The sequence below is a fragment of the Trifolium pratense genome, linkage group LG6 (assembly GCF_020283565.1).
Source record: "Trifolium pratense cultivar HEN17-A07 linkage group LG6, ARS_RC_1.1, whole genome shotgun sequence".
Taxonomy (NCBI): domain Eukaryota; kingdom Viridiplantae; phylum Streptophyta; class Magnoliopsida; order Fabales; family Fabaceae; genus Trifolium; species Trifolium pratense.
The window spans coordinates 23,476,041-23,620,219 of NC_060064.1; the positions used below are offsets into that span (position 1 = coordinate 23,476,041).

Sequence of the window (144,179 nt, forward strand, 5' to 3'; positions counted from 1 at the left end):
AAACATTGTCAAAATAAAGACTACTTTTACAATATTATTCATTGTTTTACCGTAAAAAAAAAAGACTACTTTTACAAACTACAAATTTAACATGAACAAAACTTAAAAAACAGCAACTTAATAAAATCATGATATATAAAATACAATATTCGGCAAATAATTCTTTAAATTCATAAAAAATAATTTAATATACCGATACATTCGAATTTTTGTACAAACTTTCATTTTTATATATTTATCAATCAATATTATCTTTCAAAAAATCGTAGAAACTTCCATTTTTATACATATAAGTCAATCAATTATGGTTAAGGATGACCACAGTTCGATTTCTCGCAACTACAATTGAAAGAGAGTTTTTAATGTCAGAACTAATCCCAAATCAAATTAATCTGACAGTGAAAGCCAAAAAATCAAATAAATTGTCTTTTTTTAAAAAAATCAATATTATCTCTTCTCATTAAAACCAAAAACAATATTGTATCTTCTCTCTGTAAAAAAAAATATTGTATCTTCTCATTTTGCCATTCACGGATAAATCGGCTATTATTACCGCTGTGAATCTATAGCAGTAATTGAGAACCAATCATATCACTCCACATCATCACCCTCACCCATTCCCTATATAAACCTTCCCCGTTCTTCTCTCATTCCTTCAAATCCTGCTTGATTCTCTCTGATTTCTTTCTCATTTCTCCTTCTTCTTTCTTTATCCCTCATCGTGCGGTTTCGGGTCGGGTCCTACATTTTCGGAACCATCACCGGAATCCTCATCGACCGGAAGAAATGACAGGATCACTACTTGCAAGATTACTCCGCCGATCATCACCGCAGCAGAGCCGATTCATCTGCCAGCGAAGCATTTCTCAGTCGGCAGCGGAAAGAACAAAGGAAACCGTTTCCGTCGAACCACCAGTATTACCGGCGTTCGATTACGTTCCGCCGCCGTATTCTGGTCCTTCCGGCGATGAGATCCTTGCGAAGCGTAAAGAGTATCTTAGCCCTTCAATCATGCATTTCTACAAATCTCCGGTGAGGATCCACCACACCGAATAATAACTCTTAATAATTATAATCGTCAATAATTCACTAGTTTTGATTCTGTTATTATCTTCGTTAAAATGCAACGGTTATTAATTAATTAATTAATTAATTAATTAATTTTTTAACTTATGATATGATTACTGTGATGTAGCTGAACGTGGTGGAAGGGAAGAGGCAATATCTGTTCGATGAAAATGGGAGGAGGTATCTTGATGGATTTGGAGGGATTGCTACGGTGGGTTGTGGACACTGCCACCCTGATGTAGTCGAAGCTATTGTCGAACAAACGAAAAAGTTACAGCACTCAACGGTTCTGTATCTGAACCATGCTGTTGCTGATTTTGCAGAAGCTTTGGCTAGTAAGCTTCCCGGCGATCTTAAGGTGCGTTTCGGTTAACGTTACCGTAATCTCCAGCGTGTTATTATGTTAAATATTAATATTAATATTATTTTTGTCCATATAAAATTACAAGTTTATAAAATAAAATACTAAAATATTTCTTACAAAAAAAATTAAATATTTATTTTTTATTCATAACAAAAATTATTTTCATAAAAACTTTTTAAAATAAAATTAACTCTTATTTTATTTAATATGTCTCTTTTGGTAATTTAATTTATTTAATATATTTTTTTGGAACATTTTATTTAATTTAATATATGCATGTATATATGTCTCATTTTTTTTGACGCATATGTCTCACTTTTTTGTTTTTCGAAAATTTTTGGTAGTATAAAATTTAATTTTTACTTTTTTGGTATTGTATACTAGTACATTGTTTTTCTTTTTCTTTTGACCACTCGATATTTTTTTCCTATTCCTTCAAAAATAGATTCCTATATACCTGATGCTACCATTTCAGTAAAGAAAAAAAATATTTCTCAATTATATTATATCTATATCTATATTATTATATATAAAGAGAATACATGAGTTTTGGTATAGACTTTTCATATCTATTCTATATCTATATTACTACTTTCGTCTCTAATTATAAGACCCTGTTTGACCATTGCACATACGCCAATGCATAATTTTGATCATTAATATCTTTAATTGTCTATTACTAAAAATTATAAAAACATAATATTTTGAAAATACTCATTAAACCAAATTGAACAAGATTTAATATTTACATTTATATATTATTAAAAAATACGGTCAAAACAAGGTAAATGAATAGTACATATTTGTCAAACAAACTCTTATAATTACTCTTGTTTTTTTAGTAGCAACAAAAATATTTTATTAACAAACTCACCATAATATAAACACCTTTAGCAGCAAAAATCTTTAATTAACAAATCGATCCATAACATAAAGCATATTTAATTAACAAACTGACCATAACATAAAGTATATTTTTTTGGGACATAATTTAGACACAGGCGGGCGCGGAACGCGTCTGTCTGACCCGTTAGTATATTATAGTAATAATAATAGTAATTAATAAATGATAAACTAATGTATTGGTTATATATACCTAATAACTTTTTTAAAAAAATATACCTAATAATTAGGTTAAAATTTGTCTATATTAGTTTAGGCACCATCTTCACATGAGTTTGATGACATGGTCTCACAATTGTGTATGTGAGATTAAAATAGTGTTCATTCTATCATCTAAATTTTACATCGTCGTGGTGTATTCAAATTAAATTCTTTTCCAGTTTCGGTGTTAATGAACTAGCAATTCAAAGATTCCTTCAATTCATATGATAAAAATAGTAATTTCTCATGTGTCTAAATATTGAAATAATTGGTGAATCATATAAGAAAAATATATCACTATGCCTCAAATAAAATATGATAATTTGATGTTTCGTTGTCAAATTGAATCGTTGTCGACTTGAAAATTAATTTTATAGCTAACTTATATTGTTTTCGGCCGTTGAGATATTTTGAAGCACTTATTGCAATACAACATTCTAATTACATGAGTCAGAAATAAAAGAAAATTTGTGAACTACGTCAGGTGATAGCTCAACAAAAGAAAAAGATCGATAAAATGTTAGAAATGTGTTATATTAACATAAAATGGTTAGACAAAAATACGACATAATACTTTCTTCATTCACATCACGAATATCGAGATGTGGAACAAGTATTAAAAAAAAGTAAAAAGTATAACTTTGTTGTATTTTTGTTAAAAAATTATATTTAAATAATATTTTCCAAAATGTTAATGGGTTGATCTTAAATAGAATTCTTAAGAAATGTCCCACAAGGATACTATAGTTAGAAATATCCTATAGTAATAAATAAATAAATATGAATAAAATAACTATGTTTCAATCATGGATGATTAACTGAGTACGCCAATTACTACTGTAGTATTTTTTAATAAACTATTTTAATACTTTAATTGCCAATTTGTCAATATCATGGGATTGGAGCTCTGAGTGATATCGATGCTAACTGGTTTCGTGGCCAAAAGATAATGTCTTGTCCATGTCAAATAATTCAATTCACACGAGAAAACAAACAATTTAATTTAAAGTATGTTTTAAGTTTTACGTCCAAAAACACCCAACCAAACATATATATCTTGTATCACAAATTATTAAATATCCCAATTGATTAATGGGAGTATTCTTTAATTTTTATACACAATTATTGCATGATAAGAATCTTTAAGATTAACCAAACGTGCTTTTGGGGAGAAATTCCAATTATTGTCAATCTCAACTCCAACTAGTGTAAAAAAAAATATTAAATGAGTAACTTGGTGGTTGAGAATGTAAGATACAAGAGTTGAGAAAGATATATAATTTACTTGCATGTTTAAATAATCACATTTGAAATTATTCTACTATTAGTATTATTTATTTACAAGATATTTCTCTTGTTAATTTAGTGTGCGTGTCTATTATATGTAGGTGGTGTTTTTCACAAACTCTGGAACAGAAGCAAACGAATTGGCGATGATGATAGCAAGGTTGTACACTGGATGCCATGACATAATATCTGTTAGAAATTCTTACCATGGGAATGCAAGTGGCACCATGGGGGCCACAGCTCAAAGTATCTGGAAATTTAATGTTGTACAGGTATATATATTATCCTCTTTTTATCTCATTTAATTTGATCACAGTTTTCTTTTATAATTATTACACAACAAACCTGGTTTATAAGTGTGGCAACAACTAGATGAGGAAATTCTATGGTCTAAAAATGGTTTTATAAACCGTGGTCTATTTGCATATTTATAGAATATAGATAGAGGATTTTTTTAGTTTCTATAAATTAGATGAAAATCGAAGTAAGAATCTCATACTACTCAAACTCTTTACAACATATTTTTTATTATAATAAACCACGTGGCGTGTCCCACCTTTATATTTTCTAAGTACTTTTTGTAATTTCTACTACATAAGTTAACTAGGAATGAAATTGACTTAGGTAGTGGAGTGGACTAACACGTTTAGGCAGCTGACGCATAGTTTCACTAAACTTTATATGTGATATGTGATGGCAACACCAACGGAGTTTGGTATCGCTGGGCACATTTCTATCAACTATGAAAGTGACCAGCTTATTATCGTTTCTATTTAAAAAATGGACATATCTATGGAAACTAAGTAGGTTCGGATAAGTTCTAAAGTGCTATGACAATGATTTCTTATGATAATGAATGTGTAGACCCCACTTAAGCAAATAATATTACAATTATGTGCTGTGGTGTGTCTTATTCATTTTCAATTGGGAGTACAAGATATATTCCAAGATATACTAATACTACTTAGCCCAAAATTTTAGTATTTTTTCTAATTAAGGTAGTGTATTTTACTTGTTGCCAATTTACATAAATCCAAATTTGTAAATTACTCTCTCCAATCCTTATTATAAGAAAAATAATACTTTTTAAATATATTTAGTTTCTATTATAAGCTAAATACACCAAATATTTTAAGAATTTAAAAAATAAATTTTTCGTATAGTAAAGACCCGAGGGAGTTTCTCCAACAAAAAAAATTGTGTATTATTCTTTGCTTGTTTTCTTTTTGTTCCCTTCCATTTGAATCCCAATTGTTTTAAACGAGTGTTAATTAAGTTTAAAATGTAAAATAGTTTTTGTCTTTTTGATACTTTGCTTAATTAACGGTTATATTTTTCTGTTTTGGGTGCCATCAAGAGTGGTGTTCATCATGCAGTAAATCCAGACCCTTACAGAGGCCTTTTTGGCTCCGATGGACCGAAGTACGCAAAAGATGTTCAAGACATCATTAACTTTGGAACTTCCGGAAATGTTGCTGCATTCATATCTGAAGCTATACAGGTACCTTATAAACCATATCAAATCTATGGTGAACTTAATTATTTTTAGATATAAACCATGTGCATCATTATACATTAGATGATGGTTTTCAATTGTGCTACGCTGTGAGCTTTTATATTGCGAGAAATTGCAGCTAATGCCGTTGATATCGCGGTTGTAATACTGGAGACCACAAAATCCGTTATATTTCGGAAGCAATTGTGGTTGTGTACTGCAATTTGAAGTCATGCATTAGATAGCGATAGACCACTTTTTGTGTTATTTATTAAGTTAAACTTATCGCTCAGTGTGTAACTTTTAAGAAATTGTGTAAAACTAATAATACTAAAATAGTGTAAACTGATGTATCATGTGTAATTTCCTATGCAACATGAATCGGCGATATGGTATCATAAGCTTTTTTGTAAGCAAACACATTTTTTGACGATGCTCTTGTTGTTTATGATAGGGAGTTGGGGGCATTGTTGAATTGGCGCCTGGTTACTTATCTGCTGCCTATGATAGTGTTAGAAAAGCTGGAGGTCTTTGTATTGCTGACGAGGTTCAGTCTGGGTTTGCACGCACTGGTAGCAATTTCTGGGGATTTGAAGCCCATGGTGTTCAACCTGACATAGTAACAATGGCAAAGGTAACTAATTCTTCTCTCCTTGTCAGGGTAGAAAGAATCCATCTTCACTTAATTTAGCAAACAGAAAAGTCTAACCGTCTGCGTCAAAAAACATAGAATATTTGCCTTCTCTGGTAATGAAAGTGATGCATAGACTGGTAATGAAAGTGATGCATAGACTATAGTTATAATTGATACATTATATCCAAGATTTTTTTTCGTAAAAAAAATATGCAATTACGATTTGATCTGCGACATCAATGAGTTTGATATCTCTACAACAGAAATGAAACCACAATTGTGATGTATTTGACAGAGATTCTCTAAAATATCAAGAACTGCGATGCCATCGTGATTCGTGACAGTGACTTGTCAAGTATGTCTGCTTATTGTTGTTGGCTTGTTTTCTTAATTTTGCTTTTGGCAGGGTATTGGAAATGGCATTCCTCTTGGTGCTGTTGTAACTACTCCTGAGATTGCAAAGGTCCTAACTCGCCGAAGTTACTTTAATACCTTTGGTGGAAATCCTGTCTGCACAGCCGCAGGATTGGCTGTTTTAAAAGTAATAGAGAAGGAAAAGCTTCAAGAAAATGCATTTGTAGTGGGGTCCCATTTAAAAGAGAGGCTTAAAGCGCTCAAGGACAAATATGAAGGTAAAGTTTCGTCCCTTATACTTTCTTATCTAAGATTAATGCACATGCATTCATGAATTCATTCTAGAGAGAGTTACATGATGCAGAAGAAAGGACTATAGCTGAGATGCATTATGGTTACAAAAGAACAAAAATTTGTTTTTCTTTCAATGTCTCTAATTATACTTTCTTGTTTTCTTTGATAGTAATTGGTGATGTAAGAGGACAAGGTTTCATGCTTGGAGTTGAACTTGTCACTGACCGTGAACTTAAAACACCAGCAAAAGAGGAAACACTGCATGTGATGGACCAAATGAAAGGTAAAGTCTCAATCCTTATAGGCTAAGTTGTTCTGCATTTCCTCTAGTCAATTCCCTACATTCTTAAACAGTCTAGTATCTCGGATTTTGAGCTGAGTTATATAAACCGATGATATGCTCTTCTGCTGTTTCCACAGACTTAGGAGTGCTGATTGGAAAAGGTGGCTATTATGGAAATGTATTCAGAATTACACCTCCATTATGTTTCACCAAAGAAGATGCAGGTTAGTCTCTAATTTTCTCTCTCTTTAACATTGCATAAAAAAATAGTACTATTCTTAGTCCTTATTACTTACATCTTGTCTATGTTTTGTTTGCAGATTTCCTAGTGGATGCCATGGACTACACATTATCTAGAATGTGAACTGTGAAGCTTAAATAAGATGCAAGTGTAAATAAATGTCAACCGTACTTTATGATGTTAACTTAAACTCTATTAGATTATTCCATCTCGACTCTAGCAAGTAAAATTTATAAATTTTACCTGCAGGTTTTAGACCTATTTATAGTTGCCAACTGCCATCGTAGAAAACGAATGAGCCAACAACTCGTTGTCTCTTGGTTATCTTTCTTATCCCATTTTTGTTTTTTATTCGCTGCTCCTTTAATTTCATGGAAAACGAATGAGCCAACAACTTGTTGTCTCTTGGTTATCTTATCTCATCCCATTTTTGTTTGCTGCACCTTTACTTTTCATGCATATGCCAATCCTGATATTTCTTCCTGTTTTTTCCCTATGTTTTATACCTCTGATTTTACGGTATAGTTGACTCTACACTATTGAATGCTGAAACTAAAATTTGATTTTGAGCAATTGGAAGCTTAATTATGGACTTCTAGCAATTAGTAAGATTTAAAAGAAAATACATTAAGGCTATCTCTGGTTCTGTAAAAGATTAGGTGAGTTGAGTCTTAGGGGCTTGCCAGGTTCAGGGCATACCTCGTGGCTTAAAGAGCGCTTACATAGTTACTTACGGATCACCTACCAAAGAGGTAATCATCCTGGTAGCGGGAATTGAACCCATATCTCTATTTTAAGTGAGTTATGCATGTCAAGCTAGTTTATATTTCTTCTCATTGTTGTCAAGAAAATTCATTTGTCCAAGGATTTGGACAAAATTCCAAAATCTATTATTTGAGGAAGAATCAGATGCAGGCATGATTCAAGTCTGTAATATGACGGTTTAAGAACCAAATATTAGCTATTTTATATGGATATGGATTAGGATAATGAAGGGATATTAGAAAGCCTTACTTAGGATAACATCTCCATCTGTATGTTAGTGAAATATTCTCACCAGCAACATTCCACTACACAGGGATGTTTCCTGTGTAGCACCAACACTTAATAGGTTAAGGACATGTCGAGTGTAAACTATGTGTCACTAGTATGACACTGACACATGTATTTACATTCAATCACATATATTATTACAGATACGTGTCAATATCATGTCCAATATCCATAATATTTGTATCAATGATGTATCCAGTGTCCAACAATGTTCAATTTTGGGGTTTTAGTTACTAAAGAGTTCTGATGTTAGGAATCCTTGGTGGCCAGTATATTGAATCCTATTAGGAACTGGAAATTTTCTAAAATACTGTAAATTAGGATTGATTGATGTATAATTTGGTAAACAAATGTAATACAAACTTGTCACTCTGCTGTTTTCTGATGAACATATTCTTCTTTTTTCCACAACAAAACTCTTATTTTAGTTTTTCTTATTAGTTATTACAGAGTCATCTTAAACTATAAATAGGGATGTTAGTATTACACGTTGCTCCCATGCTCAAGTTCTCTTCTCAGCCTTTGAAAAGTCTCAGTTTTCAATGGTTTTGTCATAACATCAGCCACTAGGTTTTCTGAACTGCCGTGGATCAAATCAAGTACTCCTTCTTTAACCAAGTTTCTCAAATATGGAATACCGGATTTTTGGACAGTTTTACAGTAGAACTATTACCAAAAAATATCACAGAATTATGAGTCTGCTCAATTTTGTCCAGTATTTCCTTCAACCAAACTACTTGACGAGCACAATATGCAGCAGCTATAAATTCTGCCTCGGTGGTTGAGAGGGTGACCACTGGTTGCTTCTTTGAGGACCAACAGACAGCACCTGAACCAAGTAAAAACACATACCCTGAAGTGTTTTTCCTATGATCAATATCACCAGCAGAGTCACTGTTAGTATAAGCAATAAATTCTCCTTTTCCACTGTTGGTGTACTGAATTCCAAGTTCAGTAGTTCCTTGCAAATACCTGAGAATTCTTTTAGCCGCTTGTAAATGCAATTCAATTGGTTTGTCCATGTATCTACTGATCAAGTCGTGTGGCTGTTAAATACATCAAACAACTAACAATTTGCTTGAAGTTTGTTTCATTTAATTTCTTTCCACTTTCATCTCTTGATAACTTTGAACCTGGAATAATAGGACATAGAACAGGCTTACAGTTACTCATTTCAAATATGTCTAGAATTCTCCTCTGCATATCTAGCTTGACTTATGCAAATTCCAGCTTCATTCCGCTTCACTTCAACACATAGAAAGCGATTCATCTTGCACATATATATTGTTATATGGAGAATACTCGCATTCGTATTCTTATTTTCTTGTTCTCTTTCTCATATATTATTCTCAACACTAATGAAATCATATAAGTATGATGGTTTTCCTATTATTCTCCCTCCAGCTTGAATATTTGTTTCTTCATCAGATTCTTCTAAAACATCCTCATTTTCAATGTCTGCTGCATCTTCTGTATCATCATTTAAAATGCAATCTTGTAACCTGAGTCGTTCCATCATCGGTCAAACACTTTGACTCTTTAACCAAAGTGAATCCAATGGTTTATTTAGTTGCTGCTCTATAGACGGTTAACTAATGTGCTGAAAACCTAGGTAGCAAAGCAAAGAGAGTAGTTTATTCTCAGACTCTGCTTCAAGCAATCCTTCATAATATTAATTTGATCTTTCTATGAAATATTATATGAATAATATGCTACTATAATTTATATCTATGGATGACTAATGCTTTATGCCTATATATTTGGGTTTAGAATCCTTCATAGCTATAGCTATCAATTTACATTTGTGTACTAAGAATAAGATATAACAGAGAAGTAGATACTTTCCTTAATATTTTGCTTGCCATCAATCAATGTTTCACAGAAAATCACTTATTTTAGAGTTCTTTTCTCTAAGAAAACTAAAGATTTTCAGACAAGAAACATAAAGCTAAATACACAATTTTACATCATTTTATATAAAAACTGCTTTCAAACATTAGAAAAGCAATATATGTCCTTTTTCTAGAAGCCTTTTTCATGCTCATGTAGTAGCATATTTTTCACAAAGATAGTGTTGTAAAATGCAAATACAAATGGCAAAGAAGTAAAATGGTGAATATTGAGAGCAAAGTATTAAATTGTATTGTAGTCTTGATTTCATTTGCATACTATGGAATTTAATCTTAAGAAATTTAATGAATTTAATGCACCATAATATAATATAATTAATCTTAAAAAATATATAGAATTTAATGCACCATAATATATAATATAATATGTAACAATAATATAACAAATCACAAACAATAATTTGGTCAAGGTATTAATGGATTGGTTTAAATCTTCTTCATTTTTGTTAGTGGAAACTTCATATATTTTATGGAGTGATGATGAAGATTTGTTATAAAAAAAAATATATATGTATGTGTGTGGAAATTTCATATATAATAATTCAATGGTTTACACTGAGTTATTCAATTTATCAAAATGTAAATGTGTGTGTAAACATGAGAGTGACATCTATAATGTATTTTTTATGGAGAGACATGAAGCCATGTGGCAGAAGTCGTTTAGTTAGTTGATAGACAAAGACACAAAAAACCACACTTTCTTCATTTTCAGTTTTGACCATTTACTTTCCACTCATTTCGCCTCTTCTCTCTCTTTCATTCATCTGCAATTCCTATCATTCTTTCTTTGGTCAAAATCCATTTTTTTCCAGATTATTGTAACACTTTATGCTAATTTCACAACCCCTTTTGACAAATTTTAATTTTTTGCACATTTTTTCACATTGATGTAAAATTTTGTCACATTTGATTCACTAGATGCATAAGGGCTAGTCCTAGTTGTTTGAAATATTTGAAGATTTGTTGCCATACATTGTCCACTTTCTGTTTATATATTATTTTATTTTTTTGTAATGTTCAATTTTTCATATTGGAGATTTTGATGAGAGGTCAAGATAGAAAAAATACCTATCTATGGAGATTTTGATACATTTGATGTTGCTTGAGCTTTGTTGTTGGTGGTTTCATTACAATCTTTTCAGATGGAATGGCAGATCCTGCTAGTAATGGAGGTCTTGAGAGAGATATTGAACAAGTACTTTCTCCTAATTTTTTCTCTAATAAATTGTGTTACTCAAATGACAAAATTTTTTCACCTTGCATGTGGATGATGATAGTGTAAATTAAGATATGGTAAATGAGTTAAAGTATGTTCATAACAAAGACAAACCAAAATTTTAGGGTCATTGTCTTTATACATTTTTTTGTTTGTTTTCACGACTAGTATCCGGACCGCCTAATCTGGTTCGGGGTCAGTTATGACATAAAGTAGTTCTAGCCCCCTCCAGATCACATTTGCGAGGGATCGAATCGTGATCTTTTGTACTAAGTCTAGCGTCAATCACCACTGGACCAATTGTTATTGTCTTTATACATTAATCACATTTAAATGTTATTATATGCATTGGCACTTAATCATGTGGTGCCAATTCATGTGGTGCCAATTTGGGTGGGCTAATTTAGTTTCTTAAAAAAAATTATTTGATGATAAGGATGAAAATGGGAAGATAAAAATGTCATCTTTTAAGCCATTGCATGCAGTGTACAAAATCATAGTCATGAGAAAAAAATAGTTGAATAATTAAGAGTGGTGAATGAAGATGAAAGTGATAACTGTGAAAATAATTTTAGAAATTTCACATAATTTTTTTATGTTATATTTTAGAGAAATGAATGGATTATATATGTGACTTCGATCTGATACCTCTCGGTTCGCTTAGTTAGATGTTTTACCAACTAACTAGAATTTGATGTATGTTTCAACTCTTTTTGAAGGCACTCATTATTTTGAAGAAAGGATCTCAGTTAATAAAGTACAGCCGAAAAGCGAAGCCGAAAGTTTGCCCTTTCAGACTCTCCTTGGTGAGGTTTTACTTATGACTTATGAATTGAATTTATCTCCACAGTTCTAGCTTAAGACTTTGGATTATTCGAGATCCATTGTGAGTTCTAAATCTAGCACAAAAAATTTAGTGCCTCTGTTAAACATATGTATGATGAATTTACTATCTCTAACTAATTTCATATTTAGTGACATTAACAGGATGAAACAACACTGATTTGGATTTCTCATAAAAGGGAAAGGACTCTAAAACTATCTTTGGTTTCGCGCATTATTCCTGGACAAAGAAGTGTAAGTTGAATGAATACTAATTGGTCATTGTTTTCGATCTCTTGAAGGTTTCTCATGTTTTTTATGACGATTCATTTGTAGATTGTCTTTAGAAGATATTTGCAGCCAGAAAAGGATTATCTTTCATTTTCACTTGTTTATAATAACGGAGAACGGACACTTGATTTGGTTAGAAAACATATTGGTAGTGTATTTTCAAATTTCTCCATTTGATAAACATTTTGAATATGGCGATTCTTTTTCCTCTTAATAATAGATATGCAAGGACAAAGCTGAGGCAGAGGTGTGGTTTGCAGGGCTTAAGGCATTAATTTCCACTGGAAGGAATAATAAGCTAACTGAAAGTGAATTATCATATGTGAGTTTTAACAATAATCCATCTAATTATTATTTTCATTTGGTGGATTTTTTTTTTTTTTTTGCATGTAACTAAGATACTTTTTGAATTTTGGTTTTAGGATGGTGGTGATTTTATTTCAAATAGTCGCCCTTTCGGTGCAGCATTAGAGTTTACTACAAGCATTAATTCTCGTGGTAGGCTGTCGACTGATTCAAATCCTCGTGAGTTTTCATTGTATCGGACAAACTCAGATGTGGGGTTAGATCGTACAATTATGCAAGGAAGGACAAGTATTGGAGATGGTTTTCGGGTTAGTGTGTCTAGTACACCTAGCTGTTCAAGTGTAGGATCAGGACCTGATGACATAGAGTCATTAGGAGATGTTTATATATGGGGAGAAGTTTGGGCCGATGTAGTTTCGCCTGATGGAACTGGCAATCAATTCCCTTCCACGACAGATGTATTGGTTCCTAAGCCTTTAGAGTCGAGTGTTGTTCTTGATGTTCAACAGATTGCGTCCGGTGTGCGTCACATGGCTTTAGTTACCAGGCAAGGAGAAGTTTTCACTTGGGGAGAGGAATCTGGTGGAAGACTTGGTCATGGAATCGATAAAGATTTCGGGCGCCCTCAACTTGTTGAGTTTCTAGCTGTTACTAATGTCGAGATTGTTGCATGTGGAGAGAATCATACATGTGCTGTATCAATTTCGGACGATCTATTCTCATGGGGTGATGGTAAATATAATGTTGGACTTCTCGGACATGGCACCGATGTTAGCCATTGGATACCAAAGAGAATTAGCGGTCCTTTGGAAGGACTTCAAGTTATATCTATTGCATGTGGTACATGGCATTCAGCATTGGCAACTTCTAACGGAAAACTTTTCACTTTCGGTGATGGAACATTTGGTGTATTGGGTCATGGAAATAGAGAGAGTGTTTCATATCCAAAAGAGGTTCAGTTGTTAAGTGGATTGAAGACTATTAAGGTTGCATGTGGAGTATGGCATACCGCAGCTATTGTAGAGGTTACTTTTCAATCAGGTTCAAATGTTTCATCTCGAAAGCTCTTCACTTGGGGAGACGGAGACAAATATCGTTTAGGACATGGAAACAAGGAAACATACCTTCAACCTACTTGTGTCTCAACACTCATTGAATATAATTTCCACCAGATTGCATGTGGACACACTATGACTATTGCTCTCACTACTTCTGGACATTTATTTACTATGGGAGGCACTGAACATGGTCAACTAGGAAATTCTTCGTCCGATGGAAAAATACCTATACTAGTACAAGACACATTGGTGGGTGAATTTGTTGAGGAAATATCATGTGGAGCTCATCATGTTGCTGCTTTGACTTCAAGGAGTGAATTATTTACTTGGGGTAAAGGTGCAAATGGAAGATTGGGACATGGAGATATAGATAATAGAAAATCACCTACATTGGTTGAAGCCTTGAAAGAAAGGCATGTCAAAAACATTTCTTGCGGCTCAAGTTTCACGTCTTGCATATGCATTCATAAGTGGGTATCTGGAGTTGACCAATCCGCTTGCACCGGTTGTAGACAACCGTTTGGTTTTACTAGGAAAAGGCATAATTGTTATAATTGCGGATTAGTACATTGTCATGGTTGTAGTTCAAGAAAAGTTATGAAAGCTGCATTGGCTCCAACACCAGGAAAGCCTCACCGTGTATGTGATTCTTGCTACGCTAAGCTTAAAGCTGTTGAGGCAAACGCGGCTGCGAATCTTAACAGAAAAATTACTACTACACAACCTCGCAGTTCTATCGATGGAAGGGAAAGATTTGGCCAAGGTGAAATAATTAGGTCCACAAAAATTCTTTTTCCGCCTTTCTCAAGCTCAGAACCACTAAAATATCTTGAGATGAGGACTAATATGCTCGGAAATCCTTCCATGCTATCACCTTCTCAAATTCCATCACTCACACAAATGAAAGACATGTCATTTCCAAGTTCAACAACTCCCATTCAAAATGGTATGAGGCTTAATATAGCTCCATCTCCACCAGCAACTCCACCTCTTAGTTCAAGATCAGTATCCCCGTATGCGAGAAGGCCAAGTCCGCCACGTTCTTCCAATCCGGGATTTTCAAGAAGTCTTATCGATAGCTTGAAGAAGACAAATGAGCTTTTGAACCAAGAAGTCTCAAAATTGCAGAACCAAGTAGATCCATTTACTACACTTTTGCTTCTTTTTTTTTTGTTTTTGTGTAAATTCCCTTAAAAAAAACTCATCATTGATAAGTTTATGAAAAAATTGTTTTTATTTAGAATCGAAGTTTGAAGCAAAAAAGTATCATGGAAATTCAAAAGCTACAGAAAAACATTAAGGATATCACCTCATTGGCTGAAGAAGAATCTTCTAAACATAAAGCAGCCAAAGAAAATCTCGAGTCCATCATAGTTCAGGTACCATTATATTTTTCTTAAATATTTCATTGTTTTACTTATTGAACAATGATAATGATAAATAGGTAACTTGCTTATGAATTTATCCAGATCAAGGAAATGGCTGAGCAATTTCCACCAGAAGTTTTAGAGAGTGAAAAATTTAAAAACATGCTTATTCAAGCTGAAAATTTTCTAAATGGAAATTCAAAATCGGAAACAGAAGAAACATCTTCTGTCGTACCATCAAATTTGGACTCTGAGCAACAAAGTGAACCTGTTTCAAACAATGGTTCACATAAACAGAAAGAACGAATAGAAGAAAATAATGAAGCTGCAGAAGTTAATCCATCTCAGGATGCTGGAAATGTCTTTCAAGAAAGCAATGGAGCATCTTCGTCTAATACTGAATCAACAACGGCACCATCACAAAGCTCTGAAAATAATTCAAAATCATTGAACCCTTCAAGATCAATGAACGAAGGAGAAAATCAAATCATTGAACAATTCGAACCAGGCGTTTATGTGACACTAATAGTAAAGCCTAATGGTAACAAAATTTTCAAACGTGTTAGATTCAGGTACTACTACTGTTACTTGTTCATCCAACAAATTCTATATTTTCAATTTCTTTGTTTGATGTTTTCATAATGTATATTTTTAATGCAGTAAAAGAAGGTTTCATGAACATCAAGCAGAAGAATGGTGGAATACAAACAAAGATAGGGTGCTTCGGAGATATAGTCCGCAAGCAAAAAATCTTCAAGGTGTAGCGGCGTCATCTAGTAGTACTCCTCCACCACCTGCTGGAGAAAACATTAATCCTGAAGGTGTGGCGTCATCTAGTAGTACTCCTCCACCACCTACTGAAGAAAACATTGAGGCAACACCTTCTTAAACTTAAATCTTAGTCTTCATAGGCATCATGTTCATGTTAGTTAATTTGATGAAATGATAAGGTATATAAGCATTGTTTAACTTACAAAGTGTAGTAAAAGTTTGTAAATTCATTTATTCTTGTAAATCAATCATTTCATTGTTCCACTCTTTTTTTAGGGTAAATGACTTTTTACCGATGCAAAGTTAGGGAAATTTCATTTACCCCTGCGCAATTTTTTTTTTGTTTACCCTGCAATGCGAAGATTCTCTCATTTTGCCCCTTAGGTGGACAACAAAGCATCTGACTGTGCACATTCGATGACGTGGCATGCACACATGGAAATACATTTAATTTATATTTATTTTTTAAAATTTCACGTCGGTTAATAATTTTTTATTTTTTTTCAAAAAATAATAATTTTTCTTTCAAAGGACAAATTTGATTGTGTTATTCATCCTCCTATTTTTACCCCTCCAATGAAATTTAATTTGGATAAATGTAATGTTGCATCATATTTTCCGGATGATCCGCCGGAATCAACCGACCTCCTATCATTTTCTCACAACGGCTCAAATTTTGCGTTAAACTTTAAAAAGAAATTTACTGAATATGATGTGAAAATCAGATTTAAAAGTTTATGATTTTCTTGAACACCACATTTTCTTCTGGACTTCTGAATCATAATTGCTAAGATTAAAAGTTGGAGTACAAATAATGTTGCTGAGAAACATTGATCAATCTTTAGGATTACGCAATGGTACACAGTTGATAATTACGTACAAAAATGGGAACATATGTCGTTGAAGGTAGAGTGATATCCGACAACAATATTGGTGAAAATGTTTTTATTCCCGGGTTATCATTGACTCATTCAGACAAAAGAATCTCTTTTAAATTTCAACGTAGACAGTTTTCATTAGTTGTTTCATTTGCTGTGACTATCAACAAGATTCAGGACCAATCACTTAAATAGGTTGACGTATATTTTCCACCGTCAATTTTCTCTCATGGGCAACTATATGTTGTAATGTCAAGAGTGACTTGCAGGAAAAACTTGAAAATATTGATAACCGGTAAAAAATGAGAATAGATGGACTAAAAATGTGATTTATAAAAAAGTATTCCATAATGGTTAGTAATTAATTTGTACCGAATATTTTCATATTTATCATCACTATATATATATATATATATATATATATATATATATAAAGAGAATATATGAGTTTTGACATGAATTTTTCATAATACCAACAATACCCTTGATGTTTTTAGTAGCAACAATAATCTTTTATTAACAAACTCACCTTAACATAAGAGACACATTTTTTTAGCAACAAAAATATTTTATTAACAAAATTCTTTTTGTAACCCTTATTTTTAGTTATATTTTTAGTTATTATATATATTGTTTCCTTAAAAAAAAGTTATTATATATTGTTATTATTATATTGTTGAAATTGAAACCCTAGTTTTGTCTCTTTGTGATTCTCCTATTTTTTTAATCTCTATAGTTAAAATTTAATGGCGTCACGTTTTTCCAAATCAACTGTCGTCACAGTTCCGAATTACCACGACGGTTCCACCGTAACTGCTTTTCCGTTATCTGCTTCCGCCGCCACCGCCTCCGCCATAAACAATGACAGCGATTTCACTTCCGTTCCTCACCACCGTGATTCCGAATTCGCCGCTGAAAACAGTAGTAGCACTACCACCACTACCATGGCTTATTATTTACCGCATACAAGTTTCTTCAAAGGACTTCATCACGACGCATTTGAGCTTGAACTTCCTAAAGGTCCTTCTGATAGTGATTTGGTCTCGAAATGGCGACCGAAGGATAAAGTATGCTGTTACATTGAGTTTAATTTCATGCTTTTGTTTTTTATTCGGTTGTTTAAAGAATCTTGCTCTGTGTTTTCTTTTTTCTGCATTTTTTATGTGATGAATTTGTGTGATTCAAGATTTTCTTGTTGTTTGAGTGGAAATTAGTGCATTGTAAATTTAGAAAGTGTACAAAGAAAAGATTTTTAGGCCTTTTACTTGCCTTTGTGCAATAGAAATAGTGTTAAGTTTGATTCTTGTGTGTGGAGAAAACATGGTTAGGAGCTATGTTGTTAATCTCAGATAGCGGTACAGAGTGGTATTGCAGCCAGCGGGATAGCCGCAGTTCTAAAGACTGAAAAACAGAGGAACCCAAAGAACAAAGAACATAAACTAAACCACTATAGCAAAACCCAATATAACTTAACTACTAATCAAAGAACAAAGAAGAACATAAGAACCCAAAGAACAGAGGAACCCAAAGAGGAAAGGACAGTAAAAGTGGTCTTTGCATGCAAAAGAAGGCGAGAAATAGGAGGAGGAGGTTTTTGTAGTTAGTAGGAGTGGCCTTCACAGTTTGCACACACAGAAGGTCACACAAAACAAGATGTGAGCTTCACAACAAGTGTAAAATATGTCACTAATAGTTAATCAAAATGACCGATATACCCTTAAGAAAATACAAATGGTTTAAAATGATTGGCATTTAAGGGATTTCCTGTCTTGAACCCTAATGCAAAGGTGAAGACGTGATTGGGCCGCCATTGTGACCCAGTTTCGCCACAATTTGCCACTGCAAAAGCCACACCTGTTCACTGGCCGAATGTGTCGCAGTTACCACCGCACCGCTACTCCGCAATCACCCGCTTAGGAGGGGAGAACCCACTTTGTGTATCCAACCAGTTCATCAACAAAGATTAGTCACTCTTAAATAAAAGAGTATACTAAGTAAATATACATGGCTAAAACATCTCATTAGGTGGTAAATTGAATGTTCCAGATGCACTTGGTACAATAGTTGCTGTCAAGATCGCGAGTTAAATCGTAAGATCGGATGACTTTGCTATGCCTGGACGAGACATATTGCATATAAGATCGGATTTCAGTAGGATCGTAGTGAGATTGTGCGAAAGATCACTAGAGCGATCGAGATTGCTGAAATTGCATGTCAGATCGGATTTCAGTACGATCAAGGTCGGGTTGCGCAGCCCATTTTCGTAAACCAATCCGTTCCCTAAAACAATCATTCTTTCAATCATCCTTGCTTGTCCAAACCAATCTCTCTTGGGCATCTCAACCCTCTTTGCTTTTGTGCTCATCTTTCTTGATCTCTCTTCACATTTGGCTGGCAGCAACATTATTTTCAACTTGTAGCAGGGGTGACTGGTTCTCCAGCCTTCTGTGCCGATTTTGATGCCCCATAAGTGACCCCTTCTGTCTCTAGGTTAGGGAAGAGGAGATAAAGTTTGGCCCAATAGATGGTGGTGTTTTAGTGGATGTGAGCATAACATTCCTCGTAAAATTAATATAGATCTGGTAAAATATTATCATTGGGAATATTTTTAGCATTACTAATATTAATTGTTAATGTTACAAATAAAAACATACATATTTGATATTTTGTATGCATTATATTATAATTTATATATATGAGAGTGATTTTCACTGTTGAATATTTAGATATATTGGTATAATTTTCATTTTGGTAGGATATTACGATCCTTGTTACAATCTTACGTATTACGATCTTGCTACCCCAAATTGATCCTAGGTAATTATTTTGGTAGGATCTTACGGTCCTTGTTAGAATCTTACATTTTTCGATCTTGCTACATTCTAGGCAAGATCTATCTTGACAACATTGGGTACAATGGATAATCCTTATATCCTTATGGAGACTTGTGAAGGAAGAAAGAGATTATTCTTTTGAAAATAACGTTAAATTTCTTGCTGTATTTGTAACTAGTGGCCATCTGTGTGGTCTAATTTTTCTTTTATTTTAAGTTGTGTAAAATATTATATTTTAGATTTTTTATATATCTCTTTTTTATGAATTTTGTTGTGGTCCAATTTTTCTATTATGTTAAGTTGTGTAAAATATTATATTTTAGATTTTTTATATATCTCTTTTTTATGAATTTTGTTGAAGAAATATGGAGAGATGTATAAAGTGAAAGAATGGAACAAATGAATAGAAACTTTTATAGTTGGTTTTGGAAGTTAAAAAAAGTAGTTTATTTTGGAAGTTATTAAAGAAAAGTGTGAATAAAAAAAATAAAAATTAATAAGGGTATTTTGGGATTTTTTAAAAAAGGCTACACCAAAAGAGAAGTTTTCCCTTTATTATTGGTATAGATATAGATAACATAACGTAACAAATCTGAATTGTGCCAAAACACTAGTGGTTTTTATAGTGACAGTGTCTAGCATGATTGTTTTCCATCCTATAGAAAAAAGACACCCGGCTTATTTTTGTGTTACCTATTTTGGTTTGGGGGAAGGGTAGCTCAAATCACATAAATTTATTTAATATTCTGCTGTAACCGGGAATTTGTTGATATACTGTCACTTTATAGTTTTTCCTAATTAGAATAAATTTTCGTTTGAAGTGTCTGTTTTTTCCTTCTAAAATGTTATAATCAATGTCTCTGAAAGAACCGTATATATTTAAGACACATTCTTTGATTTAACCCCTAATTTTGTTGTGCAGATAAAGACAAGATTTGTAGCTCTAGTATTATGTTTAAACATTGGTGTTGATCCACCTGATGTAATAAAGATATCCCCTTGTGCCAGAATGGAGTGCTGGATAGGTCTCTTGTTACATTTCTGATCTCATTTGTTTTTGAAACTTTTGTTTTCATTATTTCTGCTATAAGTTATTCCCTCCATTCCTGATCTTTGGTCCTTTAAGCATTTTAATATTGTCCCACAATTTTGGTTCTTTTAGAAAACCAAGACACAATTAATGATGTTTTTCCTTTTGTACCCTTACAAAAACCAAATGCATGCATTAAATGAATTTTACTTTTATTAAATAAATAAATCTAAGGGTAAAAATGTATAATTCTATCTAAATTAATAATTATTTCTTAATGTGTGCTCATACCTAAAAGGACAAAATATTAGGGACAGAGGGAGTACTTCCTATTTTTGGCATTTCTTCATGTTCAGTTAATGTTTGGAATTAGCTTTTGTCTTTGTGTCAACCCTCCGGTTCCCATTGGAATGGGGGGTCCTGGTAATCCAGAGTTCGCTTGTGAGGTAAGTAAAATCTGGCTAAGAATTGTTCCTCCCAGAAATCAATTGTAAATGAATTTTCTTGCAGTAAGGCATATAACTGCATGCTGTTTTGCGCTTATTTATGATTGTTGGACTCCCATAAATCAATTGTGATTTCTGCATTTACATGTCTTATCCAATTTTTTTCCACTCTACGCTTGTTTACTCCCAGCTTAACTGTGTAATTGCAGCTTTTTTATTGAGAAATATAAATAAAATGATTAAGTAAGACCTTTGTAGTATGTTAAAATTCTGCACGTTTACGACTGTGGTTATTGGCTCAAATAACCTTTGATGCCTTGCTTTCTGAATGCTGCAGATCCTTTTTCTATGGCACCACAAAAGGCATTAGAGTTGATTGGAAATTCTTTAACCAGTCAGTATGAAAGATGGCAACCAAAGGTGGGAATGTTTAGCTTGCTAACCTCATACACATATAAGCTTTTTAAATTGTTTTTTAGCTGACCTTGTAGCTATGTTTACAGGCACGCTATAAGTGTCAACTTGACCCAACATTGGAAGCGGTGAAAAAGCTTTGTACTACATGTCGTAGTTTTGCAAAGTCGGAAAGAGTGTTGTTCCATTACAATGGGCATGGTGTGCCATATCCAACTCCTAATGGTAAAATTTGGGTCTACAATAAGGTCAATTTTCTTCCTTTTTATCTTTCAAATCAATTAGTTGTCCAATATGGTGTGTGCCGAAGCCAACACTTAGTGGTGAACTTTGGGTCTTCAATAATGTCAATTTTCTTCCTTTTATCTTTCAAACCAATTAGTTATCCAAAAATAAATGTCAGTTGTCACTCTGTCCTTGGTGGAAATACTTGACCAGTAGGCAGGGATCTTGCTTCATATTTGAGCTTCTTATATATATCATACAGAGTTCCTATTGCCTCCAAAATAAAATAGATATAAAAGATGAAAATGGGAGGATTGAAAAAAGGAGTGAGTGATAATAGAAGCAGGTGAAATCTTTGGAAAGAAGAAAATTAGATGCAACACCTTATAATATATTCATAACCAACTGCCAAACGTAATTAACCACATATTTGAATTGCGTTAGCTGTCCAATTTGAGTTGTGTCAAAGTATAATTTCTCATTCTTCTTGATATTCTGCTCAGACCTATAAAGCGTATGTTCCCTTACCACTCAATGATCTTGATTCCTGGCTGAAGACCCCAACAATTTATGTTTTTGATTGCTCTGCGGCTGGTAAAATTGTGAATTCCTTCATTGAGGTATTCATTCAAAATCATCTTTTATTGAATGCAATTTAAGAAAAATTCAAGTATATCGGTTCTAATTTTGTAATTTTTTTTTCTAATTTGGGCTATGATATTTTGTTGCTGGACTTGTTATTGGTAAGCTTCATGAAGGGAGTGCTTCTAACTCTACCAGTTCTCCAAGGGATTGCATTATGCTTGCAGCATGTGAAGCGCATGAGACTTTACCCCAGACTGTAGAATTCCCAGCTGATGTATTAACATCTTGTCTTACAACACCTATAAAGATGGCATTGCGATGGTGAATATTCTCCCATTAATTCTTGCTTAGTATATTGCCTTTAGAATGTTTCATATCATAAACTTTCACGAAGGTTTAGTGTATTTTCTCTTTTTGTGGGTAAAATAATGCTTTATGCACGATTTTTCAAATATGGCATGCTTTTGTAATGCGAGTGGTATTAGTTTCCCAATCTTTAGTCTTTGTATATTTCCCAGTGATTCCTTACTAACCTCTGACTGTTTTAATCTAAGTGGCATTTCATGATGATGCGTTGTATACATAATTATTGTTCATGGTATATTTTGTTATGTAGTTTGTTCCTTGTGGGTATTTTGTTGTATCAACCTGTTATTTTTGGTGTTAACTTATTTTAGCTGTATTTAGGTTAGTGATGATAGAAAAATGTCACTGTTATAATGATAGTCTTACTAAGAAGTTGATTTATATTTGACTATGCTTTTTTCATTACTAATAATTGACATTTACATCATGATTTTTATTAATTGTTGTTAGCGTTTATTTCATTAATAAATGGTCAATGATTTTTTTATGTATTTTGTCTCTAGGTTTTGTACTCGTTCATTATTTCGTGACTCGTTTGATTATTCACTTATGGAGAAGATCCCTGGCCTTACTAATGACCGAAAGACGCTTCTGGGTGAATTGAATTGGATCTTTACTGCAGTAACTGATACAATCGCATGGAATGTTCTTCCTCATGGTAGGTCTCAACCCTCCCCGTCCTTCCTAATGAGTTCCTAAATATCCATGGTGTATTTTCAACGCAGGTATTTTGCAGCCAATTTTAATTGGTCTCTTTTATCATATGTTATCTTTACTTTGTCCTGCAGATCTTTTTCAGAGACTGTTCAGACAGGATTTGCTTGTTGCAAGTTTGTTTCGAAATTTTCTACTTGCTGACCGAATTATGCGTTCTGCAAATTGTACTCCTGTGTCTCACCCAACACTACCACCAACCCATCAGCATCATATGTGGTATTGTTGATGATTGTTGTTATGATATTGCTATGTGCTGATAAACTTTATCATCAGAATATTATGTGTTTAATGCGTGCTGCAGGGATGCATGGGACATGGCTGCTGAGCTCTGTCTTTCTCAACTTCCGTCATTAGTCGAGGATCCTAATGCAAAATTTCAGGTAATTTGATAGGTTTTTTTTTAATACCTCTGATGTAAAGTTTCCTTCTGAAATTGAATATTTAATAGAATGTTGGTTCTGGTATTCTTGTTTTACAAGGAAAAATTGCATTAGTAAATGCTGTTTATAAGTTTTGACCTTACCTAAGGAAGTATATGGCTGTTATCTTTCAGCCTAGTACATTTTTCACTGACCAGTTGACAGCATTTGAAGTTTGGCTTGATCATGGTTCTGAGCATAAGAAACCACCCGAACAGTTGCCTATAATTCTTCAGGTACATGACACGTCTTAGTCTTTATTACATTTGGGACCATGTGTGTCGGTTTCTAATACCCTTGTTATGCCGGTTACTGTTCCTTAGTTAGGTTTTTGGTATTTGAATTAGGTTATCATTAGCAAAAACTTTCCCAATTTGGCTGATGACCATTATCATCCTTTTGAAGGAAATTGAGAAAAATATTTATCTATTACTAGCATCTTTTCTTTAGTGCTACATCCAGTTTAGAAGTAGTAATGCCAAGGGATATTTTCTTTATTCTTTATTGACAGCCGATGGAGATGTTATTTAAAATTTATGTGGACAATTTGTTGCTTCTCCAATTGTTTTGCAATCATTAGTTTCTCAATTATTTATTAATGGGGTTTTGTTGCAAGTTTTTGAACGGGTAATCATACTTAAACCTGGACTAATCAATAAAAAACTAATAACCTATTGTTTTGGTTTTGTTACCTTAATCTGTATCAATTAAAACCCTTGTTTTTTAATTCCAGATCTTGCTCTCTCGAATATTTTTTGCAATTTGATGTTTTAGAATTTAGGTAACACATTTTAATCCTTCATTCACACGATTTGTCTTTCTTCAAGATACAACACTAAAACCCAACAGATTTTACGACACTCGAGTTTGTGGAAGCCATCGTCATCTCTGTCGCCGTCGCTGCTGTAACAACATCCAGGCACTTTGTTTTCGGTGAACGAAATTTTGCTGCTGCTAAATACCTTGTCCGTAAGGTTCGTAAGCCATGGGAGAATCATAAATGGGTTTTGCAGCAAAGGGTTGTTCTTGAAGTCTAACAAAACTGAATGAAATTGGGATTTTTTATGTTAAAGTTGTAAGCCATGTAATCATAAATTGTGTATTGCAAAGTGATATTGCTCAATTAAAAAAGAAAAAATGATTCAATGAAAATCAAATTGAATGGTTAAATTGGAATTGGAATCGGTGGAGTCAGTGCATCACAATTTCAGGAGAGGGAGATTGAAGGAGATAGCGGTGTGAGTGCACCGTTCAATGACAAATTTAATCTCATCCATTGATAAGAATCTAACGGTTGGCAATTGAGCCTCTCATCTCTCACAATAATAAGTCCTCTCACTTGATATGCCCCCTATTATATACTGAAACCTTGCTCTATTAGCTTTTATTGAATGAATTGTTTAGTCACATTTACAATGAGAAGCAATCTATTTATAACTTTTGCTCTTGTTACTGCCTATAGCAGCTTAGAGCTAGATCTATGACTGCCAAGTGGCAGTCAGTTAGTTACAGGGGTGTGTTACTCTATGCTAGAGACTAGGGGAGCATTCCATGAGCCTACATATTTATTCTTCCTTTAGTAATATTTTAAGCCTCTGGTAAAACTTGTTTGACATTTGTTCATATCTTTGCATGCATTCATAAGTAGTTATGTTCCTATTTCAGGTTTTACTTAGTCATTGCCATCGATTTCGTGCCTTAGTACTCCTAGGAAGATTCCTTGATATGGGCCCATGGGCCGTGGATCTGGTAATTTCTCTTGCAATTCATCAAATTTTGTCGCAATTGTTTTTATTTATTTTCCAAAGGATTGTTATATATTATAATAATTTGATTTGATACCGATTTTCTTATATGTAGGCATTATCTGTTGGAATCTTCCCTTGTGTTCTGAAGCTGTTGCAAACAACCACACCAGAACTACGTCAGATTCTTGTATTCATATGGACGAAGTTTCTTGCACTTGACAAGGTACTTTTGAAGGATCTTTATTTTGTCTTCGATAGAATGTCAATTTTCAATTCCTTAATTTGTTGCAGAATATATGCTCGCTGTGCATGTATACACAAAGAGAAATGCTATTGTCAAACTCTATCAAACTCTTTTTACACACATACATAAAGCCACATCAACCCATTTTGTTAGTTATCTACTGATTCACCAGTTGTTTAGGTTGAAAGCATTATTTTTGTTTTTAATTTTTTTATTGTGGTGTAAATTTAACCGCTCTCACATGTTATTTCACTTTTTCAAGAACTCCAGCCTTCCAATCCCTTCTTTTTTTGACTCCCTCACAGTTCTTCTAAGCAACCGCCAACCTTCTGCCGCTTTAATTGTTTTTCTGTCATATTAAGGTTGTTATGGCAAAATTAAAATTTGAAACCACTGATTAGTATCGGTGTATCACAGTTCTGTACTTCTGATTGATATATCATTTATTGAAACATAAAACACCACATAGATGGTAGCGGGGAAGTTGCAGAGTTCACGTCAGAAGAGATGTTTTTTTGAGGGGGTGTGAAGTACGTCTGAGCAGTTGAACAAATAGCATAAAAGAAAATACTACAACTGGGACAACCGGTAACCAGGATGTTTATTAATAAGAGGGGTGACATGGCTTTGTGTATGAGCGTGTGATAAAAGGAGTTTGTTAGAGAGTTTGACAATAGCATTTCTCAATACGTTGTTGACTTTTCTGCCATGATTGATAATGCTTTCTTGTAAACTATTGAAGTATATGAACATATTCTTTTCCATCAAAAGTGATTCTGGACAAGCTGAGAAATGTAAAAGTTAGAGAATATAAAAAGAGGGAAATAAACATCATGGGCCAATATGAAGTTGCTTAATCGTGCATTGCCCTATTAAAAAATCTGTGTGTAAGCAGACTTAATATTCGTTTTCTTTTATGAGAAACTTTTACTTGGCAGTTTGATATTTTATTGATTGAATGCCTGAATTATCAAAAATCCAAATTGTGCAACCAAGTCCAAATGAAACAGTCATCATAAGTGCATGATATACAATAGAATTAATGAAGGAATAATGAGAGTATTACAAAACTTCATTCTGTCCACTAATATGTATTTCTAGTTTATTTTTCTAATTTAGCTTTTAAACTGTCCATGTGGCATGATTACTGGATCTTGCATTGATGATGTTCTGCTACTGGGTTGCAGTCATTTCAGGTTGATCTAGTGAAGGACAGAGGTCATATCTATTTTATGAAGTTTCTTGATAGCTTGGAAGCGTACCCAGAGCAACGTGCAATGGCTGCTTTTGTTTTGGCTGTGATTGTGGATGGCCATAGAGGAGGCCAAGAAGCTTGTATTCAAGATGGTTTGAGCCATGTCTGCTTAAAGCACCTGGAGAGTTCATCTGCTAATGATTCACAAACTGAGCCCCTTTTCCTTCAATGGCTTTGCCTCTGTCTGGGGAAATTGTGGGAAGAGTTCCCTGAGGGGAAACTAATCGGTTTGCAGGGACATGCAACTTCTATAGTTGCTCCTCTATTGTCTGATCCCCATCCAAAGGTTTACTGCCCTACTTATTGGCTCTATTTCTAGTTTCCAGATGATTACTGTTTCCGTATATGAATAGCTGAGCCATGTAATTTGTTATTATCAGGTTAGGGCATCTGCTGTTTTTGCACTGGGTACCCTTATCGATGTGGGATTTGATTCATGTAGAAGGGTTGGAGATGAAGAATGTGATGATGACAAGATTAGGGCTGAAGTTAGTATAGTTAGGAGTCTGTTGAGTGTTGCTTCAGATGGGAGTCCATTGGTGAGGGCAGAGGTAGCAGTTGGTAGGTGATGAAACATCTGAATGTTTATATTTATTTTCAACGTTTTTATGAGAAAGATTTTATGTTCGTATGATTATGATTAGATGTAAATGAGTTCCTAATAGCTTAACTATATCCACATTTAGAAAATGATTGAACTATTTCAAATAAATTAATTTTTATAAGTGAATAAGAAAAAACTTCAATTGAATGAGGAAAATGGTTAGACTTGCATCTAAATCCTTCGAACACACCCACACACCCACAATTGTTTATCTCTCTCTCTCTCTCGCTCTCTCTCTCTCTCTCTCTCTCTGTGTGTGTGTGTGTGTGTGTGTGTTTTCGTATATATTGGCATGTATATCTTTCTAGATAACTTAATTTTGTCTTTATAGTATTATTAAGTGTGAGCAGGATCTGTAATATATTTTACTGAAATGGATTTTCTTTCAACTGTCAGCTCTAGCACGCTTTGCTTTTGGCCACAAGAAGCACCTAAAATCTATTGCTTCTGCATATTGGAAGTCTCAGACCGATTCTTTGATAAATTCCTTACCATCGTCTACTAATATTAAAGATACGGATGGTGGATATCCTAAACAGAGCCAACATATGGCGCATGATGGTATTGTTTCGCCTCAAATTGGTCCTCTAAGCGTTGGGAGTGATAATTCCAAAGTAATTCATGATGGACGGGTCTCTTCAAGCTGTCCTATCGCTAGTTCTGGAATCGTGCATGGGTCATTGTCTGACAATTTGGCTCATCATTCTAATGTGGAAATACTGAATGATGGTTTCGGCAATGGAGTGATTAACAACTTTGGGCCGAAGACTTTGGACAATGCATTGCATTCACAATGTGTACTTTCTATATGTACTTTGGCAAAAGATTCATCTCCGCGAGTTGCGAACCTTGGTCGCCAGGTACTGTCCATAATAGGTGTAGAACAAGAGGTAGCAAAACCATCAAACCCTTTTGGTGTTCAGACTAGTGAAGCTACCGTTTTTCGTAGTCTCGCTCGCTCAACTTCTTGGTTTGATATCAATGGTGGTGGTAGGTTTCACTTTCATTTGATTTAATTGTTAACCTTTCCAATGCTGTTTGGTAACGTTTATCTCTTTGCATCAATTTTTTGTCTTGAATTCCTGCCGCTATATTATTGACTTTATATTAATTATTGCTTGCTTCTCTGGTAGGACACATGCCGCTAACCTTCAGAACTCCTCCAGTCAGTCGTCCTCGCTCAAGTTATATAGCTGAAATGCGTAGAGTATGTTCATTGGAGTTTAGGCCTCATCTGATGACTTCTCCAGACACTGGACTAGCTCACCCACATTTAGGATCTGGTGGAGCATCTGGGACTTACGATCACAGTTTTCTTCCTCAATCAAGTGTATATAATTGGAGTTGTAGGCACTTCTCCAAACCAATTTTAACTGCTCCAGATGATAGCGAAGAAGTATTTGCTATAAGAGAGGAGAGGGAAAATTTTGCATTGGAGCACATAGTGAAATGCCAGCACTCTGGTTTGTATTTCACCTTTTAACTCAATTAAGCAAATTCCTTACAGTTGTCCAGTTGAGAACTTTGTGTCCTTTTATTCTGTCAGCTGTTAGTAGGTTAACAAATCCAATTGCTAAATGGGACATAAAGGGTACACAAACAGTGTTGCTACAACCTTTCTCTCCTATAGTGGTAGCTGCCGACGAGAATGAATGTATCAGGTATGCAAAATTCGCCAATACTATTGTTAATTTAGTGGATACTATTTATTAAGCTGGACATGGCTTTAGGCATTGAGCATAATGTGACATGTGTGTTCTTCATAAATGTAAGTAAATAAATTTGAAGAGCTTAATGTGAACTATGACAAAATTACTAAGGGATATAAATTTCAGGGTTGGTAGAACTCATAGATTCTCAGATATAGAGGCTTAGGAAACTGAACAACTAGCATTCTTAATTTTATAGGCAGTTGAAATTATGCTTGGACTAGGTCAGAATATTTTTTTTGGTTTTCATGAATTGATTACTGTTAGTCTGTTGCATCATATTGAATTCTGCTGTGGACTAATGTATATTCGAGTTTTGCACAGGATATGGAACCACGAAGAGGCAACACTACTTAACAGTTTTGATAATCATGACTTTCCTGATAAAGGAATATCTAAGCTCTGTCTGGTGAATGAGCTTGACGATAGCTTGCTTCTTGCTGCTTCATGTAATCTTATCTACTGTTTAGTATCATATCCTTCTATTCTTAAATTGTCAGAGTATTAATTTTGGTGGAATCTTATTGCAGCTGATGGAAACATTCGGGTTTGGAAAGACTATTCTCTGAGGGGGAAACAGAAGCTTGTCACTGCATTCTCTTCAATTCATGGTCATAAACCTGGTGTGAGGAGTCTGAATGCAGTGGTTGATTGGCAACAGCAATGTGGATATCTGGTATACGATTCTGCTTTGAATATGCTTTGTAATATGGGATGTCTCCCTCTTCCCTACCAATGTTCTAAAATAGAACTCTGATTCATCCCTCATGCTTCCATATTAATGATTTTTTATGTTGTTTCATGTTACTACAATCAATTTACCAGTATGCATCGGGGGAGATGTCATCAATTATGCTGTGGGATCTTGATAAAGAGCAGCTTGTTAATACTATACCTTCATTATCAGAGTGCAATGTCTCAGCATTGGTAAGCCTGCTATATGCCAACATAATTTTCTTTGGTGAATATTATATTTGCTCAAATTCGCATTGTAGCTATATAAGGCAAGCAGAGTTTATTCTTAAGCGGATGTTTGTTTTCATGTTTATTACATTTATTCCAGGGAATAACTCTCCTGGGAATATAAGGACGAGAGTTTGATTCATAGGCACTTTTTAAAAAATAACAAATAATGTTTGGTTAATATTAAAACATTCCCGAGAACCTTTATAATAGGGAAGTTTTTCTTTTCCTAGGAATATTTTATAGCCAGTGATAAAATTTAATAAACTTGTAACTCTTAGAATTTTGGGTTGTGCCCAACTCAATCCTACAAAACCGGCTTGTAAGGCGAGGATTGCCCCTACTTATAAACATATATTCAGGTCATCTCTCATCCAATGTGGGACTCTTAACTGTAACAAACCTGGGAATGCATATTTTTTATCCTTTTGTTCTAAGGAATCTACAAAGATAACTTGAAACGAACACACCCTAAGAGACAAATACAAAGTTGTATAGTGATTGTATTTCAGCAGCTCAGCTACATCTTTTGTTAGACACCTTAACAGGTGAATCTATTATGTTTTGTTAGCCGTTAAGTTTTATGATAGTAATACCAAATTTTATGTACATATACTATCACTTTGAAACCTCCCGCTTTCTTTTAATATGGCTTCTTCAAATTAGTGTTGCACTTGAAGTTACGGCTTTGTAGATCTTCTTCTTATTACGGCGTTTGTTGAGATTCTGTTTATTATGCCTTTGTTGATCTTCTGCATACCTTCTCTAAAATTTAATTCTTTGGATGTCTCAGCTGTCATACTTTGCCCTTGCCAGTTTTTAAATATGCGAGTGAAAATTACCCATACCGACCCTCAAATCATTTTTAGTAAATCTATAAGATTGAGGTCTTGGCATTATAGTTTATGATTTTCTTCAAAGAAGTGAGAAACAGGTTGTTCATTTTCCAGTTGAATCCCCACAAAACTTTGCGTTGCTCAGTTGTTCTCTAGTACATCTTGGAACATATTTGACGGGATTTTCTTTCAATATGATTTAACTCAATTGTGACCTGAACCGTTGATTTATGTACTACCTTTTGTATCTTGAAACATATTGCATATGATTTTCTTTCAGTATCATTTAATTCAAATGTGACCCTATCCCTTTGATTTATGTACTGTCTTTTTTATTTTAGGCTGCTTCTCAAGTTCATGGGGGACAGTTTGCAGCTGGTTTTATAGATGGTTCTGTAAGACTTTATGATGCCAGAACACCTGAAATGTAAGCACCTCAGTTAAATTTCTTGATTTTTTCCATCATGATGCAAAATCATGGTAATTGGTTCTCCTTAATTGATGAGATTGATTTGAGCATCATTTTATTTATTAGCTCTTACATGGTTTCCTGCACGTCGTCAAGTCTAAGTTCAGACTGCTTATCAAAAAAAAAAAAAAAAGTCTAAGTTCAGACTTGAACCATATTGATCAATCTAGTATCTTAAGTTTTATCAAGAAGTCTAGATCTTTTTAAGATTCAGTTTTAAATCTTCCATGTCTCTTAATCTGTCACTGTAATGACTAACGACTATCGACAATGATGTTTCTTAGGCTTGTATGTGGATTACGGCCACACACAGAGAGAGTAGGAAAAGTTATGGGGATTAAAGTTATGGGGATTGGCTTTCAACCTGGGTTAGACCCTGGAAAGGTAAAGAAAGTGTCTCACTAGATTCATATTTTTCAATATTTTGACCATAGCAGAAACCCAGTGACTAATGACTTTGATGTGGATGATGAAATTATGTGTTTTCCTTCAGTTGGTTAGTGCTTCTCAGGCTGGGGATATTCAATTCCTTGATATAAGAAATCATAGCAGCGCCTATCTCACCATTGAAGCCCACAGGGGCTCACTCACAGCTTTAGCAGTACATAGACATGCTCCAATCATTGCCAGTGGCTCTGCCAAACAACTCATTAAGGTTTTCAGCCTTGAGGGTGATCAACTGGGCACCATTCGTTACTATCCTACTCTAATGGCCCAGAAAATCGGTTCTGTGAGCTGCCTCAATTTCCACCCATACCAATTACTACTTGCTGCTGGTGCTCCAGATGCATGTGTATGCATCTACTCCGATGACAACGCTAACGCAAAATGAATCCATAATTTTTCCCTTGAAGATGCATGCGTATGCATCAACGGTATGTCTCCAGCTGAGAAGAGTGCATCAGATATCTCTCAGGAGTGCATCACAGTTGTATAATCCTGTGATGATGCTTTAGTTCCTCTCTGCTGTGAATACATCTGAAAAAATTGGTAGTGGTAAATTATTCTGCGGTGTATGCAAGATATTCTTAAGCTTTCATGGCAGAGGGTTGCACTTGACACTAAGAAAGAAGCATATTGGAGGCTCCAACAAATAAGGTCATCTCTTTTCTTTTCTTTTTTTGAATAAATAAGGTCATCTCCGTATGTGTGTAAATATCATTTTATCCATAATTATTTTTCATTCCTGTTTTGTGTTATTTTCCACCCTTTATTTGTAAATTTTTATCTGAAAATATAATCTAGTTTGCTGACATATGATTGGACTGATTAACTTCATGGGGACTAACAGTTTCTGTTGACTCTGGGTACCTTTATTTTGACCAACATGTAGTTAAATACAAGTTTGTCCAAGTGTGCAATTTATTCTCTCTGTCTGTATGGTTCAACGGAGGGGACGGGAGAGATTTTATAACTAATTATTTTATCCGTATATGTTATAACACTCGCTTTCAGGTTTTAATGATATTTTCTCGTATGAATAGATTGATAATAGAGACTCTTCCGATCCCAAGATTAATTCGGGGGAAAGCTACTCTTGTGTTTGTGCCGAAGGAGTTATTTTCATCTCGCCTGGCATCAATGGCACTGACTATACAATGAGGATTTTCAACTCTGATGGTAGTGAGCCTGAGGTGATTAATTATTCTTGCAAATACATTTGTTCAGGTACAAATCGTGATTTGTTCTTGGTCTTCATTAATTGACAAGTTTGCTATATTTCTCACATTCACACCTTTTTCCTTAGATGTGTGGCAATGCAGTGCAGTGCTTTGCTAAATTCGTTTTGTAGTTTGAGAGTTTACATGGTCGGCATAGGTATGTCCATTTTCCAGAAACTCTTACCTTCTTTTTTTTTTGTCTTGTTGCTTGTGGTTTTGTGTTTAGGGCAATTTTTTTAAAACATTCAACTTTCACGATAAAAATTTTGTATTTTGATGATACCAGTATTGATAATGATTCGATGGTGATTTTATTACCATGGACTAGCAGTCATTTATAGATATCCTTGAAATTTTGTCTTGGAAATAATCATTTTTTGTATGGTATGCTTCAGTTGGTGCATTGTACTAATTTTAGAGATTTGGTCATACATTTTCTTCTACCAGTTGCAAATCATCTTTTTTTTTTCTCCTTATTTTATACTTGAGTTGGTTACACTGTAGAGTTGGTTCCAATTTATGTCTTTTGGTTATTAAAATATACGACTTTGGATGGTATGATTCCTTTCATTGGTATGAGTGTCAGCTGAAAAACATATATGGGTGCGTTTGATTTGCTAAAAAAACAGAGGACTGGACAATTTTTGTTGTACCCTGTTTGATTTGAAACTGGTTATGGGACTGGACAAATTAGGTAGCAAGGAACAGGACAAAAACAAGAACTTTTGTCCCTCACTGAACCACGGTACAACTTTTTGTCCACAGTACAACTATAAAAAATACCAAAATACGCATTTTATTTTCGAATATAAAAATATTATCGCCCTATTTCTCTCCAATACAGTTTTGTCCTGTCCTGTATTATCTTGTTATGTCTTGTACTGTCCTGTCTAGTCTTTGTTGTTTTACGAATCAAACGCAGTTGGTTCAAATATAAGAGATCAAATTTTGGTTTTAGTCCTAAATTTTAAGTTCTAGTTATGTTGTGTTCCCAAGGCAAACAGTACCCTGATTATTCTTTTCAATCTGTCATTTTGTTACAGAACTGCACGGTTGATCGACACATTTAATTTAGTGTATTATGCATCTTCAGATTGAATGGAAGGATGAAGATAATCATGTCTACATGACAGGTTCAGCAGAACTATTAGCCCCTTTGAAATATTGTCCCTAAACTAGAGAGCAGCAACTTGACACACCTCCACATTTCTAAGAAACCATACATGATTTCGGAAGTGTACTACCAGCAAGTACCCATCCCTACGACGGAAAAACAGGTTTTTCGGATGTGTAATTCTGAGGTGACTTTGAGGATGATGAAAATTTCACCCATTAATTATTGTTTATAATAATTCTATGTGGAATTTTATATTTTTGTTAATATTATAATGCCACAAATTTGTTGACTTCACTTTTTATTTTCTTTACGCACCTGTGTAGACTAATTTCTCAATATAACTGATATTCATTCTAGCAGTTGACCTCTTGCAATAAAATATTCTTTTTTATACATACAAATTGAATGATAGATCAAATAGTTGAAAAATCACTTGTGTACACTGTTGGTATAAATGCATGTAGAAAAATACAGTTGCCACCAAAAAATACTAGAAGGAAAAGTTTTAAAAGTCAAACTCTATTATTGTAAAAAAAAAAAAAAGTCAAACACTATTTTTTATTTTATAAAAAGTCTAAGTCAAACAATTTTCAAAAATAATGTGGATAATTTATATTTTATCTTATATGTAAAAAAAAGGGCGCAGTCTAGGGTGGGTGAGTGTAATGCACTATATTATTTCCCCTATCACCTCTCCTTCTTCATTGCCCTCTCTGTTTTTTCTTTTTCTTTCTGCAAAAACACAATATTTCAATGGAGCACAACTTCTCAAATTTTAATGGAGCACAACTTAAAACAAATTTCTGAATTAATTCTTTAAAATTGATCTCCGTACAAAATTAATAAATTGATTTAAACATTGCACAGGATTATTTAACTTCACCCATTAAATACCAAATTAAATTTCATGAGAAACTTGTGTTTTTGGAAGAAAAAAGTGAAAGATAGTTGCTTCATGTATTAAAAACAAAGGAGAAGCTTTATGTTGCCAAATGTATCAAAATGAAATATATATATATATATATATATCATTCGATATGTGTTTACACTGATTTTTGGTAAACAACCGCTAGTTTAAATTAATTACTTGAGAGATCAACTAGTAAATCTCGGGACAATTGTTCATGCATGGAAAAAGAAGTTCGAATGTTCGTCATTAAAGATATCCTTATTTTGCAAAAGAACGATAAGTTTGGTTTTCTGAAACACAAATTAAATGCGAACAAAGTAGGTTCACTCAAACGAGAGAGCCAATTAAATGCAGAATTTGTAAATGCTTAGAAGATAAAGATTTATGAAAAGTAAATTTGCATTTAGAATGTAAACATTACAAAGAAAGTAAAATGGTTCACTGATTCATACATCTTTCTCGAGTAACTCGTTTCTCGCTTTAACATGGGTACTTTGAGTGTTTGAGAATTTGTGTAAAATGAATTGTGACCCCTACTTCGACTATACAGACTCCTATTTATAGAAAACTAAATAACATCTACGTTAACGTTAAACTCCTAAACTTTGGCCACGCGTCCTTTTGCATTTGAAATGAATCAAGGCTTTGAACCGTTGCAACTGTCGAAGTCGAATCATATTTGAAGGATGGAAAAACTCTAAGTCCACAATCTTGAGTGTTTCGATTTATTACTTCCAATCGAATTAATCTTCTACTTGAAAAGCAGCAACTCTTCATAACTTGCAGACTCATATGAAGCTATCTAAAGAATACTTTCCATCAGAACTCTCTTATTCTTAAAGACATTACTCTTCACCTTCATTTAAATGATAAGATAAGAGAGTTAAACTCTCTTGTTTTTGAAGACATTTAAAACCTGACACTATTAAAGCCATTTGACAAACTTTTTAGTAATGAATGTCTTTGGAATTAGAGATGAAACATATTTTTAGCTCAAGCTAAAATATGGGATAACAATATGTTATTGAGATATATCAAAATTAACGGGTTGCGTCTTTTTTTACATGTCGTTAATCTTTATGTGTCGCAATAACATATCAAATGATTTTGGATTTGTCTGAAAGTTTTACATAAAAGATCTATATGATATAAACTTTCAATCCAATGGTGGATTTTATAAAATTTACATTGGTTAAAACGTTGTTGAGAGGTGTAACATTTTGTGTCAAACTAGTTTGTGTCATTTGATCCTGATCCTATATATATATATATATATATATATATATATATATATATATATATATATATATATATATATATATATATATATATATATATATATATATATTAAAACTAATAGAGTAGTCTCATCAGCACAAGGTGTGCCGAAAGAGACTACAAAAGTTTATAATGAACGTCAACCAATAAAATAACATGAATAACCGCTTAGTCGATTGATGCCCAAGCAGACAAAGAAGAGCTTACACTTATTTTGGTCCAACCTACTCGAATGAGAGATATCCAGTTTGAAAAAGAGAACTCTTCAATTTATCGCTAGCATGGAGAAATTCTCTAACTACTTTTGTATGAATCGGATATTCTCTACACATAATTGTAGAGATTAATCTTTTGAATTAGGTAAGATTACAATGAATAGTAACATTCTCCTTCAAGAGATAGATTTAATACATTCTAATAATTAAATACGAACCTATAACCTCTAATTAAGTTAAAAGAATTTTATTTTATTTTTGTTTAAAAGTTAATAGAGATTTCTTATTATTTTATCATCATTTTATATTAACCCTTTGATTTTTAAGAGAAATAAGTTATGATAATTCACAGTTCGTCCGCGAGATAAATAAAATATGACTAAGAATTATTTCCACCAGAAATTGAACTCGAGTTCTTTCAAACAATCCGTCTTAGGAGAAATTCATTAACCAAGTTAATATCGATTCTTATTATCTTATCTTGGTTAATAGAATCCCTAGCTAACATTTTAAACATGGCAAAATAAAAATTGTCCGTTGCTTTTTGCAAATTAAAAGGCTTAATCATTAGAGACTTTTGGCTTTGCTAAATGCAAAAGCGATTAAGACCCTTGGTGTAGTGTAGTCATCAAGCATATGTCATTGGCATATATATGTTCTCTTATTGGTTTGCCTGCTAATTCGTTTATTTTAGTGCTTAAAATTCTAGAATAATTCTCATCACACTTGGACAATAACGATTAGATAAGTAGCATTTCACTTTCATCCCAGAATCAGATTTATTAATTATATTCCAACCCATTGGGAGTTCTTTTGAAATACATTTATGCTAATTTTTTATTTTGAAAGTGTGCTAATCTTGTTATTATATATATGTGTCCTTTTGAAAGTATGATATACAGTCTTCCTTACTAATTTGATTTTAAAAAAAATATAGATTGTAACATCTTTTAAATTTAAATAATCATGCTTTTGAATTACGACTTTCTTAAAAATAATCTGGGTATTCCCAACATTTTATACAAAAATAGTTTTTTTTATATCATAGCGTCTTGAGTCATGGGCGGAGCTAGGTTAGGGTTGGGACGGCTGCGACCCGTTACAAAATTTTCATTGTTAGTCAATATATATACTCGGTATACATTTTTTGTTAACTAATATGTTATATATACATATAATTGTATCTCAAAATAAAAAATATACATTGTTGATATTTATTGCAATATTATAAGCAGCCTAGTGGTATAAGTTGGTGTGTCTTGTGATGAGAAAGTTGGTATATTATTGAACACATGTGTAAAATAATTTTACATTGACAGTATATATAAATTAAATTCATTATAAAATATATAAATTCTTGTAATAAGTATGAGTCAGAAAAACTCCCACATTATTCACTTAAAGCTTAGAAGTTTTATCCAAATTAATATCATGTGATTCATGTCTCATGAAATGTATCAAGCTATATTATATGTATGAAACAATATGTTTAGAAATGTAAAAGATTATACTATATCTACAACATTTAATTCAAGTAAGGAGTAGTGGAAGTAAAGATTCAATAAAGCATAATTGGTTTGTAAGATTCCACCAAAAAGTGCTTTCATCACCATGCTCAAGTCAACAATTGCTTTTAGTCTTCTAACCACACATTAGAACCTAGTGTATAAATTGCAAATGCTTGTAGAAAGTGTGTTGGAAAGGCATGGTCTAATGTAAAAATAATAATATTTTTGAAATTTGAACTAAGTTAGTGGATAGCTTTTTAAGAGTGAGAGATGAACTTTAGGAGAATTGGAAAATGGGGTTTGTCACTACTAAACCATTTGTGGATATTATAATTGGAACAAAATATTTTTTAGAATTCAACCACAAAGAGTTTCTTTCTTAGAAAATGCTTAGTGTTTGTGTGCGTCACACAAGATATATAGAATTTCAAAGAAATTTCCTCATATTAACAATAATTTTTTTGTCTATTATGTGGCATTGTTCAAATGACACTTTGCAAAGCTACATAGAAACCTCCTCATTTTAAAAAATAAACAATTAAAAAAATTGTTGTCTTCATGATTCTTGCCAATTTAATTTTTGTTTCAATTATGTTGTGCTTTCTTTATCAAACAAAGTTTCTCTCAGAAATGGTAAATGTTTTGTTTCAATATATATAGTTTTTTGTCTCCTACTCTTACTCAAGATTTGAACATGTGTTACAATGCATGTGTGGCATTGCCAAAGTGCATTGTCCTTAAACATAACTCTATTTAAACGAATTTTCTAAAATAAATGAGATATAAGATTGAATTGGTGGTTGAAATATGAGTTAAAATGTTGAATAATAAAAAGATGATCATTCGATTCTCAGTCCCAATATATAATAACAATTACTAACAATAGTTGTGAACTTGACCCATATTTTTATAAGGTTAGAAGCCACTTTAAAATTAAAAGTTAGAGCTTGTTTGGGTTAGTTTAGTTTTGCATTCTCTTCTCCTTCTAATAAGAAGCTAATCCCACCACTTTTTTTTTTTTTTTAGAGAAAGCTATTAAGAAAAAAAGGAACTTATTTTTCAGGAAAAAAAGAAGAAGAAGAGAGTTACTTATGATAAAGTTAATACGAATTAGAGCTTCCAACTACTTGTGAGATGCTTTTTCACTAAATTGTAAATTTCATCTTTAAATTTTATATTTATTTGTCAAATAGTTTAGTATCTAAAATTTTACCTTTTAAGATGAATAAATGGATGTACCTTAAACCTCAGTCCTGCATATTATATGTAGTATTCTTAAATAATGAATTGTATTCACAGGGACTTCATCTTCAAATTCTAGTCACACTATTTAGAATTTTTTTAAGAGACCCAAATTTAATTCCATGACATGTGATTAAGAGACAACAATATCAATAATGTAAAAACTCTTAGTTCTCGCTCTTCTTACTCAAACCTAAAACTGCCGCCACCTTTTCTCCTACTCCAAAATTCAAACCATTCACTTCAAAATGTAGTCACTAAAGTGTGGTGGTACGACCAGGTGTCGTGACCCTCGGTTTCAGTTGCAAACGTCAACAAGGGTCGTGAACCCTACGAGGTCTTATAACTGAACCTATCAGTGATGCGGCCACCTTTCGTGTCTAGCGCCAAACTTCCTACCCGTTTCTGGTTTGCTTAGAGTAAATTTGTTGAATTTTGTTGGCGGTTATTTGCTTCCGGGGTGGTTGTGTGCCTAGCTTGTTTGGTTGGTGTGTAACTTTGTTTTTTTGAGGTTATTGTTGTTTGTTCTCAAAGGCGGTGGATGGAGGCCAAGAGAAAGAGCAAGAGTTTTCAAGCAATCTAAGTCATACAATCACATTCAATCTCTCTAGCTCAAAGCTCTTTTTTAAGTCACTTTATTTGTATCATAATCTGAGTATCAATCTCTTTTAGAGTGCATTCATCTAAGCTTCTCTTTTGTATTGAGTCTTAAAATAGCTTAGAACCAAATCAATCACATTGTAATTGCTCAAGTCAATACGTGACTATTGATTGAGTGTTTTTTGGTCAAGGTGACTAGGAAAGTATAAAGCTCTAGGAGCTTTGGTAGTTGTTGATCTTAGTATTAGAATTTTAGAGGCCTATACTCAACCACAAAAGCTAGCTTGAGAGTTGAGGTTTGCACTACATTTATAAAGGCTATCTTTGCCATATCTCTAGCCAATGTGGGACTTCTAACACACCCCCTCACGTCCAGAACTGAACAAGCTGGAACGTGGGATCAACAACAACGGGTGGCCCAAATATGGGAGGTCTCCACAACAAACAACAAATGGATCTAGAACCAGGCTCTGATACCATATTAGAATTTTAGAGGCCTATACTCAACCACAAAAGCTAGCTTGAGAGTTGAGGTTTGCACTACATTTATAAAGGCTATCTTTGCCATATCTCTAGCCAATGTGGGACTTCTAACACTTAGGTCAAGATGAAAGAAGAATTGTAAATCGTGGATCTGTAACCTTTAAGTGATTCTAGTGGATAAACTCACAGGTGGTGGGGACTGGACGTAACCCAAAGATTAGGGGTGAACCAGAATAACTCTTTGTGTTTATCTTCTTTCCCTTAACTTTTATTTTCTGCAACTGATTTACACTGCACAGATCATTCTTAGAACGATCTCATTGTGCACAGATTTATTTTATTTACTAACATTTTATTTTGTGACTAAAGGTTAAATTTTAAAAGAGTCACAATTCAAACCTCCATTTTTTGTGAAAAACTTTGCTACTTCATACACAAGTGCATATTACTATCTAGTAGTTGGTACCAAAAGTGTTGAAACATCAAAACAACTAAGTGTTGAAACACCAAGCGCGTCAAAACACATCAAAATTCTCTTCAATTTGCAAGCAGTTCTGTAGTTCTACATCATCAAGGAAAGTGGAAAGAAACAACGTGAAAAACTGAAAATTGAGAAAATTTTTGTTTTTAAGTTGAGTTTGCGGTTCGGTTATCCATAGTTTGGTTCGGTTAACTGCGGTTCGGTTCACAGTTAGAGAACTGTCCTGAGATTAATGGTCCGGTTCGTCAACTTATAGTATGATTCGGTTATTTCCGGTTCGGTTCGTTGGTTCGGTTCACAATTAATAATGAATAATCCTATATTTAGGGGTCTTTAAGTTTCACGTTTGTAACATTTATGTCCTTTAAGTTTTTCATGCAACAAAATAGGTCATTTAAGTTTTTAACTTGTTGCACTGTTACCCTTCCAATATATTATCCTATGTTTACAAAACGCTGACGTGACTATTAATTATGATATCATGATGAATTTGAGGCTCAATCTGATGTGAATCATGAGCTTCAGACATATGAGACTCAGTTGAAAGGGAGGATAATTGAAAGAGGGTAACAATGAATCAAGTTAGAAACTTAAATGACCGATATGTTAGCTAAAACATTTTAAGGACCTAATTGTTACCTAAAAAACTTAAAGGACTTAACCGTTACAAACGTAAAACTTAAAGGTCTCCTGATACATGTGGCCTATTTTATATTAATTAATAATAATTCATAAATAATTGACCATTCTTATTAGTCCATAATTAATTAATTAAATAATTAAATCATCGGTTACACGTTTTAGGGAGCATTTTGCCTTTAAATAATTTAAATTAGGGTGTATTTTGTCTACTTATTTATTTTCTTTCTGAAACCCTAAATCTGAAAAACCCTAAACTCAGAAATTGCGAAGGCTGGATCTCTTCTTCCCCTCTAAATCTATCCCTAATCCGTAAATTTGTGAAATGAATCGCAGTGATACCCCAATAACAGAGAGTAGAAAAAGTAAGAAAAAAAATCGTTCAAGGAGATCTAGTGTCTATGGGGGTCTGAGCAAAAAAACTTATTTGCTCAATCGCAACTATGAAATAATAGATCTCAACAGATCTGTCAACACTTGCAAGAATTTAGGAAGACCTACTTGCAAGAATTTAGGAAGACCTTTTATCACCGGTGTTTCTACCAAGGTTAGTTACTTTAACTTCTCTATTTTCCCGACCTCTTTTTTTTCCTATATATTTTGTATTGCCATTATTTGTATTTAAAGTTATGATTTTGACACATTATATATATTATAGAGGAAACATATAATAAAGTTATGGTCCCAAATTTATTTCCGAAGACTCACATAATACGATAAATATAAGAATCTTCAGATTTGGATTTTTCAATTTCTAGATTTGGGGATTTTCAAATTTTCGGATTTGGAAAAGAAGATTAATAGGGAAGAAAATTGCTCCCTGATTTAAATTATTTATAGACAGACTCTTTGAAATTCGTATCTTGTAGGTAAAATGCTCATTGAAGTTTGTAACCCATAAGATTTTTCTATTTCATATTATGTGTCACCAATAAGGGTGTTCGCGATGCGGATTGGATCTGTTTGAGGAAAAAAATTATCCGATTAAAAATACACACGCAATTTGACTCAATTTCAAATGACTAGAAAAAAAAAGATCAGATCCAATTTAATGCGGTTTGGATCGATTTTTGAATATCCAAATAACAATTGGGTAAATTTTTTTAATATTAATAATAGAAAAACACGGTAAAGTTATAGATTTGACGCAGAGTATAACTTATAATATAAGTAAAAAATTAGTAAAAAAAAAATCATTACATTTTAAATGTATGAAATAATAAATTAATATTTTTAGTCTCTCATGGCATGTGACTGTCTTAAGTAGAAGATGTGGTACAATGTATAGATGACGTGACACGTTGTATCAACAATTGACATTTTTTAATATCTAACGTAACTCAACAATATTTTAAAAAATATATTAACTAAAATAAAGAGTTAATAGCGCTTCTGCCCCCTGCCATTTGAGTTAGTTTTGGTTTTCCCCCTCTAAAATGCCACAAAGTATTACAAGTGACTAATAATAAGAAATCTTCAATTTACATGGGTGAAATTGTAAAACAAAAATTTACAAGGGGGAAAACCAAAACTTGTCCAAATGGCTGGGAATAAAAGCGTTATTAACCCTAAAATAATGCATTAGTTTTAACTAATAAGTATTATTAAAAACCAATAAATAGTATACTAATGCAATATATCATAGATTCATAGTAATAGAAGAAAAAAAAAGTATTAATGTTAATATATGCATTTTGGTTCGATTTAGTTTACTTTAAAAACAAAATACAAAGCCAGGTTCAATTTGAGTGATTGTCACAAAAGCACATACAAACACATTATATAAAATTCGATTTTGTGCGATTTTTGTTTTTGTTTGGATCATTTTGCGGCTTTAGTTTGAATAGATTTAGATGTGAGCACCCACCAACATGGACAAACTACAATATCATTTATCGGGATATCTCAACACTCCTAACCATAATTCTCGATGCATGAGGCATTTTGTGTGATATTATTAATTTTAAAGAAGAATTCACAATTTTTATAAATTGCAGATTCCAAATTGTATGATGTTGACAATTTTGATACTCATTTTGACAATTTATTCATTAAAGCAATGGAGAATTTATTTTAAAAGAACTCAAGTCTAAATGTTTATATTAGCACATAAAAATATGGATGATTAGGTAATCATAATCTTAAAAGATATTAGAATATATCGAGAATTCATTCAAGTGTAATTATCTTACATATATATAATATCAGATTTATTTTATAAAAAAATTAGAATTTTAATGTATTGCACATTTGACGAACATATATGATTACTTTAATTTGCATTATCATAAAAACTTTGATTTAAATTTGATAGGTTAAAATTCTTTGTCCTCGTAACAATCGAGTCCACTATAATCTTCTTTTCCTTAAAGTTTAAACTCAGAACCTTTAATTATACTAAAAAGAAAGATACAATTTTATCGAAACAATTTTAAACAAAAAATAATTTGAATTAAACAGTAAAAACAAAAGATAATTTGAATTAAATAGTAAATAAACTAAAGTAAAGTATACACATGGAATTTGTATTTTTGTGCTGAAATAATCACATGCTTAAATCAATCTAAATTATACTTCAAATCAAATCAATCTTTAAGTGAATGAATATTTTAAAAAGTAACATAGAAAAGCGACAAATAATAATGTCTAATATCTTCGCCAAAAAAATAAAATAATGTCTAATCTAATATCAAAAAGAAAGAGAAAAAAAAAGCCAGCAGACATACAACAATTCTCCAAAACATAAAGATTTTTAAATTGAAAATTACTTTTTTTTCTTTTGAAACATTTTGAAAATTACATTATTATTACATGCTCAAAAACAAAATTTTACATTATTACAATATTAAATAATAAATATTATCGTTATTATTTTATATTTATTTTTACCTTTTATAATTATTATTCTGTTCTACAAAATCGCATTTTTGTGTCACTGGTTTTTTCCATTTCCATTGAAGAAGAAACAACACTCGGTGCCGCCGTCACCACCACCACCACCACCGTTCTATGCGCCACCGTCACCACCACCACCACCACCACCACCCACCACCATCGTCGTTATCACAATCACCTTCATATTCTCCACAAAACAATACCTAGGGTTTCCAAAAACCCATCTTTATCGAATGATTGATCACTAAGGGTTTCCGATTTGAATGGCATTGGGAGATTTAATGGCATCACGTTTTTCCCAATCAACTGTTCTCATAGTTCCGAATCACCATGACGATTCCACCGCTACTGCTTTTTCTTCATCTGCTTCCGCCGCCGCCTTAAACGATGAAAGCGATTTCACTTCCGTTCCTCATCGCCGTGATTCTGAATTCACCGCTGCAAGTAGTAGTAGCACCTCCGGTTATGCTAATGCCGCCACTACTATGGCTTATTTACCTCAGACGAGTTTCTTCAATGAGCTTCGTCATGATGCATTTGAGCTTGAACTTCCTTCAGGTCCTTCCGATAGTGGTTTGGTATCGAAATGGAGACCGAAGGATAAGGTATGCTGGTACCTTGAGCTTTGTTTTTGATTTGGTTGTTTAGAGAATCTTGCGGTAACGTTTTGTTTTTCTGCATTTTTTATGTGATGAATTTGTGATTCGCGGTTTTCTTTCTGTTTGATTGGAAATTAGTGTCATAGAAATCTGAAACTGTAGAAAAAAAAGGATTTTTAGGCTGAAAACAAGGATTTTTAGGCTGAAAATGGTGTTTCTAGAATTCATATTGGCTAAATAATTGAGCTGAAAATGGCTCAATTATGCTGGAATTGCTTGACAAAAGTAGTGATTTTTGGAAATGAGGATTTTTACATTTGCTTATAAACATCAGTAGGCTTCCACTAGGAGGTTGTCTGTCACATGAATGGGAGGGTGCTAGTTTCTTTGGTTGGGAATAAGGTCGGAAGTGGTTGACAGAAGTTGATTCTTGTGTAGAAAAAGTCGATAAATGCAGTAAACAATGTATTGCTACAGCAATGGCCAGACCTGTTGAAGCGCCGCATTGCCGGCGGAAAGCGTTGTAATGGCTGCCACAACCACACTGCTACTCTGCAGTTGCCCCCTACTGTGGTGCAATGGATGACTTAGGTTAGGAGGGGAGAACCGATTTTGTGTATTTGTACAATCATTGCTGTTAAGATGACGAGTTAAATCGTAAGATCGGATGACCTTGCTATGCCTGGAAAAGTCATATTGTATCTAAGATCGGTTACCGGTAGGGTTGTGGTGAGATTGCGCAGAAGATTGCTATAACGGTGAGATTGCTGATATCGCATGTAAGATCAAATTTCAGTACGATACAGGTCGGGTTGCACAACCCAGTTTCATGAACCCATATTCCAATTTGTGCCCTAAAACAAATCAAATCTCAGCAGACAAACTCTGTTTAGACTTTAGAGACTCCCAATCTCTCTCAATCATCCTTGCTCTTCTAAACCAATCTCTCTCAGGTATCTTGACCCTCTCTGCTTTGTGCTCTTCTTTCCCAGCCTCTTTTGACCTCTCTTCGCATTTGGCCGGCAGCAACATTTTCAACTTGTAGCAGGGGTGGCTGGTTCTGATCCATCCTTCTGCGCTGATTTTGACGCCTCTTCAGTATCCCACTCTGTCTCTAGGTTAGAGAAAAGGATATAAAGCTGGGCCATTCAGACCAATTAATTCAAAAATAAAGAAAAAAACTAGAATAAGAAAAAGGTCATCTAATAATTTTGGGCATCCATCTAGTCAATTGATTGTTATATATTAAAAAACTAATAAGAATAAAATAAATAACAAAAATAAGTTTTTTTTTTTTTTGAGTAAAAAAACAAGTACTATGTTATCATTTGTAATTCTCTGAAATGTATTCCGTATTATCTTTAATAATAATAACATTACAAATCTGAACTGTGCCAAAACACTGGTGTTTTTTATAGTGATAGTGTCTAGCATGATTGTTTTCCTTCATATAGAATTCTTACTTCTTACCAAGAATAAAGCAACATAAACATAGCTTATTTTCCTGTAACCTATTTTGGGGGCAGGGCAGCTCAAATCACATAAGTTCTCTCTCTCTCTCTCTCTCTCTCTCTCTCTCTCTCTCTCTCCCTCCCTCTCCCTCCCTCCCTATCTCTCCATTATAAATTTATTTAATATTCTGCTGTAACTAGGGAATTTTTCGTAATCTAGCTTTACACTGTAAAGATATATCAGCATTTTTTATTTTTTCCTAATAAGAAGAAATTTTCCTTTGAAATGTCTGTTTTTCCTTAAAAAATATTATAATCAATGTTTCTGAAAGAAAAACACACACACATATATATATATATATATATATATATATATATATATATATATATATATATATATATATATATATATATATATATATATATATATTTAAGGCGCATTCTTTGGTTTAACCCCTAATTTTGTTTTGCAGATGAAGACAGGATGTGTAGCCCTAGTATTATGTTTAAACATTAGTGTTGATCCACCAGATGTAATAAAGATATCCCCTTGTGCCAGAATGGAGTGCTGGATAGGTCTCTTATTACCTTTCCGATCTTGTTTGTACTATAAGTTACTTCCCATTTTTTGGCATTTCTTCATGTGCAGTTAATGTTTGGAATTAGCTTTTTGGCATTTCTTCATGTTCAGTTCATATATTTTTTTGCTTAAATAATTAGTTGAATTTACAAGTTCCAAATGCTGACAAATCCAAACTAATTGTAAATGAATTTTCTGGCTGTAAGGCATATAACTGCACGTTGTTTTACACTTATTTCTGATGGTTGGACTCTCAGATTTAAGTGTTTACATGTCTTGTCCAATTTTTTCCCAAGCTATGCCTGTTGACTCCCAACTTAACTGTTTTGAGTAGGTGCGACTTTGTTATTGAGAAATGCAAATAAAATGAAGAAGTAAAATCTTTGTAGCATGTTAAAATTCTGCACGTTTATGACTATGGTTATTGGCACAAACAACCTTTAATGCCTTGCTTTCTTAACGCTGCAGATCCTCTTTCAATGGCACCACAAAAGGCATTAGATTTGATCGGGAAATCTTTGACCAGTCAGTATGAAAGATGGCAACCAAAGGTTGAGATGTTTAGCTTGCTAGCCTCATCTGCATATAAGCTTCTTAAATTGTTTTTTATCTCACCTTGTAGCGATATTTACAGGCACGTTATAAGTGTCAACTTGATCCAACATTGGAAGAGGTAAAAAAGCTTTGTACTACATGTCGTAGATATGCAAAGTCGGAAAGAGTTTTGTTCCATTACAATGGGCATGGTGTACCAAAGCCAACTCCTAATGGTGAACTCTGGGTCTTCAATAAGGTCAAATTTCTTCCTTCTTATCGCTCAAACCAATTTATTATCCAATCAATAAATTGTCACTCTGTTCTTGGTGGAAATGTTTGACCAGTAGACAGATATCTTGCTTCGTATTGGAGCTTCTTATATATATTACATATTCAGAGTTCCTATTGTCACAAAAATAAATTACTGATATAAAAGATGAAAATAGGAGGATTGAAAAAAGGAGTGATAATACACAGTTACACACATGTTGAATCTTTGGATAGAAGAAAAGTAGTGACAAGTATGGGATGGCAATAGGCGAGAAAGCAATTTTGCTATTTTTATCCAAGCAAAATGAATATATTGTATTTTAATTAGTGTACTTTTTAAGCCTTTTATTTTGCTAAAATATTTTGTCAGCATAGAGGTGGGGCGGTAGAGGTTAGGTAATCAGGAAAAGAAGAACTATGGAATAACCGGAAATTATTACTATTATAGTAAAGCTACACTTGATGTGAATGTTTATTTACCAGATAATCTGGAATAAGTTAACTCCAACCACTGAACCGTTGATTTCAAATCCATAAAATGTCCCTAGTTACTATATCATAATAATGAAAAGAAATTTATCATATTTTTATTGAGTTGAGTTAATGTAGTTCAAATACGTGGTTAATTACGTTCAGTAAACGATTAACAAATATACCAAAGTGTCGCGCCAAGTGTTGTCAATCACGAATCACGGAAAATAGTGGTTCATACAGTGATATAGTGCTGCTATAGCCCGCTATTTGAGAACATTTTGTACTAAATAGCGTATATTGGAACAATAACAATTTCTTCAGATTTCACTACACAATAGCACTGCTATAGCCGTTATTTAAAGACACTGGTCCCAGCTCATTAACCATCTACTGAACATCATTAACCATAGTTTTACAGTTTATATTTGAACACAAATCGTGGTTAATAAATACTAGGTATATTTGAACACCTGAAAATCATGTATATTTGAACACAATCTGGATGGTTAATCGATATATGTATATTTGAACACCTAATTATTTTAGTTATAATAACGTTCACAAATCGTGGTTAATTGTGTTCACCGTGTGGTTAAGAAGTTGATGCACCTTATAATAACCATCTGCTGAACTGAATAATTAACCACATTTGAAGTGCATTAACCATCCAATTTGATGTCAAAGTTCAATGTCAAATTTGTGTCCTTTGTCATTCTCATTTTTGTTCTTGCAGAGCTATACCCAGTATATCCCTTTACCACTCAATGATCTGGATTCCTGGCTGAAGACCCCATCAATTTATGTTTTTGATTGCTCTGGGGCTGGTAAAGTTGTGAATTCCTTCATTGAGGTATTCATTCAAAATCATGTTTATTGAATACTATATATGAAAACTTCAATATATCGGTTCTGATTTTGTAATTTTTTTCTTCTTATTTGGACTATGAATTTTTTTTGCTGGCCTTGTTATTGATAAGCTTCATGAATGGAGTGCTTCTAACTCAAACGGGTCTCCAAGGGATTGCATTATGCTTGCAGCATGTGAAGCGCATGAGACTTTGCCCCAGAGTGTAGAATTCCCAGCTGATGTATTTACAGCTTGTCTTACAACACCTATAAAGATGGCATTGCGATGGTGAATATTCTCCCATTAATTCTGGCCTAGTATCGTCTTTAGAATGTTTCATATCATAAACTTTCGGGAAGGTTTAGTGTATCTTTTTTTTGGGGTAAAATAATGCTTCGAGCATGTAATTTCAAATATGGCATGCTTTTGTGATGTGATTGGTATTAGTTTAGTCTTTCTTTAGTCTTTGTATGTTTTCGCAGAGTGATTCCTTACTAACTCTGATTGCTTTTATCTAGTGCCATTTCATGATGACAGGTTGTATACATCATTACTGTTTAGGACATATTTTATTATGTAATTTGTTCCTCGAGGTTGAGGTTATTTTTGTTGTACCATCCTATTATTACCGTGTTAATGTATTTTAGCTGGATTTATGCTTGTGCTGATATAAAAATGTCACTGGTACTGACGGTTTTACTAAGTTGATTTTTGTTTGACTATGCTTTTTTCATTACTAAGCTTGGTATGGAAGTTATGCATGAACGTAATGCTCATAATTTCCCTCTTGACCTAGTTAATAGTTGTCACTTTCTAAATCATGAACTTTTGAATAGTTGAAACATTTATTTCATTATTAAATGTTCAATGAGTTTTTATGTATTTTGTCTCTAGGTTTTGTACTCGATCATTACTTCGCGACTCGTTTGATTATTCACTTATAGACAAGATCCCTGGCCGTCCAAATGACCGAAAGACACTTCTGGGTGAATTGAATTGGATCTTTACAGCAGTAACTGATACGATTGCATGGAATGTTCTTCCTCATGGTATGTCTCAACCCTCCCCATTCTTACTGCTGACTTCTTCAATTTCCATGGTGTATTTTCAACGCAGGTATTTGGCTACCAATTTTGGTTGGTCTCTTTTATAGTATATTGATATTTACTTTGTCCTGCAGATCTTTTTCAGAGACTGTTCAGACAGGATTTGCTTGTTGCAAGTTTGTTTCGAAATTTTCTACTTGCTGAGCGAATTATGCGATCTGCAAATTGTACTCCTGTCTCCCACCCAACACTACCACCAACCCATCAACATCATATGTGGTATTGTTGATGATTGTTGTTATGATATTGCTATGTGCTGATAAACTTTATCATCAGAATATGTTCTTAATGCATGCTGCAGGGATGCATGGGACATGGCTGCCGAGCTCTGCCTTTCTCAACTTCCTTCATTAGTTGAGGATCCTAATGCAGAATTTCAGGTAATTTGATAGTTTTTATTTATACCTCTGATGTAAATTTTCCTTCTGAATTTGAATATTAAATATAGAAAGTTGGTTCTGGTATTCTGGTTTTACTAGGAACAATAGCATGAATAAATATTGTTATTAAGTTTTTAACTTACCTGATGAAGTATATGAATGTTCTATTTCAGCCTAGTACATTTTTCACAGAGCAGTTAACAGCATTCGAGGTTTGGCTTGACCATGGTTCTGAGCATAAGAAACCACCCGAACAGTTGCCTATAGTTCTTCAGGTACATCACATGGTCTTAGTCTTTTTTACCTTTGGAACCATTGTGTTGGTTTCTAATACCCTTGTTATGTAGGTTACTGTTCCTTGATTAGGTTTTTGGTATTTGAATTATGTTTTTGCTGGCTAAAACTTTTTCAATTTGGCTGATGATGATAATTATCATTCTTCTGAAGGAAATTTGATAAAAATATGTATTTATTGCAAGCATTTTCTCTTAGCTATATGTCTAGATTCCAAAGTAGAAATGCCAAGGGATATTTTCCGGGTTCATTATTCAGCCAATGGAGATGCTATTGGAAATTTATGAGGACAAGTTGCTGCTTCTCAAATTGTTCAATTATTGGGGTTTTGTTGCAAGTTTTTGATTCCGAATTATTTTGCTTTCTCTTTATTCTGTTTAGCTTCGGTAATCATACTAGACTTTCATGATGACTGATTGTGTTGTTTTTCTATAATTTTTTTGGTTAATCATGCTCTCTGGGAAAATTGTTTGGCATTTGTTCATATCTTTGCATACATTCATAAGTAGTTCTGTTCCTATTTCAGGTTTTACTTAGTCAATGCCACCGATTTCGCGCCTTAGTACTCCTAGGACGATTCCTTGATATGGGCCCATGGGCTGTGGATCTGGTAATTCTTTCACAATTCATCAAATTTTGTTGCAGTTTTTATCTATTTTCAAAAGCATTGTTATTATATTATAATAATTGGATACTGAGTTTTTATATGTAGGCATTATCTGTTGGAATCTTCCCTTATGTTCTGAAGTTGTTGCAAACAACCACCCCTGAACTACGTCAGATTCTTGTATTCATATGGACAAAGATTCTTGCACTTGACAAGGTACTTTTGGAGGATCTTAATTTTGTCTTAAATAGAAAGTCAATTCTTGTTATTATTTTCCTTCAGATGTAGTTCTGGATTAGCTGAAAAAGTAAAAGATAGAGAATAGAAAAGGAGGGAAATAAACATCAAGGGCCAATATGAAGTTGCTCAATTGTTCATTTCCCTATTATTATTATTTTTTTGTGTAGGCAGACTGAAATATTTCTTTTCTTTTATGATAAACCTTTAATTGGCAGTTGATCATTTTATGGATTGAATGCCTGAATTATGAAAAATGTAAATTGTGCAATCTAGTCCCAATGAAACAGTCAACATAAGTGCTTGATATACAATAGAATCAATGAAGGAATAATGAGAGTATTACAAAAACTCATATTTTGTCCACTAATATGTATTTCCTATTTCCTATTTTATTTTTTCCAATTTGGGCTAGAAACTCTCCATGTGGCATGTCTACTATATATTATACATTGATTGTGTTCCATTGCTGGGTTGCAGTCATGTCAGGTTGATCTAGTGAAGGACGGAGGTCATATCTATTTTATGAAGTTTCTTGATAGCTTGGAAGCATACCCAGAGCAACGTGCAATGGCTGCTTTTGTTTTGGCTGTGATTGTGGATGGTCATAGAAGAGGCCAAGAAGCTTGTATTGAAGATGGTTTGAGCCATGTCTGCTTAAAGCACCTGGAGAGTTCATCTCCTAATGATTCACAAACTGAGCCCCTTTTCCTTCAATGGCTTTGCCTGTGTTTGGGGAAATTGTGGGAAGAGTTCCCAGAGGGGAAAATAATCGGTTTGCAGGGACATGCAACTTCTATACTCGCTCCTTTACTATCTGAACCCCAGCCAGAGGTTTACAACCTACTTATTGGCTCTATTTATAGTTTCCAGATGATTACTGTTTCGGTATATAAACAGCTGAGCCATGTAATTTGTTGCTCAGGTTAGGGCATCTGCTGTTTTTGCACTGGGTACCCTTGTCGACGTGGGATTTGATTCATGTAGAAGTGTTGGAGATGAAGAATGTGATGATGATGACAAGTTTAGGTCCGAAGTTAGTATAGTTAGGAGTCTGTTGAGTGTTGCTTCAGATGGGAGTCCATTGGTGAGGGCAGAGGTAGCAGTTGGTAGGTGATGAAACATCTGAACGTTTATATTTATTTTGAATGTTTTTATGAGAAGATTTTTTGTTCTTATGATTAGATGTCAAATACTGATATTGTTTGTTTAGTGATTATTTATTTTAGAAGTAGAATGATCTTGAGAAATTCTTAATTATATGCAAATGAGTTCCTAATAGCTAGTTATATCAGAACTTTGTTTATACATATGTATGTATGTAAATTTATGTCTGTTTGTTGTTTTCTCTAATTTGTTAATAATGACAGCCAGTCGTTTTGTTTGATGGTTGGCATGTAACATTCTCCTAGATAACTTAATTCTGTCTTTATAGTATTAAGTGTGGGCAGGATCTGGAAGATATTTTACTGAAATGGATTTTTTTTTTTCAACTGTCAGCTCTAGCACGCTTTGCTTTTGGCCACAACAAGCACCTGAAATCTATTGCTGCTGCATATTGGAAGCCTCAGACTAATTCTTTGATAAATTCCTTGCCGTCACTGGCTAATATTAAAGATACGGATGGTGGATATCCTAAACAGAGCCAACATGTGGCTCATGGTGGTATTGTTTCACCTCAAATCGGTCCTCTAAGGGTTGGGAGTGATAATTCTAAAGTAATTCGTGATGGAAGGGTCTCTTCAAGCAGTCCTCTTGCTAGTTCTGGAATCATGCATGGGTCCCCATTGTCTGACAATTCGTCTCATCATTCTGATTCAGGAATATTGAATGACGGTTTCAGCAATGGAGCGGTTAACAACTTTGGGCCGAAGCCTTTGGACAATGCGTTGTATTCACAATGTGTACTTGCTATGTGTACTTTGGCAAAAGATCCATCTCCTCGAGTTGGGAACCTGGGTCGTCGGGTACTGTCCATAATAGGTATTGAACAAGTGGTAGCAAAACCATCGAAGCCTTCTAGTGTCCGGACTAGTGAAGCTATTGTTTCTCCTAGTCTTGCTCGCTCATCTTCTTGGTTTGATATGAATGGCGGTAGGTCTCACTTTTATTTGATTTAATTATTAACCTTTCTAATGGTGTTTGGTAGTGTTTATCTCTTTGCATCATTTTTTTATGTCTTGAATTTCTGCTGCCATGTTATTTGCTTTATGTTTATAATTGAACCCTGCTCTGGTAGGACACTTGCCTCTAACCTTCAGAACTCCTCCAGTTAGTCCTCCTCGCCCAAGTTATATTACTGGAATGCGTAGAGTATGTTCATTGGAGTTTAGGCCTCACCTGATGACTTCTCCAGACACTGGACTAGCTGACCCACTTTTAGGATCTGGTGGAGCTTCTGGGACTTCAGATCGCAGTTTTCTTCCTCAATCAATTATATATAATTGGAGCTGTGGGCACTTCTCCAAATCACTTTTAACTGCTCCAGATGATAGCGAAGAAATTTTAGCTAGAAGAGAAGAGAGAGAGAAAATTGCATTGGAGCACATTGTGAAATGCCAGCACTCTGGTTTGTATTTCACCTTTTTTTGGTTCAATTAAGCAAATCCCTTACAGTTTCCAGTTGATAAATTTATGTCATTTTATTCTGTCAGCTGTTACTAGGTTAACAAATCCAATTGCTAAATGGGACATAAAGGGTACACAAACAGTGTTGCTACAACCTTTCTCTCCTATAGTGGTAGCTGCTGACGAGAATGAACGTATCAGGTATGAAAAATTCGTCAATACTATTGTTAATTTATTGGATACTGTTATGAAGATGGACATGGCTTTAGGCATGGAGCATAAGTCAACTTATGTGTTCTTTGTAAATGTTAAGAGAATAAATTTAAAGAGTTAAATGTGAGCTGCGACAAATTGCTAAGGGATATAAATTTCCAAAATGTTTCCAATTTCTGGGTTGGTAGAACTCAGAAAGATTCTCAGGTATAAGGGCTTAGGTCCCATTCGGGGTGGTTGTGAGTTTTTGGTTTTGAAAGTTAATTTTGAAAACAAAACCTGTCCGGGTAAAATGGGGTCAAGGTTGTGTTTTACATAATTTCGAAACAGTTTTTCCCTAAAACTCAACCTCAAAAATAGGTTTTTTGTTGGTAGTTTTCAATTTTCATGCTAACCATCGTTTCTTTCATCTTCCTCCCTTTGGACCTTCATCATCTTCCCATACTTTTGCATACCTCCAACATTGTCCCTATTAAGGGCGGTGTTTGAGTGTTGAGGATATATTCTCTGTGTAAAGCACATATTTGTGAACCTCTTGATGTAAAACGTGGTGGAAGTGCAAAGCTCTTCCATTTTTGAGTGAGCAGTGGATTAGCCGATTGATGGTGCAGATCCAGTTGCAAGCTGAGTTTTTTATCAGATCTTTCTTAGAATATGATATTCACCTCTCAATCGTTTGGGTTTTATCTTGTGATCTTTGTTGAATCAATTTTAAGGTTTTCATTTCCTCCCACTGATGTGAAACTTTTTTTGTTAAATTGATTTTTATTTTTTTATGGATTATGGGTTTGTGGTTTTGCTTTTATTGATGAAAAAGGGGTTATGATTTTCCTTGTATTGATGCAAATGGAGTTGTTCTCCTGTGTTGATGAATCCATTTTCTATATTGTTATTGTATTTGTTGAATCAATTTCAAGCCTTCCATTTCCTTCCCCTGATGTGAATCTTTCTTCGTTGATTATATATTTTTATTTATTTTTGAGTTTGTAACTCAAAACTGACACCGGTTTCGTTTTTCTAAAATCTCAAAACATAAAACAGAACACCACCCGGAACGGTGCCTTAGGAAACTAAACCACCAGCATTCTTAATCCTATAGGCAATAGGAATTGTGTTTGGACTATGTCATAATATTTTTCTGGTTTTGATTAATTGATTACTGTTAGTCTTTGTATTGCATCATATTGAATTCTGCTGTGACTAATGTACTTTGGAGTTTTGCACAGGATATGGAACCACGAGGAAGCAACACTACTTAATAGTTTTGATAATCACGATTTTGCTGACAAAGGAATTTCTAAGCTCTGCCTGGTGAATGAGCTTGATGATAGCTTGCTTCTTGCTGCTTCATGTAATATTATCTACTGTTTAATAATATATTATTCCATTTCTAAATTATCAGAATAATAAATCTTGTGGAATCTTATTGCAGCTGACGGAAACATCCGGGTTTGGAAAGACTATTCCCTAAGAGGGAAACAGAAGCTTGCCACTGCTTTCTCTTCAATTCATGGTCATAAACCTGGTGTAAGAAGTCGGAATGCAGTTGTTGATTGGCAACAGCAAAGTGGTTATCTGGTATATGGTTCTTCTTTGAATATTATGCTTTCGAATAGGGGATGTTTTCCTCTTCCCTACCAATGTTCTAAATCAGAACTCTGATTTTTCCCTTACGCTTTTATGTTAATGACTTGTGTTGTTTCATGTTACTCCAATGCATTTACCAGTATTCATCGGGGGAGATGTCATCAATAATGCAGTGGGATCTTGATAAAGAGCAGCTTGTTAATACTATACCTTCATTATCAGAGTGCAGTGTCTCAGCCTTGGTAAGCCTGCTCTATGCTGACATTTTTCTTTGGTGAATATTATTTTTGCTCAAATTATTATAGTTTTATAGGTATAAGCTAATTAGCCTCGGTAAGCCTGCTCAGCTACCTATTTTGTTAGAGCTCTTAACGGGTGAATCTATTATGTTTTGTTAGCCGTGAAGTTTAATGATAATAATACCAAACTTATGTAACTGTACTGTCACTTAGAAACCTCGCTCTCCCCCTCTTTCTTTTACTATGGCTTCTTCAAAATTAGTGTTGCACTAGAACTAGAAGTCTTAAAAGTTACGGCTTTGTTGATCTTCTCTTTATTACAGCTTTGTTGATCTTTTGTTTACTTCTCTGAAGTTTAATTCTTTAGCTGTCCCTGCTGTCATACTTCATCATACTGACCCTCAATTCATTTTTATTAAGTTATAAGATAGAGGATTTGGCCTAATGGTTTATGATTTTCTTCAAATTTTGAAACTCAGCACACGGGTTGATCATTTTCCAGTTGAATTCGCACAACTTTGGGTTGCATATTTGATGCGATTTTCTTTCAGTAACATTTAATTAAATTATGACCCAAACTCTCTGATTTATGTACTATTGTATTTTAGGCTGCTTCTCAAGTTCACGGGGGTCAGTTTGCAGCTGGTTTTATGGATGGTTCTGTAAGACTTTATGATACCAGAACACCTGAAAAGTAAGCACCTCAGTTGAATTTCTTCCATCATGATGGAAAATCATGGTTACTGGTTATCATTAACTGATGAGATTGATTTGAGCAGCATTGTTATTTATTAGCTCCTACATGTTCTTATGATGTTATGCTTCTATGTTCAGTTCTTATGATGTTATGCTTTTATGTTCAGACTTGAACCATATTGATCAATCTAGTATCTTAAGTTTTATCTAAGACGTCTAGACCATTTTAAGATTCAGTTTGAAATCTTCCATGTCTCTTAATCTGTCACTTTAATGACTAACGACTATTGACAATGATGTTTCTTAGGCTCGTATGTGGATTACGGCCACACATACAGAGAGTAGAAAAAGTTATGGGGATTGGATTTCAACCTGGGTTAGACCCTGGAAAGGTAAAGAAAAAGATTCATATTTTTCAATATTTTGACCATAGCAGAAATTCAGTGACTAATGAATTTGATTTGATGTGGATGGTGAAATTATGTGTTTTCCTTCAGTTGGTTAGTGCTTCTCAGGCCGGGGATATTCAATTTCTTGATATAAGAAATCATAGCAGCGCCTATCTCACTATTGAAGCTCACCGGGGCTCACTCACAGCTTTAGCAGTACATAGACATGCTCCAATTATTGCCAGTGGTTCTGCCAAACAACTCATTAAGGTTTTCAGCCTTGAGGGTGATCAACTGGGCACCATTCGTTACTATCCTACTCTAATGGCCCAGAAAATTGGTTCCGTGAGCTGCCTCAATTTCCACCCATACCAATTACTACTTGCTGCTGGTGCGGCAGATGCATGTGTCTGCATCTATGCCGATGACAACACTCAAGCAAAATGAATCCACAATTTTTCCCTTGAAGATTTCATTGGTTGTCTCCAGCTGAGAAGAGTCCATCAGATATCTCTCAGGAGTGCATCACAGTTGTATAATCCTGTGATGATGCTTTAGTTCCTCTCTGCTGTGAATACATCTGAAAATATTTGGTAGGGATAAATTATTCTGGCAGTGTATGCAAGATATTCATTAGCCTCCATGTCAGATGGTTGCACTTGACATGAAGAAAGAAGCATATCGGAGGCTCCGACAAATAAGGTCATGTTCGTATATGTGTGTAAATATCATTTTATCCATAATTAATTTTTATTCCTGTTTTGTGTGTTGTTGTCCACCCTTTCATTATTTGTAAATTTTATCTGAAAACATAATTTAGTTTGCTGACAGATGTGGGTGATTGACTCCTGTAAATCGGGATCTTTCATTCATATGATTGTAGTTTATGTTGTGACTTTTTTACCTTTGCTTTGAGCAACATGTAATTAAATTCAAGTTTGTTCAGTGTGCAATTTATTCTCCGTTTCATAAAACATCTCATTTGGATTGGTGGAAATTTTTAAGAAAACTATTAGTTTTGTTGATTCTAATGATAAAATGATATTTTTTAGTAAAATATAAAACGATTAGTTTCGTTGATTTTAAAAATAAAATGATTTTTTTTAGTAAACTCCTTATTAATTATAATTAGTAGGGTAGTTTGATGAGTTGAAAACTTGAAATACAACAAATAAATATATTCGTCAAAAAAAAAAAATCTGTATGAATTTTTTAGTAAAATCATTATTAATTATATTTAGTAGTTTTTTTTTTTTTTTGAAGGAATTTAGTAGAGTAGTTAGATGAGTTGAAATAAATATATTTGTGGAAAAAATTAATTTTCCATAGCTATTTTAAAGTGACAATAATATTTATTTTAAATTGACAATAATATTGAGGCAAAAATATTGCAAATAAGATACTCTTTATGAGACGAAAGGAGTAATTGTCATTTTTTTTATGTGTTCACAATTTATTTTGACTAGTTTATAGCCTTTTTTTGATAAGGTAACAAAGTAGTTTATAGCTGTTTTTTTTATTTTTTTTTCTCTCTTTAAGTTTACTTTTGTTAAATCTTAAAGGAAAAAAATTAACTATTAAACATATGTTTTTGTCGCTTTATATTTATAAGTTAATTTAACTGGTAAGTTTATTAAACATTATAAATTTAATCATTTAGTTTACTTGCTACTAATTATTTAGAATATCTCTTTGGCTATCAACTCAAAGAGTAAAGCTGCGGTAAGATAGGGAGGTTTTTATTCCTCTTGGAGCTTTGAACTGACCAATTGGAAACTAATTGTCTGGTTGACCTCGAACGGAAAGGGACAGGCTTTTTTCTTTCCAGAGGATTCGTAACAAAAAAAAGTGCTCCTGACCCGAATATCTTGAACTCAAATAAAAACCAAGTTTTCATACCAGGAAATTGAAGATGTGCCAAATCGTTCTCTATTGAATCTCAGTCTAAAGAAAAATTAAACTGATTCCACTTGACTTGAGTAAGAATAAGTTAATTTACCACGGTCAAGCCTAGTAGAGCTCCTAGTCCAACAAGACGAGCTTATCAAACATATGTTATAAGCTCATGTACTATAAGATGATTTATAAGCTATTCACTATTTTTCTTGGCCAAACATAGCCTATATATATATATATATATATTTTACACATGTGCTTTGAAAGCCTTTGACGTTACCTCCTCTGATCAGACTACTTTGGTTCGTTCTATTTTGAAGAAAAATAAAATTGTGATGCCTTAGGTTAGAAACTATACCTTAAAAAAAGTCAAAGTCTTCTTTTATAATAATGTCTCAGGAGATCTTGCAAGTAATTTGAGTAGAGATTTGAACATTGAAATTGCCAAGGATCTTGAAGTGTCATTAAAGGACTTCTAAATTTGATTATGAGTGTATCCTTGATAAAATGCTTCATCAAAGTAAATTGTCAGTTTTGAAAGCAAAATCACTCACTTTTGTGGGTAGGTATTTTGGCTCAATCTGGCTCAATCTTTACTAACTAGCATTCCTGGTTATGTGATCCAATCAAATAGAATCCCAACATCAATTTGTGCTGCAACCGGCCTTTAATACGGTTTGACTAGGTTGGTGGTTTAACTTTGATTGCGGTTTAGTCCCGATTCAAATAAGGCGGTTGAATGAGGACCTAGAGATCATGCTGGTTTAACGTCCTGTTCGGTTTTTAAAACATTATGATACTGTTTTGAATTGCTTCTTGGTTTCTATTTCTAACATCTGTTATGTTTTTTACAATTACAGTCTGACATGGATCCCAAACCTGACACCAATCAGTCTCTCATTTACAAGCCAACTGCAAAATTTGTGTCAAAGACAACCGTCTCTCTCTTGGCAAATATGGTCAGTAATTAATTACACACACATAGTACTGTTCTTTTTCTCATGCATATGAATCTTAGATTTTTTGAGATGGTTGAGAGTCATATTAACTATTAAGCATGAACAATGGTTATAAGCGAGGGCAACTCGTATACCGATAAGTTAGCATATAGAGTTAAATTAGGTCCAAATCTAAATTCTAAGAACATTACCTTCCCAAAAGAAACATACCAGCAGGCCACTCAACCTTGTAAGACGGCACAGCAGAACACGGAAGAGGACCAAAAAGCTTTAACACTATCCACAATGAATGCTGATAGATAATCCTTATGATGGATATAACTGGAGAAAATATGGACAGAAGCAAGTAAAAGGAAGCGAGTATTCTCGAAGTCACTACAAGAAAATCAGGCTATACCCACGGCCATTTTTGCTATTACCCACGGCTTTACCTTAGGTAGAGCGAATTTACCCACGGAATACCCACGGCATGTGGCCGTGGAATAAAACTTCGTAGGTAACTTGTTACCTGCTGATATGCCGTGGGTAAAGTTACCCATGTAATACCGACGGCCTTTCCCACTGTATTATCGAGGACTTGACAGTGGGAACCTATCCATAGAAAAGCCATCAGTAAGCATTACCCACGGCATTTCCATGGGTATAGTCAATTTTATAAAAAAAAATAAAATAAAAGTTTAATATTTTCCAGTAGCCACTAGTACCACAGAAAAACCCCTCAATAACTTTAAGCAAAAATCTGAAAAATATAAAAATCTTATCACTGAAATAATAATTTACAAACACAAAAGATCACTATCAAATAAGGTGTAGGCATAGCAAAAAATGCAAGTAACACTTCAAATCTCAAAATGAACCTATAATTTCTCACATCTCCTTGAGCCTCATCCTTTGATGTCTTTGCTTGCTCCTGAATTGATATCATTTGTGCAGCCATCTTGTTTGAGGAATCTGGTCCAAGTCTTTTCTTTAGCGGACATCTATAAAATATACAAAAAAAAACCTAATAAGTTTAACAAAAATCCAACAATATACCCAAAGATATAATAAACCCAAAATTTAAGAAATTAAGTTTTGTAATCATAGTAGAAAGTAACAGTAACAAAATGTTAAGACTAGTCAAAATGAACTTACCAATCAAATAATACAAAAGAAACCATTGTCAATGACTAGATCTCCTATAAATAAAATAAAAAAGGTGTATGAGTTAGCAACTCTATAAAATTGGAATTAAGAAAATTGATTTCCAAATATATGTGATTAAAAAATTGGAAAGCCTGATATTCCATCCAATGAACTGTCATAATTACCATTGCATAATTAACAAATGCAAAGGGAAACAAATCATACCCTCCAAAACGATACTTATTGCCTGACCAAAATAATAATTCTGTTAATCTAAGCTGGTTTGGGGTGACTGTAAAATAGATGCAAAGGGAAACAAATCATACCCATAAAAAAAATTATAGTAAGACAATATAAACATGAACAAACCATAACATGAACGAGATTGTAAATATCATCACCTCACGATGCTTACAAGAAACCTGGTGTGCATCCCATATAGGGACTCTGACTTCAGAACAACTTCACAAACCCGGCAAACATAGTATTTGACATTGCATCGATGTACCAGTCTTGAATCCCTACATTAAACCTGCAAAATTCACCTGAAATTTCCCCATTCTGGCCAGCAGCATGGATCTCTTTCATAAAATCATTCAGCTTGGTTATTTATAAACAATGCATTCGAGTTTATGAACGAAAGAACGTCCTTCACATTCTGAGTATCATGAGAGCAACCTCGCGTTCAGTAGAGTCTCTGAAATTTGTCATAAAAACAAATTAGAAAATCACTAACTGAACCGAACCGAACTGAACCATAACAATGGTTCGAAAAAACTGAACCGAACCATTAACGTATATAGCTGAACCGAACTGTACTTATGTTTGTGCATTGTTCACCAGGAAAAATGAGAATCAATCCAATTAAGTAGCAGTATCAGAGGAAGGTTTATTAGAGCCACGCATTGTGATGCAAAGTTATGTGGATTTTGAAATCCTTGGAGACGGCTTTCGTCGGAGGAAATATGGACAGAAGGTGGTAAAGGGAAATCCATATCCCAGGTTGATACTTCTTATACTTTTGTTCTTCAAATTAACGTTTATAAATTACTTGTTTCAAGGTTACTTGTAAAGGAAGGTTCTGAATTATGTTAGGCATTACTCCTAAATATTGAGTGAATGGTCAATTTCATACTAAAATGTATCAATCACTCAAATTAGTGTTGAAATTGTAACATGTCAATAAAAAAGAAATTCATCTATTAAGTTCAATAATTAGAGAGTATGATGCGAAATGTTAAATAAAGATTTGACACTTGACGTGTACTCCACGATGAATGAGTGTGGAAAGCGATAGATGATCCAAAATCATTTGTGACTAGATACGAAGGAAAGCACAACATAATGTGACACTCAAGAACACAGTTGCATAGCAATGGTGTCTTATGAAAAAGATTCATAGGCTTTCTCTTAGTAAAGATAAACCATATACTACTCTTTTATTAATTAACAATAACATTATAGTTATGTTCCGCAGTCAATCATACTTGAACAAGAGTTGTCCTAAGATAAGTGACATCTGAATAAGTCGTTGTGTTTGTGTTATACCTTTTCTCGTAAAAAAACAACAACGTTATAGTTGTCTTTAAAAAGAAATATGTTATAATTAGTAGTAATGGTACCACTGTTCTTCATACTACATTATTTATCCATCGTTTCTTTTTTTTAAAAAAAAAAAAAAAAAAAAATTGGAACATGATACATATGGTAATACTGCAATCACCATGAGGTTCAGCTATTTATTAGAGCTTTCCTCTGGCTCATAGTATTTATCTTTTAATGTAATGTGCATATTTTAAGAAATTATTAATATACCGACAAGATAGTAGTTTAACCAAGTGAATGTAATTAATGGGCACTTTTTTAGGATGAATTATTTGTGAGAATAGAAGTCTGATTGCTCATCGAGAGTAGTGAGTAGTTCCGGTATAAGCATTCATCCACCTTGTTGATCTATCATCCATTGATCCTAAGCTATTCAGAAAACAAGTAATTAACTCCGTATAATTCTAACCTTGGTATACCAAGCCCTACTATTTTAGTATCTTATTCGATATAATAGTAGTAAAGAAAAATAGATCAATAAGATACACTAATGAGTAACAATAACAGACACATTTTTTAAAAGACAAGTAACAATTACAGTAGGACTAACTACCCTATCCAAACAAAAGAAAATTTATAACACTTTATATTGATTTATCTATAATATCGATAGGAGTATGCATAACTGAATCGGAAAACATTAAAACTGTGGAATTAAAATTGTTCTACACAAGATAGTATGAGCAAATTACCAACAATACATTATCCAAAATACGTGAAATTGAAGCCCAAACGACGGGAATTTCGTTGGCTTTCCAGACATGTAAATTCCATTAAAAACGAAATTACGATTTGACAAATACAGCTTAATTACTAGACATATGTCTAAATGAAATTATGCAGAATTTTTTACCTTCCTAACTCTAACTTCAACTTTTCTTTAATTCCCTTAAAACTCCACCTTCTAGCGGCACAAACAATTGACATAAGCAAAAAAACTCATTCTGATCTTCATTACACAAAACTCACCAAATTGAACATAAAACAAGCATGCAATCCACTTCATATGTTCCTAAGGTCAATTAGAGTAAGGTTTGAGCATTTATTCTTCACCCCCTCTTCTTCCAACTCACGCCATCTCTCTCTCCTTCCTCCCAAATTTCATCCATTGTTACCAACATTGCATGTGCAATCCATCTTGACATAGGCTTTGGAAGGGTGATTTAATACGTAAGTGTCTTAACGTCATTCAAGGAGCTTTGGGGCTGTTTGTAAGAAAATTAAGTTGGAACTCAAGCTTTAGGGATTTATCCATGACTTCACCACATCTTCAATCAATCAACAAGGGTAATTTTCAAGAGTAATTCGTTCGTCGCATATGTTCAATCTTTTTTTAGGGGTTTCCCTAGAGATCTTTAATCTCAAGTGTAAATTTGTTAAAATCTCATTTTAAATCGTCGTGTTAAATCAAAAATAGTTCTGAGTAAAACCGCAAGTCAAAATGAGTTTACACGACTCTATAAAATCTATAAAATCATTTAAACTTGTACGTTTTAACTTACTTGAACGTTTTTAAGCTAAAATATCATTTTACAGAGCATACATCTTTTTAAAAATAAATATAAAATCATAGAAGTAATAAATAATTAGGGGGTAATAATTTTTTACACTTGTTGGCATTTTAATAAGGTTCAATATTCATTATATATTATACATCAAATATATCAATTATTCAATTATCTTAAAACTGAATTTTTACTTATAGCAGCCAGTCGGAAACAATGCCTCTTATTTTATGCATGTGTGCGAAAATAAGAAAAGAAAAATATACAAAAGAATAGATGAAAATATATGAGAGACGAAACATATAAATAATTATATTTTGATAAAATAATAGAATATTACAAAATTTTATGCAATTATTCAAAATATATAATAAGTTATTTAATAGATACTTTTTTTTACTAATATATATATATATATATATAGATAGATAGATAGATAGATAGATAGATAGTAAAAATAAAATAACAAAGCTGAAATTTTACACGACAATAACTTTATATTTCAATATATATAATATTCATTCTTACATGATATGCATGATTTAAAGAGTCATATATATTTAATATATGCAAAATGAGAGTGGTATTATTATATATTGTAGGTATATAGTTGTTGATGTCATTGAAAATCAAGACTTTTCAACCAACAACAACAATATTTGTTATTGAAATGCATGATATAGTCATCTTTAATTCACGGGAATGAGATACAATCAATTGAGTGTAAAGAATTATCTAATATTTAAAGTTGATTTTTGAATTTAAAATTAATATTATAATAAATTTTTATATTTGCTTTAATTAATATTCACAACACTTAAATTTCTAGATTAAAAATAAAACTATTAAATTTAAATAAGTTATATATATATATAGTTTTATTATAAAGGTAAGAGAGATTCACACACAAAATTTATACTGTTTCACCCTAATCTTGGGTTACGTTCCGTCGTCTTCTTCTTTGATCTAGACCAAGATCAAAAACCTCAAGCCCTACAAGCTCAATCTACTTACTCCTACAAATTTTACAAGGTAACACTCAATCATAGTTATATATTGACTTGAGCAATCTTCTGTTACAAGATAAATACAGTTCTTGTTTGAGAAGCAAATAGAAACACTCGGTAAACTCAGAAATATGATGAGAATGAAGTGCTTGAGTGTGAGTGATGAAAGAAAAGTTTTATGACGTGTAGACAAAAACAAGTGATCGATGATTTGTAACTTAAACTCTTGCTCTTTTTGTGCTACATTTCGTGCTATTTTCGTGATACTTAGTTTGGTTGTTGGTTGTTGTTAATATGATTACTTAGGGTACACTTCCAAATGCTTTTTTCCATCCTCTACTTCAAGTGGTGATCTCTCTACTCCACTGCCATGGATGAAGAACCTCAATTTATCACATGTGTCACGAGACTATAACCGGTGTGCTAACCTGTTAACAAATCTCTAACACTCTTCTCTAGATTTTAATTGTTTTTTTGTTGTTGTGTTTTTTCCATTAAGTGTAAAAATTTGTGTTTCAATAATACATCCGGATTATATTAACATATCCATCATCACATCTTCAAAAAGTATCACATTTCATTTACCAAAAAAAGTCACATGCTCACATTTCATATATAAGTCAACTAATATATTATTATCTCCATCCCACAATATTTATGTAATTTTAGCAAACTTACATAGACTTATTTTTTGGTAGAAATCTTATACAGACCTATAATTAACAATTTCATGTTTTGAATTCATAAATCCAATCCCGAAATAGAAAGTAAAATTTGATTATTTTAGGGGTAAAAAGGAAAAATAAAATTAAGTTTTATTTACCTCGTGACCGAATTTTGAATTACCAAGACTCACTTCTCCTGAGAGAACCAGGGGATTGATAAAAAAAAATGAAAAACCAACATAAAAATAACAGTTCCACATGCATTAGCTCAAAATGAAAGACATAATTGTTTAGCTTCTCTCTGCAACCATGATCAAATACATAAATTCCAACATAAAAAAAAAAAAAAAAGACAAGAATTATACATATAAAAATATCCATAATCAGATGTGTCTGCATGGATCTGTCTACTAATAAAACCATGTTACATTTATCGGCTTAAGTATATGTTCGGAACCATTTAAACGGCTTCAGCATATGTTCAGAACCATTTAAACGCACAATTATTAGACGCTTCAATTTGTAGCTTCAGAATATTTGCAGTGGAAATGACATTGGGAAACGAGAATTGACACATGAACGCGAATCCAAACATGCTATAAATCTATGAAACACATGCAAGTACAACATAAACACCTCTAAAGTCTAAACTAAGCTTGAAGAATCAATGAAATGAAAGAAATTGAAAGTAAGAACCACTGCCAGAAACTAAAATCTTATATCAAAGAATGTTCCATGTCTGTCATATCTGAGGTTAGGTAGCACTCAAAACTAATGACTTCCATCAATCTAAACAACTTAGATAATCAGCAAATGTGAAGAATCTAACAATACTGTTGATATACAGCACATCACTTTTTTCTTTACATTAGATGAATATAAAACTAAAAACTTCACTTACGTCCTCCCCCGACCATACCGGGTCCCATTGCCCCCGACACGTTGGATGATGTACCACTTACCCTTCCATCTGTGTTTCCAAATACATTCAAATCTTCAAATAACCTGTAAGAGGGAATGAAGGGTCTTTGTCCAGAATTTACCGCCCTCGGATCAACTGCTTGTGAAGGGAGTGAATGCTGATGTTGCAAGGGCCTAACCCCTTGTGCAGCAAGAGGATATGATGCTGTTGCGCTGTTGCCTTGAGAGGTTGAAATAGCATTTTGAGCCGATACATGGCTTTGATAGTTGGCATATCCAGGTGTAGCAGCCCATGGTGGTGGAGGATATCTTGCAGGGTATTGAGCATGTTGGTTCTGATATTGTGGCTGCGGTTGAGATTGCTGAGACTGTAATTGCATCGGTGGTTGGGGTTGAGGCTGATGCGGAGACTGTATTTGCAACTGCGGTTGTGGTTGAGGCTGTAAATGTGGACGCTGTTGAGGCTGATATTGTGATGGTTGGGGTTCATTATGTTGGTGAGGCCTATATTGGAAGTGTTGATTCTGCAGCTGTGATTGAGCTAGTTCAGATTGGGGTTGTTGGTTATGTTGATAATGTGCATGCAATTGTTGAGATGAGGGTGGGGTGTTGGGTTGGGATCGGGATTGATACATTTGTTGCTCGGATTGATAATGTGCATGCAATTGTTGAGATGAGGGCGGGGTGTTGGGTTGGGATCGGGATTGATGCATCTGTTGCTCGGATTGATAATGTGCATGCAATTGTTGAGATGAGAGCGGGGTTGTGGGTTGGGATCGGGATTGATACATCTGTTGTGGAGGCTGGGTTTGAAACTCTGACTTAGATTGAGGTTGAGCCCAAGGAGCTACGTAACTGTTGAATGGCGAATTTCCAAGATATGATTGGGGAGAATAAGAATAACTGTCTGCACTGGATGGAACAGGTATCTGATGCATGCCGCCTTGGGTAGGAGCTGATGATGGAGCATATGTTGTTGGCGGTGGAGAAGATGGTGCCAGGGACAAAGTGATACTCAGTAAGTCAATGATGTCCTGATCTTTTGATGTAGTACTAATAGGTGCCGGCGGGTCGGGAAGAGCTAATGCCAAGGATGGGATAGAAGTTGAGGTCTCTGGAACATTTGGAGTCGTGCTGTTGGTGTTCATTGACCCTGAATTTTCACTAGAACCAATTGTAGCATCTTTAGAAGCCACTGATTGTGTCTTAGAATGCCTGCCGTAGTGAAGAGTTCAAACAAATTAATTAATTGATTAAAAATTATTGAAAAAGTTGAACAATTGGAATAATTACAATTTGACCACAAACATGTTGCTTATGCCAATTTACATGAAATTCTTTGATGATGAAAAAAGACTTATAGGCATATAATATACCGTGCTTTGTCAAATACGATAGAATAAAATGGCATGCAGTGTGAATTTTTTAAAAAAAAAACAAACACTTCATGCAATGATTCCCTATTTCAGCTGAACATAACCAGTACAGAATTCACTTGACCATGCAAATCAACACATTGTCATGAATATCACCAAAATGCATGGTGTGGAGGACATGCGAAACTATTTATGTTTTTCGATGTTGGTCATGTAACACTTCTAATTTCATATGAAAGGTGCAGTGGAAAAGAAAATTGTTCCCATAATAACCATGAGCAATAAAATATCAATTTAAGAAACATTATCAGTTTTAAGATACCTTCGAGCAAGCTGTGCAAATTCATCTTCTTCCTCTTCATCACTCTCTCCCCTTGGCTCAGAATAAACTGCAGCAAGAGGGCTAGCTTTTGGTGTTGAAGATTCAGCCGGGCTGGGGCTCTTCACTTCATTTTGATTGACACTTGATTGACCTTCAGATGATATAGTGCTTGAACTTGCACCATGACTTGGAAAAGAAGCTCCAGAAGCTATTGCATCATGCCTCGCAAGCAAACTTTGAATACTATCATTCAGTTCAAGGCCCCGCCCAAGAAGTTCCTCATCCCTACAACATAACCATGATAAAACAATATTATTCCGCAAATCCTATAGACACACAATTATATTTGAGATGTGCCGCATGCTATAACTTATTTAATGGAACTAACCCAGTTGTTGTCAGCATCTGCATCAATTTTTTCTGGTTGGTGCGACATCGATCAACAAGATCAACAATTACTTCATCTTTCACAGCCTATAGAGCATAAAAAGCAAACACTTAAACCAATTTACTTGGTTGCAAAGAGGATTTAGAAAGGTCAAGCAACACCGTTTAACATACCGCACGGTCATTAGGATTTACAGCTTGTAGCATGTCACTCAAAAGGTCCAACACATGCCGCATGGATTCCAAGCTTGACATACTAAGGATTTATTTAAAGGGAAAATTAGCCAAAAGACGAAGCTGGCAGCATATGGAAATTCAGTGACACATAAACACAGAAGCATAGGTGAGCAGACAAAAAAAAAAATCAGAGTTTCACCTCAGACTTTCTATCTCTGTTGCCATTGTTTCATCAAGTGTTTTGGAAGAATTACTTGGCATCCCAAATCCAGGATGCATATTTCTTGAAGATGAAGATGGATGAGTAGGAGGTGGAGTAAATATTGGAGCTGCATCCGGTGAACGCTTCGGAAAAGAAACTCCAGACCGCTGCCATTTATAAAATTCAACACAATAATTTGATGATATGATCTAACAGTCATTGAATTATGATTCGTGTAACTATGGTTTACAGACATTAATGCTGTTTCAAATTCAATCACAAAGTTCAACTTAATTTAGCAACAAAAACAACGACAGTTCTCCATACTGAGGTTCTGAGAGAAACCTTAGGACTTGTTTGACTTCTGGAAACATTTTACATGCCACTGTATTTTTACTTTATTTCTGATTTTTCACGGTTTGTATAAGAAATAGTTCAAAACTTTGAAAACAGGAAACAAAATGAAAAACTAGGTGGCACTTTTGTATTTGAAACTGAAAATAGAAAATGTTTTCTGAAACAAAAACAAACCTTTAGAATTCATCTATTCACATTAGGTTTGTATATAAAACATCTATCCAAATTATTGAGGTGCCAAGTTAAGTTATAAAATACAAATTTGGAAAAATATATCATAAGAAAAGTTGTTTTCTTAAAATTTGCAAAAGTGAAACGTCATGTAATAGAAAATCCACAGATGTTAAGTGAATACTAATTTTGAGTTTATCTAGCTTCCCGCTTTACACATGACGCTATCGAGATAGACTGTATAAAAGACAATCAAGAAATATTATTGAGTAGACAGCTGTATACTAACCTTTAATTCCTCGTACGCCCAATAGTACTGAGGATATTTTCCACCAGCACCCCCAAATGCCTCTTGCCACGAGTCGAGCAGTACTAAAATTTTATCCCTCACTTGCATGTCTGCCTAAATGATCACCACATGTATTTATGTTAGACGAGACAACTTACAAGAATTTTAAAATCCTAAATTGTTTTGCCTAGGTAAATACCATCCATATTTAGGTTAATTAATTAATAATCAATCATATAAGGGCACCAACTTAACATTGCACAGTAATATTTCGTACAGGAAATACCGCACATAAAATTTCAGATAATTTTGAGCTTATGACCTCAGTGCCCAGTGGCAGATCTTGACTGAAATTTTAGATGTGGTCATATTTATAATGATTATTAACATTTAATGTACAAAACAAATTTGTATCTTGGCGCAGTGGTAAAAATCGCTACCTTTTACCTCACATGCACGGGTTCAATCCTTCTCATCCCATTTTTTCAATAATGAAGTAATAATACACAAAAAATGGCAAATATCGGGATCGATCACCGAACCATCCACTCGCAAAACCAACTATTGCCACTACGCCATTAGATAAAATTGACAATATTTGGGGAAACTTGTAATATATAGATAAAACTAAAAAGAATAAAACTTTGAGGGGTGCCATTCACATCCCCTCCCTAGAAAAGATCCGCCCCTGCATGACCCCATAACCTTTTAAAGGTTGAAGGACAGTGGCTTTAAATTTTGAAGTCTACAACCATGATTACAGTGGTTGAATACAGGAATGACATGAGAAATCTCGACTAGACCGTAGACAGTATAAGATAAAGGTCATTAATGATATACATGAGTAGCGCCACAAACTTCATTTGCATATCAATTAAACAAGGCATGCGGCGCAGTAAACGACAACAATACCAAATGCCATATTAATGAAGTAAATTAAGTCATGATGTTTGCATTGAACTTTGATATTGATACTAATCACTCTAATAGGTAAATTTCCAAAGCAGTCCGCACTCCGCCGCACAACAGTTCAGCCGAGAGAAACAAAAATTATTTCCACTATCAGAAAAGAGTTGCAGGTGTGAATCACATCATCAATATGAAAATCTTGATTATCATCAGTCTCTTCTCAATGTTTTCTGTATTTCTCTTGATAATTTTATTTTTACTTTTACTAATATACTAATATAAAAACTATCGATAACAGAAAGGTTGTCAAGGGTGGAATTGAAGGTTGAACAACTACAGGCTTGATTTATTATTTCGAAGAAAACAAATTACTAGCTAATATTAAGTATATAGATATGCAACAACAATTTGTTTTGAGCATCAAATGTGCAAATTATAACAGAATGCATCAAAAGTTTCCAATCACCGCCAACTTACCTTCTTCCTAACGATCTTTATCATCTCCTCCAATACATTCCTCTCAGCGATTTGAAAGTGCACGTAATCACCACAATTCTTCACCATTGTCTCCAGAAGCTAATCAATAGACAACAAGAAACCATAAATCATGTTCCAAACAAAAACGAATTCAGAAGTATTGAAGTAAATATGCAAAGGTGAATCCTAAAAACATTGCCAACAAAGTACCGTGAGAGCTAGTATTTGAACTTTAGAGCTCCTATGCTGTATTCTCTTCTTCACAGCTTTTACCACATCTTTTGGCTGCCTGATAAATTAAGAATACCAAATATTCAGTTAAAAAATCACTAATTTTCCAAAACACAAATTCATTGAAGTAGAAAAAGAAAAAAAAGAAAGTAGAGAAAACCAAAGAGACAACCTAGTAAGTTTGTTCTAAAATTCACTGAAAATTGTTTCTACGTAAAAATTTACACTATAAATTATTGTTACACTTTCACACCAACAATTATGCATGAAAAAAAAAATCTAAAACAGTAATTAAAATTTTTTGAGAAAATTACTCTTGATTAATTCATCAGAAAAACATGATAAAATAATAATATCATCAATAACACCTAAAATTAGTATTTTTTTTTTGCCCCAAATTTCATTATCATAACAACAACCCATAAACATCTGCATGAAACATCATATATCATATTTAAAACCATAAAATCACAAACATCTGGTAGATGATTAAAGTCAAACCCATTCATAACAAAAAAATAAAATTATAAATTGATATGCTATCTAATTTTCTTTCTCTTTTGCTTATAGTTGAAGATTTTACCAATGATTAGAATTGATTGAATCACAAATTTCGATGTTCATGGTCCAATCAGGACCCATAAGAAGATCGCTAGTTGCTTTATCTACTGCGACACTAGCTGAAGAAGAAGAAACAGCCATCATTTTTTTTCCCCTTTCTCTTTGAACTTTCTTCAAACACCTTAAATTCAATTTCGATCAACGACCCAATACTCAAAAACGGAAAAAGATTAAAACTTTGAAGGAAAATTTCTCAATTAAAGGAAAATTACGAAACCCTAGCGCAAGCACAATTCATGAACATGAACATGAACAAAACAAAAATCAATTGCAATAATCATCATGATTCGAAAAGTCGTCGGTTTTTATGTTTGTTTTTATTTTTTTTATTTTTTTTGTGCTAAAAAGTGGATTCGGCGAAATTTTAATTTTTGCGAAAAGATTTTCTTGAAAGAAAAAAAGTATTTTCCCGGAAAATTCGTATTATTCAATTTATTTATTTGGCTGAAAGGAGCTTGCGATTATTGGGCGGTGTTGTATGACTCACGCGCGGATTTTGAGTGTTTAATATCACGCGCCACGTGGCATATTTTGATGGTAAGGAAAGTTGAATTTGGCTTATTTTTTCCTATTCATCGTCACCGTAATAGGATCGTGATGTTGCTGTGTCATGCTGAAGTTTCTTTCTCTAGTTTCTTTTTCTTTTAATAATAATAGTAATAATTAGATTAATAAATATATTTTTTATATTTCCATTTTTTTTTAAAAAAATTTGAGATACGGCTCTAAGACCGATTAATCCAAAGACCAATCTCACTACTCACTTGCAGGCGATCCATTTAAAGACAGAGTTTTTTTTGCTCTGTATGGACTTAGCTCACCGAAATTAGCATTAGGAGAAATCGAACCTGAAATCTTGAGAGGAACATATTCCAAGGACTCAAGCCAATACCTATGGACCAAAGTGGGTTTTTTATATTTCCAATTATGTTTCTATATAATTAAATGATAGGGAACTTCTATGAAATTCGAATCTAGGGTTCGTTTGAATGAATTTATTTTTGAGTTTATGCAAACGGCTTATGCAATATAAATTAGGTTTTATGTTATTTTACGAGCTATGTTATCATAAACTACCTTGACAAACTTATAATAATATCTAAAATTTGCATAAGTTGTTTGCATAAGCTCAAAAATAAGATAATCCAAACGGGAACTAAGTTAATACATTAAAAAAAATAAACTAAAGATTATTTTTATGAATAAAATATTATTTATGGATTATTTTTGTGTTTTTCTTTCTTTCCTCTTTATTTTTGTTAAACCAAACATACACTTAGGGTTTTGGGGACCTATAATATTCTCTTGGACATCTGTCATGTGGACATGTGTTGGCTGATGATTAGAAGGCTAAATTTGGAGGTCACACGTGTCGTTCATCAAGTGGTAATCGTTTGTGTTTTAAAGCGTGTCTACTGTATAACCGGCCTAACTAAGTATGATTCGGTCAATCCAGCTAACAAATATGGGTTTGGGCAGTCCGAAACAGAAGACAAACAATTTTAAATATTCTTAAAACTTGGATGAGGGTAATTTTGAACACATGATTATAATTTTAAAAGTTTAACTTCTTTCCTTTCCAAATTGCTCCAATTTTAGGGTGAAGTACAAAAATTAGTTTTAGCATGGAATTTGCTCACCTCTATATAACTACTTGAATCCTTGATACGTGGTTCAATTCTCACATAAGGCAGAAACTCTACTAGAGAGTGGATTATAGAAGATCGTGAGGTGGTAGTGGCGGGATTACCTAAGAGACATGGTCGAGCTGTTAGCTCGATTAGTAGTGAGAATAGATTGAACACGTACTTGAACCTCATGGTACGTTGTTCCATTCCCACAAAAGACAAAAACCCTCCTAGAGAGGGGAGTAGAGAAGATTGTGAGGTGGTAATGCCGGGATCGTCTAAGAGAGGGGCTCAAACTATTACATATAAAGATAGAGAGAATGAGAGTTTTGTATTCAACTCTTCACATGTGTGTTTTTACATCATAACAAGAGTCCTATTTATATGACACAAAGAAGTAAGTGAAAGAACAAAGGTAATTAAAGTCTACTCACTAGTAGGAGTTATATGAAATGGAAGAGATAAAATGGACATTCATTAAGGCTTTCACTAAGACTTATTATTCATAAGAGTGTAAACTTTTTTCTTCTATTTTTACTCTTTGTCTAAATTTTTTATTTTGATAAATCGTCTAAATTCTTTTATTTACACTTTTTTAATAAATCAAATAATTAAAATTAATACTAAATTTAAATTTTCAGCCAAATCAAATATAATTGTAAAAAAATTAACAAAACCAAAATTATAATAAAATGAATATATTAAATTATAAAACTTCGCTCAAACTTCTATTCTAAAAATTTGGCATCATAATCATAGATCGCATAAGGTATTCAAAATTTCAGAGACGATTATAGGTGTCTTTTTTTGAATAAGCAAAATAGTTATTAATAAGAATACCAACTTAATTAAAATCTAAAAGATGTCACTCTTTTGTTTTTGGTACCCAAAATATCACTCGTTAGATATAGGTTTTTCTCAATACACATGATAAACATTATATTTTTTTTGGCGTAAATAATCAATTCGTCCTTATAAGTTCGCGAGTTTTTGGATTTCATCCTTGTATGTTTTTTTGTTTTAAAAAAAATTCTTGAATGTGCAAATCCTTTTTATTTTGGTCCCTGGCGTCAAATTTTGTTAAAAAAAATGCATATGTGGCAAACTCGTTCTGATGTGGCAGCGTGTAGTGATGATGATGTGTCAAAGATGATGCCCAATCATCTACTTAGAAGGACCAAATCGAAAAATGAAAACAACATTGAACCCAAAAATATTTTTTTCTTCTTGTTTCTCTAAACCCATAAATTAACTCATATTTCTATAAGTCTAGAAATCTATGTTGAAGATACTAAAACGATATTTTCTTCTTATTTTTTTGAACAATATTTTCTTCTTATTTAGATATTGAGACTATTAGAATTCTCTTTCAATCTATAAATCAAATGTGTTCTTCTCTATCTTTGTAATTTTTCTTTCTCTTTTTTTCTTCTTCTTCAACCGTAATAGATTCAACATGAGCCATATTATTGTTGTTGACAAATTCAACACAAACTTATATTTTTTCTTAGCTCATGTTCAAATTAATTCCCCAATTTTTCAACATAAGCAAAAAATATTTGGATTTAAATCGGAAAAAGAAGCAATTTATGTGTGTGTGTGTGAGAGAGAGAGAGAGAGATATTTAAACACGTGATGTTGTTATTTGCATTTTGTAAAAAGTAAACCTCAAATTCAAACATGAAATCATCACCGACTATCCTAATTAAAAACCCTAAAACACAATTCAGTTTCTTCCAATTATCGGATGAAATCACCGTCCACCACCAAAACATGTTTTAATGGATGTGATTTGAGATATTCAAAAGAAAGAAAAAATAAAATAAAAATGAGTTATTTTATCTTAAAATTTCAATTTCTTTTTTTTTATTTGGTCTCTCTATGCAATTTAATTTTTGAATTTGTTCCCTCCAAATAGATGACTGAATATCATCTTTGACACATCATCGTTGTTTGTCACGTCACAAGCTGCCACATCAACCTCCGTTTGCCACATATGTATTTTTTTGGTCAAGTAGTATGTTGATTAAATTTTTTAAGTGAAATATCAAAGGTTTGAACACCGATCCTACATATAAAATTTAATATCTTGAACTATGTCCAGGGACTTATAACAAATATTATATCTATAATAGTTAGGAGGACCATTTTAAAAGAGTTATTTAAATATTTATTTATGAAATGATTAAATAGAGAGAGAGAGAGAGAGAGAGACAAAATGAATAGGTCTTTTGAAGAATCTTGTCTCCATCATCTTAAGTATGAGTTCAAAGTTTAGTATGAGTTGAAGTGCAGGTATTAATCCTTTTTTAATCAATGTTAAGTGTTAGTCTAAACTACGTTAACGTTAACATCCTAATTAAGTTTAGAATGGAATATAAAATTTGTTGTCTATTAAATTACGTATTCTAAAATAAAAAATGCTTATAAAATTTATTTTAAATTAAATAATACTTTTTTGAGAAAACAAAAATGAAACTATCGGTTTAACCGTAGCTTTTTGTACTATGCAAATGTTGGAAGAAATTGTACCATTATTTCTTGATTAATTTTTGAATATAGTCATAAAACAAAAATTGAAAGAAAACTAGGATATGCATCTCAGCATCTCATGTGTCTTAGGATGCTGTTTTATCTGAAAAAAGAATATTTAAAAGACAGGAAGGAATGGTATGACAAAGATTAATTACTTGAAAAATTTAAAGTCTACTTTTATAAAGGTGTTTCTTCTTCTCTTTTTTTTCTCTCTTTTTTTTTTTAATAAAGAGGAAAAAGAGACTTGAAAAAGCATAAATAATTGCATATTCATTGATGAAGTTGGTCAAGAACTTGGCTCTCTACCATGCAATACTTACATAGAAATGGTCAAGCAAAAATTACTCCCTTTTTTCTTATATACTATATTTTTAAGGTTGTTTAATCAATAATTGATAAGTAAATTTTAAATACCTTTAAAAAAAGTAAAATTTTAAATATACTAGTCTTTGAAATTTAGTTTCCAAAAAATATACAAGAAATTTGATTTTTGGCACGTCCTATTTTGTTACAAGTCGTTGGCAAAAACTACCTTTCTAGAAGAAATGTAGTTTTGCCAATGACTTGTAATAAAAAAATGCGTTGCCAAAAATCAAATTTATTGTAGTAAACTAGTAACAATTTTTTTTTTAAAAAAAAAAACAGTGGAAGTGTAACAAGTGTTGCATTATACTCCCCGACCAATGATATAACTATTAAGTATTAACTAACACTTATACAAGGGGAAACATCTCATTGAGCAAAGTTTGTTCACAAATATTCAATCTCAGCACTATAGTTTTCTTGTGTGACTGGCCAAGATAAACAATTGATAGAGCCATAGAGGTGGATTTGTGGTCATAAGTGCTGCCTAATTTGCATCACAAAATGCTTAAATTGTTATATGATGGCCAAGGGTAGGCAAGTTAGTCAGTTGCTTTGAGCCTCATATTTCTTTTTAGGCTTTAAATTTATACTATCAGTAGTATAATTTTATTAATACTATATTTTAGATCTCATGGTATGAATTTTATTTACTCATTTATTTTACTATTAATTGATTTACAAAAATAAAATAAACACTTTCATGAGTGTATGTCATATTTATTTTTGTAAAAACACTTTGATGAAAAAATCTAAAAACAATTTTTGTTGATCATTGGTTATGTGAAAGATAAGAGACGAGGTAAATTAAATGTAATTTTCATTTAATTTGTTACAAAAAAATTTTAAAAAATTTTCTCTTATATTTTGAGACGGAAAAAGTATATGATTTACTGTGCACAAATAATATATTTCCCCGCTCCCTTTCGAATCCTTAGTCTGTCCTTGATTAGCTTCCTCCTCTCTCTTGGAGCTCCGATTCCGGTTTCCAAAATTTCACCGCCATACCCACTTCTCTATCTCTCTAATTTAAGTCCACTTCACTCAAAAATCCAAATGGAATGTGAAATTTGAATGATCTATCTCACTTATGCATGATAGAAGGAGCCTAGAATATGAAATTTGGTATTTAGGTAATTAATTAATAATGTCCAGCACAAATACAAAATAATTGTCACTTCAATCTATAATCTATCTCTTAATTCAATAATACATGGTAAACATTAACCAAAATAATAATAATAATAATAATAATAATAATAATAATAATAATAATAATAATAATAATAATAATAATATAATGCAAAGTAATCATTAACGGTAATTGAAACTTCACATCTATATCATAGTAATAATAATCATTCCCTTCTATCATCGTTAATCTCGTCAAGAATGACAATTAACGCCACTATGAAAGCGTAATCAACATTGGGATAAACCGTGACCATGAAATGATCTTTACCAATTAAAAGACTCTTAACCGTGTGTTTTTTGTGCATCTGCAATAACAATTAATAATGCCATGAAAATTGGGTTTTGATTAGTATATACATACATACTTTAAGTGATAATTAATAACTAATTAGAGGAGCTTAATTTAAGTTTAATTATTATTACCTGGGCAACAATGTTGTTAGATTCACCAGCATAAACAATGCAAGATCGTTCTAACCAACTACCTTTGACTTTAAAGTCACAAACATCTTGTTTTTTGTTATTAGCTAGAAACACATCTAATTTGGTCTTAAACTGGATTAGGGATGATCTTTTTAATGTAAATATCAGATCTTTAGAATTTGTGCTTTCACCCCTATAAGCTTTCCACGTATCATGCATAGTCGCTATCTGCATCAATCAATCAAGAAAATCATACAACTTAATTTTACATCAGAACTACACTTACCAAGTTTTTTTACATAAATTCTTTCAAGAAATTACAATATCATATAGAAAAGTTCACCAAATAAATACATGAGTTACATATCTAAACAAAGAATTCACTTTATTATTAAGAAACCTTACTTATGATTTTAATATAATAACCGCTTTCCCTTTTTAGTTATTTTTTTCTTATAATTTAGGACGAAGAGAGTATCTTTTGTTGATAAATTAAAAGTAACCAAAAAAAAAATGTGTGAGAGAGAACAAAGTTGAACCTTGCGACGTAAGGTGGTGATTGGGTAACCGGCAGCATCAACCAAGACACGACGGTCACGGAGGGTTAAGAAAGAACCCTTAACTTTGAAGACGATGTTGCTGTTGACATCAGTGACAGCAAAATTTCTATCTGAAATAGTCAAGACTTTTTTGACGACCGCAAGATCCAAGGGATAAGGAGCACAGTATTGAGGGCCTATTATGGTGGTGGGAAGCGCCGGCATCGGTGGTGCAGAGGCAGAAGGCTTATAAGGATAAGCCATTATGAAGATGATGATAAAAAAAAATATGGGTACAAGAAGATTACCACGAAGGTGCTTTGGTGTTTGAAATTAGCCGTGTATATTATTCTTATGGTTTAAAGTCTAAGATATTTGTATGCGTGTAGAATAGACATTCCATTCCTAGAGTGATGAATGATCAAGAAGAAACAGAACGGGTCAACAAATAATGTTTAATTATCACTAGTAGAAAAATGACATATTACATAAACATTTTACATCTGAGGAACATATGTCAGATGTGAAAAGCTATATGGAGTAGTCTTTTCATCTGATTTCAATACCCACAGAAGTAAAAAATATATAGACAAGACTTTTTACATCTGGTGTCAATGTACCAGAAACATAAGTGAACGCGGTGGCAATCCTGTAATTATGACGAAAATTATCTAAAATATATATATATCTGGCCATATTTACCCACAGAAGTAAAAAGTCAGGTTGAATAAAAAAAAAAAATTATTGGAACCAATAAGTGAATTTAGATATAGACTAAACAAAAACGCAATCTGATACAAAAAAATAAAACAAATCAACGCAATCTCTCTCTCGATGAACAACCTTCAGCCATGAACAAACCCTCGCAGTCGTCCACCACCACCATCGATTGAACCCTCAACAACCTCAAAACAACTCACCACCACCGCCTTATCACTCGCAGTCGTCCTCTGTCTCTCTCACTCGTCAAATCGAAGCTTCTCACTTGAACCCTAACTCCAAATCGAAGCCTCTCTCCGCTCTCACGAATTGAAACAAATTGAAACGAATCGAAGCCTTTGCTCTCACGAATCGAAGCTTGTCTTTCTCTTTCACTATTGTCAAACCTTCATCGATTCAGGTACTCTTCTTTCTTTTTTATTCCTTTTTAAATATTTTCCTTTTCTGTATATTCATCAATTTCTTTTTCTGTACTAGTATACACGAATTGAAGCTCTCTCTCGTCACGAATCGAAGCTCTCCGACTGAAAACGCAAACAGGTACTGATTCTATTTCTCAATTTTTATTCTTAAAATTATGTTCTTAGTTTGGAACTCTGTCAGATCTGTTTATGTTTTCTTAGTTTTATTTCATTTAAAGTTTCAAGTGATTTTTTGTCTGGTATAGTGGAAATTATGAAGGTAAATTATATGATAGTGATTTTTTTCATAATTATATGATTTTTTTGTCTAGTATTGAAGTTATATAATTATTTTTGGTTTGAGTTTATTTTATCTTTTATGATAGAAATAGCTTATATGATGAGTGCTTTATGAAGCTGTTTATATCCAAATAAATAATGTCTTAATCATGTGGGTATATGCATATCTGTTGATGTGATTTATTTTTGAAACTAGGAGTGGAGCCAAGGTTCCTGAAGTTAATTGGTGTAAGTGTGGAGAAAGTGTTGCTATGGAAGTATCGATGGGAAGTACAAATGGATTCTTAACTAAAAGGTTGAGATATTATTATGGTTTATCTCCATATCGCAATAACCCTTGTAAACCAACTGCACTTTCTGGTTTATCTCCATATTTGTCTTGTCAGTTTTGTATTATGTTCTTGACAGTTCCTTTGTTTGTTGTCTCATTGTTTCAAACTATAATAAATTAAAGGATGTCATGAACTAGTAGAAAGACATTAAGGATTTCCTAGCTTGAAGTTACATTAATTTTCCTTTTCCTTTGTGCTCTCGTTGTCATGAACTAGTACAAAGACATCAAGTGTGTCGTTAGGGATTGCACCTTTTTAATTTTTGTCTCACACTTGAGATTGATAAATTAATATTATGATAGGAGTTTATTGCAAATTGAGTGTTGGATACACTTGTGTATGTGTTGTGTTTAATACTTTTTATGCAAAAAATTGTGATGATAGACTAAATTGGAAACATAATATTCTTTTTTTTTCTCCATAGATCGGAAGAACGAGCTAGCAGTTTAGTCTTTGTATTTGATGTGGTTAATACCTTTTCAGTTTCTCCAAATTAAAGACTTTTATAACTAATACAATACCATTTTTTTTTTCCATATATAGATTTGAAGATGGAGCTGAGAAGTTTCTTGTTGAAGCAACCAATCACCCAACTGGCCTAGAGACTGATGAGGTTAGTTTTCATTGCAACATGTATAACTATTTCTCATTGTGATTAGTAAGTGAATATTAGTCAATTCATAAGACAGTCGCGGTCACACTGTCAATGTTGTTGCGCGATGTTGCTGCGGAGACTGCAAAATTTGTATATTTTGTGGTCTGCAAAGTAATAAGAGAGTGATGACTATCTATTTTCTGAAAACTGGTATATAGGTTTTGTGATTTGTGTTAAGAAATTTGTATATATTGGTTGGATTTAATTTGTATAGAGGGGAAAAAGAAAATAAATTAAAACAGAAGCACGACTTAGCTTTTTCAGTTCTTTTTGGTGGACATTCTAAATGCTTACTTGAAGCACGACTTTTCTATGTTTAATACATTTCAGGTGAAAATGGGAATTTTGATGGGTACTGCTAACTTTACAATAGGTACTGCTAACTTTATTTTATGTATTTCTTGGTGTATCTGATCTACCTCTCGAGTCTTCAGTCTTCAACCAATGACGATGAATTCAGTATCACAGGACTCAGATAAATACACAAATGCTTAGAGAAATTTATAATGTTTCAAGATTTCATCCTTACACAATATACATCCACTCTTGTTCTTTTTGTGTCTCTTAGAATATAATGTTACATAGATATTGTTGTGATAGTTAGACTCTTGCTTCTTTTCGTAGGTTATCTTATCAATAATCTGAATTTCATTTTTTGTTTAGAGGTTTGGGATCTACAAGAAGACGTTTTATGTGTGTTGTATGTTACAGGTGAGAACCATTATAAGGAATAGCATTAAGGAGACATTGGATCAATATGATATCTTGATTTCCCCTGCAGCTTCCTTCAGTTGCTTATAAAATTTGTAAGCATCTGCATATCTTTCCTTTTGCATTATTGCATGTTACTACCTGTAGTAGTAATTGTTTCATTGTCTTTGACATTTGCAGGTGAAAAGAAAAATGATCCTTTGGCTATGTATGCTGGCGACATCATGACTGTGAGTATTTTTCTATGTAATGAATTTGTATTTTTCTATGAGACTCATAGTTTAGTGCATTTAGCTAAGTAGTTAATGACAGTTGTATACTTTAGTATAGTGAATGAATGATGATAGGAAGACATTTGTATACTTAGTAGTGAATGAATGATGATATATAGGTTGCTGTGCATTTCTATTTTGGTTGCTGGTCATTGTTGTGCTTGTTTTTTTGCTACTGTGCTTGTTTTTTTCCTGCTGTGCATTTCTATTTGGGCACCTTTTTTGGCTCCAGCAGCTGGTGTATTTTTGTGCTATGCTGGTTCACAATTTTTGTGCTATAGCGTTCACAATTTTTGTGCTATGCTGGTTCACTAAATGGCTATGCTGATTCATTTACCATACATTAATTAACATATTGTAGTTTACATATGAATTAAGTTATTTACATATTGTAGGTGTTCAATGATCCCACGGCATTAATAGAGGATGAGCTGTATGATTTGCGAGACCGCTGGGCAACTTGTTTTCTTGAACTATATAATCCCGAGGTAGATTATGATGATGCCGACGAGAAAGATTAGGAGCTAGTTAGGTTTGTGTGAAGTTACAATTGACTAGTTATGATGATGTTTTAATTTGTACTTTGGATGGATTAGTATTAATTATTATGATGTTTTGTATTTTGGATTACAATGTGGTTGTACTTTAATGATATTATTACTATATATATATATATATATATATATATATGTTGAATTTGGCTATGGATGTTGAATTTTAGTATTATGTTCTTGATGCAAGTTATGTTATATTGTTGGCATTGTAGGTTAGATTTTTTTAATAAAAAAAAAAGATTTAAAATATATAAAAAAAAAAAAACGCAGGTTTTTAACAAAAAAAAAAAGTTAAGATTTCACATCTGGTGGACTTGGTCAGATGTAAAAAGTCCAATTTAATTTTAAAAAAATAATATTTGATTTTCGCCTTGGTCAGAGGTAAAAAGTGTTTTTTTACATCTGACTACGCCAGATGTAAAACGTGTATACTTACTAAGTCTCGTGCGCCTACATCTGAAATTGTTCAGATGTAAAAAGTGGTTTTCGCCAGATGTAAAAAAGCTTTTTTCTACTAGTGTATGATAATGATGCCATAGGTCAAATAAGATTTGCTGCCCAAAAAAGCCGCATAATTAGATTATACTTTCTCCGGTCTTATATATATATATATATATGAAAAATTTCAACAACAAAATTTCAACAACAAAAAAACATCTTAGTAGTTAGTTAGCATATGTCTAGTCTGACTGTCAAAAAAAACAAGCATATGTCTAGTCTGTGTTGCACCACACATACACATGCAAATCAAGTCAATTAGGTATGGTTCTCAAAGGAATCATATAACTACCAATCAACTCATTCCAGTAACCATTGTGGAGAGAGAATATCTTGCTAAAGATCATAAACAACATAAGATTTTTCCTAACCTATTTAAGGTTAAACAAAATAAGATAAAATAGTTTTAAAAATAAACATTTTAGCCGGTATACAAAGATGAATATATCCATATCAGTTTATATAATAATTGTTATGGATCGGTTAAAGGCCCAATATACGAGAAGACCCGTCAAAATGGGATAAGAATAAACATGTGGCAACGCGACCACGACAAACATACAAAACGAGCACGACTAAAGGTGAAGAGCCTAAACCATCCTCAAGTGCTCGTATGAAAAGACAATAAATGTGTTATCTATGGCTGATCCACTCCACATGAGGGATCCCACGATACTGTAAACCCTAATATCCTCTCATATATAAACGTTCATACATCAATCGCTAGGTATGACTTCTGCGCCTCCATTTATACTCTTTAAACCTTTTTCATATACTGACTTGAGCATCAGAGTGCTAACATAACTGCAAGTATCCTTTCCCCCAACGCACTAAGGCTGAAATCGTCAAGTTTTTACAACCATCATCAACACTCTACCACTAGCTGAAACACCGCTATTCAGAAGCCAACCCGTTTCACCTCATTCAATTCTGAACGTCTAGTTCAATAATAAAAAAAAAGTATATTAACAAAGATGAAGATCCACAGGAAACCACTTGATGTCAGAAATACCTTTATTAGATGGTGTCTGTTTTTGTCTTTTTTCATTGGTGTTCCGCTTATATACGCCACATTTGTTTTATAGTACCATTTTTCCCGACTTCTGTTCGTCTTATGTGGAGACCGATTATTAATAATAATATATTTGCCGTTCGAAAAAAAAGAATTGTGCCAGATACGGGTGATAATAAAAAAGATTCAAGACATTTTTTTATTGGCTTTCACCACCAATTTAATCTGGTTCGGATGTCAGTTCTGACATCAAGTGATTATGGCCCCTCCTAATTGCTAGTAACACCAACTGTCCTTTAAATACTTTGTTATCATAAAAATCTTGAGAGATTAACAAATCAATTTTGTTTCAGCATAGTAATACTATTGTGGGTTGCATAGCTTTTAGTAAAAATGGGAGTATAGCTGGAAATTCTGTCTCCCTAAGGGGTGTTTTTAGGAAAAATAAAAGTATGGAAATAAATTTGTTAGAAGATTCGGGCTTAGCCCTCATGTTTATCCAAAAAAAGTTCTGTTAGAAGATACATTCTTTTTATTTTATTTTTTGCTTTCAGAATATATCTTTTCTTTGAGGGGAAGAAACCTAACGGCTAACTGTACCTCTATAAATCTTTCTTATATATAATACGTATATAATAGTTATAATATGCAACTAGGTTAATCCTAATTTTCTTTGTAGTTTAGGCACGAACTTTTTCACATAGCTTTATCAAAAATTAAAAATAATCAGAAATTTGTCAATCATGAGAATCGTAACCGGATCACTTATTTAGAATAAATTATTTCAACCACTAAGGCATATATATCAATCAATTGTAATTAAAATTATGTTATCAAAGTGTTAAGCATAGGAAAATGCTAAACAGTGCCCCCGGGGCACTAGTTAAGGATGCAAAAATAGTAATTTGGCATTGGAGTTTGTGCAGTCAACTCCTCGAAAGTTTAAAATATGTATTTTTCTTTTCAAAACTTTCTGTTTTTGGTTTCCTTAACCAGTGCCCCGGGGGCACCGGTTAGCATGACCCTTATCAATATTATAATTTGGAACAAATTTTTGACTCATATCTTTGACTCACATTAATGGTTATAATTAATGTGGTTGCATATTTCTTGCATAATCAATTATCACCAATCAAATAAAAAAGATTTCATAGCACAATTAAGTCTTTGGGCGGAATCAATTCGTTCACATTGGAATATCAATTTTCTAAGTGAAGCATCGCTGTTCTACATATATATATATATATATATATATATATATATATATATATATATATATATATATATATATATATATATATATATTCTCATCCACCACTCATACTAACACCTTTCACAATTGAAAATTATAAAAAAAATAAAAAATTGTAGGGTTATTTGTACTTTCATGTTTATGTAAGTTGGTGGAAATAAATTAGACAATAAATATTTTTAACATCTCATAACCGCAAATGCTTCATCCGCTTCATCACGCTTCATCACGAACGACGAAGATCTCGGCGGTATTGGAAACCACAAAAATTTGTGCCAACTGAACGTAGCAAGTTTATCTTCCATGTTCGTATTTTCTCAACACTGTTTTTCATTCAAACAATTTTAGTTTCTTTCTCCATATTTTGCCTTCTTTAATAATATCAATCTCTAAACCAGGCGGCGAAGATTGCTGCTGATAATTTCCTCCAGCATATGCTACTAGTGAAGCAACACCATCCTCCTTTTTCTCTTGACACACTTGTATGGTAAAAATTTTAGTTTATGTGTACTGTTCTGGACTAGACTAATGCTAGTCCACCTAGACCCTCACAAAGTCCACATGGCTTGCCCAACCACCTCCATGTCAGCATGGCACAATCTCTCCACCAAGATAGGGTAAAATTACTACTCTACCCACTATCTAAGGGTAATATCTTGGCAGTCCCTCTTAATGGGCCTTGGCTAGTCCAGCCCACTAAGAGGACCTTTGGCCCAGAGCTGGGGGCTATAAATACTCTCCCTCATGGGAGAGCAAGGTAGACACTATTCATTATTGCAATTACTCTCTCTCTCTAGCTTCTCTCTAGTATCTCTTTTGCTCTCTACCCTTACTGACTTAGGCATCGGAGCACCTGCAGGTACAACCCCCCCCTCCGTGGATCATCTGCTCGGACCTGCTGCCTACCACCTGCTCAACGGACTTCCAGCTGGCCTTCTACCTGTTCTGATCAAACCGAAAGGGCAATCAAAGCCCTTAGCCTTCTATATGGAAGAGCTGCCCGGTGGAACTGCAAACTCCCAGATACCCCTGCTCATCAGAGTGGACATGGCAAATATGGACGTCCGCAGGGTACTGGTCGACCAAGGAAGCTCCTGTGATATCATGTATTCCCAACTTTTCAAGACTCTGCAACTAGATGAGACCTACCTCACTCCTTACTTTGGATCTGATCTCTCCGGATTTAATGGAGCAACAACTAAGCCATGGGGCTATGTAGACCTGCTAGTCACCGTTGGCTCTGAAGAAACTTCAAAAACCATCAAAGTGAAATTCCTGGTAGTAGACTGCCCCTCTCTCTACCAGTGCATCCTGGGCCGGACAGCTATTGCTGACTTAATGGCTGTCCCTTCAACTGCCCACCTCAAGATGAAGTATTATACTCATAAAGGCCAAGTTGCGACACTGCATGGAGACATTGAAGCTGCAAGGAGAGTCTTCAATGCCTCCTCCAAAGGAAATGAATATATCGGGCAGCTCCCCGAGTCCAAGAAGTCCAAGGCAACAACTTCCCTGCCCTTGCCAGAAATCAGCTCCATCGACCTCGACAGCCGCTTTTCCAAAAAGGAAAACAAGGATGAGAAGAAGCTCCGCAAAGAGAAGAAGGAAGACGACGAGGCAAGCCAAGAACACCGTCGTCCAGTTCCAGACGGGGAGTTCGAGCTGATGCCCTTCGGAGAAGACCCGAGCAGGACAGTGAAGATTGGGACTGGGCTCCCCGAACTTGCTAGGAAGCAGCTTGAAGCCTGCTTGAAGGAAAATGCTGATCTGTTCGCCTGGCACGCTTCCGAGATGCCCGGCTTGGACCCCAACGTAGCATGTCACCAGCTGACTATTGATCCTACTGCACTTCCCATTGTACAACGTAGGCGTAGGCAGTCTCCTGAGAAATCGGAGGCTGCAGAAAAATGTGTAAAAGACCTCTTAGAGGCAAATTTCATTTCGGAGGCCAGGTATACAACCTGGCTGTCCAACGTTGTACTCGTCAAAAAATCTAATGGAAAGTGGAGGATGTGTTGTGACTATACCGATCTTAACAGGGCTTGCCCTAAAGACTCTTATCCCTTACCTTGCATTGATAGACTTGTTGATAATTCTTCTGGCTTTAAATTATTGTCTTTTATGGATGCTTATTCAGGTTATAACCAAATTCCAATGGCAGTGGCAGATAGAGAAAAAACAGCTTTCATGACTGAGTCGGGCAACTATTACTACAACGTAATGCCCTTCGGTCTCAAAAATGCAGGAGCCACATACCAGCGAATGATGAACAAAGTCTTCCGAGGACAAATAGGAGACATGCTCGAGGTATACATGGACGACATGATCGTAAAATCCCCCGAGGAACTCGACCATGTCGTGCACCTTCGAAAGGTGTTCGAGCAGGCCAGGAAATACAACATGAGATTTAATCCAGAGAAGTGCACCTTCGGGGTCCGAGCAGGAAAATTCCTGGGGTTTTACCTAACCGAGCGAGGAATTGAAGCTAACCCTGACAAGTGCAGAGCTTTTGCCGAGCTCCCCACTCCGAGCGATAAGAAGTCCATACAAACTCTTAATGGAATGCTAACATCGCTCTCCAGATTTGTATCCAAATCAGCACAACATGCACTTCCCTTTTTCAAACTACTAAAGAAAGAAGCAGTCTTCGAATGGACAGATGAATGCGAGCAAGCTCTCCAACATCTGAAAAAGGCATTATCAGAGCCACCTGTCCTCTCACGACCAAATGACGAGGAGGTATTATACCTATACCTTTCCGTCGCCTCAGAAGCTGTAAGTGCAGCTCTTATTCGAGAGACAAACGAAGGGCAGAAACCAGTATACTTTACGAGTAAAGCCTTGCAGGGTCCTGAACTAAGGTACCAACAAATTGAAAAAATAGCCCTTGCACTAGTTTATGCTGCAAGGAGACTAAGACATTATTTCTTGGCCCATACAATTGTGGTCCGAACAGACCAACCAATCAAGTCTTTGCTTGGCCGACCAGATATGGCGGGCAGGATGCTCAAATGGTCCCTCGAACTTTCAGAATTCGACATTCGTTACGAGAGCAGAAAAGCTCTAAAAGCCCAAGTCCTAGCTGACTTCGTCGCAGAGATGACGAGCTCCTCCCCTACAGTGGACGGAGCAGATAAATGGACAATCTTTGTGGACGGAGCATCAAGCGCCACAGGAGCAGGTGCAGGCATCATTCTTGAAAATGAGAATGGCTTACTAATCGAGGTGTCCCTAGCACTATCCTTCCCAACTTCAAACAACCAAGCAGAATATGAAGCATTCCTCGCTGGACTACGTTTGGCCGAGGACGTACAAGCCAAGGAGATAAAAATCTACACAGATTCACAACTGGTCGCCTCACAGGTGCTAGGAGAGTACCAGACCAAGAATGATAACCTCTCTGAATATCTAGTGCTAGTAAAGGAAAAGATCACCAAGTTCAACTCTGTTGAAGTATTACATGTTCCCCGCGAGCATAACAAAAGGGCAGATATCCTGTCCAAGCTGGCAAGCACAAAAAGGAAGGGCGGAAACAAATCTGTCATCCAAGAGATACTCCCTCGTCCAAGCATAGAAAAACCAAGCAAGGTTGTGGACATAAACGTCATTGGCGACAAAGACTGTTGGATGACTCCAGTATACAACTTCCTCGAGCACGGAACTCTCCCTGACGACCAGAAACAAGCAGCTATAGTCAGACGAAGAGTCTGCTCCTATGTCATCCTTGATGGAAAATTATACAGGAGAGGATTTTCCATTCCTCTCCTAAAATGTGTGGACGAGGACACAGCAGATTACATCCTGCGCGAAGTCCACGAGGGCATTAACGCCCAACACCTAGGAGGAAGGTCACTTGCCAGGAAAGCTCTACGAGCAGGGTACTATTGGCCTACTATGCAACAGGACGCCAAAGACCACGTAAAAAAATGTGACAAATGCCAAAGGCATGGAGATATGCACTTAGCTCCCCCTCGAGAACTAAAATCTTTGTCTTCCCCCTGGCCCTTCGCCTGGTGGGGCATGGACTTACTTGGTCCTTTTACCAAAGGACTTTATCAAAATCGCTACCTAATAGTAGCAGTGGACTACTTCACAAAGTGGGTGGAAGCCGAACCCCTCTCCGACATAACGTCGCTCAGAATCCTGCGCTTCTTCAAAAGAAATGTGCTAGCTAGATTCGGAATACCACAGGTGGTAGTCACAGACAACGGAACACAGTTTACAGACAAAGATTTTCAAGCATTCCTTGTTGCCCTGGGCACCAAGCAGCACTTCACATCGGTTGAGCACCCCCAAACCAACGGACAAGCTGAAGCAGCCAACAGAGTAATCCTAAGAGGGTTACGAAGAAGACTTGACCAAAACAAAAAGAAATGGGTCGAGGAGCTAGACAATGTACTCTGGGCCTATCGAACAACCCCACACTCCACAACTGGAGAGACCCCCTTCCGAATGGTATATGGAACGGAGGCAGTTATCCCCGTAGAGATTGGGGAACCATCTCGTCGGACTGAGCAACCTCTAGATGAAGAACAGAATGACGAAGCACTTCGAGAGGAGCTTGACCTCGTCGAAGAAATTCGAACAGGAGCTTCCTTAAAGGAGGCCACCCTGAAGCAGAAAATAGCTGCCCGTCATGACACCAAAGTCATCAAAAGAGAATTCGAGGTGGGCAGCCTCGTCCTAAGACGCAATGCAGACTCCCAGGATGGCAAACTTGCACCCAATTGGGAAGGACCATACCGCGTCATTGACAAAACAGAAAATGGTGCATACTATCTCGAGGACCTTCGAGGAAAGAAACTTCCTCGACCTTGGAATGCCCAGAAATTGAAACAATATTACAGCTAAGTTATTGCCACACCAAAAAAGGCTGCTCGCACTTCAGAACACAACGAATCGAGCACCTTAAACAACGGAGGGCACCATGGCACACGTGCTCATCTAAAACCATAGCAGGGGAACTAATTCACCATAAGGGAAATGGAACTCCTGCTAGACGAGGATAACTCTCGAAACGAGCCCATCGTCCCCGTGCCATGACCTAGCACCCAGCTCGCGATGGGAGGTTCAGGTTGCGAAGAAAGGTACACTAGCGTGCTCGTATTCGCGTAACTTAGAAACAACTCTAAGTGCTTATACAGTTCCCTAAACTGTTTAAGTCAAAACAGAGGAGACTACCCTCAATAAAACATGCTCAGTATCAAGCAGGGGAAACCTCCCTGGCAAAATAACAACGAGCGCAGCATTCATACATGCAAAAATATGATAAGTATACAAAACAGGCAAAACTTAGCACACCAACTCGCTCGAATGAGCATACCAGCATGCCCAGACGAGCACCTCAATAACGGGGAGAGAAACTCCCCGTCACGAAGCTTAAACAGCAAATTTCGTTAAGTTTAAAATGGGGACAAGCTCCCCGGCTCAGATTTTGAGCAAAAAATTAGCATAAAATTTTGCTAAGTTAAAAGTAGGGACCAGACCTCCCCGGTTGAAATTTTAAAACAACGAAGTTTCTCAAAATTTTCTAAGTTAAAAAGACGGGGAGGCTCCCCGGTTGAAATTTTAAACAACGAAATTTCCTCAAAATTTTCTAAGTTAAAAAGACGAGGAAACATACATGCGAGCAGAAAATGTAAACATACATGCGAGCAGAAAATGTAAACATACATGCGAGCAAGTATAGACGTGCAGCTATAAACAAGCATAGATAAATAAACGGGCACCTGCCCGGAATTGTCATAAAAATAAAAAACGGGGACAGAAGCCCACTTGTTCCAAAATTACAAACCATGGCTCAAAGGCCCCAAAAATTCAAAAAGACAAAATAAAATTACAATGCAAAAGCCAGGGACATCTACTCCTCGCACCTATCTTCCTGCTCATGCCCATCACCCTCCTCGTCTCCATGATCTTCCTCGTGCACCAATTCAGCATCATCCTCCTCGTCATCAGAGACGTCTAGGCCAGCAGGGATAACAATCTGGCCATCTTTGACTTCCTTGTTCACATGCATTCCCCGGGTCACCAACTCCACGTCAGGATTAAGGCACTTGATTTGCTGCACGGCATTCTCAAAGGCGTACTCAGTGCCCTCTACAAAGTCATGGGACAGCAGAGCAATCACCTTGACCAAGTCTGCTCGGGTGATAAACCCCTCGGCAGCCTTGTGTTCGTTCTCGCCCGGCGCCATGGCAGCATTAAGCCTTTCAATTTCAGCCCGAGCAGCATCCAACTCTTCTCCCCTTATACGGTGCTCCTCCACCTGGTCGGCCCAATGCTTCTGCTTCTCCTTAAGATCGTCCACATTAATCTTGAGCTGATTAATCCGACTCTTAGCCCGCTCGTGCCTAGTATGAGCATCGTTCAGCTGCTCGAGCAGAGACTCCCGGTCGTCACCGAGGACTAGGGAGCTCGAGATCATTCGCACCACAGCAGCCATGTCACGAGCATGCTGCTGCTTACGGACCTCAGGCTCTTGGTTGAGAATAGCAGTCCTTTCAGCTTCAAAGACCTCCGGAGGATACTTCTCAAAAAATCTGTCCACGGTAAAGCACCGAGGAACAGGAAACTTGCTGCATGCACCCATGCCCGCCTCCTCAACCGGGGGATCTTCTTCTCTTGTCCTCTTCGCTGGAGGAGGCCGGGCAGCTGAGGTAGGAGTGCCCGAACCACCCAACGAGGTCCCAACAATCTGCACGGAAGGGGTCCCCGGCCTCACCTGCGGAGAAGTCTTAGCAACAGTTTTCTTCTTCGACCGGCCAGACTTGCTCGCCTCCTCATTTTGCTTAGCCTTCAACATCCGCTCAGCAATGGTCTCCATTTTGTCTGCAAACACATGACGAGCAAGTTAAATAAAGGACGAGGAATACATACAACAATAACAGAAATTTTTCTAAGTTAAAAAGAAAGGAAACAATACCCAAACACAATTTAACCTCCCCGGCATTTTTGCACTTGAGGAGGGTCCTAGTATTAATATATCGAGGAGAGGTCCTCGGCTCCCCGTGTTCGTCCCTTATTGTAACTCCCTTACGAGTCGTCCAGACCCCTGGAGTAAAACCGGCCACAAAGGCCTTCAAACTCTCAAAGGCAGCCATGTCCTCGGGAGACAAATCTGCTTCCCCGGTTGTATACTCCTTAGGCTCCTTATGGAAGTAGGTGTACGACCAGCTCAACGGGAACTTAGGAACTGCCCGAAGTATGACTTGCCCGCTGGCATCTTTACGAGCAACACCTTGCTCGTCTGTATCTTCCTCAAGTTCCAATAAACTCTCCCGGGCAGAAGGAGACTCTGGCCGGACGATATAATACCTCTCCTTAAAATCCTTAATGGAGTCCACGAACATCTTAAAAAGTTTGACATCCTCGTGATGCTTCAACGAAACCCAATTTTGACGAGGTGCTCGTCCTACTTCCTTCGTCGGCTTGCGTTGAATTTTGAAGATCCTAAAAAAGAGGGGAAGGCTGGGACGAACATCTTTATACACGCAGAGATGCTCGAACGCCATTATAAACGACCAGGAGTTAGGGTGCAGCTGTGACGGAGCCACTTGCAAGGCTTTGAGAACACTTGCCGCAAAAGGGCTGAACGGCAGTCTAAGTCCCATCTCTTTAAAGACGAACTCATACATAGCAAAATCCTGCCCGTCAAAAGACGAGCACACCCGTTTATCCTCCCCGGGTAGAAGGGTCGACCAGTTAACAGGTTCATTCGCTTTCCTCTGTTCGACGACTGTGTGCAACTTAGGATCCTTGGGAGTGAGCACCGAAGCTATTCCTCGGGGCTCAGGAGCAACCCAATCCAGTGCAGGATCAGTTATACAGTCGACCAGCGTAAACTTCTCCGCACCCTGCACTTCTACAACCTCCTCGGAATCTGACATTTTAAAACCTGAAATGCAGTAAAAACAAAGTGAATTCGATGATCAAATCCACCCTTTCACCGCAATTCAAGTGAAAGGGCGCAAAATAGGACGAGGACGCTGTCCCCGACCAAAGCCCTTTTCAAATGGCAATCAAAATCAAACCGAGGAGGGTAAGGCAGGCAAAACGGGGAGGTAAGCTCCCCGGCACTAAAGTTTTACAACGAAATTTCGTGCAAAATTCTCTAAGCCAAAGACGGGGAGGTAAGCTCCCCGGCATAAAATTTAAACAACAAATTTTCAGCAAAATTCTCCAAGTTAAAAAGGGGAGGAAAGCTCCCCGGCATGTAAACTATCTAAAGTTTGAAACGGGGAGATAGGCTCCCCGTCACTTAATAAACTATCCAAAGTTTGAAACGAGGAGATAGGCTCCCCGTCACTAGTTGTCTAACCTAGAGTTTCAAAAGGGAGGAAAGCTCCCCGACACTAAATTCATACGGTGCCCGGCACATTCATCCTAATGTTCATAAATTCATAACATTCTTCATATAAAAACGCCCAAAACTGGGCAGGAACAACAAAAAATGGATCTAAGTAACAAAATTTGGAAGAATTACCTTGAATATGAAGAAAATCTGAAGAACGATCTGACAAGCAAGTTGAAACTTCAGAGAGAATATCCAGAATCACAATTGAAGAGAGAGAGTGAAAAGTGAAAATGAAATTCACTCTCCTCTATTATATAGATCAAGCCAAGTGAAGAGACGCTTTGATCCAATGGTCCTTACACTCCCTCGTAAAAATCAAAGCAGTAAATGCGCCCTTTCACATTCCCAACAAACGGTCCTCCTCGTTACTAACCTCCTCGTCATGGTAACGAGCAATAAAGCCTCCCCGTTGCTAGCCTCTTCGTCATAGCAACGAGCAATAAAACTTCCTCGCTGCTATCTCTTCGCCAGAGCAACGAGCAACATATCAACAAGTAACAATTCTTTCTTGAAAATCATCTCCTCGTCATCGTTGCGAGCAACAATACTTCTCGTTGTTATCTCTTCGCTATAGCAACGAGCAACTATTCCATCTTGTGCAATATCTCCTCGCAGGAGATACGAGCAACACATACTTCCTCGTAACCATAATTACGAGCAAGATGTTAAACATCCTCGAAAAATCGATTCGAGCAAAACATTGCAGATGCTTGCTACGAGCAAGGCTTTGACGAGCAACTTCCTCGTCCACTTTTGTTCAAGAGAGGTTGCAAGGAGATTTCCTTCTGCACTTGGGCACACATCTAAAGTCATCACTCCTATGCCTAGGAGCAACGACTTGGGGGGCTCCTGTTCTGGACTAGACTAATGCTAGTCCACCTAGACCCTCACAAAGTCCACATGGCTTGCCCAACCACCTCCATGTCAGCATGACACAACCTCTCCACCAAGATAGGGTAAAATTACTACTCTACCCACTATCTAAGGGTAATATCTTGGCAGTCCCTCTTAATGGGCCTTGGCTAGTCCAGCCCACTAAGAGGACCTTTGGCCCAGAGCTGGGGGCTATAAATACTCTCCCTCATGGGAGAGCAAGGTAGACACTATTCATTATTGCAATTACTCTCTCTCTCTAGCTTCTCTCTAGTATCTCTTTTGCTCTCTACCCTTACTGACTTAGGCATCGGAGCACCTGCAGGTACAACCCCCCCCTCCGTGGATCATCTGCTCGGACCTGCTGCCTACCACCTGCTCAACGGACTTCCAGCTGGCCTTCTACCTGTTCTGATCAACAGTTAAGATCATGTACCAAACAGACAGAATGTCCACTTCTCTAACTCTCTTAGTTTATGTCCACTTCACTCAAAATCCAAATGGAATGTAAAATTTGCAAGATTTATGCCACTTGTACATTATAGAAGGAGCTTAATTTAGAATATGAAATTTGCTATTCAGGTAATTAATAAGGTCCAGAACAAAAACAAAATAACTGTGACTTCAATCTATAATAATCTGCAAATCCCTTAACTCAATATATGGTATTGTATTACTCATTTTGGTTATAAGTACAAATAGAATTTGACGAATATAAAACACTAATCCTCTAATCATCCTTCTCATCATCGTTAATCTCGTCAAGTATCACGATTAACGACACTATGAAAGCGTAATCAACATTGGGATAAACCGTGACCGCGAAATGGTCTTTACCAATTAAAAGACTCTTAATAGTGTGCTTTTTGTGCATCTGCAATAACAATAATGTCATGAAAGTGATTTTTGATTAGTATACATACTTAAGCGATAAGTAGTAATTAAAAACTAAAGAACAATTTTAATTAATTAATTACCTTGGCAACAATGTGGTTAGATTCACCAGCATAAACAATGCAAGATCGTTCTAACCAACTACCTTTGACTTTAAAGTCACAAACATCTTGTTTTTTGTTACCAGCTAGAAACACATCTAATTTGTCCTTAAACTGGATTAGGGACGATCTTTTTAATGTAAATATCAGATCTTTAGAATCTGTGCTTTCACCCCGAAAAGCTTCCCACCGATCATGCAGAGTCGCTATCTGCATCAATCAATAAATCATAAAATCATACAGCTTAATTTTATTTTATTTTTACGGTAAATCATACAGCTTAATTAGTAAAACTAGACATTAAACAATACTTATTGAGCTAACATCACTTCTAACATTTTGTTTTTAAAAAATTCGAATTAAAATTCATACACATTAAGTGCATTTAAAAGGAGTAGAGCATATCCGAAACCACGTTTCAACAGATTAAATGTTTCTGCTGGCTTTTAACATCAGAAATGCACTTACTAAATGTTTTACATAAATTCTTAAAAGGCAAATGCTAAATAGTGCTCCGGACACTCTTTAAGCCCTTAAATATTAAGTTTTTTATCGGAATGCGTGAAGTCAACGCATTGGAAATTATAGTGTTTAACTTTTTGAATAAAAAGTTTCTTTAAATGGAATGCTTAAAGAGTGTCCCGGGGACACTCGTTAGCAAGACCTTTCTTAAAATATCATGTAGAAAATTTCCTCACCAAATAAATATGTGCGCTTACCATTATTTTTAGTGTCATGCTAAACAGTGCCCCAAGACACTAGTTAAATATACTAAAAAATGAAATAAATGACAAAACTAATGACGAGAGATGATAACTTTTTACATATTTAAGTCATTAAATGCACAATTTACGAGGAAAAATTTCCATTTTGATATCCTTAATTAGTCCACCGAGCAGCATTGGCGAAAATTGCAAGAATTACTATTTAAAAATTTCAAATGACTAAAAGGAAAGCTCCATCTTGTGATTAATATAAGAAAAGTTTATTATTATTATATATATATATATATATATATATATATATATATATATATATAAAGATTGATGTATCTAAATTATATCATATACTAGATACTTCAATTTTTATGTATCAAAAAAGTAAACTCTTTCTTTTATTAAGGATATATTTAAATTAAAATCAGGTCATTGCCGTAAATATTTAGACCTCTTAATCATTTGGTTCTGGGTTGAATCCATACCTATGAATATGGAAACTCATTTGTTGGGAGATGTCAAACTATTAAAAGTTAACTCAGAAAATTAATCTCCATATTTGTGCGGATCATACATTAGTTAAAAAGATAAAAAAAATCAAAAGCAGGGCAGCTTAAAATAAAAATTGACTTCTACTATGTGGCTTAAAAATATCTTGTAAAATATCTCGTACAATAAAACGATACTAAAGTTTAATTATTTTTGAAGTTGAGTTGCTAAAAATAAAATTACTATTTAAAAAAAAATAAAAATAGAAGAAAATATAAAGAGAGAGATTATCAAAGAGAGAGAAAAAAGCTGAACCTTACGACGTAGGGTGGTGATGGGGTTACCGACGGCATCAACCAAGACACGGCGATCACGAAGCGTTAACAAAGAACCCTTAACTTTGAAGACGATATTGCCGTTAACATCAGTGACGGCGAAATTCCCATCTGTAACAGTCATAACCTTTTTGACAATCGTCAGATCCAACTGATACGGAGCACAGTATTGAGGTCCGATTATGGTGGTTGGGAGTGCCGGCATCGGAGCAGAGGCAGAAGGTTGATAAGGATAAGCCATGATGATGATAGATCAGAGTTTTGTTTGTTTGATATAAATATCTATGTGAGGATAAACAATAATTGGAATTGGGATCGAATTAAACTTTGTTATATAATAATTTGAATTTGATTTAATTGATATTTATAATGATAGTTAGGGAAGAAGAAGATTAGTATGAAGGTTCTTTAATGTTGGAAATTAGACGTGTATTAGATTTCTTATGGTTTAAGTTAATATATTGTCATTTTCCTTTTAGTGTGCGTGTGTGTAAACTAGCATGTGCACGCGTACCGTATGGAACAGTGGTGATGATGATGATTAGGAAGAAACAGAAATGGTCAACAAAATATATTTTTTTTATGTTTTCCTAATTGCTCCTCCTCACAAATAAAGAATACCTAAATATATTTTCGTATTGCTATTTTAAGTTGATATTTTAGATAGATATTTCAACATTAGTTCTCATTATTAATGGTCTAGTTATATATTGAAGACATTTTATTAATGACTCAGTTAAACCATTTTGTGTGACATGTAATAATTATTGAATGATTCTGATCTAAATTCACCAATATTGTCAAGTCTAATTTTCTTTATAGTATAATCAGGAAATTGTACCCTTAGTTTAATTATTTGTGCAAGAAATTTTGCAAGTGCCATATCACGACCTGACAATAAACAAACATACGACCATCTACTAAATGCATCAATTAATACCATGAAATATCTGAATGGTCCAGACGGTGGATTGATAGGTCCACATATATCACTTGAATCCTTTCAAGAAATGCAGGTGATTTTGTATGAATCTTGCCCGGTGAATGTGTTGTTATTAGTTTGCCAAGAGAACAAGCTTCACATGATCTATCCTCTTTTGTAAACTTTAAACCTTTCAAAGGATGACCATGAATACTTTCAATTATTTTTCGCATCATTGTTGAATCAGGATGACCTAAACGGTAATGCCATAAAATCATAGTTTTTGGATCTTCTTTTACTACTAAATTACATTCAATTTTATTTATATATGTATAATGTAATCCCGAAGGTAATTTTGGTAGTTTTTCTAAGGTTTCATTCATTTCAGAAACATTAGTAGTAATGTTAATATATTTCATATTGCCACCAGTTACGGTTTTAGTGTCACACCCCTTGACGATATATGTCATTAAAACTCAACAAATTTCTCTTTGATTTAGGAGAATATAAAACATCATTAATGACAAATTTTGTTCCATTTGGTAACATGAACATAACATTACCTGTCCTTCTATTAAATCAGTAGATCTTGGGATAGTATTTATCACACCACACATTATTCAAATACACATTTAATTAGTTACTTAATCCATATTTATTTCATTTTCTCCTTCAATGAAATCAGCAGCTTCAAGGTAGGTAGTATCATTCTCAGGTTCAATTTCAAAAAAATTAACTTCTTTTCCTTTTTCTTCTACGAATGTCTTGAATCTTTTACACAAGTGTTATTGTGTCCTACACGTCTTAGACCAATGTCCTTTCTTTTCGCATCTAAAACATATATCATCACGGTTCCTCGGGGGACCTTCTTGGATATATTTACATTTTCCTTGATGATTTTTATTATTTTGGTCATATTTAGGAGGCCTATAATTATTCACATATCCTCGTCCATCAAAATGAGCATTACCCCAACGTCCTTTATGAAGATTATGGCCAACACGCCCACGCCCATGATTAAATGTTGTTGCATTTATTTTGGGGTAGCCACCAAAAGAGCTGCGACCTATGGAGCACAGACTCCGACACGGATACGGCGACACCGCTAATGTAAAAAATATAAGACACCGACACCATTATATATTTATAAAACATATAAATTTAGAATCAAAATATATACATGTAAATCTAAGTTGAGCAAGTTATTTATTAAAAACTGTTTTAAAACAAGATATAATAATATTAAAAATATGGGAGACTATAATAGTTTAAATCATCATTTTCTCCCGTGTCAAAAAAAAAATCATCATTTTCTCCTTGTCAAAAAAAATTAATCATCATTTTCTCCATCCCCAAGAAGATCATTAGTGAATGATTTTGGAGCTTATTTATCAACTCTAAGTTTTTCATGGACTGCTGTAAAAAAAAAAGTTTTTCATGGACCGATAGTCTATCAACGCAGAGAATGTGAGTGTAGGGGATGAGTGAAACTGAATGAGTTGTTTAACGGAAGTTAACAGTGTTAAATAGAAAGCGAGGTGAGTGTTTAATTCAATAAAAATTAAGGGAGATTAGCGTTTGTTTAAAAACTAGAGGGGGTATGTCAATCGTTAGTTGATTTAGTAGTGATTGACGCTGAACTTTGTAGGAATGACTACAGTTCGATTCTCCGCAACTACAATCGGGAGAGGCTGAAACCACTTGACCCAAAATTAGGGTGAATGAAGGGTATTGGAAGAAATGAGTTCCACTTCCACCATACACCATTCCATTTCGTTCATTTTTTTGACAAAACCAAACATACAATGAAATGTAAAAGTGAAAAACTAACGTATGCCCTTAAAATAGTATATTATAGATAATAATTTTACATTAAAAGTTGTGCATTTCATATTTTTAGAAGTTAACAATTAATTTGTTGAAAACATAAATACTAGTATTTAAAATATCCTTTAACAAATACTCTTAAGACATATATTAACATGACCCGTAAAAGCTAACATGTGTCCTTAAAGACACATATTATTCCACTTCATTTCATTCCACCATTCCACATCAATCCAAACATAAGTTTATTTTTTATATTTTTACTGATCTAGGACTAATTAGTAATTACTTATTTACTCATTTAGTTTTACCGCACGCGCCTCTCACACGAACACGTTCACCGTTCACGCCTCTATCTTTCTCAAGCTCAAAGTTCCATTCTGATTTGAATTCCAATGACTCCCACAAAGTTCATCTCTCAGATCGAATTGCTCGCTCCCTTTTCATTCTGATCCAAATTTTTCTCACTACGAATTCAAAAATTTGAGCGCGAATCCCTCCGATTCAAGCCAAATTTCTCGTGATCCCTCTTAATCTCACGAATTTGCGGTATATACTTCGCCTCTAGTTTGCTTAGGTTTTTATTTGATTTTTCGATTCTTCACTGAGTATGTTTTGTTTGGGAATTGATATTTCGGAATTGATTTTAACCTTGTTTAGAATTTGATATTTTAAGTGATTTTAGCAGTAGAGATTTGAGAATATGGAAGTATGAACAGTGTTTGTTATTAGCTTAATTGACTTAATTATTATACACTAGTCTAGTATGACAGTAGTGTAGTGTTGATTGCTGCAAGTTAATAAATTAATGAATATATGGCTTATAGATTAATGTTTAGTAGTAGTTGGTATGTTTCATTTTATTCATGAAAGAACTGCAATGTAGATTTATATATGCTTAGTAATTGTTTAGCTTTCTTAACATTTTCATGGCTAACTGTGTTCACAATCGGACAAGGAAATGGGAAATAAAAAAGATAAACAAATCGTTAACTCTGTCACGTTTCTTTACTATGTCCTGAGTTCTCAGTAGCTTAGTTTGTCTTTCTATTTCTTCCTATGTGTTAGGATTCATTTATCTTGTGTTCTATCAAACACTTTGTTTGTTTTGTTTTTTAAAGTCTATATCTTTGATTGCGTTTAATAAAATTTAATTTGCAACCTCAATTTCAAATTTCAATTGAGTTTACTCTATACCTGTAAAACAAGACAACAACTAAACTTAATGTGGGATATATCATAATTTAATTTAATAGGGTAGTTGAACTTTGGAAATTGGGGTTGATGGCAAAAAAACTAGGCTTTGATTGTCATTGCCAGTGACATAGTTCACTATCTAATATGTAAACAAATGGTTTGAAGGGGGATATAAACTATAGTTCTCAAGTTGGACATCAATAAGGTGTATGATCATCTGTGTTGAGATTATCTTGAGGAGATCATGTTTAATCTTGGTTTTGCCACTCAATTGGGTTAAGTTCAACTCTTATGTTTCTTTACTTGGGTTAAGTTTAATAGTAGATTTAGTGACCAAGAAATGAATTTTAAGGTGTTTTAAATCATGTAGTTTAATTTTTTGATGATCAAGTATGTGCTTGTTACAACTTAAATTTTTTGTAGTACAATATTACTTGAATATTTGATTTGGTGGCCCGCCTGAATTTTATACTGGTCTTAGTACTAAAGTGTTGTCAAATAGTGATTATTCAACCAGTTTGGCATTGTAGCATAGTGGAATATGAACAAACTGCTATATTTTTGTGATCTGCGATTGACAACTTTGGATACCTAATACTAACAAATCTCTCTCCCCCTGACAAATTAACCCATAATTTGTCTATAAAAGAATAGTATTCATTGTAGTATCATGGACCAACTAACTACAATTGATTATACAAAATTTGTGCTTCTTTGTTTTTTAGAAGCAATTATTAGAATATTGTTTTATGCTTGCATGCATAAATGTGATGTGGCTGAAGCAGGGACAATTGTCCCATCAAGTTTTGCAACAGAATTTTAATGAAGTTCAATTGTTTAGGGATTCCAGATTCTGGCAAAGGCTTTTGAAATGGCAGCGATTTATAGTCTTTACATCATCAACAAGTCTGGTGGATTGATCTACTACAAGGTTCCATTATTCCCTATTCCCTACTAAAACTATGTACTTGAAATTCTTTTATTTTGTTTCATGAATGATATATTTTACTCAAAGTTGGTATCTTTCTTTTATGCGTGTGTTTGGTTCTTAATCAGGTCACATTATAGAGTGAAAGTCTGATACACGGGTACTCAATTTGAGGGAGAGTACCAGTACCGGGTACGTACCCGTACCAGTACCGGGTACATACCCGTACCTTAATTTATGCACATACACGTGTATTAGTTTTTCTAAAAATGTCGTACCCCGTACCGGTACCCGTATGGGGTACCAGTACCGTACCCACACCTAGGCAACATACACATAACGAAGACACCTTTGTATCTGTATCCATTGGTTTCTCAGTTTATATTAGTGGTGTTAAGCAATGTGCCTCTTAGAGATTTCAGTATATTTATTTAAGAATTTTGTTGAATAATATGATAATTAGGATATGACTTTACTTAGCAAGATGGAAATAATGATGATTCAATCTTCCTACTTTTGTATTAAATAATAGTAGTAATTTTAGTTATATTGGCAGACTTACAACAATTTTTTATTTATCTTTGCAAAGCCAAACAAAGACTTTAAAAAACTGTAATAGCCTTTAGACAAATCATAATGGCATCATTTAATCCATACATGTTAACTAGAACTAATCCCTTCTAATGCAAAGATAAAGCTTTGTTATTGTTGTTGCACTGTTGAGTTAGAGCAATGTTTTTTCTTTTTAATTGAAAACTACGAAGAATTTGTTAAACTCTTTGATATTTAGGATTATGGATCAGCTGGACGAATGGATACCAATGATACCTTACGAGTGGCTAGCTTATGGCATTCAATGCATGCCATCTCTCAGCAGCTATCACCCGTGTCAGGTTGTTCAGGAATTGAACTACTCCAAGCTGATACATTTGATCTTCATTGCTTCCAATCACTAACAGGTATTATTTTAAATTAAATAACTAATTATTATGTTAGGCAGTCACATGGTGAATAAAATGAAGAATGAATGCCAAGCATAATGTGCATATTGATAAATGATATATCATATATGTAATACCAACATTTGATTTTTACCCACACTGGTATATATAATATGCAGCCTTGCGAGTACTTAGTGTAGCCTGGTTTTAGTGAAAGATGGTTTAATAATATAATTATATCGGAAGCTCTTGAATATAGATAATTTTTTGTGACACAAGTCTTACTAATTTATGGTGCTGTGGAATTTTACCTATAGAATTACATTGTTTGTTATCTTCCAGGTTTTGATATATGCTCTGCTAAGCTGCAAAAACTTTGACATAGTTGTATATTTTATAAAGTTAGGAGTATATATCATTATTTTCAAGGAGGCTGGGACATAAAACTTAAGAGTGAAAAAATGTATTTGAATATGTAGGAAGGAGGCTTGAAATAAATAATTTTGTATGTACTGTTATTTATCAGATATTATACTAAGCACTCACTGCACATTACAAATTTTTTGAATTCCTTGTTGAGACAAGAACTTTTTTTTTTTACTTTTGTTAAAATTATCAGATATTATACTAAGCACTCACTGCACAGTACAAATTTTTTGAATTCCTTGTTGAGACAAGATTTTTTTTTTTCTTTTGTTAAAATAAAGACAAGTATATGTTTGATGTTTGATTATATATTCAAGACAAAAGAAAAAAATTATCTACACAATATACGACATTCCTAGTCTATTTAAAGTTTGTAAACTAAAGTAAAGGTTGCAGGCATATGCTTGTTCAGATTTGAATGATGATGAACTTGACAATTTAGATATTTCTAGATGTTTGGCTGCTGTACAAGTTGTTACAACTTGCGGTTGAATTTTATGTAGTGCTATCATCTTAATTGGCTCTTTGCATTCATGGTGGTGAAGTACTATTCAGTTTAATATCAGTGGTAAATTGAAGCACTATTTTATAATTTCCTATCCGTACCTTGTTTAGATTTTAGATTTTGATATAACCAGTTAATCATGCCATATGAAATTAATTCTTCTCTCTAACAGGGACGAAGTTTTTCGCAGTATGTGAGCCTGGCACTCAACAAATAGAAAGTTTATTGAAATACATATATGAATTGTATACGGATTATGTTTTGAAGAACCCCTTCTATGAGATAGAGATGCCTATTCGATGTGAGCTCTTTGATATCAACCTAACTCAGTCAGTACAAAAGGATCGTGTTGCACTGTTGGGTCAATAAATCGCTGCCCTAGACCAAGTGTTGTTGATGACTGTCTTGTAAGAGATGCTACTCTGTTTTATTGTACCTGCAGTACTATGTATTTTTTACAGAAAAACTTTTTATGATCAAATATATGATATTCTTCATTTCCTACCATGTTTTTCCCATACAAATTATTTGTATCACTACCTACTTGGTCATATTTTTTTAACCATATGCAATTTGTTATCGATGTGATGGTAATGGTACATATTAGGTGAATATAAGTAGTTTGGCAGTCAGTTAGTTAGATACAAGTTTATAGTTAGATGGTTAGATTGTTGTTCAATCTATGTTGTTAATCTCGGATAGCGGCGCGTAGCGCCGAACCTTAAAAATGCTATTGCGGTATAGCGGGTAGCGCTATAACGGTATAGCGGTCATGTACAAATTAAACATAAATTCCAACAACATACATAAATACTAAAATAGGAAAATACACAAAATTAAAAGGACTTTCTTACTTAATAATTATACTAAATATTGTCATTTACCATCAAAATAGGTTCTAAATAAAGACTAATAACATTCCATGAAGTTCTAGAAGTACTCAAAATGACATCCCATTAAAATTCTAGAAGTACTCAAAATGACATACCATTAAAATTCTAGAAGTACTCAAAATGGCATCCCATTAAAATAAAGCATCAGCAAGTTCTAAAAGTAAACAAAATAATGACAAGCCATTAATCTTTTGAAGCCCTTGAGACCACATCTGCTTCTGCCTCATCTTCACTTCTAAGCTCCACCACATTAAGGTTTGAGAAAGGAACAAACCTTGTAAGAAGAGGAGAAGAGCAGTTGATTTGGAGAAAGGAAACAAAGGAGTCGATTTGGTGAAGTAGATGTTGAAGGAAGAGGTGATTTGGTGAAGGAGTCCGTTGAAGGAGAAGAGGAGAACAGCGTGATGTGAGAAAAGAAAGAAGAAACAACTCAAATAGAAAAGTAAATCACGTGTTGTGATGTGTTGGTTGCTTTTTGATGTGTAGAAAAGTCCAAAATACCCCTCACTTATGATTTATTTCCAAAATAAAGATTTTCATCAATTTTTTCCCCTCCAAAACGCTAAAGCGGCCAAATAGCGCTACCAAAACGCTACGCCACCGCTAACAAAATGCTATTTTCCTGCAAATAGCGGCCGCTATTTTCGCTTCTCTAAATAGCGGAAAGCAGTCTTATAGCATAGCAGAGAGGTGGTAAAACGCTACGCTATAGCGCTGCTATTAACATCCTAGTGTTCAATATGGTGAATTAATTTAGTAAAAGTAGTTTGTTAGTCAGTTAGTAATTGAACCCCAAAGCTTATTAGGATTGTGAATTAAGTTCCAGACGTCCTTAGCAAGAAGAGAAAAATTGGTGGCAGACTTCCCTGATTTCTAAGAGTAACTGTTTACTAATTTACCCATTGGCTAGACTTGCTACCCGAATAAACTCTCACACTTCTGTCAATCTGACCACAAACAGTTGTTTGTTTACAGCCACATATTCTGCATAGAATGAACTGCTACAGAAGTAATGATCATTAACTCTATCAAGAATGTAGGGAAAATCATGCTTTTTAACCTGGGCAGACAACAAAGTAAATCCCAAACACTTACCATGTTTATAAGTATGATGGAATTCGACAATAGAAACATATCGAGCAACCTTAGCATTGGCTAAATTTGAGGAGGGCGGAAACCTGGATTTAGGCAGGTTCAGATTGAAAGTTGAAACCAGAAAAGCTAGACAAAAGTGTTGGAGAATTTCCTTGACAAGTTTTGCTCGAGAAGCTTTACTCTGAGTGCCAATTTGCAGAAGGCATCTACTTGAAAGCCAGTGCTAGATGTTCTTTGATCAAACCTTGATCCATGGCATAATAGGTATGCTAGTCTTTTGGGGAGAATAGTCTTAACTTAATTCTGTCATTAATTATATGCATATCTTATAGATCTCTTCATTCACATATAAGGTTTTCAAAGGAATTGTAGGGGGCAAAGGTGATTGTGTGGGTTAAATGGTATGTATCATGCAAGTCAAAAAGAAAAGGGTGTCTTGGAGTGAGATATCTCAAGGTATTTAACCTTAGCCTATTAGCTAAGTGAAAGTGACAAGTCTTGGTGGATAGCTCTTCCTTATGAAAGGATGTGTTGGTGGCCAAATAAAGTTTAGGGATTGCAGGTGGGAGTTATCACAGTTTAGGCATTCTTATATCTCCTCTGTTTGATAGAAAGATACTTGTTGGTTGGGATTGGCTTTAGGTGGGGAGGTGTATTTGTGCTTTGTGCACTTGTATCCAAGAAGGTTGAGAATGGTGGCTCTATTTCTTTTCAGCAAGATGTGTGGCAGTCCACTAAAAAGTTGATTTTCCGAGATTAATTTATTTGAATTTTCTGGCAGAGGGATTGTTTGGCCCTATCTTTTGGAAGCTGAATAGATGAGTGAGGTATAGGTTTTGGTAGTTTCGGCGGCAAATGTGCCTCTTTGTTTGGGAATAGGCTCTGTTGGACGATTTCCTCCATTTCTTGTCTCTGACCCACATATCTCAGGATGTCTGGTGTCAGTATTGTAAGGTTTGGGGATGTTTTTAGTTATAAATCAATGTACGGCATCCTGCCTGATAAACTCCTTGTTTTGAGGGTCACATCATTTGGGAATCCTCTCGCTCTTTGTAAACTTATGGACTAGTTTTGCTCCCTCAAAGTTGATTACATTTTCTTGAAAACTGTTATAGAACAGGGATACCTACTCGTCTTAATTTGGTATGAAGAAATGTAGTTTTAAGGTACCTGCGTCATTAACATGTATGTGGTTGAGTTTTGTTGTGGTCTTACTGTGCATGACTTGGCAAATCTTTTTCTCAGTTTATAGAGTTGAGTGTTTTGAGAAGGGAGAAGTAGGGTTTGCTTCTGGTTTGACACTTTGTGATGTTGGGCGTTGGCTATTTGGAAATAGGTGCATTTTCTCTAAAGCTGGTGTGTAAGTGTAACACCCTAGCAATTACTTATCTTTTCAAAGTATTATCTTGTAGGTGATTTTTTCATAAGATAATCTTCTCCTTGTCTATTATATGAATGGTCAGTAGATCCTTTGGAGTGCATATGTAGAAGCTATGGGTGTTTCTGATTAGGGTCTTGCTTTTAATTTTGGGATACTTTTAATTTGGTTCTTGCCTACTTGTCTCTTCCTGTTTTTAGGTGTGAGTAAGTTAGCAACCCTATATATATATATATATATATATATATATATATATATATATATATATATATATATATATATATATATATATATGAGGTTTTCTAACTTAGACCCTAGTTAGGTCTAAGTTAGCAAGGTGCACCTTTTCAATTGGACCAAAATACCCATTCTTTTTAATTAATTAACCAAAATACCCATTAATAGACGCGGATCCAGTGTCGCGCGCGTACCGAAGGACCATGGTTACAGACCGTTGATTTCCATCAGACAGCCAATATCTGATCTCATCAAGACTGTCTGATCAATCCGACAGCCCAGATCATCCTGATCCATCAGATTCCAGCGCGTGCGCCACACTGGATTACAACCTGGAGAGAGAAAAATTTGCTTTTTAAAAGTAGGACACGTGTCACACAATGGTTGGCTGGACGTGATTTTTGTTCATTTAATACTTTGAACTCAATTATTTCGTTGTAAATTAATTTTTTATTTTTTATTTTTTATACCAAAATTCATAATTTTTTTTTTCTACAAATAGAGACTTGGTTCGTTTGATTTGGACACCGAAAAAAAAATGCAATTTTTCACTACCTTAATCTCATTTTTTGTCTACTAAATACGTTACTTGTGTGTTGTAATTTAACACGCACCACTCAACCAACTCACTGAAACCATTATACCAGGAAAATAGTAGATAATATTCTGGAACTTTTGGTATATTTTATGAAATTTTTGGAGACCTGAAACTATTTTTAGTTAATTAAATGAGATAAAACGGTAATTAAAAACTAATGTTTGCTTCTGAAACCATTTTACTGGTAGAATGGTTGCACATAGTTGTATTCTGAAACCATTTTACTGGTAGAATGGTTTCAATGAGTAATTTATTAATTGTGTTTGCTTCTGAAACCATTTATCTGGTACAATGGTTTCAGAGAGTTGTAATCTGAAACCATTTTGCTGGTAGAATGGTTTCAGTAAGTTGATTATTAGTTATTTGCTTCTGAAACCATTTAGCTTGTAGAATGGTTGCACATAGTTGTACTCTGAAACTATTTTACTGGTAGAATGGTTTCTGTGAGTAATTTATTAATTGTGTTTGCTTCTGAAACCATTTATCTGGTACAATGGTTTCAGAGAGTTGTAATCTGAAACCATTTTCCTGGTAGAATGGTTTCAGTGAGTTGATGTAAGGTAGTGAAAAATGAGATTAAGGTAGTGAAAAATTGGGTTTTTTTTTCTGTGTCCAAATCAAACGAACCAAGTCTCTATTTGTAGAGAAAAAAAAATTATGAATTTTGGTATAAAAAAAATACCCATTCTTTTTAATTAATTAACCAAAATACCCATTAATAGACGCGGATCCAGTGTCGCGCGCGTACCGAAGGACCATGGTTACAGACCGTTGATTTCCATCAGACAGCCAATATCTGATCTCATCAAGACTGTCTGATCAATCCGACAGCCCAGATCATCCTGATCCATCAGATTCCAGCGCGTGCGCCACACTGGATTACAACCTGGAGAGAGAAAAATTTGCTTTTTAAAAGTAGGACACGTGTCACACAATGGTTGGCTGGACGTGATTTTTGTTCATTTAATACTTTGAACTCAATTATTTCGTTGTAAATTAATTTTTTATTTTTTATTTTTTATACCAAAATTCATAATTTTTTTTTTCTACAAATAGAGACTTGGTTCGTTTGATTTGGACACCGAAAAAAAAATGCAATTTTTCACTACCTTAATCTCATTTTTTGTCTACTAAATACGTTACTTGTGTGTTGTAATTTAACACGCACCACTCAACCAACTCACTGAAACCATTATACCAGGAAAATAGTAGATAATATTCTGGAACTTTTGGTATATTTTATGAAATTTTTGGAGACCTGAAACTATTTTTAGTTAATTAAATGAGATAAAACGGTAATTAAAAACTAATGTTTGCTTCTGAAACCATTTTACTGGTAGAATGGTTGCACATAGTTGTATTCTGAAACCATTTTACTGGTAGAATGGTTTCAATGAGTAATTTATTAATTGTGTTTGCTTCTGAAACCATTTATCTGGTACAATGGTTTCAGAGAGTTGTAATCTGAAACCATTTTGCTGGTAGAATGGTTTCAGTAAGTTGATTATTAGTTATTTGCTTCTGAAACCATTTAGCTTGTAGAATGGTTGCACATAGTTGTACTCTGAAACTATTTTACTGGTAGAATGGTTTCTGTGAGTAATTTATTAATTGTGTTTGCTTCTGAAACCATTTATCTGGTACAATGGTTTCAGAGAGTTGTAATCTGAAACCATTTTCCTGGTAGAATGGTTTCAGTGAGTTGATGTAAGGTAGTGAAAAATGAGATTAAGGTAGTGAAAAATTGGGTTTTTTTTTCTGTGTCCAAATCAAACGAACCAAGTCTCTATTTGTAGAGAAAAAAAAATTATGAATTTTGGTATAAAAAAAAAATAAAAAATTAATTTACAACGAAATAATTGAGTTCAAAGTATTAAATGGAAAAAAATCACGCCCAGCCAATCAGACAGCGACACGTGTCCTGCTTTTAAAAAGTAGATTCTTCTCTCTCCAGGGTGTAATCCAGTGTGGTGCACTCGCTGGAATCTGATGGATTCGGATGATCTGGGATGTCTGATTGATCAGACAGTCTTGATGAGATCAGATCTTGGCTGTCTGATGGAAATCAACGGCCTGTAACCATGGTCCTGCGGTACGCGCGCGACACTGGATCCGCGTCCATTGATGGTAATTTGGTTAATTAATTAAAAAGAATGGGTATTTTGGTCCAACTGAAAAGGTGCACTTTGCTAATTTAGACCAAACTGGGTCTAAGTTAGCAGCCCCCTATATATATATATATATATATATATATATATATATATATATATATATATATATATATATATGAGTCAGGATTCGTGGACACCAACTAGTTTGACACCAGATGTTACCTCTTTCAATAACGTTTTAACCGATATAAATTTTATAAAATCTACCTCTTTCGTTGGAGAGTTTTTCCTTAAATTTCTTTCATGCCTCTTTAATCGATATCGAAGGTCACAGAGGTACTAGGCAACAAGAACATGCCATAAAATGCATTATGAAAAGCACTTTTTAAATTGTAGGTAATCTTTTGTCTTCTCTTCTCCCCCTTGTTCGTGACTGTGTATCTGACACTTCTGTTTCTCCCATCTCTCATTTACCTTCTTCAAGATTCAACGCTAAAACTAAAACCCAAAAACTAAAACACAATTTTTCATCTGCAATTTTTCTTGTAGACGGTTCTGCATGTTTTATTTTTTGTTTTCAAAGTGAGCTTCAATTTCAATTCCTGCTGTGTTTCTGTAAATTAATTGAAAGTTCTTATAACAAAATCCAAGATCTATAAAACCTATAAAACTAAAAGAATAAAAAAACACTATCCAACTAATTATTGCAGGGTGCTAATTGGGCATTTGAAATTTTCAATTGTAAATGTAAACCATGTGGAGAATGAAGATTTGGATATTGGAATTTTTCAATTAGAATCGGTTATCTGGTTATCGTGAATTAATTTGGTTTGTCCACAATCCAATAGTGAATGTGAAGGGAGAAAAAGGAAGAACAATGAAATAAGAGAGAAAGAGGGAGCAAGACAATTCAGTTTCTTTAACTCTATCCATGTAGTTCAAATCAAGTTCAGAAAGACCCCGTTTCTTTAACTCTTTTACAAGTCCAAGGGTCTGTTTGTTTCAACTTTAAACAAATTGATTTATTTCTTTGTATTTTTCAAAATAGATTTTCTAAAACTGTTTTTCAAAATATTAGAAGTTTTTTTATATTCGTTTTTTTTAAAATTGAAACACTAATTTTGACATCATATAACATAAACACACATTATTGAAGATAAAAATATAGTCAAGATCACAATTTTTTCAAAAAGTTGTATTTCAAAAATGATTTTTATGAAAATCTATTTGAAATAGCTTCCAAATTAAGTGATTTTTCGAAATTTTGATATCCAATTTTTTTTTCAATAAAATGATCAAATACATAAAATAACATTTTAAGAATAACTATTCAAACCAAATTTTCATCAGAAGCTTTTATAAAAAAATTCTTTGTAAATCATCGATCAAATTGAGCTTAACAATATTGTTAATGATGTCGCCACCATCACAATTAAAAATGTATGTTCAACACCAAAAGGACAAAAATCTGTGATTCAAGAACAAAGGGTGGTTTCAGAGAAAAGGAACATGGACATCGATTCTGTTAAGGTTATTAATGATGTTTATAACACCAATAGGTCAAAGATTTCGGCTATCAGAAGAAATTTCAACATGCCATAATCAACAAAGTAAGAGAGAATACCTTTAGATTCACCGGTTTCATTTGAAGGTCAAAGATTTCGAATATCACAAACTTAGAGATTTTCTTCTATCTTGCACTTCAAGATTCTATGCTTTCATTTGTTTGCTGATATGTATATGCTTCAAAATCTTGGATTTAAAGTTAGTATTGATGTTAGGGGACAATGTTACATTACTTAATCTTTTTTATTTTCTGCTAATTTTGGCTTTGTAGAGTTTTTTAGTCACTAAATTTAGCGGTGTTACTCTCTAACTAGTAAATCTATGTTTTTGACCTTTGAATTAGTTGTGCTAACTTTCTTTTAATTGTCTTTATCTTATGGCTAATTATCTTGTCTTATCTCATGACTTTGACACCAATTTAATTAAGGCCAATGTTAAACAGTGCACTGAGACCCACTTACTTTACATAAATAGAAGAGAAAAAATAAATTCATTAATTAAAAAATTAAAAATAAGAAAGAGAGTGTTCTACAATGACCAGTTTCTTTCTTTTGAGTTGTATACACGCGCGTCTTTTAGTTTTCCCATTTCTTTCACATTATCAAACAACCGTACACCATCTCGCCATCCCAAATCGCTCCGCCAAAATCGACCACCGTACACCATTATCTTCACCCCACAATCAGCGCTCTCTCTTTCTCTCTTGCAGGTGCTGCCTCTCTTTCACGGTTATACTTTTTCTCTCTTTCCTTTCTTCAAATTTTTGTTTGTTCGGTTTCTATATATTCAAGCCCAAATTTTTGTTTGTTCTGTTTCTTCAAATTTTTGTTTGTTCCCATCTTGAATGTATGTTTTCCATCGTGATTTGCCGAAAGCCCCAAATTATGGGCTCCACTGAGATTGAAAATAAAAATGATTTTTTTTATGATGATTTTTTTTACACTGTTTTTTTTTTTTACAATGATTTTTTTTTACAATGATTGAAAATAAATATTATATGTGTTGCAATTGTTAAAAAAAAAACCCAATAATATGGAGGTGGGGGTGGCTAAGGACGCACGTCTGTTTTTTTTTTTGACCAAAAATAAAGGATATTCATTCATTCAAACTGATAGAGTACATCGATGTAATACAAATTCAAATTTGCTAAAAACAAAAAGGATGAATCTGCAAACAAACTCACAGCATCCATGTTAATAGCATAAAACGGCAAATTACATAAGCCTACATATATGACTATATTGAAGTGTCTGGAATGTCCATGCCCCCAGATCTGCAGCGTTGATGACACAAAAGTCGACATTGGATAGATTTGTACTTGATCGGATCTAGTCCTTCAATCTGAAACAAATGAACACCGCACAAAGACGGGATAACAAAATACACCGCACAAAGACGGCACAACAGAATACACCGCACAAAAACGGGATAACAAATAACACAAAACCAAACAAATATGTGAAAAATCACACTTATTTAACAACGAGAAAGAAAAAACAATTTGGAGGGGTGATTTTAGGTCAAGATTTGACTTGAAATCACCCCTCTTTGATAAATTAAGAAGAAGAAAAAAAGTGACGGCTAGGGTTAGAACTTAGGAGATGAGAGAATAGTTAATGAGCTCAAGGACGCACGTCTGTTGGTTGCAATTGAAAAAGTATTTGCATTTTGTTTTGCAAGCAATAATAGTGGGTTCTATGAGCATTTAATCTTCCTTAATCAGTGCACCCTAGTACACTGTTTAACAACATCACCCATTAATTAAATCAACATACTAGTATATCTTATACAAAAACAATTTAAATTTATTTTAGCTTTTGTTATAGAAATAGTTTATGCATAAATGGCTGTGTTATAAGCTACTATTACTAAGTTGTTTATCCTTCGTCCTATTTTATAAGATTTCATTTGACTAAATATACTATTCATATATTTTGTTTTGACCGTATTTTTCTAAATATTAGGTAATTACAAAAAAAAAACCCTAAAAATCCTATCATATCATGTCTTTCAGATTCTTTCTGGTCTCAACCTCGCTCTCTCATCTCTATGTCTCCACTGTCACCTCGCTACGCCACCGCTGTTGGTTCTCTCTAGCGGTCTTGTGTATCACATTGCTGCACCACCGGCTCTTCTCTCGCATCTCACCTCGATCTGCCGCTCACCGTCACCGATTCGCTTCGAGTTCGATAACTGCAAAGTCACACATTACATTATAGAATCAAGTGGCAAGGAGCAGTAAGAAGTTGTTTAGATTTCGATGATTGTAGAGTGCAATTAACATGGTTTCAATTTGAAACTAGTGTTTTTTTTTTTACCATTGTTGCTTCATGCTTAATACTTAAATTTGGAATTGGTATGTCTAAATTGAATCAAAGAGAAATGGATTTTTGAATTTGTGTTGTTATTATTGAAAACATGTTCTCCAAGAACGCAATGTAGGGGAAATTGGACGCGCTGAAATGGGACAAATTCAGTTAATTAAGTGATAGGGAGGTTATTTGAGATTTACATTGACTTATTCACACATTTAATTATCTTTGAATTGGGATGACTGTTTGATGTGCTTGTATGGTGGCTCATGTACCCAATTTATGTTTAAGATTTATTATACTTTAAGGAGATTTATTCTTTTGAATCTTTTAAAAATGCATGAGATTAACCAAGAAGAAACACGCTCCTGCATTATCTTTAGCTAGGTACCCATATATGTACTTGCATATATCTACATCTTTGAAGTCACAAAAATAGTTCTAAATACTTACTGATATCTCTAGGCTAATCTCCTTATAAACAAACACCTGTATATATGTATATATAAAGTTTATCTATGGATTTCCGAGTATGGAAATAGGTTAAGGTAGCAAGTGGCGGATGCCATATGGGGAGAATTCAATATTTGATTGCTTTTACCCTTAGGCCTCTCAATTTGTATCTAGTTGGTCCTTACTCTTTGAGTTACTTCATGATTAATTTGTGTCACTAATTTAGTGCAATTTGAGTCACTAATTTGAGGCATTGATGCATTTTTCATCATTATATTTATCAGGTGCTTTGTGGATAAGAGAGGAATAGAAAGGAGCTTTGGAGGAAGCTGTTGTTGAGTATCCAAGAGGACTCTTGCCACTATATGTGTAATAGTTATTGCCGATGACTTTTGTATATTTACAATCTACAAATCAAACCCGGCAAAGAGAGACAAAGATTCATCCAATTTATCATGTAAAAAAAAATTGGTCATCATTATTTTGTTTAAACCTCAAACTCTGCTAATTCTCTGTCTCTTGTTTCTCTGTTCCTCAAAAGAATTCCAAAAATGGTGAGGAACCCTTTATCCAAAAGTGCAAACAAATACCTTAGAAAATTCAGAAAATGGCCACATTCACCTTACAAAACTTCATGGCACCACAATTTTGGTGAACAACAAGCTATGCAAATTCTCAAACAAGCAACCATTCAACCCCAAACACAAAACAACAACAACCCTTTTCTTCTTTCCACTCTTATTGACTCATTCAAAGCTTATAACACTGACCCAACTCCGAAAGCTTACTTTTATCTCATCAAAACCTTAACCAACAACACTTCACAATTACATGAAATTCCTCATATTCTCAACCATCTTGAACACAACGAGAAATTTGAAACACCTGAGGTCATCTTTTTGTATCTTATTAAGTTCTATGGTTTTGTTGATAGTGTTCAAGATGCTATTGATTTGTTTTTCAGAATCCCTAGGTTTAGGTGCACACCAACTGTTTGTTCTTTGAACTTGTTGCTTTCATTGCTTTGTAGGAAGCAAGAGTGTCTCAAAATGGTTCCAAATATTTTGTTGAAGAGTCAGCATATGAAAATTCGTCTCGAGGAATCGACTTTTCGGGTTTTGATTGAGGCATTGTGTAGAATTAAGAGGGTTGATTATGCTATGAAGATAATGAATTGTATGATTGAAGATGGTTATAGTTTGGATGATAAGATATGTTCTTTGATTATATTGTCGTTGTGTGAACAAAACAATTTGACTAGCGCTGAGGCTTTGTTTGTTTGGGGAAATATGAGGAAACTAGGGTTTTGTCCTGGTGTAATGGATTGCACCAATATGATTAGGTTTTTGGTAAAGGAAGGGAAGGTTAAGGATGCTTTGGAAATTTTGAATCAGCTCAAAGAAGATGGAATTAAGCCTGATATTGTTTGTTATACTATTGTTTTGAGTGGAATTGTTAAAGAAGGTGATTATGTGAAGTTAGATGAATTATTTGATGAAATAATTGTATTAGGACTTATTCCTGATGTTTATACTTACAATGTGTATATAAATGGTTTGTGTAAGCAGAACAATTTTGATGAGGCAATGAAGATTGTTGTTTCTATGGAAAAGTTAGGATGCAAACCAAATGTGGTTACTTACAATACTTTATTAGGTGCATTTTGTTTGAAAGAGGATTTAGGCAAGGCAAAGAGGGTAATGAAGGAGATGAGGTTGAAGGGTGTTGAGCCAAACTTGCATACATACAGGATCATGCTTGATGGTTTGGTTGGTAAAGGTGAGATTGGTGAAGCATGTGTTTTGTTGGAGGAAATGATGGAGAAGTGCTTTTATCCTAGATCTTCAACATTTGATAGTATCATGCTTCAAATGTGTCAAAACGGTTTGATTACTGATTCAGTTGTGTTGATGAATAAAATTGTTACAAAAAGTTATGTTCCAGGAGTCAAGGTTTGGGAAGCATTGCTTCTTAACTTAGGATCTAAGATTACCTATACAGAAACCACATTTGTTGGATTGTTGGGCCAAAATTAATCTGTTACGGATTGGACCACGGCCATCCGAATTGGATCATAGCGCCAGAACCGTGATGATGTTTTCTCTCCCCACCCCCCGTGATTCTTTTATACCCCCTAAATTTCCAATTTTACCCTTGCAAAAAACTTCGGTTTATAGAAACCGAAGTTTTTTTTGCCTTGAAAACCGAAATTTATTCTGAATTTGTACTAGAAAAAATTCGGTTTCTGCGAACCGAAGTTTTTTGCAAGGGCAAAATCGGAATATTGGGGGGTATAAAAGAATCACGGGGGGTGGGGAGAGAAAACATCAACCGTGATATGTACTATTGACTTGATCTGGAATTGTATTGTCTCTCATTCTTTATATTATATTTGGTTGAAGATCTCCTCAGTTAACAAAGAAGAGACTTGAAATCTTCAACTGGAATCACCAGTTGTTCACACTTATGCTTTTTTCATAATCTATATGAGTACATGTAAAAACACACACAATGGCAAAATTGCTACTCACATACACTGACAAATTGTTATTTTGATTAGGTCTTGCAAAATACTAACATTAATGTGCTATTTCTATAAAAAAAATATTTGGTTATTTTATATGCAAAAATCCGTTATTATTTGCACCGTGTTCATTTCGTATTTTGTGTACTTATATGCGAAAATTCATTAAATACTTGCACTGCACTTGTTGCGGATTTCTGTTCTTATATTTGCGGTAATAAATTTTTATGTCCTGACATAATAAAATTTAGGGTTAAATATAATTTTGGTCCTTATAAAATGTGGACCTTTTAAGTTTAGTCATTACTTAATTTTTATTAAATTTGTAGTCCCTATAATTTGTTTTCTTGCAAATAGTTTTAGTCCCTACTAAAACCAAATTTGTTTAATTATCGTTAAACTCCTAAACTTTTTATATTCTGTTTTTTATTTAATATTGAAGAGGGCATAAAGCCCAAAGAAGAAAAATTACAAGGACATTAATCTGGGGGTAGTGTTCCCTAGAAGATCAAATTGATAAATGTCTCTAAGTTGAGATGGAACACTATCATAAAATACAATGTTGAAATCTAAGTGCATCCAATATTAGCCAAAACATTCACACTAATATTAGCTTCCCGATAAGTGTGGTTAATTTCAACTAGCCAATCCATCTCTAGCAATTGCCATATTTGCTTCAGCAAGGAACATCCTAAGGAACTTGACGAGTTTCCTTTCTTGAGTATGTGCACCACCATTTCGGAATCAATGTGCAGCTCCACCTTTTTAAATCCCAACCTATGTACATGTCGAAGCCCTTCGTAAACTCCCATAGCTCAGCCACAAATGCACTACACAAGCCCACACACTTTGCAAAACCCCCTAATCACTCTCCTTGGCTACCCCTAATTACTCCTCCACAGCCGGCCACTAAGTTTTCCTTGTAAGCCCCATCAGTATTGAGCTTAACAAACATATTCTTTGGAGGCTTCCAACCTATGATGGCCACTCATTTATCTCTCCTTGTAACAAGGTTACCGTTAGCTGCTGCACTTCCATATTCATGCATCAGCTGCATGCATAACGTGTTGGTGTGGTCTTGCTGGAATTCAAAAATATAAGTTGTCTTAAAGGTAGGGATCAAAATTGAGTTTAGGATTGTTTTCCAAGACTAAAAATTTAATAAAAATTAAATAAGCACTAAACTTTAAAGTCACCATTTTGTAGGGAAAAAATATATTTAACCTTAAAATTTATAATGTTGTGAGTATTTTCAAAATACCAACATTAAAGTGGTATTTCTATAAAATATTTATTTATTTTATATGCAAAAATATGTTAATTATGGCTATTTTTTTTTAAAAAAAACAGCTTTATTTTCATAAATTCTCTAATGTAATTTACGAAAAGGGTCCGTAGCATGTGTATAGTTCATGTAAACTTATAGCTCATGTACACTTAAACGCTTATTATAATAAGTGCTTAGACTATAAGCCGCAAAAATATAGTTTATCCTCTCCATTTGTTTTTCCCATTTTTCCTCTCCATTACTATTTTTATTTTTTGATTCACTCTCCATTACTATAGTTTAAAAAAGTTTTAGGATATATATTAAATAATTGGATCTACTAAATATCACATAATTGCACTTTTATTTCTAAAACTTTAATAATAAAAAAATGGAGAAAGCAAAAAGTGAGAGTATCCTAACTCCTACATTACATACATGCCAAAAGGCCAATGCACCAGAACAAATGCTGCACATCAGGCCTAAACCAATATCTACACAATACAAATCTCAAATCATTGTCATATATACACACATCAATTCTCACTAGCTATATTTCATAGAAATTGAACTATTCGATCAGCACCAAAACAAAACGATGTTTTCTCTTCGGGTCCCCCGTGTTTCTTTTATACCCCCAAATATTCCAATTTTTCCCTTGATAAAAACTTCGGTTTGCAGAAACCGAATTTTTTTTAGTACAAATTTAGAGTAAATTTCAGTTTTTATAAACCGAAATTTGTTTTCAAGACAAAAAAAAACTTCGGTTTCTATAAATCAAAGTTTTATTGATATCAAACAAAACGCCTTAAACACCACTATCAGCCTTTTGTTCCTCAACGTAGCTAGTGAAATACCCAACACTACAGTATAGAAAAACCAATGTGATACAAATTTACAAACACTGCATTAGTTAACATTTGATAATAGTGGTATAAGTTTATGTAAATTTTAATATTAAAAGTTAACATAAATGGAAAATAAAGTTGTTAATACCTGACCTAAAAAAAAAGTTGTTAATAAATTACAGAATAATAGTATGTTTAAATATGTAACAAAAAAAAATTAAATATGTAAATTAAAAAAGTGAAAAAAATTGAAATTTGCCCTGTATATAATATAGTTAGTTTGAAATTTATATAAGTTAAAACTTATTCCATATAAATTTTTATTTTTTTATAATTTTGAACTTGTCTCACGTGTGATAATTAATTTTTCACTATTCAAAAACTATTTTCTAACTCCCCTACTCTAACCTTGTATTTTTGAAAGAAGAATATTATATTTTTTTGGTTTTTTTGGGTTTGTTTATTTTTTTACTTTATCTGGTTGCATTCTTCTACTTTTTAAGATGACAATGAAGTAAATGTAAAATCAATAAAAGTGAAAAATAAAAAGACAATCTCAAAAGAATTTCTAGACATAAGAAAAATAAAACATATTTATGGATCTGATTATTGTTTTTTGTTCCGTGTAAATTCTATGTATTTTTTTCTGGATCTAAAAAATGGATAGAAAAAATAAATTTATCACAAATTTATGTCTATTTTGTTTTTTCCAATTATGTTTTCAAATACAAAATTTCTTTTGTCTTCATTGTTACCAATCTATCAATTTTGTGAAAAAGAAAGTAAGGGAAAGAAAAAAAAGTATATCAAATTCAAACTTTAATTATTTAGTTACTTACTCATATCCTTCTTTGTAGTTTGTTTCGGAGATAAGAACATCATTGGATGTTCCTAAAAAACAAATGTAGAAATGGTTAGAAAAATGAAGTTGAAGATGAGAAAATAATGAAGTAGTGTCCAAAATCAAGTTTTTACTCTTGTTTTCTTATATTTTATTTTTCCGCTTTTTCTAAAAGAAAAAAAATTCCATTTGCATTGACAAAGAAGATGAATATGAAATTTATTAAAATGCAGATTAGAAAATAAATAGAGATAAATAATGCAGCAATATGAACAGTGAGAGAAAATGAAAAGTGAGAGAAGGAAGAGGAACCTGACAGAAATGTGAGATGTGAAATGAGTGATGATATAGAATTTTGAAAAAATGAAAGAGAGGGAAGCAAATTTTGAATTTCAAATTTGGTCAAACATTGGAAGTTAAAAAGTTAAAAAAGCTCCAATATGACTTAGTTAGATGATGTAGCAGAGTTTCTTTAGTAATTTATTATTTTAGCTAGATTTAGTTTTATTATATTTTAGGTAGATTTCTTATTTTTATATTTCACCTAGATTATTTATTTTTATATTTTAGGTAGATTTGTTATTTTTATTTAGCTAGGTTTGTTATTTTCTTTTACAATCTTTTAGGAGATTTGTTATTTTTATTTTTCACTACTATTTAAGCTAAATTATTGTAGCCTTGAAGGAAACTTTTTGATTCAATAAAATTATAGAGAATTTTCTCAAATTTGGTGGATTCCAAATTACTCTTTCTGGTGGATTCCGAAAATCTAGTGGATTCCAGAGAGCTTTTATCTAACAGGATTAACGCTTGCTGATCCTTCACGCTTCCGTACTGCGTCATTAGAGTAATTGATTGAGTTTCTCATGTAACTATGGCTTGCTAAAAAGCAACTTGTTGTCTCACAAAAATGTCTATATGGCTTGGTTGGCTCAAATATGGCTTAGTTAAAATTGATTTTAGTTCAGTTATATAATTTTTGGACATCAAATATCCTTAAATGTGACACATGACAGCAAGTTAAGTGAGGGCAGTTTAGAATTTACCAGAACAATTAACTTTCTTATATTGTATAGATGGAAAAAAATCGTGTGTATAACTTTTTTTTTCCTTCCATTTATTTGTAAATTTGTATCACATTGTAAATAAATGGAAAAAAAATCGTATGTATAAGTCATTATCAAAACATAAAATAAAATCGTATGTATAATTTAAAGTAAGTTTAATGACATATTTGATCTTTTACGGTTATTTTAGGTTTCAATTTGATCCCTTACGTTTTAAAAGTTTCAAGTTAGTCACTTTAGTCAAATTTCTGTTAAAATTGTTTACGTGATTAACAGATTTGCATATGCGGACAATCTAGAATGGTGTCACATGAAAGTTTTAGACGAAATTAACTCTAAATTTAATGGAAAGTTAGATGAAATTACCACAAATTTTAACGAAAAGGACAAATTTATGTTGATATCAATAACGTAAGAGATCAACTTGAAACTTTTTAAACGCAAGAGATCAAATTAAAATCTAAAATTACCGTAAGTAATTAAATATGTAATTAAGCCTTTAAATTATTATTTCTATTCATAATTTAAAATTAACATATGTATCCCATTTTATTTAGAAAAATATCAATCAACTAACCTATAATTATATATATCATGTCCTCGTGAGAATAACTCAGTTGATAGGGACATTACATTGTATATATAGAGGCCGGTGTTCATACTACATGGATATACTACATGTAAACCTACTTATGTGGTTTGTTTGAATTGGTTGTTGGGTAAATACATGAGATACTACATGACTCACCAAAATATTATTATGAGCCCATACATAAGAACTCTTGTTACAATTGCAAAGCAAAATTGCTGTTTAGGGCGAGGCAAGTGATTTTAAGAAGCCAATTTTCTTCATCACTGTGAAAAAAAAATGAGAGTAGATAATTGATTGAAAAAGTTTCCAACAAAAGCATGTGAGTCAATCACTAATCAGCTAGACAAAATCTTGTGACATCCATATAGCAATAGGGTCTTCTAAAAGATGATTTGAGTTTAATGGAAACAAAAGTATGGTCCCATATTGTGTTCCAAAATGTGAGTGAGTTAATGTATTTTTACCATAAATTAGCATAATAAATTGATATATGAAAATAATAATGGTAAACTCATAAGTCTTATCCCCATCATAAGCTGTATCCACTACCTCATGTTTTCTTAGATGCTATATATGCCAACAAAATAGACACTCTCATTGAAACTATAGGTGTCAAGGCACATACATACATCACCACATATTTCTAAACTTGTATAAAAAACTTTTCCTTGTGTGTGGTTAATTAAAGAGTGATCTTTAAGCAAGTGTACGGACACAAAGCATGATTTGAGGAATTCTATATGCCATTTTGTATGTGCTGTCTCTTTAAAAGCTTTGTGATGTTTTGGCTCCATTTTCAATTTTTTTCAACATCACTATCATTTCTTTGTCACACAAAAAATGTTTCATAAATGTGGTTAAGTCATTTTTTACCTAATTTTCTTTGAAGAATCAAATTTATGAGAGAAAAAAGATGCCTAACTAAACATTTATATATATGTTCACTAGCATAAAAAACATAGAAAGAGAAAATTATCATACCATAATTTCAAAAGTGAAATTAAAGTTGTTTTATGTAATTTTAGTAACTTTCTGACTTTACTAAGACATAAGATGCTAATTAGTAAAGTTCAATTAATCAATAAATATGAACATATATAATAAAGATGATTGCGATGTAGTTGTGAACCGGAAAGGCTTCTCAGTATTTCAGAGTTTACAACACTCACCGTGCCAATCAATTATGCTATACCTGTGATTGTAATTTAAAACCATAAATGAAACAAGAAAGTGATGAATGTACAACAAGAATTTCTTTTATGATGAACAAGAAACAGAAGCTTTTGTGGAAATGAGCACAATAACAAGTGGAGAATGCAAAACTTAAATAATTTTTTAATAGCATTTATAAAATGTCAAATTAAATTCCTTCTTCTCTACATTTGTCATGTTCAAAGGTTTCCTTTTAATTGATAATAATATTCATCATGATATGGCATGATCTCCATCTAGCAATTACATCAACAATTATCAAATGAACAAAAAAATTAAGGTGTAAAATTGAATGGAAACTTGTAACAAAATTTGTTAAGTGCTTAACCCATGAAAACCATATCACTATGTAAGTACTTCCTCCAAAGTGCGTCCAACAAAGCATACCACTTTGGTCATTTTCAATAATCATAATATATTCATATGAAATTGAAGGTTAGGAAAAGTCATTAACACATAAATAAGTGGTTAATTGAGAATGACATATATTTAGTGAAAAAGTAATTAATTAATTAACTAAAAAATGAGTTCACCTTTTCTTATTATTCTTGCATGGTGATCTTTATCCAGCATATGAGGTTTTTTGACATCAATGAAAAATCTTTAGTGAACTGAGTGAGAAAGGGAACCTACGAGTTAGACATTCACTCATACTCAAAATCACTCTTAATCATTTTTATCAACACATAATTCATAATGATTGCTCTTTGATATGTCATTGTTCTCTTGATTATGACACAATCAATTTTACCAATCAATGTTTATCCACCATAATATTTGCAAAAAACACACCGACATTAAAAAATCCACTAACTAAATATCCTTAAAGTTTCAAAGTTTATCCAACTAAATTATTCTGATTACCAGCTCAATGATAAAAATTTGACTTTAAAACTCAACGAATAAAGTTCAATTTTTCTTTTGAGACAGTTTTTTTCTTTCTCACTACCAGTATCCGGCCCATTGGACCCTGGTTCAGTTGAAAAATGGTCAATAATCTCACATACTCCATAATTAATAATAATTGTTCTCGTCCCCCACTTGTTCTAAATAAATATATTCTTCTAAGTTTCATCGTCATGTTTTTTTTTTGTTACATAAAAATAAAAACAAGGGTGAACATTATAATGATAATAATAAGTAATAACAAGATAATACTTGGGTTTAACTAGTTAAGCCAGTTGAGTTAAGGGTTAAATAGTTGAAGGTCCATGATTCAAGTCTTGATAAAGAGAAAAAACTAACATAACATTGTAATTTACTAACAACTAACAATTTGCCATTAAAAATAAAAACAATGATAGTACTACTACTTACCTTCTATGTGTATCATAAGCAATTTGAATTGGTCGCTATGTTTTAGAACATAATCCTTTAGCATTTCCAAATGTAGTGTATTAGGTGTTGTTGTCATGATGGGGAAGAGGGGCACATGAAGAACTAACTCAATTAAAAAATGAAACATAAAAGAATGTAGATTCTCTTTGTATTCACTTAAGCTTCCATCATTGATGTGTGTTCATGAGTTAGTATTGCACGTGCCCTGCTTCTCCATCTTGTTCAAGATGCACCTTTTTTTTTTCTTTTCTTTCTCTCAAAGCCACTTCACTTCTTTGACAAAGAGAAAAAGGAGAAAAAGAAAAACAAAGGAAGGTTCAAGAAAGAGATGAAATTTGTGACTTGGTTATAACAAAAGAGGCAAATGAGAGTGTTTTTAAAGGTGAACAAAGGTATGGGAACAAAGAAATTAAAGGCTTAGTTGAATGTGGGGTCATTGAGTTTTTAACCAAAACAGCTTGTCATAATTCTACAACTAATAGGACCACACCACTTATTTATTTTCATCACTAAGTATACATATCCTTAATAGATTTACATATATACCCTTGTAAGGAAGCAATGTATTTTTTATATTACCCTCCATCATATACCAAAGAAATGTAATTTATGTTGATACCACCTGAAATACATAACACTAGAATTGTTATATACCTTGGACAAGGAAATTAAAAACCAAAACATACTACATATGCTTAAATTTATGCTAAGAAAGTAAGCTAGTTTTTAATATGAAAGTTCACTCAAGAGAAGGTCGCAGCTGCCTTGAGAAGGGGCCATGTGAAGTTGAATAGAGCTGTTATAGGCTACTCGACTTTAAATGGGTTTGTTCGGGTGGGCTTCAGGCATTATCAGGTCAGATAAAAAAATCCATATTTAATATGGGCTCTAAAAACATTACCCGAACCCGGCCCTATACGGGTAGCCCGTTTTGATACAATTCTTATATATAAGAAGAAGAAAAAAATGTACATAGGGGACTAAACCTTACCCCAAAAAGAAGAAAAGCATAGAGAAACTAATAGACAAAATATCTAATCATACAATAGCAAGGAAGCCCCATCTTGTCATGTTCTCGACCAAAGGGAGGCACAAAGTTCCACCACATAACAAATACTCCCTGTAAATATGCGAACAAATAATGTTCATATTTAGCGACATACAAATACTCCAACGATTCTGCAAATCCCAAGGAACAATATCCTTGTTATTAAGATCACCAAGAGAGGTTATGGAATCACTTTCAATCCACAAATTTGGAGACACACAACGGCGTGGTATCTCGATGGTAATAATGATAGCCATAAGTTTTGCACACATAACTGAGAGTTGTCCAAGCATTCTAGCAAAACAGACCATATGGTTTGCTAGATAATCACAAAAATGGCTCCACAAGTAGCCAAAAACATCACATTACTAATCGACCCATCAATGTTAACCTTCATCCAAAGGAACATTGGCGCTTTCAACAAGATCATAAATGTCCTACAATTAGGGATCTTAGACGCTAAAGACAAATTGTGAAGGATACGAAAGGAGAGTCCATTGTGTAGCCATCTAACAATGGTGCACCCGTAACAACCGATGTGGATATCTTCATCTTTGCCATAATTAACTGTAATATTAGCGTTATTAAATCGATTACCAATTTTTGCTATCTGACGGTGGTTCTGCAAGTGCACAGTATCGCTACCAAGTAATAAAGTAGTAAGTTTATCGTTCTCCACATGGATTGTGCCAAGGTTACTAGTTTCGCTTAAGAATATTAATAGTTGCCTTCGCTTTGTTTGTTTAAGAAGGTATCTTTGCGAGTACTTTAATAAAATGCAAGAAATAAATGACAGAAAAGTAAATTGCGGAAAATAAAAGGTGTGTGTGTAACCACACGAGGTGGTTAAGTGTGGTCGGATCCCTCCCTTACTCCTGCTTGGTGGCTTAATTATTTTCCTCTTTAAAGATTTAGACTCTTGAAAATAGGTATGAAGTACGTTCTCTCCTATTTCTATTACAAGCTTTTACAGGGCCTAGTTTAAGGTTGCCATATCTTTATTTAGACACCATGACCCAAAACTCCACTTTTTCGTTTAAACTTTGGTCTCATCGCCCTGGGGACCCCTAAATTATAAGCTGTCACGTATGCCCTAAACTAGTCACAAACCCTGCAAGGTAGAAATTAACGTTCTTTCCAATCCTATAAGACGGTAGATACTGAATTTAATGGTCTCATGTAGGCCTTAATATGCTGTCCTTCGGTCGGGATTACTAGCTTCATTTCCTATGTGATATCCACTAGGTCCTTAGATTTTATTCTAATGTGATCAATATTAAAATAACTAAAATCAGACAACAAAAGAGTTTGAATAGAAATAACTAAAATTTATAAATATTATAAATAATACAACCAAACATTTGTAAGGGAGTTTCTCGACTCCACCTAACCTAAGAAAAATAAATTACAAAGACAGAAAGAAAAGAACTTTGTTGGCCTTGGAGTTCCTTGGCCTCCTCCTTAGAGTTCTCCTAACTCTCTTGTGAATATTGAATTGTTCTCAATATTTCTGAATGAATAATAGTGAAGGAGGAAGACTCTATTTATAGTTTTATAGCTGGGTTTGAGCTTTTTATGCGCATCAATCGCACCCATCGTGGCCACGATAGCGTGTAATTTTGCCTCATCGTGGCCACGATGGATCCTATCGTGGTGCGATGGAAGATTTACTCGGGATTTTCTACTTATTTTTCAAGTCACCATCGTGCCAGGATGACAAGCCATCGTGCCACGATGGTAAAGATTTTCAGCAAATTTTCTTCAATTTTATCAGTCTTCTTATCGCGCCACGTTGAACCTCATCGTGGGTACGATGGTGCGCTGCTTTATTCCATTTTTGCTCTTTTTTGCTGTTTTTTCCCCTTTTCTTGCTTCTGGTCCTTGTGTCTTCACTTTTCCCGATATTTGCTTGCTTTTGGTCTTTATTTACTATAAAAACTACTCTATTCTAATACTAAAAACGTCATATAATTGGCTGTCATCACCATCAAATAGCATGAATAATAGAAGCAACAACTAGATTACAGATATAATCACTCCATCCAAGAAGACAACTCTGAAATAAAGAATTAAAACTCGAACAGTCCAAAGGATTTAGTAACAGAGATGACAGCTAGGTTCCACAAATGAATCCAGAATGGGCAACTAAAAAATAAATGAGAAGTAGTTTCTGAATTAGGTAGACATAAAGCATAAGCCGATACTATAACACAACCGCATTTAACTAAGTCCTCATCCTTCAGCATTTAGTTATGAAAGCAACGCCAAACCACAAAAGATTGCAAACAAGGAACATTCTTATGCATAACTAAGATGTTCAGGGAACATCCATAGGAGGTGGAAAGAGATGGTTATAAGCTAATTTTGCAGTGAGAATACCATCTTTTGAATTACGCAAAACCAACTGATCATGCAGAGAGGTCTGCAGAATGATAACTTGTTGACTTTTCAAACTTAAAGACGAGTAAGGGCAACCCAACTGCCATTAAAAGTGGCAACTTTAGCAATAAGCTTGCCGAGGTAGTTGAAGAATTTCAACTAGCGAAGAACTCAACCAATTATCGGTCAAATAAGAAATATTTTTATTCGTATCTATTAACCAAATAGAGTTATGATAACTCACTATATGTGACGTAATAAGCTCTTGAAACTGAGATTATTCCCTGTCAATATGGTGATCATTAAATGTTTTGAGTCATTTTGATGTTTTTTAGTCAAGTTATGTAATTTGGACTTAGCGCCATTACAATATAAATAGTTATATAAGGTGATAACTAGTGTCAAGACAGACCATAAGAGCCACAAATGAAAAGACCTGAGCTCAATCAAAGCATCATGTGCTGGCAATGCAAAAGGAATATACTCTATTTTAGTACTATATTTTAGTACTATATCCAAATGATGGAATATGCTTTATCCTTTTGGGATGTCATTATACAATGAGGATTAGCTCATGATCCAATGCTGATGCATATTTAAACAGCCTAAAAACTCTAGTTCTGTGTGCAGAAGAAGAGAAGGAAAGGAGCAACAATTGGCTTCGTTGTCACACCAATATTTCAAGCTATTTTGTTGCAATTTTGATAACTGGAGGCACGACGCTTCTGACTTTAGTGGTTGAAAGATCGTTACTTGGTTGATGTGCTTTTAGGTTTACATTGCTTACCGTTTATGATGTGTAAATCTATGATTTTGATTGTTTGTGATGTTAAGCTCACTATGAGCTAAAACTCTTGTTGGAATTATGAAGTTCAATGATAGTTAATGTTATTTATGTGTGATATGATTTGTGTTTTTATGCAATTTTAGTTCTTTTGATTTTATGTTTTATGTTTGTATCTATGATCAATCAACTTAGATCTGAACACAAAATTATTATTATGAGACATCTAGTAATAAATGAAATTAAAAAACGTAGCTAATATGGTTAAGTAGAGGATGAATACATACTTCTTACTTAAGTGCTTAGACATAAGTCTTAAGGCCACAGTGAGAATTGAGAATACAAAACAAGCTTTTTTGAACTGAAACGAGTTAAGCCAACCTAGACATAAGAATAACTTATCCACTGTTTCACATTTAACGTCAACGTTATAGACATACACAACAAGGTATAACTTTGCTCACATATGTCATGTCAACACTCATCAGTCACAAACATTAGATCCTAATTGAATAAATCGTTGTTCCAACACTTTTCCAACTATTGTTTTCCAAACCCTTTTACAATTAATTTTCCTTTTACTTTTGAAAACCCTAAATGATGTTTAGTTACATTTTTACTCATAAACTATAAACGGTAATTTATATGAAAATTGGAATGAAGTCCCTTAAACAATTCATGTGAGTACGAACCCACTTGGATTAGTTCGGTGATATTGACTTGAGACTTGGGAGTATACTTCTCCTTAAATTTCAAGTTCGATTCTCTCTAGTATCAATTTGAGGGGGTTAATTTAACTTCTTCTTCAAAAAAAAAAAAAAAGTAAGTACGAGTACAAAGGCACGTCCATATGGAAGAAGACGTGAGAGAATATGCTTGCATACACAACAAGGAAAGATCAAGGTGGTACCCACTTTGCACCTTCATAGTAACGGGGGAGGGTGGGGAGGAGGTGCAGAGTTATTGCTTAATACTTGTACTGCAAGGTCAGGTCACATAAAAATGGTTGGAAAGTTGAACTCATAGTACAAGGTTCTTAATTGCTATTCATTGTAGTGGTTTTAGTTTTTATCATTAAAAATGTTCGATGATAACAATTTTTTTGCATATACATCTAATCAATTTTGCCTATCTTGCAATATTATGATATTATTTGATCTTAAAATTATAACTACAAAAACGAAAACATATTGTTAAGAAGTATTACATTGGTTGTCAGATGACCTGAATATATGTTTATAGAGTAAAGATAATCCTTACTTTACAAGTTAGTTTTGTAGGGTTAAGTTAGACTCAAGTCTCAATTATAAGATGATATCAGAGTCTCCTCAACGATTCGTTAGACCACCTATTATCAGATTTTCGTTATCAATACACTCACCGTTTATATCAACGCACTAAGCCCAACAATACTGGACGTGATGGAATGTGTTAAGAAGTCTCATATTGATTGCGAGATGTCCTGAATATGTATTTATAAGTGATAGCAATCTTCACCTTACAAGCTGATTTTGTAGGGTTGAGTTTTGCTCGCGAAATTCGTTTACTCAAATTGATGCAATGGTTATTAAATTCAAAAAGTAAATAAAACTTTATGCTTCAAATTTGGAAATTTTCTAATATTGTAAATGTGTTAAAAAAGATAGTAGAAAGAAGAAAAGCTTCTTGCCTCATCACTTTACTAGTATTTTCAGGACCATGACTAGTTTAATTATCATCAATCAAATTCAGATGTGGCCAAAATGAAAAAACTAGTCATTTTCATATCTCACCGTGATACATATATATGAGAGTGAATATAAATTATTTTGGAGTATAAAGTTAAAGCTTATTTCATTAATTAACCACCATAACTGCCAAATTTATTGGTATGCAATTTGCACAAATTGAAGCATGCCTTGATTTATAGGATTATTAATCAAGTGGCAAGATCTATATGAAAATCACAAGAATCTTACCCATATAGAAATATCATATAATAGGCCTTATCTCTTCATCAAACTCCAACTTTAATATTTTTAATTTACACTTTATGTCACGTTATATTCAATGTTTTAAAATCGTGATCAGGACACAATTTGTGATAGGTAACCAAAAAGGATTTAATTTATATATATCTATAGTGTAAAATTTTACACCGTCAATTAATACCAATCATGTTTTTCGCCACTTCACATCACTTTCTTGATATGACATAACAAAATAGTAGTTATTTATTGGACGATTGTGTAAAACTATTTTACATTGTCTGTGCATATCAATTAAACTCAACCAAAAAAGACACAATTTGTGATATCGTGGAGAATTGTGGGAAAATAAAGTTGACATGCGCCCTTAATCGCAGTCTTAAAAACAAAATCACGAATTCTTTTTTTTTTTGGTACATAATCACGAATTCTAATTTATGTTGAAAATATTTTCCATTCATGTTATTAACATATCGATAGTTGTTGGATAGAAATTAGGCGGTCTATATTTCAAAATAAGTATCTAAATTAAAATAAAAAATAAATATATATTAAAATGGGTACATTGCGATCAACTCAATGACCACCAATAAGAATGTGTGGTTGTTGTAAAATTGTGCCTAGAATCATCTAAATCTAAATCTAAATAATACTAATAAACAACATATAAGTATAAATATCAAATAAATATATTAACGAGAGTAAAAGAAAGGAAAATGTTATTCAAACACAATTTTCTAATAAAAATACAACAAATATATATTTTTTGTTTTTTTAATATTATTTGCATGCATTGAATTTCGTGCTTGTGAGTGGAGAAAAGGTGATGTCAAATTTTTGTCTCCAAATTTGATGTTGAAATAACATTCCTCTAAAAGAAAATAGAGAAATCAAAGATTCGTGAATATAATATATTATATTGTAGTAACTTAATGTTGCCAAAACCACGAAGTAAACAATCCCGAGTCACAAAATCGTAAATAATGACATAGCTGATGTCCTTAAGGGTCTGTGCTCCATAAGTGCAAATCCTCTGAAATTTAAGAGCGTCGTTTTTCTGTGTGAATACCGGAAGTGAGAAAGACGTTACCAAAAACTGGAAAATAGAAAAGGGGGAAAGAAGGATAGTTTTTTCAGATTAATTATTTTCCTCAATATTTTGGAGAATAATTATATAAAAAAGAGGAAGAAAAATATTATGTAGGGTTGAATTATGTTCAATACTCAATTCTAAGATGATATCAGAGTCTCTTCATGATATGTTGGGTCACCCACTGTTTATATCTACGCACCAAGCCCAATAGTGTTGGGCATGAAGAGATGTGTTAAGAAGTCTCACATCAATTGTGAGATGATCTGAATGTGTGTTTATAAATGAGGGTACTCCTCATCTTACAAACCGATTTTGAAGGGATGAGTTAGACCCAATACACAATTTTAAGAAAAAGAGAAGCAGTAAGTTAGTAGGATATTAGACCAAGTCACAATCACAATTAGCACAATTAATAGAAATTAAATTATTTTTATAATAAAATATCTTTTCTACAATTCTTATTATGTTGATAAATGAGTTTGAAGGAGAAAGTTGATAAATGGGAAGATTTTGAATAGACAACCATAATCTTGCTTTGATTTAGAAATGGACACTATGACAAATCTTTGCCTTACTTTTGCACGAGGTTGTTAGCAATGTGTTTTCCATGTCCATACATTCAAAAGGCTGCTTGCCACATAATATCCTCATTTGTGCGTCATGATCAGAAATGTTACTGTCTGAATTTTGGCAACATTTTTGGTTGCTAGTAAAAATACTATAAAAAAAAAAAAAGAGGAGTAGTAGTTATAACTTCCTTCAAAGAATTTTGATAGTTCAAAATTCATATTATTATGATTGAGAATTAGAGGTCAACTAATTAAACAGGATTTTACTATTATTTGCACTATATTGTTCCACCAAGTCACTAACTGTATTTGAAAATAATTTAGTACACAATGAGGTTATGATGCTATTGCATAATGGACACTAGATAATGACGATGACAACAACAATGTACTTATTATTTGATGATATTGACTACATAAATCAAACAACGTACAAAAAGAGAAATTTTTTCTAAAAAATATTTTACAATATAATAATATTATGACGTGGGGTTATTTTTTTTTTTGGTTAAGACGTGTGGTTATATATATAGCTGAATTCAAGTAGACCAAAAGTGATTTGATTTTTTTTGGTCAAGATGTTTAGATTATTTTTATTGTGTAGGAAAAGTGCCTAAAATTTCGCTTGAGTATAGGCCAAAATATGAATTTTTATTTACTCCGGTGTAATTACACACGGTCAATATATCTAAACTGTTTGATTAAGAACAAACGAGTTTTTGAAGAACATCACAAAAGTCTTAATTAAAGATAAAAATCAATTTGTTATGTGAATTTAGTTTAGTTGGTAAGATATGCAGGGGGCGGGATTTGAACTATGATCATTCTACTTATTCACCTTAAAGATGAAATTTCTAGTCACTAGACTACTTGACAAAAATAAAAAATAAATAAAAATCTATTTACTAAAAATCCTTTTAAGATGTTCTAAGATTCAACAGCATAGCGGGGAATGTTTTCCCCTAGCACTCAATTTTACAAAGGGTAGGTTATGTATATATGAAAATAAAAACTATAGTCTATAGTAACTTTAGACAACCAAAGCCCTTACTTACTACAACAGCCTTATTTTTAGCTAATGTTCAAATTTTAATTTATATCCTAAATTGTATTTAACACATTTTAATTAATCAATAAAATGCTATACCCATTTTATCGTAAAAAAAATGGTGCTTTGAAAACAATGCTTCTCTCTAGGTCCTTAGCTGAATATGGCTCAACTCAGATTTTTAAGATTTTGAAACCAACAAAGACATGACATTTGGAAATTAAATAATGAAAGCCGACATAAAAGAATGGAATATCACCAATCCATTCCCTCCCTAGAAGTGTCTTTAAAATTTAAATAAAGAAACAAAAAGTAAATTATTTTGTATTAAAAACAATAATTTATTAGTGCCTTGAAGGAGTGTTTGTTTCACAAACTTAATAATAATTCTCAAAAATAATTTATTCAAGAATATAAAATATGCTTGTTCAAAAATAAAAATAAAAAAATACTCCGGAGTAAGCACTTGAGCGTATGACAATATAATTTATGGGTATATTTTTCAAAAAAAGTATTTGACACATATTTTTACATTCTTAGAAAAATAGGTACTTATCACTTTTTTTTTTTTTTTTGTAATAGTACGTCTAATTTAAAATTGCATGAAAATGTACATTTTCATCTTCTCTTATGAGAATCAATTCTTAAGAAATATGAAAGTTACATGAGTTATCAGATTTCTGAAAACCTTTTTATCCATATTTTTTCAACCTTCAAACAAACATAAGCATAATTATTGGTTCGAAGCCACACGATTCTACTCAATGGTTATAGAAGATGACACTTTTGTAACGACCGATATCAGAATGATAGATATTTACTACTACTCCTGGCTTTTTAGCGGTTATTCCGACAATCATTGATAGCGAGGATGTTGGATCTGTAATCACATTTATGGTCTTGGCTTCACGCTGGGGATCATATATATCATTCTCATGTAGAGGACCGAGCATGATTCATTCTTACTCTAAAGCTTCACTTCAAGCACTTGAGCGTCGTCCGCATATACAAAATTATAAATAATATATAAAAATTTATTTATTTGTATAAGTTGTTTTGCATAAACTAAAAAATTAGCCAATCTAAATGGACTCTATATCTAAATACTTGAAATAGTAATCTTTATTTAATAAGTTTTATAAGGTTAAGTTAGACCTGATCAAAAATTTTAAGATGGTATTAGAGCTTATGCAATATATAGTTTTTTTCACTATCAGTATCCGGCCCGTTGGACTGCCTAATCTGGTTCGGGGGTTAGTTATGAAATCAAGTGGTTCCAGTCTCGTCCCGATCACAGTTGCAGGAAATCGAACTGTAATCTTCTCTGTCAAGTCAAACGTCAATCAACACTAAACTAACTAACGATCGTGAGATATATAGTTGTAAAATAATCATAAATATGATTATAATTAATACTAATTACATATTTCCCAATTATTTTAGAAAACAGGGACAAAGATAGTAGTTAATAGTTTCAATTTGCAATAGTGTGTCACTACCTTTATATGAGCAGATGCAGCCCTTTGACCTGGCATTCCACTTCACTAAGACATTGATAAGGATGTGAGTAGTAGAAGACAATATAAACCAAATAAATTATTATATATATAAATAGGAATATATGAAAAGAAACTTAGATTTTGGAAGGCCTTTTAGGATTTACAAGTATTTTATTCTAGACCCGTCAATTTTGTAAACTACTTGACATCACATTGTAAAAGAAATAGTTAACTATAACAAATTATCATGCTTAGTGCTTAATGTGGTGTTTACCAAAATTAGGGATTGGACAAGGAAGTAGGTAAGATGCCTTTAGTTATGTTTTAATGGCATATCACTTGCAAGCACAATGAAAAATAATGGATCCAAAGAATTATTAAACAAGTTTAATAAATAAATTAGTGGGAAGCAATTAGAACATTATGCAACGAGAAATCATAAATCGACACATAATGTGACAAATTTTACTCCTATCATAGTCGAGTGAATAGTAATCAACATTTACTGCAATTAAATAACTAAAACAGGTTTAGGCACTAAACTTCTACTTAGCACTATAGAAAGTATTTTTTCAAAGAAATCTAGAGCACTAGAAATAAAGTTTTTTTTATTTGTATATAGTTGAAATGGTTTACAAGGTTAATTAGTGTAATTAAATTTGTTTTTCTAACATTCAATTTTACAACCTACTATTTTAAAGACATGAGATAGGGAGGAAGCAAAGTTTTTTTTTTTTCAATTAATTTTTTAATCTAATTATATTATTTTAACAAGAATTCTTTTTTATGGAAATGAGGGCTGAGATTAAAAGATAACTTTGTGCCATTGTCATATGTTATTTTCATTCCAATTCAACGTATCCCAATTCAGGAAAAAAAATCCACTATTTCAAATTAGTACTTAGTATTACAAGTAACAACAACTCTCTATGTTGTTCTCAACGCCTATTCCTATTCCTAATCCTAATTTCCTTCTACTTAAGAGTTCACTCCCCCTAAATACGAGACCCGACTCACTTTCCTCTAATCACTCACCTGAGCGATTATAAACTTCTTCTTTTGGTAATGTGATGAAGACCATCCAAAACGACCTAACTCTAATATTAGAGAAGGTGAACTTATGCAACTGCACAAGTGTTTTGACTCGCAACTACCCTATTTAGAGATTCTTCAAATATCGCTCGTACTTGAAACATTGGCTTGAGTCTCTATTTATATAGTGATGTAGCTCCTGAGATTTGCTTGAGTTTTAGTTGTATCATGATAGGATTTAGTTTTAAAAAAACTTTATAAGATTTAAAGTTTCAAGTAAATCTTTTCCAAGTTAGTTATCAGTTCCAATCATATCTAACATCTAGGTTTGATAACTGTAACACCCAAACTCATTATTTATATATTTTTACCTTTAGTAAAATCTTTTTCAAAATACGCAACGGAAAAGTCATGTTTAATATTTTAAAAGTCATGGTTCGAGTATTACATTTTTCATCAAAATAATATTAATGTAATTAATTAGTAAAACTCGTTTATACAAAATAAATTCTCTTTATAAAGATACATTTTCCAAAGTAAATACAAATAGTCACTAAAGACACTATATACTAAATACAACCATTTTTCTCGTGTCACAATCAGAGCGGAGCTTCACCGACGACTCGACATTGATAAACACGTTACCTGTGGATCTGGACCCCCAAAGGTCCAGCACATAACGCATAAAAGAGAGTTAGATAACATACTCAAAATATACAAATGTAAGTAAACGATACTTAAACACTTTATCACAATTCATGCATATTCTAACTCATGCGTATACTTCATTAGTCTCGTTCAATCAGGAGTTACAACATAATTGTACTCACACTTCATTTATAAACATACATCATCAATCTCATTTAATTATAAGCTACAAGAAGTTATAATCAAGTATCAATCATAATCCACAAACATTTTCAATTATGTGTCACATATCAATTATCACCAAAATGTACACATAGCCTAATGCATTCTAATGCCACAATCTTCATGTCATGTCCCCTAGACGTATCTAATGCATGTGGTATCATCATCTTTATTAGAGTATCTGACCTCTAATATTCTTCTTTATCGGATAAATATAATCTGATATCCGTCTTTATTGAAATATCCAATATACATCAACAATTCATGAATGCATGTATGTAATTCATGAATTCACACTCACAATCAATAGCATTAAGCTCTTCATTTATAATGTGGAACACTATCCAACATTTCGTCTTTATTAAGATAACACTATACCTTAATATCATTCTTTATTAAGTTGATTAACACCTTAATATACTTCTTTGACATTTTAACAAACATCATCAACAACAATTATATTTAACAAATATAATCAACAATTCATCAACACATCATTATTCATCAATAAGCAATCAATCATGGTTACAAACACTTAATTGCATGTTAGGATACTATTAATCCATGTTATAAGTGCCTAATTACACTTTAAAATATCCACAAAATAAGTCAGGTTCAGTGTTGGTCGCTGAGCGAAAGCCATGGCGAAGACTGGCGAGCCAAGTTCGTGTAAAAACAGCTTCTGGCGAGAACTGGCGAGTACGGTCGCCAACTCTCGCCACCCGCTCGCTCAGCGAGGGCCTCCTGACAGCAGTGCTCTTCATCTCGATTTCTAGCTCAAATCGACCCAAAAACCCAATTTTTGATGTTCCAGACCCAGAATTAGTTTGTTTCCAAGTGTAATCAATACATATAAACACAAAAGGACGGTTTATTTCACTGATCTACCATTTTTACTACGACAAAGTAGATATTTACCAAATTTAGCTAAAAAGCTCAAGAACACAACAAACTCATTCAAAACATAACAAATTCCCACTTTTAACCCACAAAATCGTTTGTATAACATGTTAAAGTGTAATATACATGTTTTAATCATTAGATTTCACTTTTGTTTAGAAAAGATCCCTCAACCAAAACAAAAATGGAGTGGAAAAAGTTCGGGTACGGATAAATCGACATTCTCCCCTTTCTCGAGTCACTCACGAATATGAAATCTACTCTCTTACCTTAATCTGACGATTTGCTCTTGATCTCTCTTGCTCAAACTTCTCCTCAAGCTCTCTCTTCTCTCTACTTCTCCAAAACAAAGAGAAAATGAAGTCTTTCTCTCTCTAAGGGTTTCTTATAGCGCCCCCCCACCTTAAGTACAAGGCCCATTGGGCCTAAAGCCCATTAACACGGCCCAACTCACGTTAATTCTCATAGACTCGCTCGTTAACTAATGTTCTCGATAAATCATTTAAAGTTACTATCGTACTTAAAAGTCACGTTACCAAATAAATAAACACTTACATAGTGAATAATAAATTTGGGTCGTTACAATAACAAACCTTTTCTTGGCAGCTAGTCAATCCTTCGCGCCTTGTAACAAACTTTGGAGAGATACACGCATATAAAGATTTTCTACTCAAGCTAGGACATCTTGTCCAACATGTTGCTAGTTCCGGTGCAAGATGTCCTACTCAGGCTGAGATATCTTGTCCAACATGTTGCAATGACGCATCTGTCATTGACATGTTGTTTTAACATAATGCAACCAACTCAAAAGAAACTATATTTTTTGAGACAAAATAATCTAAGGGTGAATAATGTAAAGAAAACAAATCCAATGATTGGTGAGATTTTGATTGCAGTGACTGCACCTATTTATGAATGCAGTGAATCCTAAAGTGAATCCTAATCTATGATAAATCTCAATCATTAGACTAAGATCATAAGACAAAAATTCCAATCTTCCTTCTACTCTAAATTCCAAATTTGAATTTTAATAAGACCTATTACCAATGTTGAAATAAAGACCATATATTCTTAGGCCAGTACGTAGTCTAAATTGTCTAGATGTCAAATACATTATTTTCATTTTCCATATGACTATAGTTTTATTATCTACTTTCAAGGGTTAGTATAAAGAATTGTCATATAGCACCTTGCACCCTCATTCATCATGGATGCGCAAGCAAGACATAATATTCACAACAACAACAACAAAAATTCTCAAATTAGTTGCTCAATTTATTAGAGGCTTAGATAAAAAGCAAAACCTATTTCAGCTTTTATGGTAGGGACAAAAGGCATTTCCTAGTGAAATGCATGATTACTAATCTTGTCCAATCAAATGGAAAAAATGGCACCAAAGATTATTCAAAGATCTAATTAATTTTTTCTTCTTATCATGTCTCTAATTAGATAATAAGAATCAAGTAAATCAAACATCAAACATGTGTATTAACATACATAGTTGAGTATGAATTTGGCAAACCATGTCATTAGTTAAGCTAAACTTAATTAGTTAGTAATTGACATTTACAAGAAAGATACACTCATCTAAAGAGTATATACAATTTTTCCTAGTATGGTTACAAAATTCAATCAATACATGTCAATGTTGGAATTAAAGGTAGATTTTACCTTTGAGTCATTTTGTTATTTTCATGAGTTTGACCAAGTTAAGTTATGCTTAGGACTTGGAAACATGAGATTAATCTAGCTGACACGTATGGCCGATAGACTATCACTTTGAATTTAGGGGGACCAAAATGATAATCTCAATCATATCATGTTCATTTGGAAATGCAAATAATTCATTTGTATTTATTAACATTATTAGTCTTCAGTGTTAATCAAAACCATCCACTCTTTCAAGAAATTAAGTGGAATTTTGTGATCATATGAAAAAGACGAAAGAGAAAAGTATAACATAGTATTGAAATGATTAAATTATTTATTTTACTTGAGTGAGATGATTGATTGATTAAGTCTATAATTTGGCTTTGTCAAAAAAGAAAAGTCTATAATTTGGTTATATGCAATTTTAGGTAAATTCTAATGTGAACTATTTTTACAAGTTGTCTATTATAGATTAATATTTAAACAAATTTAAAATTATAATGATGACATACATTAATGTTTGGATTAGAGAAAATGGGCCACCTGGTCCATTTCGGGCTGGCCCAAGCGAACTTCGGATTACATCGGGCCGGACTAAAAAGCTCATATGAAAAATGGGCCCAAAAAGTATGGCCTGAGCCTGGTCCTAACGGATGAGTAAAAATGAGAAATTTGAGGAAAAAACAGCTTCCGCTACTTAATTAGCGGATAGTGTTTGGGAAACTCGTAAGACGGTAAAAGAAACTCTCATAATACAAAGGCAAAATTACACCAGATGTCCTTTATCTTATTTATTTGTAACACTTTAGTTCTTTATCTTTTTTTTGTCCCGTTTAGGTCTTTTATTTTATCTATTTGTAACATTTCAGTCTTTTTTCTCATTTTTTAAATATATTTTTATTAAAAAAAAAATCCAGAAAAAAGATAAGAAATCTTCATCAGGTTCCTTCAAATTTTCTAAGATTGAGTTTGGTTTATATGAATTTGTTGAAATTTCATAACAAATCTGAGCTTTTTTATTGTTCTAAGATTGAGTTTGGTTTATATGAATTTGTTGAAATTTCTTGTATTTTTTGTTGATATGGGTTTCAATTTTGTTATTTTTTTTTATAATAAAAATTCTAAAGTCTATTTTTATTAACTCAAAAAATGTACATTTGCTTGTCAAAATCGTCTCGCTTAGCGAATGGGCGTTTCTTCAAGTGGAGGGAAATGCCACTACATCTAGCTACTAAACCGTCTAGATTCGCTTAGCGATTTACCGCTAGCTTAGTAAAAAAATTTAAGCAGAAACTATGATGCATTCTAAACTCTACGCTTTTACCTTTGTTGCTCACCTAGAAAGTTGCCTTGATTTCTAAATTCCAAGCATTCCAACATTTGTTGCTCGCTGTTGTTTTGCTTAGGGAAGTCATCTACCTTAAAACTTTGTTCCTTTCTGACTTGTTTCGCTTTGACCTCGTTGTGCTCGCTTAGTGAAAATGAGACTTGGAATCTTGGTTCTGTTAAGCTCATTATCTATTTAACTCCAAAATTCTACAAAAGTGATAAAAAAAAAGGTGAAAATAACTAAACTAACTAATTTCGCTGATAAAAACTCATTTACAAATAGTTGGGTTTTCCATTTAAATTTACTTATAAAACAAATCAATAAATATTATGAGTTTTGACACTTAACACACACACATAAAAAGTCAAAATTATTGGGACCTTATAGTGTTTCTCATAGTTATATTTGAAACTTTTGTACACGTGCTTAAGTACATCACACCACAATCTTTCAGAATATGTAAACATAAGGAAACAAATGCAATACATATATACAAGCAAAATAAAGACATATAGAAGAGAAGAAATATGCAAGAAGGGTCATCATCAATTTTCAATTTGACTTGGACATGTTACCAAAAAATGAACCCCACCATAGCTTCCATGTCCATCAAGATCAGCTGGATGGAATATTTCTTTATATATAAGAATTTACATATTAAATTATTGTATTTTAAGAAGAAAGTAAAAATCATTAATTCCATTTGATTGCAAATCAACTTAAGAGTCTAGAGAAACCGAAGGGAATCTTTAGTATCTCATGAATGCAATGCCACTAGTGGTTCATTGGTCCTAGCTACTTTAACATGTGCTATGTTGTGATGGAGCAAGATTTTATGCCGTTATACTGTGTCACGTAGTAACTAATGATATGGAACATTCGATTTAGAATCGACGGTTGAAATTATATTACAAAATTGTATGTAATATAAGAATCGGCCAATTTTAAATGGAAGGCTGCGATTTAGTACTACATGAAACTGCATGGAATTTATATTGCATGGAATCCGGATCTGTTGTGATGCATGACTAAAATCAACATCTAAATTAATTAGCATCAGCATGGTAATATAACTAGGCATACAATATGATACTATTTATTTGTTTATATTCCGGAGGATAGTTACTTTTTTAAAGTTAAAGTTATCCAGAGGTTGGTTCAAGATTAAAAATAATATCAAGGCAATTGTAAAAATCTAAATATTTACTTAAATGGAAATTTATCGTATTTATTATTTTTAAAATTGAAATTAATAAATTTTATATAAAATAAATAGTATCTCAATAAAAATTAAATTTGTTAATTTTTATTACCAGTTAGAAAAGAAATATTAAACCAAACGAATACATTAATCGGTTGTTAAATAGATAATGATGAATAATTCGCTTCCGTGTCGATTATGGTAAATGGGCGTCTGATTTCGTTTAAATGTTGTCGGTCGAATTCAGTTACCGTTTGCTTCGAAAGAGCCATTTGCTTACTGTTGTTCACATTGAGGATCACTTTGTTGACCATCAAATGAATGTTATGCTCACGGATCTTCCAAATCTTGAAGGTTAAGGTTGCTATCTTTGAGTCGGTTCTAAAATTATGTATGAGTGCTCTTATTTCATTATTCAAACAATATTTGCAAAACTTGAGCTTATTTCTACTACAAAATTGGAAGCCAAAATAGTTGGCGTGCACTTGTTTTCACGAAAAAAGAAGTCAAAATATTTACTAATAAAAGGAGGAAAAATAAATATTGAACTCAATAACATTATGGTCTATAGACTATAGGTATGGAAATAATCTTGTCAAAGAAAAAACGTGTGAAATATCTTATTAAAAAAAGGTGTTAAATAGGTTACGTCAATGATCTATGATATATCACATTCATGTTAGAGTCATACTAATTGATTAAAAAAAACAAGACTAATTTATCTAAAATCCTTTTTTTTTTTTTAAGTTTATGTTATCCAATTTTTTTTGTTGCTACACTAGTACTGCGTCCTATATTTCATAGGGGTTAAACAACTCCAACAAGGAGTTAAAGTACGGGTGTACGTGTGCCATTGGTGCTACCTCATACTAGTAGGGCTAACAAATCGATTTACTTGACTAAATATAAATAATAATATTTATATTATTATTTATTATTATATTATAGTTTGTAATATAATTTCAATTGAAGATAAAATTACAACTTGCGTAAGATGTTTATATATACTCTTAGGTTGTGTCATACTTTTTAAGGTTTTTTTTAAACTAGCCATAACTAAGAAATATTTATCCATCAACCAATAAGAATAAGTTAATTGGGGTATCACATGTAAATTTAGTGACTTATTCTTATGGGATGATAGGTAAATACCTCAAAATTCAAATTATGAAAGGTTGGGTAAATCTCACCACTTTTTAAAGATACTGGGTTAGTTTTTTTTTTTTTTTTTTTTATATATATAATAGATTTAAAAAATATTTATAATCAAACATTATAAAACCATGCATGATTTACATGAAGTCCTTAATTGTTAAGATTCCGTAATCATCATACAAAATGTTGGAGTTTATATGAAATCTAATAGTGGGGAATAAGATAGTCACTTTGAGGTATTACATTGCTTCTTTTTCTCTTTTAACCTGTTTATATGAAATCAAATAGTGAGGGGTAAGATAGTCACTTCATTTCGTCACAGTGTGTTCCTTCTAATTCTATCTTGGTTAGTAAGAATTTCCAGAATTAATCCTTATCAGTTGATCACCATAATCAAGATTTAATCATAACAAATCTATAAGTAAAAGTGTAACACAATTAATTAATTAATCTTGTCA

General features: G+C 33.6%; 9 protein-coding genes and 3 long non-coding RNA genes across 20 annotated transcripts; 8 read left to right on the plus strand and 4 right to left on the minus strand.

The window, feature by feature from the left end:
* The first annotated feature begins 449 nt into the window (after positions 1-449).
* On the plus strand, positions 450-7,566 carry LOC123889704 (alanine--glyoxylate aminotransferase 2 homolog 3, mitochondrial-like). Its single transcript, XM_045939164.1, has 9 exons — positions 450-1,032; positions 1,196-1,426; positions 3,925-4,095; positions 5,181-5,324; positions 5,773-5,952; positions 6,359-6,584; positions 6,770-6,883; positions 7,021-7,107; positions 7,204-7,566. The coding sequence occupies exons 1-9, from the start codon at positions 787-789 to the stop codon at positions 7,245-7,247; spliced, it is 1,443 nt and encodes a 480-aa protein (XP_045795120.1). The 5' UTR covers positions 450-786; the 3' UTR covers positions 7,248-7,566.
* A 3,146-nt stretch (positions 7,567-10,712) lies between these two features.
* LOC123889966 (PH, RCC1 and FYVE domains-containing protein 1-like) lies at positions 10,713-16,200 on the plus strand. The gene is made up of 9 exons (XM_045939500.1): positions 10,713-11,282; positions 12,023-12,109; positions 12,291-12,380; positions 12,462-12,548; positions 12,637-12,738; positions 12,839-14,914; positions 15,022-15,159; positions 15,250-15,719; positions 15,808-16,200. The coding sequence occupies exons 1-9, from the start codon at positions 11,235-11,237 to the stop codon at positions 16,034-16,036; spliced, it is 3,327 nt and encodes a 1,108-aa protein (XP_045795456.1). The 5' UTR covers positions 10,713-11,234; the 3' UTR covers positions 16,037-16,200.
* Positions 16,201-17,527: 1,327 nt separating this feature from the next.
* Positions 17,528-31,622, plus strand: LOC123891225 (regulatory-associated protein of TOR 1-like). The gene is made up of 21 exons (XM_045941073.1): positions 17,528-17,863; positions 20,553-20,655; positions 21,444-21,526; positions 21,610-21,768; positions 22,249-22,365; positions 22,494-22,651; positions 23,200-23,354; positions 23,485-23,629; positions 23,715-23,793; positions 23,967-24,068; positions 25,498-25,581; positions 25,693-25,803; positions 27,012-27,365; positions 27,460-27,640; positions 28,080-28,670; positions 28,817-29,146; positions 29,230-29,344; positions 29,717-29,841; positions 29,923-30,068; positions 30,218-30,319; positions 31,533-31,622. Exons 1-21 carry the CDS (start codon positions 17,543-17,545, stop codon positions 31,620-31,622), a joined length of 3,651 nt encoding a protein of 1,216 aa, XP_045797029.1. The 5' UTR covers positions 17,528-17,542.
* A 1,567-nt stretch (positions 31,623-33,189) lies between these two features.
* LOC123891226 lies at positions 33,190-34,797 on the plus strand. The gene is made up of 3 exons (XR_006803020.1): positions 33,190-33,328; positions 33,408-33,478; positions 34,365-34,797. It is a non-coding gene; the product is annotated as an uncharacterized LOC123891226 (long non-coding RNA).
* A 9,872-nt stretch (positions 34,798-44,669) lies between these two features.
* Positions 44,670-58,716, plus strand: LOC123892614 (regulatory-associated protein of TOR 1-like). Of its 2 annotated transcripts, none has more exons than XM_045942451.1 (23): positions 44,670-45,294; positions 47,213-47,315; positions 47,788-47,870; positions 47,954-48,112; positions 49,334-49,450; positions 49,578-49,735; positions 50,342-50,496; positions 50,628-50,772; positions 50,855-50,933; positions 51,107-51,208; positions 51,754-51,837; positions 51,940-52,050; positions 52,552-52,905; positions 52,997-53,180; positions 53,572-54,165; positions 54,311-54,640; positions 54,726-54,840; positions 56,079-56,203; positions 56,285-56,430; positions 56,580-56,681; positions 57,287-57,372; positions 57,682-57,766; positions 57,872-58,716. In XM_045942451.1, exons 1-23 carry the CDS (start codon positions 44,953-44,955, stop codon positions 58,208-58,210), a joined length of 4,098 nt encoding a protein of 1,365 aa, XP_045798407.1. In that variant the 5' UTR covers positions 44,670-44,952; the 3' UTR covers positions 58,211-58,716. The 2 variants fall into 2 exon arrangements, with proteins under 2 accessions (XP_045798407.1, XP_045798408.1); XM_045942452.1 differs by having other exon boundaries at positions 44,695-45,294; positions 54,344-54,640.
* A 2,823-nt stretch (positions 58,717-61,539) lies between these two features.
* On the minus strand, positions 61,540-62,439 carry LOC123891574. Its single transcript, XR_006803161.1, has 4 exons — positions 62,145-62,439; positions 61,969-62,035; positions 61,753-61,796; positions 61,540-61,598 (listed from the first exon to the last, which is right to left on the minus strand). It is a non-coding gene; the product is annotated as an uncharacterized LOC123891574 (long non-coding RNA).
* A 4,785-nt stretch (positions 62,440-67,224) lies between these two features.
* On the minus strand, positions 67,225-73,376 carry LOC123888749 (TOM1-like protein 6). 2 transcript variants are annotated; one of them, XM_045937905.1, is made up of 9 exons: positions 72,928-73,376; positions 72,324-72,402; positions 72,114-72,212; positions 70,728-70,841; positions 69,908-70,077; positions 69,706-69,787; positions 69,533-69,618; positions 69,145-69,429; positions 67,225-68,661 (listed from the first exon to the last, which is right to left on the minus strand). In XM_045937905.1, exons 1-9 carry the CDS (start codon positions 73,047-73,049, stop codon positions 67,419-67,421), a joined length of 2,280 nt encoding a protein of 759 aa, XP_045793861.1. In that variant the 5' UTR covers positions 73,050-73,376; the 3' UTR covers positions 67,225-67,418. The 2 variants fall into 2 exon arrangements, with proteins under 2 accessions (XP_045793861.1, XP_045793862.1); XM_045937906.1 differs by lacking the exons at positions 72,114-72,212; positions 72,324-72,402; positions 72,928-73,376 and adding an exon at positions 70,892-71,364 and having other exon boundaries at positions 70,728-70,861.
* A 5,381-nt stretch (positions 73,377-78,757) lies between these two features.
* LOC123890511 (protein LURP-one-related 10-like) lies at positions 78,758-80,094 on the minus strand. Its single transcript, XM_045940133.1, has 3 exons — positions 79,648-80,094; positions 79,109-79,336; positions 78,758-78,990 (listed from the first exon to the last, which is right to left on the minus strand). The coding sequence occupies exons 1-3, from the start codon at positions 79,909-79,911 to the stop codon at positions 78,850-78,852; spliced, it is 633 nt and encodes a 210-aa protein (XP_045796089.1). The 5' UTR covers positions 79,912-80,094; the 3' UTR covers positions 78,758-78,849.
* Positions 80,095-80,437: 343 nt separating this feature from the next.
* Positions 80,438-83,658, plus strand: LOC123890141. Of its 3 annotated transcripts, none has more exons than XR_006802721.1 (8): positions 80,438-80,767; positions 80,845-80,907; positions 81,265-81,363; positions 81,944-82,013; positions 82,386-82,428; positions 82,767-82,861; positions 82,947-82,996; positions 83,434-83,658. It is a non-coding gene; the product is annotated as an uncharacterized LOC123890141 (long non-coding RNA). The 3 variants fall into 3 exon arrangements; XR_006802723.1 differs by having other exon boundaries at positions 83,462-83,658; XR_006802722.1 differs by lacking the exon at positions 82,386-82,428.
* A 12,457-nt stretch (positions 83,659-96,115) lies between these two features.
* On the minus strand, positions 96,116-98,619 carry LOC123893210 (protein LURP-one-related 10-like). The gene is made up of 3 exons (XM_045943143.1): positions 98,099-98,619; positions 96,561-96,788; positions 96,116-96,457 (listed from the first exon to the last, which is right to left on the minus strand). Exons 1-3 carry the CDS (start codon positions 98,357-98,359, stop codon positions 96,314-96,316), a joined length of 633 nt encoding a protein of 210 aa, XP_045799099.1. The 5' UTR covers positions 98,360-98,619; the 3' UTR covers positions 96,116-96,313.
* A 2,566-nt stretch (positions 98,620-101,185) lies between these two features.
* Positions 101,186-105,429, plus strand: LOC123892872 (trafficking protein particle complex subunit 4-like). Of its 2 annotated transcripts, none has more exons than XM_045942752.1 (4): positions 101,186-101,416; positions 102,915-102,995; positions 103,783-103,951; positions 105,037-105,429. In XM_045942752.1, exons 2-4 carry the CDS (start codon positions 102,936-102,938, stop codon positions 105,231-105,233), a joined length of 426 nt encoding a protein of 141 aa, XP_045798708.1. In that variant the 5' UTR covers positions 101,186-101,416; positions 102,915-102,935; the 3' UTR covers positions 105,234-105,429. The 2 variants fall into 2 exon arrangements, with proteins under 2 accessions (XP_045798708.1, XP_045798707.1); XM_045942751.1 differs by having other exon boundaries at positions 101,223-101,416; positions 102,906-102,995.
* Positions 105,430-114,757: 9,328 nt separating this feature from the next.
* Positions 114,758-117,635, plus strand: LOC123893004 (pentatricopeptide repeat-containing protein At2g38420, mitochondrial-like). 4 transcript variants are annotated; one of them, XM_045942920.1, is made up of 3 exons: positions 114,758-114,980; positions 115,792-116,397; positions 116,538-117,635. In XM_045942920.1, exons 2-3 carry the CDS (start codon positions 116,339-116,341, stop codon positions 117,541-117,543), a joined length of 1,065 nt encoding a protein of 354 aa, XP_045798876.1. In that variant the 5' UTR covers positions 114,758-114,980; positions 115,792-116,338; the 3' UTR covers positions 117,544-117,635. The 4 variants fall into 4 exon arrangements, with proteins under 4 accessions (XP_045798876.1, XP_045798877.1, XP_045798878.1 ...); XM_045942921.1 differs by having other exon boundaries at positions 114,759-114,980; positions 115,792-115,964; XM_045942922.1 differs by having other exon boundaries at positions 114,759-114,980; positions 115,792-115,876.
* The last annotated feature ends 26,544 nt before the right edge of the window (positions 117,636-144,179 follow it).

Coding starts and splice junctions, on each gene's coding strand:
- LOC123889704 (XM_045939164.1), top strand. CDS start 787: ATGACAGGATCACTACTTGCAAGATTACTCCGCCGATCATCACCGCAG. Junction 1,033..1,195: donor TGCATTTCTACAAATCTCCG/GTGAGGATCCAC, acceptor ACTGTGATGTAG/CTGAACGTGGTGGAAGGGAA. Junction 1,427..3,924: donor AGCTTCCCGGCGATCTTAAG/GTGCGTTTCGGT, acceptor TATTATATGTAG/GTGGTGTTTTTCACAAACTC.
- LOC123889966 (XM_045939500.1), top strand. CDS start 11,235: ATGGCAGATCCTGCTAGTAATGGAGGTCTTGAGAGAGATATTGAACAA. Junction 12,110..12,290: donor GCCCTTTCAGACTCTCCTTG/GTGAGGTTTTAC, acceptor TGACATTAACAG/GATGAAACAACACTGATTTG. Junction 15,160..15,249: donor TCGAGTCCATCATAGTTCAG/GTACCATTATAT, acceptor GAATTTATCCAG/ATCAAGGAAATGGCTGAGCA.
- LOC123891225 (XM_045941073.1), top strand. CDS start 17,543: ATGGCGTCACGTTTTTCCAAATCAACTGTCGTCACAGTTCCGAATTAC. Junction 17,864..20,552: donor AATGGCGACCGAAGGATAAA/GTATGCTGTTAC, acceptor TTTGTTGTGCAG/ATAAAGACAAGATTTGTAGC. Junction 23,355..23,484: donor ATGGAATGTTCTTCCTCATG/GTAGGTCTCAAC, acceptor TTTGTCCTGCAG/ATCTTTTTCAGAGACTGTTC.
- LOC123892614 (XM_045942451.1), top strand. CDS start 44,953: ATGGCATTGGGAGATTTAATGGCATCACGTTTTTCCCAATCAACTGTT. Junction 50,497..50,627: donor ATGGAATGTTCTTCCTCATG/GTATGTCTCAAC, acceptor TTTGTCCTGCAG/ATCTTTTTCAGAGACTGTTC. Junction 57,373..57,681: donor GATACCAGAACACCTGAAAA/GTAAGCACCTCA, acceptor GATGTTTCTTAG/GCTCGTATGTGGATTACGGC.
- LOC123888749 (XM_045937905.1), bottom strand. CDS start 73,049: ATGATGGCTGTTTCTTCTTCTTCAGCTAGTGTCGCAGTAGATAAAGCA. Junction 72,403..72,927: donor TCAATCAATTCTAATCATTG/GTAAAATCTTCA, acceptor TTAATTTATCAG/GCAGCCAAAAGATGTGGTAA. Junction 68,662..69,144: donor TTTGCACAGCTTGCTCGAAG/GTATCTTAAAAC, acceptor TCACTACGGCAG/GCATTCTAAGACACAATCAG.
- LOC123890511 (XM_045940133.1), bottom strand. CDS start 79,911: ATGGCTTATCCTTATAAGCCTTCTGCCTCTGCACCACCGATGCCGGCG. Junction 79,337..79,647: donor TCACCACCTTACGTCGCAAG/GTTCAACTTTGT, acceptor TGATTGATGCAG/ATAGCGACTATGCATGATAC. Junction 78,991..79,108: donor CTAACAACATTGTTGCCCAG/GTAATAATAATT, acceptor TTGTTATTGCAG/ATGCACAAAAAACACACGGT.
- LOC123893210 (XM_045943143.1), bottom strand. CDS start 98,359: ATGGCTTATCCTTATCAACCTTCTGCCTCTGCTCCGATGCCGGCACTC. Junction 96,789..98,098: donor TCACCACCCTACGTCGTAAG/GTTCAGCTTTTT, acceptor TGATTGATGCAG/ATAGCGACTCTGCATGATCG. Junction 96,458..96,560: donor CTAACCACATTGTTGCCAAG/GTAATTAATTAA, acceptor TTGTTATTGCAG/ATGCACAAAAAGCACACTAT.
- LOC123892872 (XM_045942752.1), top strand. CDS start 102,936: ATGGCAGCGATTTATAGTCTTTACATCATCAACAAGTCTGGTGGATTG. Junction 102,996..103,782: donor GTGGATTGATCTACTACAAG/GTTCCATTATTC, acceptor TTTGATATTTAG/GATTATGGATCAGCTGGACG. Junction 103,952..105,036: donor TTGCTTCCAATCACTAACAG/GTATTATTTTAA, acceptor TCTCTCTAACAG/GGACGAAGTTTTTCGCAGTA.
- LOC123893004 (XM_045942919.1), top strand. CDS start 116,059: ATGGTGAGGAACCCTTTATCCAAAAGTGCAAACAAATACCTTAGAAAA.